Source organism: Carya illinoinensis, chromosome 6 (genome assembly GCF_018687715.1).
Source record: "Carya illinoinensis cultivar Pawnee chromosome 6, C.illinoinensisPawnee_v1, whole genome shotgun sequence".
NCBI classification, from domain to species: Eukaryota; Viridiplantae; Streptophyta; class Magnoliopsida; order Fagales; family Juglandaceae; genus Carya; species Carya illinoinensis.
In genome coordinates this window covers 21,168,545-21,285,000 of record NC_056757.1, presented here as the reverse complement: position 1 = coordinate 21,285,000, position 116,456 = coordinate 21,168,545, and the positions used below count along the sequence as shown (strand labels likewise).

At 37.2% G+C, this 116,456-nt stretch overlaps 5 protein-coding genes and 1 long non-coding RNA gene across 10 annotated transcripts; 3 read left to right on the top strand and 3 right to left on the bottom strand.

The window, feature by feature from the left end:
• The first annotated feature begins 20,209 nt into the window (after positions 1-20,209).
• Positions 20,210-32,332, top strand: LOC122313990 (trihelix transcription factor GT-1-like). 3 transcript variants are annotated; one of them, XM_043129350.1, is made up of 5 exons: positions 20,210-20,897; positions 29,561-29,599; positions 30,788-30,919; positions 31,203-31,427; positions 31,788-32,332. In XM_043129350.1, the coding sequence occupies exons 1-5, from the start codon at positions 20,342-20,344 to the stop codon at positions 32,045-32,047; spliced, it is 1,212 nt and encodes a 403-aa protein (XP_042985284.1). In that variant the 5' UTR covers positions 20,210-20,341; the 3' UTR covers positions 32,048-32,332. The 3 variants fall into 3 exon arrangements, with proteins under 3 accessions (XP_042985284.1, XP_042985286.1, XP_042985285.1); XM_043129352.1 differs by having other exon boundaries at positions 20,211-20,897; positions 31,822-31,959; XM_043129351.1 differs by having other exon boundaries at positions 20,214-20,897; positions 31,845-32,332.
• A 683-nt stretch (positions 32,333-33,015) lies between these two features.
• LOC122312954 (mitotic spindle checkpoint protein MAD2-like) lies at positions 33,016-34,953 on the bottom strand. Of its 3 annotated transcripts, none has more exons than XM_043127631.1 (8): positions 34,796-34,953; positions 34,622-34,710; positions 34,512-34,527; positions 34,287-34,417; positions 33,840-33,960; positions 33,653-33,756; positions 33,452-33,573; positions 33,016-33,364 (listed from the first exon to the last, which is right to left on the bottom strand). In XM_043127631.1, the coding sequence occupies exons 2-8, from the start codon at positions 34,692-34,694 to the stop codon at positions 33,308-33,310; spliced, it is 624 nt and encodes a 207-aa protein (XP_042983565.1). In that variant the 5' UTR covers positions 34,695-34,710; positions 34,796-34,953; the 3' UTR covers positions 33,016-33,307. The 3 variants fall into 3 exon arrangements, with proteins under 3 accessions (XP_042983565.1, XP_042983566.1, XP_042983564.1); XM_043127632.1 differs by having other exon boundaries at positions 34,622-34,706; positions 34,796-34,952; XM_043127630.1 differs by having other exon boundaries at positions 34,622-34,927.
• Positions 34,954-57,275: 22,322 nt separating this feature from the next.
• Positions 57,276-58,733, bottom strand: LOC122312347 (rust resistance kinase Lr10-like). The gene is made up of 2 exons (XM_043126922.1): positions 58,256-58,733; positions 57,276-58,153 (listed from the first exon to the last, which is right to left on the bottom strand). Exons 1-2 carry the CDS (start codon positions 58,434-58,436, stop codon positions 57,390-57,392), a joined length of 945 nt encoding a protein of 314 aa, XP_042982856.1. The 5' UTR covers positions 58,437-58,733; the 3' UTR covers positions 57,276-57,389.
• A 484-nt stretch (positions 58,734-59,217) lies between these two features.
• LOC122312348 lies at positions 59,218-60,568 on the top strand. Its single transcript, XM_043126923.1, has 2 exons — positions 59,218-60,098; positions 60,428-60,568. The coding sequence occupies exons 1-2, from the start codon at positions 59,243-59,245 to the stop codon at positions 60,460-60,462; spliced, it is 891 nt and encodes a 296-aa protein (XP_042982857.1). The 5' UTR covers positions 59,218-59,242; the 3' UTR covers positions 60,463-60,568.
• A 5,847-nt stretch (positions 60,569-66,415) lies between these two features.
• On the bottom strand, positions 66,416-70,877 carry LOC122312663. Its single transcript, XM_043127326.1, has 4 exons — positions 69,440-70,877; positions 66,787-67,094; positions 66,580-66,723; positions 66,416-66,535 (listed from the first exon to the last, which is right to left on the bottom strand). The coding sequence occupies exons 1-4, from the start codon at positions 70,875-70,877 to the stop codon at positions 66,416-66,418; spliced, it is 2,010 nt and encodes a 669-aa protein (XP_042983260.1).
• Positions 70,878-101,856: 30,979 nt separating this feature from the next.
• LOC122314313 lies at positions 101,857-102,457 on the top strand. Its single transcript, XR_006243679.1, has 2 exons — positions 101,857-102,032; positions 102,192-102,457. It is a non-coding gene; the product is annotated as an uncharacterized LOC122314313 (long non-coding RNA).
• Positions 102,458-116,456: the final 13,999 nt, after the last annotated feature.

Sequence of the window (116,456 nt, the reverse complement as noted above, 5' to 3'; positions counted from 1 at the left end):
ATTGCAGAATTCACAAGTTCGCTCGAGCGGAAGCTTTTGGCCGCTCGAGCGAATTCAGACAGATTCAAACGCTCAACTGCCGCTCGACAGGGAGCTCGAGCGAGTTGCTGGAAACCAAAGATCGCTCGAGCGGAGACATTGGCCGCTCGAGCGAAATCAGGCAGAGTCGAACGCTCGATGTGCGCTCGATAGGACGCTCGAGCGAAATCAGGCAGAGTCGAACGCTCGACGCGCGCTCGACACCCCGCTCGAGCGAACATCGTATTTTGACAGATTTTAGGTTTTCCGCCGTGAGACCATATAAAAGCAATTTTTCACTCTAGGGCCGCGAGTTTTGACTGGAGAACACTTCTTGGGAGAGAAAAACATAGCTAGATGGATTCAAATCATCTATTTTTGGAGAGGAAATTCCAATTATTGCACATACGTTGGAATCATACACGAGTACGGACGAGAGAAAAGCGTAATTTATCACTATTCCAACAATCGGCCTAAGAAGCATCTTGTGTTGCTCGTGCCTCACAAGAGATGCCAAAGAAAGTAGATCCATCTTTTTAGCTTTGAAGGAAATAAAATAAAATAAGAAAAGAAGAGAAATGAGGGAAGGAGGGGAGATGGAGAAATGAAGAGAAATGAGGGATGGAGAAAGGAGGGAAAGAGAGGGAGAATGAGAAAGGAGGAGCAGAGGGAGAGTTTGAGATGGAGAGTGACGACACTAGGATTTTTTTCGAAAGTACATTTTTCCGTATTTGTATATATGGAAGAATTGACAATTTCTAAAATGAATATACATTGTAAAAATCATAAGCTTGAGTTGAGATACAAAAAATAAGGAAAAAAAAAAGAGTAAAGAAATTATTAAAAATAATTATATTTAAAAAAAAAAGAATGGGGAGACATATTTAAAGTTACAAAAAATTAACATTATATAAATACCTTTTATATTCTAGAATTAATTAAATGTCATCTAGATTTAAACTTTACAAATATATTGTTCAAGAACAAGAGAATAACAAAACTGCCATTAAAAAAATTATAATAATAAATTTTATGTCGTACCACACGCGTAAACGGTAAATTAGAAAAAGTGGACCGAATTAGACTAAAATTGGAAAAATCGAAAGTTTTAAATTTTTAAAATCGATGTATACCGATTCAGTTTCAAAATTTGTCTAAAAGCTGACTGGTTACACCTCTATATATTGATCTAATAAAAAAATATAGAAAATTTTATAAATTAAACTAGTTAGAAATTTCATTTCAAAAGCAAAATCAATTTATGATCCTAAAGAAAATCCGAAACTTCTTGAATTTAATTGAGATACTTAGATCATAATTAGAGAAAATGAATTTACACTATTGCTCGAATTTAAATCTTTAGAAATTTATAGCACAATAAAAAATTTTAGAATTTTCAATTGCCAAATAGACCAATGGAAGAGTGCCACGTGTCACACACATAAATTGCCACGTCACCAACCGGTTACAAATTTTTTTGTCATTTCAATAATACCTGGAAAGTGTTTGGGCAATAGCAGCTCACACATGGATTAAACTTCAACCATCCAAAAGATAAAAATACATACACTAGTCATAAGAATGGGAGAGTACATAATATTAGAGTTTTGCTACATACAAGCAAAATCGAGTACTAATTTGCGTGCCAACACTGATTCCTTCATATTCAAAATTTAAATTATCATTGTTTTCAATAAAATCTATTTTTTGACCAATCACATTAGAATGTGATTGGTGCACATATTAGTGCGCAATTATGCTTGCAACTAGATTTTTCCTAATATTATATGTCTTGGCGGAGACTCATCTTTTTCTTTGTTCTCTGCAAACCGAAGCCCATCTTATTTCCCTCTATTTTTTTTTCTTCCATTGCACATAACACACGAAAATACAACACAAAAACTCATAACCCAAAACCATAGAGAAACCAAGAGTGTTAGTTACTCTCTCGATCTCTCTCTCTATAATTTCAGTATGTGTTAAATAGTTATGTTAGTGAGTTAACGGAAGACTTTTCTTGAACAAAATAGTAGATTTGTGAAGCATATGATGTTAGATTACAATCCCTAAAAATGAAAGTAGAGGAGTATTTTATTGTGTAATTTATCTTGAACTCATTGCTACCTTAGTATTGTCCATTCTAAATGCACTATAATTCTATTAAAGACAAATGAATTGTGAATGAGTTGACAAATATGGTAGTTCAGGAGGAAGCAAGACTGAAACAATAAGATATTATTTTGCTAATTTGTTAAGTAAAGATTCTTGAAAGAAAAAGTACCATCTTGGCAAAATGAAGAATTCTAGACCCACCAAAAGGAATAGAGCCTACTAAAATCAATTAGGTTCAAGATGACAATGGCAAGTAGGAGTGTGACCAGTTCGGTTTTATATAAATTTTGGGACCGAACCGGTATATGCTAGTTTTGCATTTTCTAAAACCAATCCCAGATCTATTACCCTCTTAAACCGGCACTTTCAATTTTACCAATTTCGATCCAGTTCAGTCCAATTTCTCAATTCTAATTAAGTACCAATGTCATTAAAAAATATAATTTTCTAATGTATACAAATTAATTAAAGCAAAATATAATTAATATACTAATGTATATTAGTATTATTAATGTATTATGTATTTATCAAAAGGAATATATTGAGAATTTATTAGGCCATAAAATGTAATTAATATATATATATATACTTTATATTAATAACATATTATCAAACAAATGTTTATATTTAAGATTAAAATTTTATATTATAAATTATAATATAAAGTTATTTCATATATAATTATAAATAAAAATTATATATAAAATATATTTTATATAATACTAAAAATTAATTTACATATATTTTATAAACTAGTCCGGTTCGGTCCTGGAAAGTCAAGAACTGAAACCTAACCAGATTCAATCGATTTTTAAAATGTGGGAACAAGTCCCAGATTGAACCAGTTCAAAATTGGACCAACCGTTCGGATCTGGTTCTATTTCGGTTTAAACTGTGACTCCCCCAAATCCCACGTACGGACACGAGGAAATCGAGACGTCCAGATGATGACATCACGGGTCACCACCCTATCGCCAAGTGCCAAGTGTGTGTATAAGCAACAAGCGTGCAAAAAGAAACACGCAGCGGATAACAAAAGTCTCATAATTAAGTACCAGAATTTTTTCTTTGTTTAATACAAAGCCGTTCAAAACATACATAATAAAATATTACAAGCCACAAATATAGTTTCAAACCCAACAACAAGGCATAAACTCCAACTCAATACTCCGGCGGAGCCGCCTCCTCGGGCTCAGCCTCCTCCTCCTCCTCGACCTTTGCATCAAAATCTACGGTACCAAAATGGTGCCACAGGTAAGTAAGATCCAAACGCCACAAGATAAAAACATATTAAAACTCGATCAATATGCGTGAAAGAATGCAAATGCACATGTCCCATAAAAACCACATTTTTCCACTCAAGCCAAAATTCCATTTTTGGCCCAAAAACATAACCTTTAAAACCAGTTCTTGTCATTATCCCGGATAATGGCCCAAAATAATAAACCAAAAATTTTCCAGAAAATGGATCACAAAGTCTCAACATAAACTCGTCATTTTCCCATAAATGGCCCGTATCCGAAATCCATAAAACCGATCCCATTATTTTATGCACCATGATCTCCCCTAGGGATCATCTACACACTCTAGCTCCTGTACCACACCGTAGGTAACGACTACGCGTGTGATACCTAAACAAGCGATGCCCAGTACTCGCGCCCAGAGCGTCCCTGGACTAGGCCATCCTCTAGTCCCCGCCACTCTAGGGACCACGGAGTCGACACGACAGCGTTACCGTATCGTGCGATCCGGTAGTCGCCCAGCGACAACCCAGGGGATGTCACTCAGTATTATCCACTCCCGAGTGACCAGAGGAGTTCCACCGAGATAATACCCCATCCCGGCTTGGGGTCGAGATACACACGCACCCGAAAATCCATTTACACGAATAAAACTGGATTTTCTCAAATTAAATAAAATTCACATGAATGCACCATGTAATGCACGCCTCAAGATGCAAAACATCCAACCAATCACAAAACAACAAAACTAAGCAACTCCGTCCTCAATCCATCCGACCCCCAAACTCCTCGGACTCAGTCCGAAATCAACCAACTAGCCAAATAATTTATTGTAAGAGCAAAATATATTTAAATCTAAAATAGAGTTTGGAAAATACTTACAGCACTATAAGGTATTTTTTGAAAGCTCACAATGTTGCAAACGGCGGAGAAAAAGCAATGTAACAGTGTATTTTACACTGTGGCCGTGGATTGTAAAATTACCCACTTTCAAACGGGGACAAACCAAGACACGAAATTGATAGGAAATGTTCTAGAGATGTTTATGAAGCTAAAGGAAGTGAGTTTTGGCCGTGGGTGGCGGTGGAAGTGCAAAAAGGGGCTAATCGGAGTTGAGCTCGTGGGAGCTACTCCAGCAACGGATCGGGGCCGGAAATGGGTGGGTTAGGACTGCAAAAGGTAGAGGATGAAGTGGTAAAAAGATGGTGGCCGGAGGTGAAGCGAAGGCGCCGGAAATGGTTCAAAACCGTACGGAAAGATGGGGCTCTAGGGGGTTAACGGTGGCTCGGATGGGGCTGATTTTTGGTGGGGGTGTTCACCGGCCTGAGGGGGGTTTTTCTGGGTGGGAGGTGTCGGCCACGCCGGCCCGCGGCGGTGGTTTTGGGCAGCTCGACTGGACGGCGACGGGAGAGAGAAGGGAGGGCTCGTGCGTGCGCGGGGAAGAAGGAAAAAGAGAAGAAGAAAAGAAAGAAAGAAGGAAAAGAAGAAAATGAAAAAGAAAAAGGAAAAAGGGAAAGAGAAAAAGAGAAAAGAAAAGATGGAAAAAGAAAATGAGGTCCAATCCTTATCTCCGAAAATCAAAAATTGGTTCGACAAAAACGATTTTAAAAACCATAAAATGACTAAAATAAATTAAACACCACATCAATTAAAATAAAACCAATTTAAAATACAATAATTTAAAATAAAAGAACTATTATATTAATTAAATTAAAAAACTCCTTCAATGAATATACACGCAAAAACGGGGTATCACATCCTCCCTCCCTTAAAAACAAATTTCGTCCTCGAAATTTGTAAGACCAAACACTAACTTGAAACAAGCCACATGATTCCACTGAGACCAAGTTTAAGAAACGTACCGTCATTACTCAAACAAATAGGGGTACTGCTCCCTCATGTCAGCTACTCGCTCCCAAGAGAAATTTTGAACTAACGGATCCCCCCATGCCATCTTTACCAGAGGTATCGTCTTGGATCTCAACTGTTGCTCTTTCCAATCCATGATTTGCGAAGGAACGACCTCATAAGTAAGGTCCGATTGCAACTAAATACGCTTTGGGTCAACAAAGCGCAACTCTTGTTGTCCAAAACTCTTCTTCAAGGATGATACATGGAAGACATTATGAATATCCCCAAAATATTCTGGCAAAGAAACTCTATAAGCAACAGATCCTACCTTCTCCAAAATCAGAAAAGGGCCAACATATCTCGGATCCAGTTTTCTCCTTTTACCAAAACGCTTAACTCCTTTCATGGGAGAGACTTTGAGATAAACCCAATCACCTTCTTCAAAAGATAACTCTCTCCTCCTGGTATCTGCGTAGCTTTTCTGACGACTCTGAACTGCTGCCATTTTAGCCCTGATAATCCAAACTTGGCTTTGCATCTCTTGAATTATTTCTGGTCCAATTATTTTATTCTTCCCGACTTCATCCCAACACAAAGGCGATCTGCACTTCCTCCCATAAAGAGCTTCATAAGGAGCCATCTGGATGGACGCATGGAAATTGTTATTATAAGCAAATTCTATGAGCGACAAGTGATTTTTTCAACTCCCTTGAAATTCCATAACACATGCTCGTAATATATCTTCAAGGGTTTGAATAGTGCACTTTGATTGGCCGTTCGTCTGTGGGTGATATGCAGTAATAAACTTCAACTTAGTACCCAATGCTGCCTGCAAACTTTTCCAAAACTGAGATGTGAACCTTGGGTCCCAATCCGACACAATATTACCGTGCAACCACACTATCTCTTTCACGTACAAGCGAGTCAACTTACCCAAGGAATCAGTGTTATTAACAGGCAAGCAATGAGTACTCTTCATCAACTGGTCAACAATCACCCAAAGCAAGTTCTTCCCACTAGGAGTCCTCGGCAAGCGCACTACAAATTCCATCGTGATGTCGTCCCACTTCCACTCAGGAATAGGGAGGGATTGGAGCATACCAGCGGGTCTTTGATCTCGATCTTGACTTGACGGCATGTGTGACATCTTTCAATATACAAGGCAATATCCTTCTTCATCCCTTCCCACCAATAATGTTTCTTCAAGTCTCGATACATCTTCGTACTGCCAGGATGAACTGAATAAGGGGCCGCATGAGCTTCTGCCATGATCCACTCCTTAAATTCTGAATCTTTGGGGACCACTCGACGATCTCGGAACCGAAGAATTCCATCTTTATCCATACTATAGTGCAACGGCCCTCGAGATTTTTTGACTCTTTTTTTGATATCCAACAGCTTTGGATCCTTCCTTTGAAGAGTCTTCAATTCCTCAAAATCAGCTACTCGAATATCAAGAATTGAAGATAATATCTCCTATTGCTATGAACTTTCAATAAAGAGATTTCTCATCCCGCAAGTAAAGAATCCAATTCTGACGATTCGGCTTCATCTTCCAAGTGCGACTTTCGACTCAAAGCATCCTCAACTATATTTGCCTTCCCCGGAGGATACTTAATCTCGCACTGGTAGTCATTGATCAACTCTAGCCATCGCCTCTGCCTCATGTTCAGATTCTTTTGAAAAAACAGGTGCTTCAAGCTCTTGTGATCGGTGTATACTTTCCAAACTTCCCCATACAGATAGTGTCGCCAGATCTTAAGAGCAAACACAATCGCAGCCAATTCTAAATCATGTGTCGGATAATTCTTCTCATGATCCTTTAGCTGACAAGATGCGTAAGCAACAACCTGTCCCTCTTGCATAAGGACACAACCCAATCCAAATTTAGACGCATCACCGAAAACTACGAATGGCTTATGCGGTTCTAGAAGTACCAACACTAGTGCAGTTGTCAACCTGTTCTTCAATTCTTGGAAGCTTCTCTCACACTTGTCTGACCAAATAAATTCTGCATTCTTTCTAGTCAAAGTTGTGAGAGGTCCGGATAAGCGAGAAAATCCCTCCATAAATCTTCGGTAATATCCGGCAAGTCCCAAGAAACTCCGAATCTCGCGCATAGTCATCGAACGCTGCCATGACAAAATGGCTTCCACCTTACTAGGATCAACAACCACCCCGTCTCAAGAAATCACATGCCCAAGAAAAATGACTTCCTCCAACCAGAATTCATATTTGCTGAGCTTAGCATACAACTGGTGTTCTCTTAATTTTCCAAGAACTAGACGAAGATGATAAACATGCTCTTCAAAATTTCGGGAATAAATTAAAATATCATCAATGAATACTACCACAAAGGAATCCAAATAAGGTCGAAATACCCGATTCATTAAATCCATAAAAGCGGCAAGGGCATTGGCTAACCCAAAAGGTATCACCTTAAATTCATAATGCCCATATCTCGATCTGAAAGTAGTTTTGGGTACATCCTTGTCTCTTATCCTCAACTGGTAGTATCCTGATCTCAAATTAATCTTCAAGAACACAACTGCTCCTTGAAGATGGTCAAACAAATCATCGATCCGTGGGAGAGGATATTTATTCTTGATGGTCACCGTATTTAATTCCCGATAATCAATGTACATTCTAAGGGTACCATCTTTCTTTTTAACAAACAACACTGGTGCACCTCATGGCGAAGTACTTGGTTGAATAAACCCCTTATCCACCAACTCTTGCAACTGAACCTTCAACTCCTTTAATTCAGCTGGTGCCATACGGTAAGGAGCTTTATGTATAGGGGCCGCTCCAGGTTCCAAGTCAATAACAAACTCCATTTCACGAACAGGGGGTAGCCCAGGCAAGTCATCCACAAACACGTCAGGAAACTCTTCCACAACGGGAATATCTACTAATGACTTCTTCTCAGACGGCGTCGACACCATTAGGACTAAGAAGGCATCTGCTCCACATGCATTCTCTCTTCTCGCTTGAATTGCCGATATAACTACCGGCTTTTCTTTTAGCTTACTCCCCGCAAATTCCAAATAATCACCATCTGGGAGCTGAAAGCTAATTACCCGACTTCTGCAATTAATACTCGCAGAATATCGATATAGCCAATCCATCCTAAGGATGATATCAAATCCCAGCAACTTAAACACAACCAAATCTACATCCAGAAACCTTCCACCAAAATTCAAAGGGCAACCCAAAGCAACTTTGGAACACCACACCACTTCACCATTTGGTAGAGCCACTACCAATGACTTTGGCAAAGGTTCTGTAACCAGATTACATATCCGAGCGAAAGTGGAAGATACAAATGACTGAGAAGCACCCAAATCAAGCAAAGTGCAAGCATAAAATTCATATAAACAGACTCTCACTGTAATTACTCCAGCATCATGGGTCGTTGGTGCCTCATCATCAACATCTCCGGGCGTAACAGCATAAACCCAGGCCTGCACTGTTTGCCTCTAATTTGTTCTTCCACCATGTCTACCTCCACGGCTTCCTTGAACTGGCCTAGGACACTCACGAGCAAAGTGCCCCTGCTAGCCACATTATAGCATCGAGCTCCACCCGAAGAGCACTCACCCACATGAGCTCTATTATAAATTCCGCAAACTAGCACCCGTCCTCCCATACGTACACCCGAGGTCACTTGTGGTTGAGTCTCAGTCTGCTGAACAAATTTATGAGGCGAACCCAAACTACTTCCTTCACCAGAAAAACTCCGCCTCTTATGTCCTGGAGGGGAGCCCATACTCAAATTATTTTCTCGCTCTGCGAGAGTGGCCAAGTCTACTAAATCCTGAAAAGTGGAAATCCGGTGGCAGACCACCATTCTGCATATATCAGGACGCAGACCCTCTTAGAAACGCTCGGCCTGCATCTCCTCCGTGGCGATGAGGTGGGGAGCAAATCGCCCAAGCTCTATAAATCTTCGGGCATACTGTTCCACAGTCATACTCCCTTGGACCAAGCTTGTGAACTCTCTTGCTTTTTGCCACCTCACAGAAGCGGGAAAGAATTGATCATTAAATTCTTTCTTAAAGTGTTGCCAGGTCACAGCAGCAAAAGATCCCAATTCTGATTCCAGCATTACTCTTTTTGTATCCCACCACTCAGAAGCAGTGCCTTGCAACAGATAGCTGGTATAAAGTATTTGTTGTGCTTTAGTGCAACCACATACTTCAAAAGTTCTTTCTAAATCTCTGACCCACTTTCCAACCCGTAGTGGATCCTTTCCCGTGAAGGGTGGAGTTCTATGCGCTAGAAAGTGCTCATAGGTGCATCCAGCTTACACCACTCCACTAGGCCCTCCTTGTTGTTACCAAGGCCCTCCTTGTTGTGGCCAAGGACCTCCTTGTTGTGGCCAAGACCCTCCTTGTTGTGGCCTAAAATTTTGCTGCATGAACTCAGTCATTTGCCTTATTGCTTGGGCTATAGCATCATCCCTCGGCGTATCGTCCTGAGGCTCTTGAGTAGACTTTCTTGGCCTCATCATTTTCCTGCCACAACACAACCTTGACCCCTTTTAAGAAAACAAATAAAACCAACAACATAAAACTAAAAACCAAAACCAAACCACATTACAAGAAAATACAATATACTAACATGCAATAACATAACTAAATAAATAAATACAAGCAAACTAGCTCAAATAAATTCAAATCAAATAAAACAAATCAAAAAGCAACTTTACTTAAAATAAATTTTAAATCACAACTTTAAAAACTTTCTGGTACTACACCTGCAGGATATGTGGTTTTACCTAGAGCCAAACCACTCTGATACCACCTGTGACGCCCCTAAATCCCACGCACAAACATGAGGAAATCGAGACGTCCGGATGGTGACATCACGGGTTACCACCCTATTGCCAAGTGTCAAGTGTGTGTATAAGCAATGAGCGTGCAAAAAGAAACACACAGCGGATAGCAAAAGTCTCATAACTAAGTACCAGAATTTTTTCTTTGTTTAATACAAAGCCGTTCAAAACATACATAATAAAATATTACAAGCCACAAATATAGTTTCAAACCCAACAACAAGGCATAAACTCCAACTCAATACTTCGGCGGAGCCGCCTCCTCGGGCTCAGCCTCCTCCTCCTCCTCGACCTCTGCATCAAAATCTACGGTACCAAAATGGTGCCGCAGGTAAGTAAGATCCAAACGCCACAAGATAAAAACATATTAAAACTCGATCACTATGCGTGAAAGAATGCAAATGCACATGTCCCATAAAAACCACATTTTTCCACTCAAGCCAAAATTCCATTTTTGGCCTAAAAACATAACCTTTAAAACCAGTCCTTGTCATTATCCCGGATAATGGCCCAAAATAATAAACCACAAATTTCCCAGAAAATGGATCACAAAGCCTCAACATAAACTCGCCATTTTCCCATAAAATGGCCCGTATCCGAAATCCATAAAACCGATCCCATTATTTTATGCACCATGATCTTCCCTAGGGATCATCTACACACTCTGGCTCCTGTGTCACACCGTAGGTAATGACTACGCGTGTGATACCTAAATGAGTGATGCCCAGTACTCACGCCCAGAGCATCCCTGGACTAGGCCATCCTCTAGTCCCCGCCACTCTAGGGACCACGGAATCTACACGACAGCGTTACCATATCGTGCGATCCAATCGTCGCTTAGCAACAACCCAGGGGATGTCACTCAGTATTATCCACTCCCGAGTGACCAAAGGAATTCCACCGAGATAATACCCCATCCCAGCTTGGAGTCGTGATACACAAGCACCCGAAAATCCATTTACACGAATAAAATCGGATTTTCTCAAATTAAATAAAATACACATGAATGCACCATGTAATACACGCCTCAAGATGCAAAACATCCAACCAATCACAAAACAACAAAACCAATCAACTCCGTCCTCAATCCATCTAACCCTTGAACTCCTCGAACTCAGTCCGGAATTAACCAACCAGCCAAATAATTTATTGTAAGAGCAAAATATATTTAAATCTAAAATAGAGTTTAGAAAATACTTACAGTGCTATAAGGTATTTTTTGAAAGCTCACGACGTTGCAAACGGCGGAGAAAAAATAACGTAACAGTATATTTTATACTGTGACCGTGGGTAGTTAAATTACCCACTTTCGAATGGGGACAAACCAAGACACGAAATTGATAGGGAATGGTTTAGAGATGTTTATGAAGCTAAAGGAAGTGAGTTTTGGCCGTGGGTGACGGTGGAAATGGCGGTGGAAGTGCAAAAAGGGGCTAATAGGAGTTGAGCTCGTGGGAGCTGCTCCGGCAACGGATCGGGGTCGAAAATGGGTGGGTTAAGATAGAAAGAGGTAGGGGATGAAGTGATAAAAAGATGGTGGCCGGAGGTGGAGCGACGGCGCCAGAAATGACTCAAAACTGTGCGGAAAGATAGGGCTCTAGGGGGTTAACAGCGGCACGGATGAGGCTGATTTTTGATGGGGGTGTTCACCGGCCTGAGGGGGGTTTTTCTGGGTGGGAGGTGTCGGCCACGCCAGCCGGCGGCGGTGGTTCTGGGCAGCTCGACTGGACTACAATGGGAGAGAGAAGGGAGGGCTCGTGCATGCGTGGGGAAGAAGGAAAAAGAAGAAGAAGAAAAGAAAGAAAGAAGGAAAAGAAGAAAAGGAAAAAGAAAAAGGAAAAAGGGAAAAAGAAAATGAGAAAAGAAAAGATGAAGAAAGAAAATGATGTCCAATCCTCACCTCCGGAAACCAAAAACTGGTCCGACGAAAACGATTTTAAAAACTATAAAACGACTAAAATAAATTAGACACCACATCAATTAAAATAAAACCAATTTTAAATATAATAATTTAAAATAAAAGAACTATTATATTAATTAAATCAAAAAACTCTTTCAGTAAAAATACACGCAAAAAGAGGGTATCATATAAACTTTCACCCCTAGTGGCAAATGCCTTTTCTATAGGAAATTAAGACACATGAAGGCTGAGTGTCTGAAATGAAAGGGTTAATTTAAAAGGAAATAAAAGTATTTAACATTTATATATTTCAAATCAAATCTTATAAATTCCTACTAACTCTTGGTGGTTAGATTCATGTTCTAATGTTCATGTTTCTAATACCATGCACGGATTCCTTACAAGTTGTACATCAAAACCAAGTGAGCAATTTATTTTTATGTAAAACGAGAATAAGGCTGAAGTTTTTGCCATATGAACCTTTTGTTTAGTTTTAAGCACGGGTCATTGTTTAGACCTTCATGACATGGTCTTTGTGCCTTTTGTGAGGCGTAATTCGATTTCTCTATTAAGAATTGACATTAATGGTTATTCCTTTTCCTTTTCATAAAGGGAGTTTTAATTTGTTCAAAAATTCCTCATCTATTGGTTTTGGGCTTCTTTTTTTTATAGCCCTTATTGATGTTGCATTAATAATACATTTGTAAAAAATGTCTATACCCAACATGAGTATTTATTGGAACTAAAAGAAACATGATAAATCAGAATACTTATGATTAGTGACATAAAAGATTGGAACATATTTCAAAAGAAATGTTGCAAATATTAGTAAAAGAATGGATACTTTTGCATTTAGATTTTACTAATCTTAGGATGAGTGTGGATTGCATTAAAAGGGAAAAAAAAAAAAAGCAAACACGCTAAGAAATGTGCCACAAAAAGTAAGGAGTTTCTCGAAATAACACACAAATATATGTAGAGTATTCTTTGCATAATATTTTGATAGAAAAAAATATTGTATCACCTTTATAAATGATTTTTCACAGTGTGGTATATCAATCTACTATATAAGAGTCTCAAGTTGTTTCAGTACTTAAGATATTTTTCATGGAGGTGGAAAGGCAGTTAGGTAAAAATGTGAAAATCATAAAGTGGGATTAAAGTAGAGAATACTATGTAAAGTATGATGAATCAAGTCGTAACCTTAGCCCATTCACCAAACTTCTTGAATGGCATGGCATTGTTAAGCAATCCAAGATGCTAGAAATGCTTTAGCAAAATAGTGTTGTTGAAAGATGTAATTTTATGGTAAGTAATTCCACCTTATCCATGTCATTGTAGATTAAAGCTATTAAGACGACAATTGATATCTTAAACTGATTTTCTAGTAAATTGGATCCTAAAATTCCTTTTGAACTCTAGATCAGGCATATGCATATTTGGAGTTGCTAGTCGAAACAAGACTTTACAACCCATATGAAAAGAAATTGGATCCTTGAATAGTAAATGAGTAATTTATTACTTATCCAAATAGATCCAAAAGGAATATGTTCTATTATTCTAATTGTAATATGAGAATAGTGGAATAAAAAAATGCCAAATTCCTTGAACTTGACAAGATCAGGGGGAGTTGGAACTTGGAAGTGTGATCATTGAGGAAGTACAAGTAGATGTCCCTAATCCTTCAACTTTAGGAAATGTAGTTGCTCTTGTAATTGATCATTATAATGATACATTTGAAAAACTAAATGTTCATTTATTTCACAATGAAAACACAATTGATGAACCAAGTATGGAGTCACCTGAATAAGTAGTCTTATGCAGATCTCTGAAAGATCAGAGACCTGGTATTTTGGTTGAATATGTTGTATATTTCTAAGAGTCTAAATTTGACATTGTGACAAGTGAAGATCCACCAACGCTCTCACAAGCCATAGAAAGAATTGATTCTAGTAAATGGATCGATATCATTAAAGAAGAATTGAAATTTATGGATGAGAATCAAGTATGTGATCTCATCGAATTGCCTAAAAGGTGTAAAAAAGTCAGTTGTAAATGGATCTTTAAGACAATGTGACTCAAAAGACAATGTCAAACGATGTAAGGCCAAATTTGTTGTCAAGAGTTTCACTCCAAAAGAAGGTATTACTTATAAAGAAACATTTTCTCCATTATCTAAAAATAGTTCTCTTAGAATCATTATGGCATTGATGTCTCATTATGATTTAGAGTTGCACGAGATGGATGTAAAAATGACATTTTTAAATAGAAGCTTGGATGAAGAGGTCTACATGAAGGAGCCACAAGGCTACTTAGAAAGGGGCAAAGATCACTTGGTATATAAGCTTTAGAAATCAATATATGAGCTTAAACAAGCTTCCCAACGATGGCATTTAAAGTTTGATAATATCGTTACTGCTTTTGGATTATTGTTGATCGATGTGTGTGTGTGTGTGTGTGTGTGTGTGTGTGTGTGTGTGAAAGTTAGTAGGAGTAGGTTTATATTTCTAATTCTAAATCCTGATGATATGTCATTGGCTAGTAGTAGTCTTGATCTACTTTGAAATAAAAGATATGGGTGATATATCATTCGTAATTGAAATCAAATCTTTTCAAGATAAAAACTGAGGAATGTTTAGAATCAATGTTTTAAAATCTGTCCCGTTTCGAAACTTCCCGTATCGGATCAAAGGGTTTGTTAGTGAAGTAATTTAAAGAACATCTTGAAAGAATGAGTCTTTTGTTTTTATTTATGATCTAAATATGTTCATGAGTTCATTGATGTATTAAACATTTTTTGGCACTTAAGGATGTATGAAGTTACAAATACTATAATACATGTTAAATGATAAGTCTAATGTGCCTTGTCATGTAAATTAAAGATCAATTGAGAAAAATAAATGGATACATTTTGTCGATTCAATTTTTTTTTTTGGATAGAAAAACATATCTAATTAACTACCAACAACATTACAAATGCAAATCAGTCCATAGGATTTGTTGAACATAGCTAGGAACAAAATCCCACCATACATTTATAGACTCAATATTTCTAGCAAACCTTGCTAGTTTGTGTGTAGCTCCATTGACTTCCCTATTGATGTGTGCAATTGAACAACTTTGTAATCTCCTCATAAGCTGCTAAATGTCTGTTACTATATTCCCATGAATAGAATTCGAAATATCAAAACTTGTAATCTCTTGGACTTGTAGCAGTAAATCAATTTCAATACATAAAGACTCAAGGCCAAGAGGAATGCAGAATTGCAAACCTCTCAGGATAGCTATAAGTTCAATCTCCAAAGGCTCCATTACAACAGTTTCTTTCTTGCTCACTGCCATCAAAATTTCTCCTTCCCAATCTCTTAAGATTAGCCCTTTACCTGCACCGCTTTCATTATGAAAAGTAGCCCCATCCATGTTGAGTTTAGTTGTACCCTGAGGAGGAAGCTGTCATTAAGACATTTTCTTGGTGCTGCCTTGATTTAGAACATTCACCACTTTGTAGGATTTATGCATAGAGAGAGCATAATTGATAACATCTTTTGATATCCTCTGTTTGTCTTAAAAATCCCATTGATCTCTTCTGTACTAGTAGGCCAGGCTATCATGAAGAATTACTCTAATTCATCTTTACAGTAGCTATCTTTTACTTGAAAAGCCACTTCCCTAAAATCTGCAATAGGCTCGGATGATTTGAGCTGAGGAAACTGCTTATCCCACATATTTGTTAGTAGTGGACATTGACAAAGAGCATGTATTGTACTTTCATACTTGAAGAACAAAGTTGACATGTCTCATCTTCAACTACTTTTCTCCTCTTCAGATTAGTTTTTGTGGGAAGAGCCTCTATGCATGCCCTCCAAGCAAACAACTTTACCTTATGAGGAATCTTCATACTCCAGAAGCTTTTCCAAAGCTTTTTATTTGTTCTTCTTGTAGAACTCTCTCCCTTAGTTGTTGCTGCTCTCAAACTTCTAAATATTCTATATGCACTTCTCACACTGAAGCACCTATTCCTCTCAATTTTCCAAATCAATCTATTTCATGGTTCTTTGAGTTGAGAATGATTTTCAAGACTGCATCAGCAACTTTAGGAGGCAAGGTTCTTCTTACTTTTTGCACATCTCATCAACCACTATTTTGATCAACTAGTTCCTCCACCTTCTAAGCACTCTCTCTGGTCACCTTCCCCATCAGTTTAAGATCTCTAAATCCAGGAATCCAATGATCTTGCTATATACTAATGTCTCTCCAATTCCCAACCCTCCACCTGTAGCCCTGAAACAATTTGTCTTTCACTAATTAGATTCCCCTCCACATATATGATGGGTTATGTCTAAGTTTTGATGTCTGAAAATTGGTTTTAGGGAAGCATCGAGCCTTGAACATTTTGTGAAGTAGGCTACCCTTATTCTGCATAGTCTCCACCCTTGTTTGGCAAGTAATGCATCATTAAAATTTCTCAAGTCTTTAAAATCCAACCCATCATTTCCTTTAGGATCACACATTCTCTTCCAACTTATCCAATGTATTATCTTTTTTTCCTTTTTCTGATCGAAGCAAAACTTTGCCATTATCTATTCAAGTTCTGTGCATAGAGAAGTGGCTTATTTAAAATAGCTCAGGGCTATTTAAAACAGCTTAGGGCTATTTAAAACAGCTCAATAGGTAAGTGGGAATGGACAGTGCAACATTCTTGATTAAAATTTCTTTGCCCCCTTGAGATAAAAGCTTCTCCTTTCAATTTCGCAATTTTTGCCAAAGTTTGTGCTTAATATCTGAGAAAGCTCTTTTCTTATCTTTCCCAAGCATTGGTAGTAGGCCTAAGTACTTGTCATAATTTTGAAATCATTGAATTCCCTAAAAGAGAGCAGCTCTTGTTGTTTTACTGAAAGTACATTTTTACTAAACACCATAGAAGTTTTCTCTCGATTGCTTTTCTGGCCTAATGCATTCTCATAAGCTTCCAGAATTATTTGAATCTCCATGTTCTCTTAATAGAAGCCTTATAGAAAAGGATACTGTCATTTGCAAATAGCATATCGTTCACCATAGGAGCACCTCTACAAACTCTTATTCTACTAATACCAGCAAAAACAAATAGAGAGATAGGGGATCTCCCTGTCTTATCCCTTGAGAATGATGAATGGAGCCAATTGGTTCACTATTGATAAGGATAGAGAAGGTAACAGATATAACACAAAAAACCCCATCTGCTGCATTATTGCTTCCATTTGGTGTAATGCAGCTTCCACCTTAGCCTCAGTGAAACTTTGGTAAGTTCCTCATTCATGGTTTCTGTGACCCTACCTCTTAGAGCTATTAAACAGTCCAAGTTATTGGTTTGTAAACTTGAACTAAACATCTCCTCAAAGTACTTCATGATCAGCTCATCCCTTCTATCTCCTTCTTGCCACTCACCTACCCCATCTTTTAGCCTAGCAATGTTGGTTTTCTTTCTCCCCTAACTTGCTTTACTATGGAAGAACTTGGTGCTCTAGTCCCCAGCCTTTAACCAAAGAGCCTTTGATCTCTATCTCCATAAGATTTCTTCCATTTCAAGCCAAACTTGTACTTCATTTCAAGCTTTCTGCAATTCCTCCTTGTTGAATGAGATTGAATTTGCTGCTTGAACTGTCTCCTGGTTTGCTTTTGCTTGTTTAATTCTCTTGTGTACTAGGCCAAAACTATGCTTATTCTATTTTGAAAGGCTCTCATTGCAACCAGAAAGCTTCTGTAATACATCTCCTATTGGCCCTTGTCCAGAATTTATATGCCAAGCCTGTTCTATAACCCTTCCATATTCTTTAGTTTTCGCCCACATTGCTTCGAATCTGAATGGTTTTGGAAATCTCGAGAAATCTCCTTCTATTTGTAGAACAATAGAAACATGGTCTGAATGGGTTGCTACACTATGGACGATCTTAGCATATGGAAACCCTATACACCATGAATGGTTTACCAGAACTCTATCCAACCTTTCACATATAGAATGTTCACCTTCTTTATTATTCCACCAAGTGAAATTGCCACCTTTATATCCCAAGTCAATTAAAGCACAGTCATCTATCACTTGTCTAAAGCCCTTCATCTGATGCTCAGACCTGTCTTTCCCTCCATTCTTTTCAATTATGCTAGTGATCTCATTAAAGTCCCCAAGCACTAGCCAACTTTCATGATCCCCTATATTTAAAAGCCTTAGCAACTTCCAAGTTTCTTCTCTTTTATTTGTCTCTGAATGTCAATAGATATCCCAAGCCCACATGAATTCCATATTAAAAGTTTCATGGCTTCCAGCTGGTTTGAATCTCAGCCTTCACCGATCTCTTAGTTACTATGTTTTCAAAACTCATAACCTTTCTTTGTTTAGTTTTAGGCAAATGAACTTCCCCATCTTCCTCCTCCCTTAACCCTTTTTCTCTTCAGTTCACTTTTCGAACATTGATAACTAGTCTCCTTCCCAGTCATCCTTCTTAACCTTTACCACTTGCCTCCAGTTGACTGTTTCTTACTATCTTTAGCCTTGAGTGAGATTACTTCATCATGGGCCACTCCTTTACCTTTATGTTGGGCCGCATTAGAAAGATTACTGTTAACAAAAAGCCCCTCAACTTGCCCTATCTTACTTGCCATAAATAGCTACTCAGTATTACCTTCTTTCAGCTGCAAGACCTCCTCTTATTGATATGGCAAGTTAGCATGGTTTGAAACGTCCCATTTTTGCTCCACTGATCGAGCATTAAGTTCCATGTCTTCAATGTTAGATGTCAGTTACCTGATTAGAACTTTCCTTCTCAGCTCCCATAACTTCCCTTTCATCTAAAGTATCACTTCCTTGATTCTTGTCCCCTCCATTACTTCTCATAACAGTTGGCTCTGAAAAAACCTCATTTGTTTCCTCATTTTCCATTGTTTCCTTTGATTTCTGGACAGAAGCCGTTACTGGAGGATTTCTACCATGCACAGTCTCTTGGTCACGGTGGTGGTAGACGTTTCCAAAAAAAACCACTAGCTCTCATACATGGACCAAACGGGAAAATATCTTCTTTGAACATTCCTTGATTATTCTACTTGACTCTATAATCTTTTTGACTATGACTCAGCCTTCCACAAACATAATAAAAAGTTGGTAACCTTTCATATGTGAATTGAACCCAACATACTCCATGAGTAGCCATGTTTATGCATTTGCCACGCATTAGTGGTTTTGTGACATCTAAACTGACTTTGACCATGTTAAACTCCCCCCATGCAACCTCATCCTTTCCGACATTAGTCTCTTCCACTTTGCCAACACTATTACCAATTATTCTTACCATCCTCTCATTCATAGCATACAATGGAAGATCATACAATCGAATTGAAAATGCTGCCTTCAAAATACTTATTTTATTAGCCTAAAGATCCCCTTCAAATGATTACATCAAGACCAAGTTCCTATCAAAAGACCATGGTCCCTCACGTTGCACCCTCGTCTTCTCCCTCTAATATTCAAAGTACACTAGTAACACTCTAGATCCCAATTCCTTGAACCATATTTTCTTCAAAGGAAGCCATAGTTTTTTCAAAGTTTGCTTGAAAGCCTCTCGGTTATAATGCTTGTCTGTGAGTAGAGACACAAACAAACAATTCTCTTCTCGTTGTTTAGCTTCTTCTAACAACACCACTTTTTCAACAATCTCCTGTTTCTCCTGCTCTGATAATGACAACTTTTGACACAAGTTTTATAGATTTTTTTTCATGAAGGAATGTCGGTGATTTTACGCTGTACCTAAACCTGTACTAAGACAGGAAAAAAACCTCCACGATCGCTAGAGCTCTCTAGAGTCGTCGGTTCACTTTTTAGTATAACACTTTTGATAAATTTGTAATTCAAAAATACTTAAAAAAAATTTTATTACAAAGTTAAAAATAATATTATAAAAATAATAAAATATGAATTATTCATATTTATACAAATTGAGCTGAAATATAAACTAGTTTGATTATTTAATAATCAATTATAATTTTATGTTTAGACTTTAGAGGACTCATGAACTCAAAATCAAATTTTTGGGAAATTGATCAAACAACTTGTGAATAATGTTGTTTATGTAGTACAGTTGTCTCTTTTGTTAAAACACCCCTGACTTGGACACTTGTCTTATTAGTTAAACAAAAATTCTAAGTGAAACCAATAATCCAACCAATAATAACCCCCTAACTTAAAGATTCTGCTAATTAAAGTGAAACCAATAATCCTTAGGAATGGACTATTTATTACTCTCACATCCCATCCGAATCTCCTCCTCGTTCAACCCCATCTTCCTCTAAACGCTGACGACCCCACTCTCTCTCTCAGACCAAAGCACGAAGTGCCTGTTTCATAGAAGAACAACCATGTACTTGTCCGAGAAGCCCCGTCCCATCGATTTCTACAAAGAGGAAGGCGCCCGCGACATGATTATCGAGGTCGTCACTAATGATGACCTGCCACCTCACCACCACCAGCCTCACCCTCACCCCCACCACCAGCAGATGATCCTCGGCGATAGCAGCGGTGGCGACGAGGACCATGAGGTCGAGGTCGAGGTCAAGGCCCCCAAGAAGCGCGCCGAGACCTGGGTCCAGGACGAAACACGTAGCTTAATCACTATGCGCCGTGAGATGGACGGCTTGTTTAACATCTCCAAGTCGAACAAGCATTTGTGGGAGCAGATTTCCTCGAAGATGAGGGAAAAGGGGTTCGATCGCTCTCCGACGATGTGCACAGACAAGTGGAGGAACTTGCTCAAGGAATTCAAGAAGGCTAAGCACCAGAATCGGGGAAGTGGGTCAGCCAAGATGTCGTATTACAAGGAAATTGAGGAGATTTTGAGGGAGAGAAGTAAGAATGCGCAGTACAAGAGCCCCACGCCGCCTAAAGTTGATGCCTTTATGCAGTTCTCGGATAAAGGTACGGACTTAACCTCTGTTTCATGCTTCTTTTTTTGGAAGAATCGGAAGTGGGTACGAACCGAAAATACGCTGTTGTACAAAAGTTCCGATGTTTCATTGGGTTATTCCAGTTCTTTGCTATATTACTTAAAATAGCTAGTGTGTAAGCATTGCCAGGGTAGTGCTTCCTGTCCTAAGAAACGATTATGTTAGAAGCTACAATATGAGGATTTTGAAATGGGTTTTATTGACTACTGTGTGGTGTCTTATAAAGGTTTGCAATGAGTGCTCATCAGACCGTTCGCTATTTTCAGTGCTTGGTGCATTCTGCAAAATTAGATAGGAATATCATGACTCCTTCTGCAAGTTAAGACGTAAACTTAAGAGTGTGGACTGAAAAGCGCCGCTTACTTTGGGTATGCATAGAGCCACTTCCTTTGGAAATTTTTGGGGGGGGGGGGAATGTGTGTAGGGATATAGAGGTCGCTTTGTGGTGGGAATATGTTTTTCTAGTTTTTAATTAGTAGATCAATATACTCTGAATTTAGAATTATTGTCTTCTTGATTTCATAGGGCATATCAAGAGGAGGGTTACACACTAGCGTTCATTTATCTTCCATGATTTCTTGATTACACTGGCCACTCTACATTTTTTTGGCCTGAAATCTTACTTTTCATTGCATAAGTTTCAATTCATCTCTCGATGTTACTTTTTTTTATAGCTAAGTGATGTTACTTTAAGGATTATTTTTTTATTTTTTTTGTAAGTGATGTTACTTTAGGAAATAGTGTAGAGATATAGGAGGCATCGTGGATCGAGAGGCTTTTTGGGGAGATGGAAGTTTTTCAAGTAGTGAAAGCGTTCAATAGTGAAAAGACACGGGGCTTGGATGGGTTTTCTATGGCATTCTTTCAAGCTTGCTGCCATGGTTTTTTTTACAAGTAGAGAATTTTTTATTTATATTAAAATAGGCATGGTCCAAATATACAGACCAGAGAATACACCTATGAAGAGCTAGAAGTAAATACAAGGAAGCCATGGAAATTGAGACCATTAAAATCTATAGCTATGGCCCACATAAATAAGGTCTTAAAAAAGAAACACTTAAGCTCTTCAAAAGAGAAATTCTGATCTTCGAAGCTCCAATCATTCGTTTCCCTCCAAATACACCACAATGAGCAAGTATGTACCATCTTCCACACATCTGCAATCTAGAAAATTTCCTTAAGACCTCTCCAACTAGCTAGGAGATCAACCACCTTCATTGGCATAACTCTTGTTAGTCCAACTCCACTTAAGACAATCATTCCATAAGGCCCTAACAAAGTGATCCATTGATTCACCACTATTTTTGCACAAGCAGCACCAATCAATTATGATAGTCCCACATTTTCTTAAATTGTCCATGGGCAGGATCTTCCCTAATGATACAGTCCAAGCAAAAAACGTTGCCTTACATGGTGCCTTGCCTCTCCAAATACACTTCCAAGGGAAGTGATCTTTGGGATGTGATTAAGGTAGATATTATGCAAATGTTACAAGATTGTTTCACGATGTTATTGCTAATGGAAATTTTGAAAAAAGTCTGAATGCCCTCTTAATTGCTAATGTGGCTAATTGCTTAGAGAAGTTGCTGCAAGACTTCTCTTTTTCTTGATAAGTAAGAAGAATTTATTAATCCACATAATTAGACTAGAACCAAGTATAGATGAAGTATACATGAGATGAACCTAATTACAAGCTAAGCGCTGTGAAAAACAGTACAAAAGTCATTAAACTAGTCCCATTCAATACAGTAGCCGAAGCCCAAAGTAATAATGTATGAGAGAAAAAGTCCCTAAACCCTCCCGATGAGCATTCCCTATTATCAAAACAACGATCATTCCTCTCGTTTCAACTACATGAGTAATAGTGTATGAAAGAAAAAGTCCCTAAACCCTCCCGATGAGCATTTCCTATTATCAAAACATTCCTCTCGTTTCAACTACCATCACATTAAACATAGAGACACCATCTTCCAAACAGTTGCGATTTGACGATTGCCCCGAATTCCTCTCCAACAAGACAATAAATCTACCACCCTCCTAGGAGTTACCCATGCAATACCAAGCCTAGTGAAGATTTCATTCCATAAAACCTTGACTACTTTGCAGTGAAGAAGAAGATGATCCGCCGATTCTTCGGTTTTCTTACACATGAAACACCAATCTATTATATAAAGGCCATGCCTTCTTAGCTTATTGGTAGTCAATATTTTCCCATGAGTGACAAGCCAGCCAAATAAAGCAATCTTGAGAGGAACATTACTCCTCCAAATGCACTTCCAAGGGAAAGCAATGGAAGAATTGGTCCAAAGCAATAGGATCTGACCGAGAAGTTCTTATTCCTATTGAGTCCAAAGCAACCTATCCTCTCCTCCAGCCTTTAAATTCGGTGCATATAACGTACTGTAAAATTCAGTAACATCCCCCCACCTCCCAACCCTAGACAACTCTAATAAACCTCACTGACCATTGAAGAGAACTAGTACAAATGCCCATGTTTTCAACCACTAAGGCACCTTTATCCATTGCAATCCTATAAGAGAAGGGAAATCATTCTTCAAGGCAACATCACCACACCAAATATTGTACCAGAATCTGATTCATGTTCCCCTTCCCACCTCAAATCTGAAATTACTGAAGAAATCTTCTCATCCATTCCAAATAAATTTCCAAACTCCCACACCATATACTCCTATTACTTCATTTGAGCACCAACCTCCCGAAATACTTCAATATTTAACATAAATAACATTCCTCCAAAGAGCATCCCCTTCCTGATGATACCAGCATAACCATTTCCCTAATAGAGCATTATTGAAAGTTTTCAACTTTTTAACCTTCAAACCACCACAAGATAAAGGGGTATAGATCTTATCCCACTTAATCAAATGGAATTTTTTCTCATCCCCTAACCCCCCCCCCCCCCCCCCCCCCCCCCCCCCCCCCAAAAAAAAAAAATCACGAAAAATCTTCTCCAATCTATTCGTCACCCCTGCAGGCAAATAAAATAAAGATAGGAAGTATGTTGGCAGGTTGGATAACATGTTCTTGATTAAGGTGATACCTTTGGACAAATAAATCCTCTTCCAACCCACCAATCTACATTCGATCTTTTCAACAATCCCATCCCACATTGCCTTGGATTTATGAGGAGCCCCCAAGGGAAGACCAGGATAATTCATGGGCAAGGATGACACCTTGCAGTCCAAGATAGCAGCCAATTCACCTAAATTATTAACCAAGCCAACAAAAATAATTTCAGATTTTGATAAATTCACCTTAAGGCCAGAGGCAGCTTCAAAACAAAGCAAAAGAGCCCTCAAGGAATGAACTTGGTTGGGATCTCACAAAGAATCAGTATGTCATTAGCAAAGAGGAGATGAGAGACAATTAAGCTACCATTCGATGAACCGCTCACTGAGAAACAGAAGATAAAGCCCCTATTTGCCACCACTTTCAACATTCTACTCAACACATCCATTACTGAGACGAACTATAAAGGAGATATAGAGTCCCCTTGTCTCAAGCCTCAAGAGCTATTAAAGAAACCTTCAGGAGTGCCATTAACCATAACCGAGAATCTGACGGTTATGATGCAATGTTTCATCCACTAACACCATTTCTCCCCAAAACCATACCTACCAAGTATATACACCAAAAAATTCCAATTAACATGATCAAAAGCCTTTTCCATATCCAATTTACATAGAATACCTGGGGCACTGATTTTGACTATACTTTCCTAGCGTTCATTAGCAATGAGGACCGAGTCAAGGATTTTTCTTCCCTTAACAAAGGCATTTGGTGACTTCGAGATGATCTTCCCCATGGCTTCACTCAACCGATTAGCTAGAACATTTGAAATGATCTTGTATACCCCACTCACCGGACTTATGGGACTAAAGTCTTTCACCTCCACCGACCTTGCCCTTTTGGAATAACGGCAATGAATGAAGCGTTAAGACTTTTCTCAAATTTCATTAATGAGTTAAATTCAAGAAAAATCTTTATGATCTCCTCTCTAACAATGTCCCAACAAGCCTAAAAGAAATCCATTGTGAAGCCATTTGGACCTGTTACTTTGTTTTATCCATCCCTCTTAACACACTAAGCACCTCATCCTCTTCAATCAATCTCCCCAACCAAGTTGCGCTTGGCTGATCAATCAAATAAAAACCAGCCCGTCAACCTTAGGCTTCCAATGGTATTGCTCTGTGAGAAGCTTATCATAAAGTTGAACAACCTTAGGCCTCCAATGGTACTTGAAGAACCTCAATGACATTATTTCTTCGGTGGGAATTAGCTACTCTGTGGAAAAACTTTGTGCTCTTGTCCCCTTCCTTCAACCAAAGAGTCCGAGATTTTTGTCTCTAAGAAATCTCTTCTATAAGAGTATTTTTTCCAGCTCAGTCACAACAGCCATTTTCCTTGCCTTGTCTTCAACCGAGAGGGCTCGATCAACCTCTTTTTCATCAAAACAATGCAGCTCCTGAAAAAGAATATTTCGCTGATCATTAAAGTTCCCAGAGACTTCCATATTCCATTTTTCATGTCATTTTTCAGGGCTTTAAGTTTCCAAGCTAAAACAAAACTAGGAGTGCCTGAAAATTGAAATGAGGACCACCACGATCTAACCTTGTCCGTAAAGCCATCTACTTTTGTTTTTGATAGATTAAAGCCATCTACTTTCAACCACATATTCTCAAATTTAAAGTATCTCTGCCCCTCGTGAAGAACCCTACAATCCAATAAGAGGGGAAAAGGATCAGATAGCCTAGGAAGGCTTTTTTGGCATAGGTTAGGAAAGTGAGCCTCCCAAAAAGGAGAGACAATAAATCTGTCCAACCTAGACCAAGCCCTCCCATTAGACCAAGTGAAGTCTCCCCTAGCCAAAGATAGATCAACCAAATTCAACTAAAAAATTAGAGCTGAGAAGTCAGGCATGGCCGAACCAATACTAGAGTCCCCTGACCTTTCCCTCGGAAATCGAGTGATGTTAAAATTCCCTCTTATACACCACGGGCCACCCCACCAACTGCACAAACCAGCAATCTCATCCCAAAGAAGCCTTCTATTACTGTCATCATTAGACCCCATATACTCAGCAAAACCCCACCCAAAACCATCTTCCACATTTAGCTTAGTCTCCTGCAAACAAATTATGTCAACCTTTCATTTCTGGATCATATTCTTCACCTGGAGGCGCTTGCTCGATTGTTCAGCCCCCAAAAATTCCATGAAAGAATCTTAGGCTTCATAAAACACCAAGATTCACCCTATCTTGGTGCCTCCTCCCCCTACTAGCATTTTCTTCTCTTGCATTAATTGATTGAACAAGAAAGTCTCTTCAGCTCCCTCTCTCTTTTAGAGGTAGATCTGGCTAAAAGAGGTTGTCCTGCTTCAATGATAATAAGAATATCTTTAAACTGATATTTGAAACCTTTACAAGAAATCCCTACACGATTGTGAATTTCATCTAGTTTGAATGCAAACTAGCCCATAAAGGCATTGGAGGCAAAGAACATGTAGGGCTAGGCTCGTCCCTGGAATCCTCCAATTCATTTAAAGAAGCACCAACCCCGGACTCCTTGCAAACCAACTGCAGTTCAGACCCATCCAATGACCCATCATCCAAGAGCACCTCATCATCTAAAAGAGCCCCATCCTCTTCTTTCAAAGTACACAAAACTGTGCAAGGTAACCCTATAACATTTGGGGTATCATAGGCAGATGATTGAGGGAAGTCAAAAGGCTGTGAAGGACCATTGTTACCCTTGAGGATAAGCAGAAACTCTAATTCAAACCAACCTGCTGAAGCCATCACCTCTTTCCAGTTGTTCACCCCTACTGAGGTCAGAAACTACTCCTTATTTTGAATCGGATGTTCACCGACTGCCAGCTGCCTGAGGACTAGAAACAACTTCAATCCGATCCAACCCACCTGACTTCTTCGCCTCGTCGTAGCTGTGCACCCCTGCCAAAACCGGGAACTGCACCCTATTTGGAATCGGAGGGTTGTCGGCGGCTGGCGACACTTTTTGTGATGTCGGCAAGGTGACCAGAGCAACCGCCAGCGAGCTTGAAGCTCTCGAGCTCGAGATAGAAGACTCTTGGGCCACTAACCTCCTTTATGACTCTCGACAACTGAGCTTTGATAGCCCACAAGACCCCTTCCACTTCCCCCACCCTCGAGCACCCATCAGAGTACCACCAAACACCCATGCCAGATTATACAAAATGACAATTGGTCACAAGTGGAGCAAGCCTATGGATGTTGTCACTTCACCCCCTAACTCCTTACTCATATTCCGATTGTTGTCAACCACCACAACAGATCTACTCCTTGCCATAGAGCACGCCGGTGACCTAAAAACCAAAGCGTATAAGGTACCTCTAGAAGGGAAGGACCTCCCCTCATTCATCCCACTACTAGACTCCCCTCTTCATCTAAACAGACAATGTTGAGGGTGAGAAACCTGCACTCTGTTTGCATTCTCAAAAATAGGGGCTTTGAAGCCAACGACCAATCTAATGTAATCTGCAAATCCTTCCCATCCATTGCCCTTTGAACCTTTAGGGATAACCAAAAAACCCCTCCTACCATTCCCGAACTCATCCAATTGTAAAAACCAACCCCTGGGGTTAACTTGGCGTTGAAAGGTGAGAACTCCATTACCCATCCTCGGTTTTCTGAAGAAACCTTCACATTGGAAAAAATCTAGGCATTCCTCCACCATCTTTTCCACCCTAAAGCTGATGACCACTTAAGGAAATAAACATTTTTTTTTATAAGTAAGAGACTTAAGGGAATAAACATAACCATCCTTCTACTGCTTTCAGTAATACAAATGTTGTTACTCCCTCTTTCAAAAAGAGAGGTTTTTTATTCCACAGTTAATTTCCTATCACACTCCATCAGAGCAACTCTAGAGAGGAAAAGGAGTGGAAGCAGATTTTCAACGAGAAGCATTGTGAAATTCGAAGGGAAAAGGAGTAGAAAAAGTGTAGAAAGGAGACTAAACTGAGAAGGGAGATTAACTCCTGTGAGAAGTGCCGGAGATGGAATTACGTATGGACATGAGAACAAGATAAGTTTTAGAGAGGATACTTTCTATTAATAATATTGTTTACTATAGTTGTTTTGTGGTTAACACTCCCGCTGCTAGACTCTTCTGGTAGGTGGGCTAGGTGAAGAGGTCAAATTTCACCTGGTAAATTGGGCGCCAAGGTATATTCTCCAGTCTACAAGGGTGGTTTGGGAGTTCAGACGCTACTCCTTTTCAATCTTGCACTTTTGGGGCATGGCTTTGGCGTTATCATAGTGATCAATAGGCCTTGTACATGGCAGTTGTAGATTCTAAATGTGGTGTGGTGGGTGGTGCTCTTACAAGATCCAAGGACCTTAAGGGTTGGGTTATAGAAGAATATAAGAAAAGGGTGGGGGAAGTTTCCTATCCATGGTAGATTTGAGGTGGGTGATAGATTCTGAATCATATTTGGCATGATTGGTGGTCTGTAGATAGGACTCTCTAGGATAATTTACCAGTCTCTTACAATATTGCTTGTGCTAAGGATGATTATGTGATGCATTTGGTGATATCTTTAGTGATTTCCCTCTCTGAAATGTGAACTTTAGAAGAAACAACTCAAGACCGGGAGGCAGACGCCTTCACTAAATTTTTTAATCAGTTGTATTTCACAAGTTTGGGAAGAGGAAGTGAAGATAAGTTTCTTTGGTCCCCTTCCGAAAAAGGAATATTCACTGATAGTTCTTTCTATAATGCCCTTGTCCCTCTAGATAACAATTCCTTTCCTCTGAAAAGAATTTGGTGGACTAGGGTGCATTTGAAAGCTCTTTTTCTTTTTATCTTCTTCTTTTTTTTTTTTTTTTTTTTTTTTTTTTTTTTTTTGTATGGACAGCCTATTGAGGAAAAACTCTCACCATGGGTAATCTCAATAAAAGACAATATATTGATTGGTATTGCTTGTGGAATAGGAGTGGAGAGTCTGTTGTTTGCCTTTTACTCCATTGTGAGTTTGTTAGTGTTTTGTGGGGTGAATCTTTTTTCAATGGGTTGGATTAGCTAGGGTCATGCCCAGAAAAATAATGGATCTTTTTATTATTGGAGAAGTTTAGGACAGAGCCTGCTGATTGTCAGAGAGTGGAGGTTGGTTCCTACTTGCCTGGTATGGTATATATGGGGGGAAATGAACCATAAGAATTTTGAGATCGTGAATGGACTCTAAAAGATCTCGACACTGGAAAGGAGATAGGTTAGAATTGCCTCTCAAGCCAAGCCTGCATTCAGAATTGGTAGAAAAGCCATCAATCAAAAGTAGGTTTTTCAAGAGCGGTCAATGGATGAGCTTAGAACTTTGTTTTTCAATATGCTACTTCATTGGTCAATTGTAATTGATTTTCATTGCATGATTTTCTTTTGATCAATAAAAATTTGTTTACCGATAAAAAGAAAAGAAATATCTGGAAAACGAACTCTTTATTGAACTTCATAGGAAAATGTTAACATGCATTTTATCTCGTTATACATGCCATTTGTGAACTTCAATCTATCTTGGCATGTAGGGAAGTAATTTAATAGGCAACCCAATTTTTTGACTCATTTTGTGCTCATGCAGGTATTGAGGATGCTAGCATTTCTTTTGGACCTGTGGAAGGTATGGATACATTTGATTGTCACTATTCTAATTTTTTTTTACAATCAATGAAATCTTGTTTACCGATCAAAAATAATCATTCTATGTTTTTTTCTCATGTTTTTACTCTTGTTTGGATGCTTTTGTTTTGGTGGCCTCTGACTAGTGTAGGCCGATCTGTCATTCTAAGGAACTTTTGGATGATCAGCTCTTTGTTGTAACCATTATTATCTCAGTAGATTTAGTTACATGTTTGTTTTCCGTTAGTTGAATTAGTCACAAGTTAAGACAAGAAATCTGTGCCTTCGAACCCCCACTCCCCCAACTTTTAATAAAAAAAATGGCGGTTGTATGTAGGAGGTGAAAGGAAGGTGATGCTATGAACTGCATCTCGGACCTAGGAAGAACTTTATGGTCCTCTAATATCACTTTTGAACAGTTACACTTAATGCTGATGTGATTTGTTACAGAAGTTCCTTTGCCTCCGTTGTTTATGTTTTTAAATTTTCAATGAGAATTGAAATTCCTTTTTCAGTGGAAAAAGCAAGTTGAGAAATTTGAGTAAGAGAACAAGAATCAGATATTGGGGGAAACAATTCTTTTTCCCTCCACTATTTGTCTATCCTCTATACAAATATCAACTTGCATTTCCTGATATGTACATCTCATTGAGGGTACTTAAAGATGTAATTATGGAAAGTTCTCTTGATCATCTCCTGGTGCTTCTGTCTAGGTTTCTCTAAGTTGTGAGTGATTAGAGATTTTCTTAATCCTCTCACGCGTCTTCTTACAGTTATAGGATCTAATTCACTTCAATAAACCATAAAAATCCCTTAAGGTCCATAGACAGTACACAAGCTCCTGGACACTATTGCCTTTATCATAGTTTCATCTTCTCTTGTTAATCTTGTGTGTATCATACATGCTGAGACCTGAAGAATTTGAAGCAAAGAAGTCATCTGAATTATGTGCATCAGGGATTTATCTGTTAGATCTTCTTGTACAACTTTTTTCTGTGCGGTCTTCTTCTCATTACCCCATAACTAGTTTTACATGGTGACGTTAGATGTTTTTATCACACTTTCAAAATTAGTCTGTGTTTTACTATTATCCTCGTTGGTTATGTTTCTTTTCTTTTTTTTTTCTTTTTTTTTTCTCTGTTGATCGCAAAGAAAATGTGTTATCTCAAGTTAAGATCTTCATGTGCAGCTACTGGAAGGCCGACACTCAATCTTGAGAGACGTTTAGACCATGATGGACATCCTCTTGCCATTACCACAGCTGATGCAGTTGGAGCAAGTGGAGTTCCTCCTTGGAGTTGGAGAGAGGCTCCTGGAAATGGTAACTTTTCTGTTAAATCTGACCGTGTAATAAAACTGAGTTAACATATATTTATTGTAACCTCTCCTTCAAGTGTGCACCATGGAGGATTGCCATTGGTTTATAGCAAAACAAAATTTGTAAGCAGTTTTTACTACGGATGAATGCCCTTCGTTTGACGTATGTCCAAGTGAGTGTGGTTGAGGCCAGTAGCATGAATCATGAGATGTTGGCTCACATATTATTTTGGAATAATACAAAACAAATGATTCTATACTTTAATGCAGCTTTCTATTTTTGGCAGGTGGGGAAAGTCAGTCATATTGTGGAAGGGTCATATCAGTCAAGTGGGGGGATTACACTAGAAGGATTGGCATTGATGGCACTACAGATGCCATCAAGGAGGCAATTAAATGTGCTTTTAGGCTACGAACTAGACGTGCCTTTTGGTTGGAGGATGAGGACCAGATAGTCCGAACTCTTGACCGGGATATGCCTTTGGGAAATTATACGCTTCATCTTGATGAAGGTACAGTGATCCTTTTGTGGCCTTCATAGAATAACCAATATGGTTCTGATTTTATTTTATTTTTTAGTAAGATCTCAGATATACATACATATATATATATTATGGGATAAATTGTTATTACTTCTGTTGTTCATGACAAGCCTTGTGGGCATTTAGCCATGTATACTCGTTTGGATTCAGAAGACATCTCATCTCATCTCATCATTATAACTTTTCCAAATTCCCACAAAACATAATAAACAATTCAATTTTTTAAAATCTCAAAACAATAATAATAATATTTTATTCAACTTTTATCTTTTATCTAAAACATTATTCTATTTCATCCCCTTTTTAGTTCAATTTTTTTATGCTAAGCAGGTCTTTTTCCCCTTTTTGGTTTGGGGCTAAGCAGAAATGTCGAACTCCTAATTGCAGGATTGGCCATTAAAGTCTGTCTTTATGATGAGTCTGATCACATACCAGTGCATACTGAGGAGAAGATTTTTTACTCCGAAGATGATTACCATAATTTTCTGTCCCACAGAGGCTGGTCATCTCTGAGGGAGTTCGATGGGTATAGGAACATTGATAATATGGATGATCTTCGACCCGGTGCAATATACCGTGGTATGAGTTGAAGACAGGTCCGTAACCATGGAGTTTTGCTTTTGTTCTTTTTCAATCTTGAGTGCCACAATGGTGTGGAACTGTAGTGCTGAGTTGTATATAATGCTGTCCTACTCTATTTGCTTGAAATCAGTTTAGGGACTTTTGTAGTAAGTGTAAGTGTAAGGTGTGTATGTTCTATGGTAGAACATGGAAAAGCCGATTGTACAAATTCTGATCCTTACGGATTGTATAGCCTGGACAACCTTATTTATGTAAATATGTATTTTCAATGATGTTAGGGTGATTCCGAGTTATTTATTGTTTTTGGTTTATCTACAAAAGTGAATTTACAACTCAGGTAAGTTAGATGTGATATATCAAATTGTAAAATATTTTTTATTTTAAAGTAGATCTGATGTCTCGCATCAAGCTATATTAATATGTGAGTTTACTTGTAGACCTTCTTCTCTTTTCTCATTGGTTAACTTTCGAATGTTTGGATAGCGTTATATCACCTGCAATGCGTCGGATCATGATCCCTTGCATTTTCTTTGAAGTTCTAAAAGTGGAAGGATACAGTCAAAGTGTGCATAAAAAACTTCGTACATGGGCTCTCTGTCACCACTTCCAAAACTCGTGCGTCCAAAGTTTGGGATCAATGTGTGAATTAATAACGAAAGCAACCCCAGCCCCCTCTTTCTTTATGCAAACTATTGTTCTCTTCCATGCAGCAGTTCAAATATGTATATAGTATGTGTTTCTGACACTGATGGCAATCCAATTTTCTTGACGCTACTCAACCCCAGGCGGTCAAGTTGTGTAAAAATTGTCCCTATCATTCCTCTATACTTTAATATCAAACGCACGCTCAATTCCTTTTAGCAATCAAGAAGCTCATGAAATAAATGTATCCATAGTTTCAGACGTTATACAGCAATCCGATTTTCTTGAACTGAAACCCTACTAGTTTCATGTCAAACACGGTGCACTCAGTTCCTTTTTAATCAACAAACTCATGTTCTATCTATAACCTGATAGAGCAATCCAATTTTCTTGAACCATTTATTCACATTCACATTCCTGTTTGTAGTACAACTATATCCACGGCATGACAGAATGTGTCAGCCAAGAGGAAGACATGCATTCTACACTTCGTTTCTCCCAAAAAAACGAAAAAAGGAAGCAAGTCAGCCAAAAAATAAATGGACATTTCGTACAAAATGTGAATAAAAGATTCACAATCACCACTCAAACAAAACAAAGGAACCAATCACGGAAGGATTCTTTCTCTACTGCTCGTCCCATTCATCGTTCTTGTACGAAACAAGAGTGTCAACCTTGTGAATCTGCACAACCCAGCAAACCACTTTACTAAACACTCTTACCAACCAAAAATTCTAATCTATCAAATCAAAATTGACATTTTCACTCACCTTTGTATCAAAGGAATGCAATTTTACCATTTGTGGATTAGCTATAAGTTTGGGGTCGCTCTCAATCCAAGTGAAGGGAATTGCAACATCTTTATCGGTGTATGCCAACACATCAAACACACCTAAAACAAAGCGATTCGCCTTAGAATAATCACAAAAAGTAATGGGAAACTATGAGGGCAAATCGAATGGTTTCTTTACAAGGTTCGTCAAGGCATGGCAAGTAGGTAATGCTTGAAGCAATCTGGCGCATAATAGCCTGTATCTCCCTCATGATTTCCTTGTCACTCTTCTCTCTTGAGACCCTGAAACCAGATGAATTAGTGACTTCTTAAATGCATTCCAATCACAAGGAAAAACAAGTCGACATCCAGGTTCGATAAATTACCCCTTCTCGACAACCTCGCCGTCGGTTTCAATGCTAAAGTTCCACCTTTCTAGGACCTCATTGGTGGCCTTACTCATTATTACAAGAACAATTCTCTGTAACTTTCCAGATTCCAGCCATTCTTTTTACATGAAACCCAAACATTTCAGTCATCAAATTTGAACAGACGCATTAAGCATAAACCCTCAGTATAGATGCTCACAAATTGGAAGAGAACCAAACCCGATAACAACACAATAAGAATCATAACATAAAATTTCAAGTTTTTCTTTTCAAATACTAAATGTTGCATGATACTTCATTAGCCCAGATGATGTGAAGTACATAAAACCAGCAAACAATCTGAGCCTTACGATTTTTAATTGTTTTTTTTTTTTTTCCTTTTTCCTACATTTCATTTGTATCCAAACTCAATACTAAAAGCTTAATATGAACGGAAGAATTTACCAGAAAGCTGAGCGGTTAAGCTGGCAATGAAGGATTTGACACCCTCATCCTGAGTAAGCAACATTGGAAGCCCATATTTTTTCACCTTTGCAAAACTTTCTTCCGGGTATACTCCGCGATTGTACAGAATACTAACAATTTTCAGGACCCAACATAAACATTTCAAAATTAAACAAATAAAAACAACAAAAAGATGAGAGAAAATTTAAGATCCGATGTTGCTACCTGTTTGCAGCATACCCTGAAAGAGGAATTCCAAAGAAATACAAAGATCAGGCAAGATTTCTATAAAAAGACCCAAGAACTAAAAAGTCTAAAAATATGATGACATGTACCAAAGAACTCGCTGACAATTGCCGCTGAACCTCGAAGGGTGATTATATCTTTAGCGACTGTTCTTGAAGCCATAACTACCTTTTTCTGTCTATAAATCTTCGGGTTAGATAACAAAATAAAAATTTGTGGGTTTTCCCCTTTCCAAATTGATGGAGAGAAGGAAAATGGTATACCTTCAAATTCTAGGAAGATGCTGGCAGAGAAATTTTGTTCAACCGCAGAAGAAGGCTAGCGAACCGGTTGGAGGTTTTTTTTTTTTTTTTTCCTTTCAGTCTAAACGCGATGAGATCGAGAAAGAGGGGCTGCAGAAATAGATTTGTCACCGAGGAAATGGAAGCCAAACACTTGAGGCAACGGCTAGTTTTTTTCGTTTTTGGGTTTCCGTCTCGAGGCCAACGGTAACATTTTAAAATGCGCCCTCGTAGGACGGGCTTTGACGTGTGCACACGTGGGTATAGTAGGAAAAGCTTGGGGATAAAGCTACCCTGCCGCCTGCGTTTGCCCACTCCAAATGACCGCCTGACGTGGTGGCTGACGTAGAGCATGATGTGGCATGCCATCAAGAGAAAAAAATTCAACCGCTTTCACGTGCTTAGGCTGTTTGTGTGTGCGCTGTGAAGAGTCGAAGACTGAGCCTTCACATCCATCTTCTCCCCCCTCTTACGGCGCCGACTACCACTCTCGGCTCCATTTCCGACGAGTTTTCATCCATAGAAATTCCACACACGATTTGGTCCTTCAGCTTCTCTATGTATTGAGATTGCCTAGACTCTCACTAATTTCTTTGTGTATTCACTCCGATGCGATTTAGTGGTGAGCAAAAGGTTAAAAAAATTGAGCTTGGTTGGATTATGTACTCACTGATAATTTTTCTTTATACACGATTTAATGTTCTTTTTCTTTATCTAGTTTTTTCACAGTAGATTATTTACGCGATTTAGTGTTCTTTTTCACGGTAGATTATATACAAAAGGTAAAAAAAAAGAATTAGTTTGGCTGGATTTTGTAAGCGATTCAATGTTCTTTTTCTTTGTTTAGTTTTTTCATGGTAGATTTTTTACTCACCGACAGTTTTTTCTACATAAACCCACCTGGTATAGTTCATACTCTGTTCTTGAAACCCACCTATTGTTAATAAAAAATTGAACCCTATTGCGTGAAGTCTTTACAAATATATTCTTGATGTTGAATATAAAATTTCCCTTGTAGCTTAAGGACTCTGTTTTGAAAATATATTCTTTTTATTAGACAAGCTCAAGTAGTCTCCTATTCTTTTGGCTGGTGTTTTCTAGTGGAGAAGGAGTGAATAGGAAAGGGGCTGAGAAAGCATCCATTGTTTCTAGTAGAATGAAACTGGTATCCTTTTTTTTTTTTTTGCTCGAATCAAACATCAGTTGCCAAACAAAATGTCCTCTATTTCAGTCCAGACACCAAGAACATATGAAGAATAAAGTCACTTGTTCAAAGCTCAATATATGGCCAGATCTGGGTGGCAAAGCTCTGCCACCGTGTGAGTAAATCCACTTCTTCAAAGCAGCTCTACGCTGCCAAATTTGGAGGAGGGAGACGATGTTCATATTTAGTGATGGGACGGCGACGGCATGGTGACGGCACGACGACAGGAGGGCGATTGTAGAGCAAGGAGAGGGCAAGGGAGTCGAGCGTATATCATGGATGAATCTCAAATTACATCTATATTTCGTTCAATCCTTTTTTGTGTTTTTTTTAATATAGCATGATGTGGCAAGACACATTAGGCGGTCATCTTCAAGCGGCATATGCGAGCGGCACAGTAGCGCCACCCAAAGCTTGGAGGAGTACGTTTGCTCGAGTAATGGTAGATAGAGTCCGGTCGTGTTCGTGCTCTTCTAATAAAAAAATAGTAAAATTTATTATTAAAAAATAATTTGTTATAAATTTTGTTATATACAAATGAATTTATGTACTAATCTGCGTACCAATATTACTATTTTTATATCTATAATTTAAATTGACATAATTTTTATTAAAGTTTGACTTTCTGACCAATCATATTGAATGTATGCACGTATTAATGAACAAATTCGTTTACAACCAAATTTTTCAATTTTATTTATACCTCATATTTACTCATTAAAAAAAAAAGAATTCGTATTTATACATTTAATAATTAGAAATATTATTTCTCTTAATAGTACACAAATGGATGTGAATTCTTTTTAATTAAAATATACTAAAATTTAAAAAAATATATTTATTTTAAAAATTAAAAAATAAATTAAAAAATTAATATTAGATATAGTCACAGAATGTACAAACGTCATATACTTTAAAAAAAAACGTGATTAATTTTTAAAAAATTAATTCATTTTTATAAATCTCATATTTACATATTTTTAAAAAAAAATTACGTGATCTTTTTATATTCCACTATAAATATTATTTCTCAAATTGCATATTATATACGTTGGTTTTCGCCGGTTTGCAAAAAGCTATCTATCTCGATCCTTTCAACTCGCAACATTTATCAGTATTTTGACGGTGACTTTTGCGTACACATGCGCAGTCTATATTATAAAAAATAAAATAAAAAACTGTAGAAAAAGAAGTCGACGACGACGGCAAAGCTATTTTTGTCCCCCCATTCGGATCATCTTCAGATCCCACTACTCTCTTCGGCAAACGACGTGAACTCTGTCGGCGGCATCTTTGGTTGATAAGCTCCCAAACTCTGCAACCCACTGACTTTTTGATTATTTAGAGTTTTTTTATTCCCTTTTAGGAAACCGATTAATGGGTCCTATTTCCAATATGAGTTTCGATCGCACTCAATCTCGTTTCTATATTTGAAGATCTTTAGATATATTTATTTTTTTTCAAGAGGATTATTGTTATAGAATAAAAAGGACAAGTTCCATCGATACCATCAACCTTGGATCATTATTCAAACTCAAATCAAAAGCTGAGACCAAACAACTTAATGCCAAGAAACACAGAGAGGTAGAGAGAAGATGTAGGAAACGAATCAATGATCAACATCGCACTCTTCGCAATGTCCTTCCAAACTTGATCAAAGTAATTAATGCAGATCAATAGAAATGGGACTCTTAATGCCTTCATTTGCAATGCATACTGGAAGGGAAGAAAGAATTATAATCGCGCCACAATGATGTTTTGAGCTTCGATGATGTATTTTTTGCATTTATCCATAAAATACGTAATAAATAAGCAAATAAAAAAAATATAGAGAGGCGCATGGATTTATATGGTTCGGCATAATGCCTACATCCATGATTATTTGGAGGAAAAATCCACTATGATGGGTGATTTTATAATCTCTCATGACCTTATATACTCAAAATACAATGAATGAACTTAGGGAAAATCTTTTGGAGCAGCTATGTGTGGTGGAGTTTAGGCGTAGGGAGTTTTTGTGGAGAGATTTTGTGTAGAGAGCTTGTGTAGAGTTTGTCTATTTTGTGGGGGATCTCCTCCATAGATAGAGATCTATTTTCTTAGAGTGATTAAGTCCAACTTACTTTGTAAAATATTTTCTTTTTAAGAGTGAGTCCTTTTTCTTTTAGAAGTCTAAGTCAACTTGTCCAATCTCTTCTTGGCTTTATTTCTTAACTTGATTTTTGATCTTGTCTTGAGGCTAAATTATAGGCTGTTGATTTGACCTCTACAGATGCCAGCAATTCTTAAGGGCGATTTGCTGGAGAATTGAGAATCTTCAAGTCAATAATCTGCAGAATAAATTTTAAAAATTGGTCCTTTGGTTTCCTATTTGTTTTGTGCTAAGTGCTGAAGAACTCAATTTGAAAAGATAGAAGGGAGATGTACTCGACTGCATTAGGTGTGAGCGTGGAGCTATACTTGGGTGGGAGATTTACTTGACCACAATAGTTTCGAGCCCAGAGCTCGGCTTTACTAGAGATGCACTTGATCGCGTCAGGGGTGAGCGCCAAGCTTGGTTTTGAGTTTGTTTATTTATGTGGATGTTTGCCTAAGAAATTGTTTATTGTCGGCAAATAGTGCATATTTCCATGATTAATTTTTTGTGTATATTTTTGTGATCGTTTTTGCTATTGCTGGTAATAGTAATTTTTTTGCCCCTTGGTATAAATTGTTATTGACGTTCCCATTTTGTTGTTGGTAGTAATCCACACTAAGTGGTCAGAGAGCTCGTTGACTCCCTAGGTCCATATTAGGCGGTTGTCGAGCTCGTCGACCCTTTCTCGAATAAAACCCGAGCAAGGAGGTTTTGAAGCTCAGTGGCTCGTTCCTGAAGGTAACTCGTTGGCGGCAATTGCGGCGTGACCATAAATATTCGATGTTTGCTGGAAAAGGCGTTGTGCATGGGTCGCGTGGTCTCTTGACCTTTGCATCTTTTTTTCATGGCATTGAGAGTATTTGGACTCATCATTGGTGTTTAAGGGTTGCATTACCTTTGATCTCTATGCCCTTTTTAGTGGCTACCGCGAGTCTCTGGGCTCATCATTTGTGTTTAAGTGTCGCGTGGTCTTTTGACCTTCGCACTCTTTTTTGTGAGCACCTCATGTCTTTGGGCTCATCATTTGTGTTTCAGGGTCGTGTGGTCTTTTGCCTCCGCCCCCTTTTTCATGGGCACTATGAGCTTGGGCTAGTAATTGGTGTTTAAGGACCGTTGTTCACTGCGAGTCTAGAGACTCAACTTTGGTGAGGCCACTGGTGTGAGGCGAAGTTCACCCATCCTGAGAGGTTTTTAGCAAAAGCCAAATAGGTAAATATAAAACAAATTACAAGTTTAAGATTTATAAATCAAAGTCATTTCGCTAGAGTTAGAGTGTGATGAAGGCTAGTGACACACAGGCGATGCCCGCAAGCATCCATGCTTTGGCATTGATGAAGGCCCGAGATGCCCGCGATACTGAACGATCTATTTTGTTGATGACAAATTGAGATGACCGAGCAATAACAGTGATTGGCTTTGTAGTTGGTGTTCCGCGCCACATAGGTGATTTTCAGTGAAGTGTATTCCCAAGGCATGTAGCTACTAAGCTTCTTGTGAAACCCAATGACTTTTGTGGGGGAATCTCTAAAAACCAAGTTTGTTAGTGTAAATAAAGTTAAAATATTAAGTTTGGGAGAGACAAACCCAAGCAATTTAACCATTTCAGAGATTGTTTGATGCCGACTGCTTTTCGCATTGTTCTTATTTGAATATTATTTTTATTTTATTTTTTGCGATTTTCCCTTTCAAAGCCGTTTCTAAGCGGTCCGGCTAATATTAGGCTATTAATAGCCTCCTATTAAAATCTGACAAGTCAAAAATTACACCAAAAAACTACTACACTCGGTCACATGGTATAGAAAAGGGCAAAGGGAAAAAGAAGAGAAAGCTGGAAACTGAGAAGCTGCAACTTACCCACCAATCCACCTCCCATCAGCCTTCCACCTCCCGCATCCACCTCCACTAGTCCACCAGCATCATTTTGATGCTGCGACTTACCCATCATCTCAGTTGTTTACTGACCCAGGCTGAGACTTGCCCCAGGAGTCATTGACCCAGGCTGCGACAATAGTTGTTATCAGTTGCAGAGATTAATTTTGCATAAGAAGAAAACACCATCTGTGCTGCATCTTTTTTGCAAGTTTAGAGCACCATAAACAGAAATTAAAAAATAATTTAGAGTTCTTGCAAGATTATTTCATTACAAGATAAGAGCAAATCTTATTTTGAGAATCACTTTATTTTAAATTATTCACAAACAAAAGGTGAAAGTGCACGGTCTTACTGTAATGCAGTATGCTATGCTATACTTATGTCAGGAATGCCACATTTCTCATAAGAGCGCGGGCTTCTTATACAAGGTTGGAGAAAAACACTTCAAAGTAGAGAGCATATTTGGCTTATATAGTCGAATCTAACAAAAAATCATATCAGTTTTTAATTGGTTCCTCAAAATTAAAAGTTAGCACCAATATTCATTTATATATTTATTAAGTCGATATAAAAACGATGTCAACAAAAACTTTCTTGATTCAAAAGAGGAATCGACAACGAAGCTTAAAATATTTGGAAAAAAAAGGCTTAACCTACAAGGAGCTGAGTATATCTAGTCAAAGGAGTTGCGAGTTGCTACGAAGGGGAGGGGATGATTTTGCATAGGGGAAGGGGAGGGGTTCTATTTTGTGCAAAGGAAGGGGAGGGGGCTGTCTAGTTGATAATTTCATGTAGTGTGGTTCACACTAACTGTGGTGGAATGCCTGTGTGTCTAAAAACTAATGGTAGGATGTTATATGGGGAACATTAGCCAGACCTACTAGAAGGTATTCTCTTTCCCATTTGTAAATCCTCTTTTGCTTTTTGTTGCTATTAGGGATGAGCGTCGGTTGGTCTGAATCGGAAAAACGGACCGGACCGGACCGAAACCATTTGGTCCAATCCTGGTCCTAAAAATTGGGGACCGAATGGTCTCAAGGTCTATAAATTTTGGACCGGACTAGACCGAATTCCTATATATATTTTTAAAATATTTTTAATATTTAAATATATTAGTTTTATATGTAATAATTATATAAGTTAATGATGTAATTTTCATCTAATTTATTATCATTGACCATTTAAAATATTTCTTTAATGAGTTAGTTACATAATCTACATTAATAATTCACTTAATTTTAATTTAGTAACTTAAATAAAAAATTATTAATTTATTTGGAAAAAAAATGAAGAAAAAAATAATTAATTAATTAGATAAGACCGAATGGACTGACCAGACTGATAGCTGCTGGTCCAGTCTGATCCCTATGGATGTTCAAGTCGGTCCAGTCCGGAAAAAATGATGAATTGAAAATTCACAAGACCAGACCAGACCGGACTACCAACACCCCTAGCTGCCATGGGCAAGCTGCGCCTTGCTTTGTGTCTCTGTCAAGTACTCGGTAGGAAACCGTGTGAAAGTAGGCGGCAAGGAAGTCGTTGTCCACCAAAGGGGACGACAAAATTTATGGGGGTGTAGCCGATTGCCAAGGGTCATGTGAACTATTTAGGTGAGGCTGGCAAGGTTTAGCTTGCCGTGAGGGTGACGAGGAGCAGTACGATGGCATTAGCTACAGTGTAGCTGTCGAGTTGTATGGTTTCGATCTTGAGCTGCTGTGGAAGAGGATGGTCGTGGAGGTTAGGCACCACAGTTTATAGCTTGCTGGGAAAGGGCACCATGGCAATAGTAGAAGACACCGGTGAACAAAACACCATGCATGTTGGCCTCCAGCTTGAGACTCTATAAAGGCGTGTATGGCTAGCAAGCTGTCATCCCGCCATGGGCAAGTTTATAGCTTGTTGGGTTGAGCTACATGGGCAAGTTGTTTTGTGAACAGCTCCTATGGTGAGCATCAGTGTTGGTGGGTGAGGATCACTGTTGTGGTTGGTAATCGAAACTCCGATGATAGAAGGTCATAGTGAGATAGACAGTGGTCAGTGATGGTCTCACTGGCACATGGATGCCTGGTTTGGTAATCCTTCGGCAGCATGCATCCTCTGCCTTCGCTATGCCTACACGAACATCTTCTGTGATGGGCCCCAAGGTGGATCAAGTCGTAAAGATCCTTTGCAAGTTTCAGATGGGTTAATTACAAGATCAAGGAAGCTATGCATGGATGGGGGTGCAATCTATTTGAGACGTGTTTAGCAAGAGTCCAACATTCAAGATGGACTTGAAAGGAGGAGATCCAGTTTTCATCCACGTGATATGCTACGAAAGACACGACTTGAGCTTATTGGTATTGAAGGCCTTGGACTTATTTATTTCAATAAAAGACCTTATTTTATTAGTTTAGAATAAGTAGGCTTGAGGATGTCAGCCCACACATATATCTTATTTCTACTGAATTAGGGTTTTTGAAAAGGCCTTATTTTTTGGCCAAGGGCATATTTGAAAAGTTATTATTTAAAGTCAACTAGGTTTTTAGAAGTACTATAGCCTGGACACTGTTCACTCTACAGTATCCGCGACACACTTAGGGTTTTGGAGATTGTTATTTAAACCACTTGTAGCCTCATTTGAGAAGGTTAGACAATTGATGAATTTTCATTGTGAGTTGAGTTTACTCCTCTTGTTCTTGATTGAACGTTTGAACTTATCAAAGGTAAATCTCAACCTTTGTGGCGTTCTTCCTTGTAATCCGGGTTCTTGAGACATGTTCTTCAATGGGTCTAGATTTTAAAATAATCTAGGTTCTTGAAACGGGTTCTCAACGGGTTTAGATTCTCCATCCATAGACTTGATTTTAGCTTTCTTGGGTTGGTTTTTCCAAAATTGTTGTTGGGTCTCAAAGCAAGTCAATTGAGGTTCACATCATTTAGTATCAGGGCAAGGTTTCCAATCAGGTCTGATTCTATCTTTTATTTATCGCATCTTTAATTCTAGGACTTCATTATTCTAGGGTTACCAAAAAAAAAAAAAAAGCAGAACTTTGTTTTTCCTAGGGTTGCTAAATTATTCTATCATTTGGGTTTCATGTTCATCATCATAGGATGACTAAATTCTTTGTTTGAGGGTTGTCTAAATTTGTACCATCTAGGCTTTGAAATTTCTAAGAATTCATTGATTCCCTCCTATTTTTCTTGTCAATTTTTTATGTGATTGAATTCAATTGTTTGATTATCACAATTGAATATCTGTTTGTGGTTGAATTGTTGAGAAAAGAAAAGAAAAAAAAAAGGAAAGAAAAGGAAAGGAAAGGAAAGGAAAAAAAAAAGAAAAGAAAGGAAAAGAGAAGAAAAAAAAAGAAAAAAAAATCGAAAAAAAAAGAAGAGAAAGAAAATGATTTTGGATATAGTTGTTTGAAATACTTTGCCATATGAAATTGAGTGGTTTGGCATTGATTGAACGTTATCTTTAAAGGGGCTGAATACATCTATCTAGTTGGTATCTTGTGTTATAGTTACTCTTCCATTCCAATAATTTCCTTAATTCCCTTGTCGTTTTATTCCTTCCGTGTTTCTCTTGTTCTTATTTCTAGGACCTAATTATTAGTTGGGATAAAACAAGGTTGTATTGTCTTGATTTAGTTCAATTAGTTTTGAAAGAACTTGAGTGGGAAAACTCTTGAGCTAAAAGGCAAGAGAGTGTGAGATCATTACCGAAAAAAAATCAATTAAGAGTGAAACACGAGTGAAGTGCCATTATTTGAGTGTAAACACGTGAGGGAGAGCGTGTGAGGTCTTTTTTTTTACTAACATTCTTTTTGTGCAACATGTACTATGTTTCATAATAGTGACTCAATGCCGAAGGGGATGGCAGATAATGAATTCTTTGTGTTGCAGTCCATGCAACAAAAGTTTGAAAGGCTAAATTTGAAGTTGGGGAAAGTGAGGGATAAGATGGAACAACAAGGTGCATTGATTAGAAATTTGCAAAGTGGGAGAGATAGGAGAAGACGTGAGCCTAGTATTGAGAATAGCTACGATAAGAATGAAGAGTATGGTGAGTTTCTTGTCATTAGGCGTGCTGCCAATACAGAATTTAAGATGGATGATATAGAGCAGCAAAGAGAGAACATTTTTCATACTAGATGTCACATCAACAACAAGGTATGTAGTATGATCATTGATGGGGGAAGTTATACTAATGTTGCTAGTACTACCTTAGTTGAGAAATTGAATTTACCTACTTTGAAACACTCCAGACCATACAAGTTGCAGTGGTTAAATGATTATGGGGAGGTTAGGGTAAATAAGCAAGTGTTAGTATCTTTTTCAATTGGGAGGTACAAGGATGAGGTACTTTGTGATGTAGTGCCTATGCGTGCTGGCCATATTTTGTTGGGGAGGACGTGGCAGTGTGATAGGAGAGTGATCTATAATTGGTTTAGGAACATGTACAGTTTTGAAAAGGATGGAAAAACAATCAAACTTGCTCCTTTAACTCCAACACAGGTCCATGAGGACCAACTGAAATTGACAAGTGAGGTTGATCAAAAAAGAAAGAGAGAAAGTGAGATTGATCAAAAAAGAAAGGGAGAAAGTGAGATTGATAAAAAAAAAAAAAAAAAAAGAGTGAAAGTGAGATTGAGAAAAAAAGAAATAGTGAGACCAAAACCTCAACAGAATGAGAGAGTGAAAAGATCAAAGAGAGAGAAGAAAAAATAGAGAGTGAAAAGAAAATAGAGAGTGAAAAGAATAAAGAGACCGAAGAAAAGAGAGAGAGTGAAAAGAATAAAGAGACTGAAGAAAAGAGAGAGACTAAAAAGAAAAAAGAGAGTGAAAAGGAAAAAGAGAGTGAAAGAAAAAAAAAAAAGAGTGAAAAGAAAAATGAGATTGAAAAGAAAAGTAAAAGTGAAGAAAGTAAGAGAAAAACAAAGAGAGAAGTAAGTTTTTACGCTAAGAAGAATTTTAATACTAACGAATTTAACAAATTTTTTGTGACGCCCCCAAATCCCCACGCACGAACACGGAAAAATCGAGACGTCCAGATGATGACATCACGGGTCATCACCCTATCGACGTGTGCTAAGTGTGTATATAAGCAACGAATGTGCACAAGAAAAACGCAGCGAAAGGAAAAGTCAATAACTAAGTACCAGAATTTTTCTTGTTTAATACAAAGCTGTTCAAAAACATATAGAATAGAATATTACAACCACAAATATAATTTTAAATCACATACAAAACATAACATCAGAATCCCGGTGGAGCCGCATCCTCGGGCTCAGTCTCCTCCTCCTCATCCTCGATCTCTGCACCAAAATCTACGATACCAAAAATGGTGCCGCAGGTAAGTAAACTCCAAACACCACTAGATAAAAACATAATAAACTCCACAATATGCATGAAAGAATGCAGATGCTCTCATCCCATAAAATCACATTTTTTCCACGCACGCCAAAATCTCATTTGGCCCAAAAACATATCGTATAAAACCAAGCCTTGCTATTATCCCAGATAATGGCCCAAACCACCATTTTCCCAGAAAATGAATCGCAATATCCTCATACAAAACCTTGCCATTTTCCCAGAAAATGGCCCATTAACCAAACCATCAGAGCACTGTAGGCGGAAATCGCAGGCGGGACTTTACCACCATCCCTGCTCACCACTATCCCTACGCATGCACCGTAGGCGAGAATCATAGGCGGGACTCTACCACCATCCCTGCTCACCACCATCCCTACGCGTGCACCGTAGGCGGGATTCTACCACCATCCCTGCTTACCACCATCCCTACGCGTGCCTCTGACTCAAACCAGTCAGTCCAACCGTTCACATATACCATAAATCATTTCTCACTTACCAGCACGGCTTTCATTTTTCAAACACATGTACATGCATGCAACTACATGAAAAACCCGGTTTTCCCTTTTTAAACATGAAGATGCGTGCTCTATACAAAGCAAACATCAAGGCTCAAATATCTCAAACAAAAAACAACATCAACCAAACAACTCCGTCCTCAATCCATTCAACCCCCGAACTCCTCGAACTCAGTCCGGAATCAACCAACTAGCAGTTAAATAATTATTGTAGGAGCAAAATATATTTAAATCTAAAAGTAGAGTTTGGAAAATACTTACAGCGCTATACAGTATTTTTAGAAAGCTCGCGGCGTTGTAAGCGGCGGAGGAAAAGCAACGTAACGGTGTAATTTACACTGTGGCCGTGGGTAATAAATTACCCACTTTCGAACGGGGATAAACCAAGGCACGAAATTGATAGGGAATGGTCTTGAGATATTTATGAAGCTAAAGGAAACGAGGTTTGACCGTGGGTGGTGGTGGAAATGGCGGTCAAAGGCCAAAAAGGGGCTGAACGGAGTTGAGCTCGTGGGAGCTGCTCCGGCAACGGATCGAGGGCAGAAATGGGTGGTTAGGTCGGCAAGAGATAGGGGAAGAAGCTGTGAAGAGATGGTGGTCGGAGGTGGTGCGACGACGCTGGAATTGGTGAAAAACCGTATGGCTTGGAGGAGCTCGTGGTGGCTAACGGTGGCTCGGATGGAGGTGAAACTTGGTGGGGATGTTCACCGGTGAGAGGGGAAGAAAACTGGGTGGGTGGTGTAGGCCACGCCGCAGGCGAGCGGCAATTCTAGGCTGCGAAAGCAACCGGCGACAGGGGTAAAAATAGAGCAGATGCAGTGACTTCCGGCGGCTCGCGGTGGCTAACGGCTGGTTCGATGGCTCTAAAAATTAGTGGGGATGATCTCTAGTGGAAGGGGAAGAGAATGGTGGTGGTGGTGCACTAAACGGTGGCCGGAAGGCAGAGAACTGGGCGGTCAAAGGGGCGGCGATGGGAAGGAGAAAAAAAAGCTGCTTTAGCAAGAAGGTATGTCCTTGTCATCATTTTAGATACAAAATTATTGAGACTTGAATATGATAAGAAATTGTATGTTATTGATGATGGCTTGGCTAGTGCGTATAGAGTATGTGAGAAAACATTATTTGGTAAGTTCTATAGACTAGATTGGTACTTGTTTAGAGAGAAAAAACTTTGTGTGCCTACTAGTCTTATGCGTGAGTTGCTTGTTCATGGATGTGATCTGTTGGGAAATTTTGATATAAAGAGGACTTTAGACGTGTTGCATGACCATTAGTGGGAGTAGTTCTTACCATTCGTTAAGTTTGCATATAGTTGAAGTGGTCACTTTGGTATAAAGAATATTTTAGACATATTGCATAAACATTGGTGGGAGTATTTTTTCCCATTCATTGAATTTGCATATAGTTGGAGTGGTCACTTTGGTGTAAAGAAGAGTTTAGGCGTACTGCATGAACACTTTTGGGAGTACGGTTTACCATTCATTGAGGTAGCATATAATTTGAGTGATCATTTTGGTGTAATAAAGACTTTAGATTTGTTTCATGAACATTTGTGCGAGTATCATTTTCCATTCATTGAATTGTAGCATGAACGTTTGCGAGAGTATCATTTGTTATTATTAGAGTTTTCATATAATAAGACCATGCATACTACTATTTTTCATTCATCTTTTGAAGTTGTTTTTGGCTTTAATCCACTTATTCCTTTTGATTTAATGCCTTTACCTGTTGATGACAAAAGTAGCTTGGATGGACATGTTCAAATTCTTAATAAAATTAATGATACTTCATATCTAGTTGATCTTCTAGGTAAGTATCATGTGTTTGCTATTTTCAATGTTATTGATCTTTTTCCCTTTGATCCAGGTGGAGATTCGAGGACGAATCCTTTTGAGCAGAGGGGGAATGATGGGCCCCAAGGTGGACCAAGTCGTAAAGATCCTTTGCAAGTTTCAGATGGGTTAATTACAAGATCAAGATTTAGGAAGATCAATGAAGCTATGCATGGATGGGGGTGCAATGTACTTGAGAAGTGTTAAGCAAGAGCCCAACATTCAAGATGGACTTGAAAGGATAAGATCCAGTTTTCATCCACGTGATATGCTACGAAAGACATGACTTAGACTTATTGTTATTGAAGGCCTTGGACTTATTTATTTCAATAAAAGAGTTTATTTTATTAGTTTAGAATAAGTGGGCTTGAGGATGTCAGTCTACATATATGTCTTATTTCTACTGAACTAAGGTTTTTGGGAAGGCCTTGTATTTTTGCCAAGGGCATATTTGAAAAGTTATTATTTAAAGTCAACTAAGGTTTTAGAAGTACTGTAGCCCGGGCACTGTTCACACTACAGTACCTGCGGCTCACTTAGGGTTTTGGGGTTTGTTATTTAAACCAATTGTAGCCTCATTTGAGAAGGTTAAACAATTGATGAATTTTCATTGTGAGTTGAGTTTACTCCTCTTGTTCTTGATTGAACGTTTGAACTTATCAAAAGTAAATCCCAACCTTTGTGGCGTTCCTCCTTGTAATCCAAGTTCTTGAGACGTGTTATTTAATGGGTCTAGATTTTAATATAATCTAGGTTCTTGAAACGGGTTTTCAACAGGTCTAGATTCTCCATCCATAGACTTGATTTTGGCTTTCCTGGGTTGGTTTTTCCAATATTGTTGTTGGGTTTCAAAGCAAGTCGATTTGGGTTCACATTATTCTGTGGTTGAGGAACAACCATGCTGGCAACAGAAACTACCAAGGATTTTGGTAGAGGTCAGTTGTGTTCCTGCCATTTCATGGATGCTTGTGTGAGGACCTCTGACCACTTATTGCTCTCTGCTTGTACTGTGCACGACATGCACTGCTCACCATTGCGAAACTAAGTGTCCAGAAGAAGGCTCCGCCATCCGTGAAGGGTAGACGTCATCAAGCCTCGCCATGCTACAAGGGTTGGTGGCTGTGAGCTGTGAAATTCTCCTCCTTTCCTTTCCGACGTTAGGAATAAGAAAACGATCCCACAGGCCGCGCCAACTGTTAATGCCTTAATTTGCACAATAAACCGAAAGGGAGAAAATAATTATCTCCAACCCACGATGATGATTCAGGCTTCGATACGATGTTCTTCGCGTTCATTCATAAAAAAACATAATAAATAAACAAATAAAAATAAACCTAGAGAGACACATGGATTTACGTTGTTTAACATAATGCCTATGCCCACAGGTTTTTTGGGGGTGAAATCTACTATATTGGGTGATTTTATAATCTCTCATAGTCTCACATATCTCACAATACAATTGAAGAATTTAGAGGAGATCCTTTAGAGTTACTATATATGGTGGAGTTTGGGCGTAGGGAGATTTTGTGGAGAGATTTTGTGTAGAGAGCTTGTGTAGAGTTTGTCTGATTTGTGATAGATCTCCTCCTTATATATAGCTATATTTTCTCGAAGTCATTGAGTCAAACTTGCATTGTGAAGTATTTTCCTTTTAGGAGTCTAAATCTCTTTTATTTTATGAGTCTGAGTCAACTTGTTCTATCTCTTTTTGACTTTATCTCTTAACTTAATTTTCGACCTTATCTTGAGACTAAATTATAGGATGCTAATTTGACCCTTATAGGAACTACTTGTGTGTTCATGAACTTGTTTTCTTCATTGAAAAATATGTAATGAAATTGATGTCTCTTATTTTATGAATCCCACAAAATAGATGGACAAGGCAACAATGCTTGCCGAGATGGTTAGGCTGGTGAGGGAGCTAAGGGAGATGGTTTCATTAAACGGAAACAACGGTGCTTGCCCACTACGAGTGAGATTCAACCGGTCCGGTCAGTTTCTCCGGTTCTTGCCGAGATGGACAAGGCAACAGTGCTTGCCGAGATGGTTAGGCAGGTGAGGGAGCTAAGGGAGATGGTTTCATTAAACGGAAACAACGGTGCTTGCCCACTAGAGTGAGATTCGACCGGTTCGGAGAAACTGATCGGACTAGCCATTTTTTAATTCAGTCCAATCCCGATCCAGGAGTTTTTCACCCGGACCAAATGAAAATAAAAAATATATATTTTATTATTTATATATTATTTATATAAATAATTGGATATAATTAATTATTAATATATCACAATATTACATAATTATTATGTTCTTTAATGTATAACTATAATATATAGTACTAGTATATTTTAATAATTGTACAATTTATTATGTAATTTTCATTCAATAAGTCACTTAATTCTAATATTTTAAATAATTTTTTTTATTAATCAATTTAAAAAAAAAGGTTGGATTGAATGGACCGGCTAATAATCCAGTCCAGTCCCTAGGGATGTCTGGTCTAGGAAAAATGATAGACCAAAAATTTTGGTCCATTACACCCCCCTCCCCCCCGGGACCAAACTGTTCTCACTCTAATTGTCCACTGTGCACCGTTTCATTAATCCAGTCCTACCATGTCACTTTCATGCGTATAATGACCTAGTCCAATAATTCTAAAGTTGAAATATTAATAATTTTCATTAGGCCTAAATTATATTTAATGGGCCATATTGAATAAGTCCACGAGTGATAAATTATTGAGGTTGATTAAGAGTTTTAATTAAACTCAATAACTAGGTTAAATCCCATTTAATATTTATTGAATGAGTTACTCTTTTAGAATTTAAAAATCAACCATTACAAGTTCATTTCAATTTAAAATCATCACTGATTGAAATTCTCTATGCCGTCGCAGTCACTGCTAATTATACATTGAATAAACTAATAGATTGTGTTTTTAAATTCAAACTCTCTTCTTAGATGATTAAAACTGAGTGTTTAGCAGATTAGTATCACTGCATAAATTAACCGAGTACGACTCAAATTGGTCTTCACCCTCTCCCAAATCTATCTATAAAAATATCTCTTCCACGTGTTATTTGGACAAAACTATAAACCTCCTAGTTCCACACCATGATCAATTTTATATCGGAAGTTTTAGGAAGCAACACTACACGGTAATTAGTTTGATCATAAATTAGGACTGACATACGTTAGCTAGTTATATATATATATATATATATATTATTAATGCCAGTTTTTTCAAGCCAGTGTTTACGTACCACACATGTCATGAAGTTCGCAAGCACACCATTCATCATATTTCATTGTGCATATTATAGTTATTTATATATTATGCATCTCATACATCTCACATTGCATAAGACAAAATAAGTCAAATTAGTCAGTTAATTCAAATAAATCAGTCATGTATAGCATAAGTATCAGTATGATTAGTCATGATTTTAAGCTCAACATGAAATATTTTATGAAAACCTTATATTAAGTATATTTACGTTATAATGAGTTTCTTACTGAGTCATTTAATATTTATTAAATGAGTTACTCTTTTTAGAATTTAAAAATCAACCATTACAAGTTCATTTCAATTTAAAATCATCACTGATTGAAGTTTTCTATGCCGTTGCAGTCACTGCTAATCCTACATTGAATGAACTAATAGATTATGTTTTTAAATTCAAACTCTCTTCTTAGATGATTACAACTGAGTGTTCAGCAGATTAGTGTCACTGCATAAATTAACCGAGTACAACTCAAATTGGTCTTCACCCTCTCCCAAATTTATCTATAAAAATATCTCTCTTCCGCGTGTTATTTGGACAAAACTATAAACCTCCTAGTTCCGCACCATGATCAATTTTATATCAGAAGTTTTAGGAAGCAACACTACAAGGTAATTAGTTTGATCATAAATTAGGACTAACATATGTTAGCTAGTTATATATATTATTATTAATGCCAGTTTTTTCAAAGCCAGTGTTTATGTACCACACATGTCATGAAGTTTGCAAGCACGTCATTCATCATATTTCATTATGCATATTATAGTTATTTATATATTATGCATCTCATACATCTCACGTTGCATAAGACAAGATAAGTCAAATCAGTCAGATAAATCAAATCAGTCAGTTAATTCAGATAAATCAGTCATACATAGTATAAGCATCAGTATGATTAGTCATAATTTTAAGCTCAACATGAAATATTTTATGAAAACCTTTTGTTAAGTATGTTTACGTTATAATGAGTTTCTTACTGAGTCACTAACTCATTTTAGTTTGTTTTTATTTTTTTAAACCACTCAGATCAGAATATTTATAAAGGTAAAGCTGCAGGATAAGACTTAGTTTAGGAAGGTGTGACAGTGGCCTAGATTATGTACAAAAATTTTAAGTTATAATTTTTTTATGGCACATACTTTGAAGAATTTTAATAAATGCTTCTGAGCACTCTCATTTATAATTTCAGTATTTTAATTCAAAATAACTCTATTTATTATAAGGAATCTTTATATTTAGCACAGCTGCGCAAGTATAATAAAATATTTTTTTAGTCAAGTTCAATACTAGCACTCCATTTCCTGAGAATTTCTAAAAATGACTTTATTAATAATGAGAAATGTTAAGTATATAAATTGAATAACAAATTATACTTCTTCTCATCATCTTAAATTTTTCGAACAAAAAATTTGATTTCACATGATATTAGAACAACAGTCCTAAGTTTTAACTCTTAGTGTAACAGCCCGCTAGAAATTCAATTGTGAAATTTCTATTAACTTTAAGAACCTCGTGAAAACCCCATAAGTTTTCACGAATCCATTAATCGTATAGGTTTTTGTCTAACTATATAGTTAGTGTTATTATTTACTATGGTATCAGAAGTGTGTTTTTGATTATTGGAGATAGTTAGAAGTGTCAAAATGTATTATGCTTTGTGCCATTAGACTCGGAGGGTTATTTAAAGTCTTATGGCGCAATAACATTTTTTCATATTTTCGGACAAAACGTCTGTTCAAAACTGTAGATATTATTGGATAAAAAGAAATATCTTGAGGTAATTTTCATAAATATTATTGGGTAAAAATATTTTGAGTTGATTTTTATAGATATTATTAGATAAAAATATCTTAAGTTGATTTTTTGTAGATACTATTGGATAGAATATTATGAGATAATCTTTTATAGATATTTTGGGTAGGAGAAAACTACACTCAACTCTCAACTCCAGCCTCATCTCTTCCATATCTCATCCATAAGTATCTCCAGCCACCTCTCCCCACGAAATTATCTTCATTTACACTTTCCATTGAAAGAATATCAAACACTCTCTCTCGGACAGCTTTTAGGAGGTCTTTTGCACACCCATTTCGAAGCTTTTGTAAGTGTTTTATCATAAAGTCTCCTTCATATAAGTTGTTCCTTTTTTAGTCTAGTTTACATGGATATCTTATTTGCCCCATTTGAAGATCATTTGGTTAGTCAAATATTATGTAAACTATAGAAAGGTCATTCTGGGAGATAAACTGGAGAATATGTTATAGTTTGGAGTTTTTGACCAAGCTAATGGATAGATATTGGTCCGAAATTTTTATGGAGTATTGTTAACATGTATATGTGACTATTGGTTGAGGATGTTTGCATGATTAAAGGTTTTGATGAAAGATTTTCTTAGATTTAGAAACTGGAAAAAGAAAAACAGTTTCTGTTTTGAGAAAGTTTAACTCTTTGGTGGTCTAAACCTATTCCAATGACTTTGATAATTTTATTGGAGGATTCTAAGCATCTTATATACATGTTATATTATTATTTTGAAGATATTTGGTGTTAGTTTCAAAGATATGAAATTTTATGCAAAGAGATATTCAAATAAGCCAAAGTGTGGATATTCTTGGCTAAATTTATGTTTTGGTTAATTTCTAACCATATGATCTTGAATTAGAAGCTTATATATGTTTTAGGAAATATTTTTAAAATATGTGATGGTTTGGTTTGAAGATCATATATTTATAAGTCATAGATCAAGAGATTTATCAAAACTAGTTGAATAAAAAGTTTCTGCTTTTGGACTAAGTGTAAAACCAAAAACTCCAAATGTTATTTTGTGATTTTGGTGACTTTAGTTTGATAATTTAAAGCATGGTTGATGTTAGGATGATATTATGAATATGTTAGAAGTAAGATTTGATTTTTGAAATTCTTGGAGATGTTTTGATTTAAGGTCAAAAGTTGTGATTCAAGTGCTTGGATCTTTTTACAAAAAAAAAGTTTGGTGTTAATTGTTAGCTTTTTCTAAATGGATGTTTTAAGTATGGTTTTGAACTTAGAATTGGAAGATGTTTGTTGCAAAATTTTGGTTTAAGCATGAGTTTTGAAGTTAGAAGGAATTGCAACAAAAATCAAGGGAAATGGCCTATGGATGTTTCGACCATAGTGTGTTCTTCATAGTTGTGTTTTGTTTTAAATTTTTCTGAGTTGATATTTAAGTTTAGGACAAAATTTACATGAGGAATGTAAATTTTGAAAACTTTTGGAGTTAGTATGCAAAATCCTTAAGTTATGGGTAAAACGGTCATTTTCCCACATGTAGAGAGTAAAATGAAAATTTTACTCTTTAAGTTAGTATTTTCCATATTTCAAATTATTAATGATTTAGTTCTAACTTTTAGAATCACTAATTACAGTTCCTCGTGGTCGCACTTGAAGTTTTATAAGAAACGCGGAGATCGAGGTAAGTTAGTTTTTAACTTACTAGCAGTCTACTGTGTATGTGTGCTAAGTAAAGGAATTACAGTGCATGTATGTGTGTTACAAGTACGTCATGCTAAGTATGTCATCTATTACATGTATGTTAAGTCATGTAATATTCACTGTTGCAAGTATGTCATGTTAAATATGTTGTCTATTATATGTTATGCAATGTTACGAAATATTTCTATCTCAAGTTGGTCATGTATTTCAAGTTATATTCAAGTCACGTTATGTTACGTCAGGGTTTCAGTCATTTCGTATTCCAATCACGTTTCATTTTGATTACTTATGTATGGGGTCACAGCAATTGTGACGCATACACTACGTGAGACACAGCAATTGTGACACGTAGAATACATGGGGCCACAACAACTGTGGAATATGATTTACACGTAGAATACATGGGGCCACAACAACTGTGGAGTATGTATTTTTCATGTTAAGTCAAGTTTGTGTAGAATACATGGGGTCACAACAACTGTGGAGTATGTATTTACACGTAGAATACATGGGGCCACAACAACTGTGGAGTATGTATTTTTCATGTTAAGTCAAGTTTGTGTAGAATACATGGGGTCACAACAACTGTGGAGTATGTATTTACACGTAGAATACATGGGGCCACAACAACTGTGGAGTATGTATTTTTCATGTTAAGTCAAGTTTCAGATCAAGTTCATGTCAAGTTAAGTTCAGTTCATGTTTCAATTTAAGTTATGTCAATTATGCTATGTTGTACGCCAAGTTATGCTTTAATTACTTATGAATTTGATTATGCATTTATGCTTTTACTGTCATGCATGCATCATTAGCTTGTGTGGAAGTTTTTTGTTAACTTACTGAGATTTGTAATCAAATCTCACTTTGGTAGTCCTAACTACCATTCCCCCCGAATGGTAGATCTTGTTACAGGACCTGAAAGAGAATCAGGAGCTGATCAACTAGACACAGTTGACTAAGCGACGATGCGACGTCAATGTTAATATATTAGTTAACGTAAATTACTACTTGTACAATGGAGTTGCATTTTTAGTACTTTTTGGATCATAACCATTTTGGACTAGTGTTGTGATCTATTCAATGGGTCTTTATGTATGAATTATGTTTTAAGCATTTGGGATATTTTCAATTTGGTGCATAGTATTGCTAAAGAAAAAAATTATCCGCTGCGAATATTGCATAATGTTAGATGCATGTTAAGAACATTGCATCTTATATGTCATGAACGGGGGCAGGTAACCTTGTGTTGCATGTCTCGACGCTTCAAATGTCCGTCCGATCCCAAACGGAATTTGGGGGCGTCACACTTAGTTTATACTTTTATCTCATAAATTAAATATTTCACATGTTGAGCCCACTAATTAAGGGAAGCCTCGGGCACATTAAGTGTTAAGGATATAAAGTAAGTAATAAAATCAATGATCATTGGAGTTCCCTCTGGCAAAAGAATAATGAGAATTTAGGAAAGGGTAGTGTTAGATCTAAAATGTCATTTTAGAACTGCGAACAGTGCAAGTCATGGGTTGGTTGTCCTCAAATTGGATAAGGAGCTTGATTTCCAAATAAAAAAGCTTGTGGTGGTTAGGAATTTTAGTGTATCAAAGAGCTTGTAAATCTGTAGTGTGGAGGGGGATAAGGAGGTAGATTCGCTGTGTCCACACGAGAATATCTTGGTTGGAATGATCTGCTTGGTCCAAATGAATGCTGATGATGTCCGTGACCATTGATAAACTCAGAAAGCCAGGTGATCTCTGGTTGTGGTTGTGGGTGTTGTTACTAGGCACGAGGTAGAAATTTGAACGCTTGCTTGGTAAAGGACCATTTCAGAATCAATACAATTGCTTGCAGCAATCCTATAACATCAATCATTAATTAGAGAGAATGGCATTTTTGTAGAAAACTCGTCAACATTTATCCCTGTTTTCTAAGTAGGCTCTTTGGATGACTTACAAAATATATATAATGGTCAATCCAAAATGTTACAGGAGGCAAATTACGCCCCACGCCTTTGGGGGTGAAGCCCCGCCAACAATGGATCGGCAGTGATTGTAGAATGTTGCATTGATAGCATGTGGACTTGTTAGGTACAATTTAGTCAGAAGGTGAACTCATTCATTTTTTATTATTTTTTTTTTCAGGCTTATGCAAAGATGGTGTTCATACTAAATAACTTAATCTGCATCTCGATTCAATTTGTTAAACTCCAAAAATCAACTAAATGAGTTAGAATATTCCCCCCTTCATTTTGAATAGTTCATGCTTCGATAAGTTAATATATCGGAAAAGAAAAACTTTAGCTATTTAATGATCATTACTTTATTCTATCATTAAAATTCATAAAATAGTTGCTCGATTTCTTCAAAAATAATATTTGTAATCCTAGAGTATGCAAGCTCTGCGCACTCCTTTTAAATCTATGACCCATATAAAAAATTATATTTTTAATAGTGGACCTTACTTTTTTTTTTAAAGGAAGTGTAGGTAACTTGCATATCCTAGAAATGTATCTAACATTACTCTTATTCATTTCTCCACTGTTTTAAACATAAAGTTTTTATGGTCAAGAATATCTCCACCTGTCCATGTATTGGTTCCAACCAATACGCCATATTTAAAACGGGCATGGCAGGAGATGACTATGGTAGATTGAACAAAAGCACATATACTTTGAAACTGAAGCTCAAGTCATTAGTTTCATGTATTAGCAAATGGAATTCAGAAGGAAAAAACCATGTGAATGAGAACAGCTATCACTATCTAAAAGAACACTTATTATGACAAACACTTATTTCATATAAATACAAAACATCTTTTTGCTATTAAATATGAGAAGACTTGGTGTACTCTTATAGTAGGGATGCTGGTTTTCGAGTCCGAATTTAGAGATAAACATATCATTTAATCTCTAATCAATGATTATATGTAGATTGGCTTGATTCACCCCATTCAATTGAAGATAAACTTTGATTTGAAATATCCAAGATATTGTCTACTAATCTCTCCATTGATGTTAGAAAAGGTCTCGGAGGCAATTGCAAGCAGTCAACTTCCCCTTCAAGCATTTCTATAACTCTACTCATTGAAGGGCGATCATTGGGCTTCATTTGTATGCACCATAGTGCGACCATGAGCATCTTTGTAATTAATTCCTTTTCTTTCTCTGTAATATCTTCCAATTCTATGGGCTCTCCATTGTGCAATTGGTCAAAAACCCATGTTGGGAAGTAAACATGGCTGGAATTGTCTGTTAAGGAATTCCAGTTCTTTCTTCTACCAGCCATTTCCATTAATAGCATTCCAAAACTGTATACATCAGCTTTGTATGAGACATTTCCAATACTTTTATAGAACAACTCAGGAGCCATGTATCCTAATGTCCCTCTTGCAGCAGTTAAAGAAAGATTATTTTCATCTAGTGAATACAATTTTGCCAACCCAAAGTCAGAAACCGTTGGACGAAAACTTTCATCGAGAAGAATGTTATGAGGCTTGATATCAAAATGCAAAATTTGCATGTCACAACCCTGATGTAAATATTCAATCCCACGAGCAACTCCAAAAGCAATGTCAAGTATTTTCTCATAGCTCAAAAGCACACTTCCTTCTTGTAAGAAAATGTGTTTATTTAGAGATCCATTAGGCATGAACTCATATACAAGAGCACGCTTTGATCCTTCAACACAAAAACCAATAAGTTGCACTATATTAACATGGTGAATCCTTCCAATAGTTGCAACTTCATTGATGAAATCTTGCACATTATCTTTGGATTTACCTAACATCTTTACAGCTACGAGTTGGCCACTTCGAAGTGTTACTTTAAAGACAGTGTCATAGCCACCTTCTCCAAGTTTATCGTTGAAATTTTTGGTCATTTTTCTAATTTCTGAGTAACAGTACCTTATTGGCATAAGGTTGTTGTGGCTTGTCAAAAATTCTTCAACACCATCATACATTGATAAATGTCTCCTTTGCCATTTATATATCAAGAATGCAATCACAAATGGACTTCCAACTATACATTTTGCAGCTAGGAATTGTCCTATGGAGGAATATCAATAAAATTGAATCATAAGAAAAACAAAACAAGTTGATGTAGATCTGCCATTTTCTTAAGCTTGATGGCTATATATAGCTCAATTGATTGTCTACTAGGTCCTAGAAAATAAGCATACTATAATTTGTTATCTATTTGGACTAAATCCTATTAATATATTTTTTAAAATATTGCATGTATATCTTGTTGAAAATACAGAAAGAAGATGCTTGAACGTGCAGCAGCAGAGGCAGAGGATTATTCTTCTTCAGCTTTTGGCATGTGAAGCAGCAGACAGCAGGAGAACACACACATGCAGACCAGCTGGACACTCACTTGGACAGCAACTCACTGCAGCTCATGAAAAGGGAAAGAAGATGCTTGAACGTGCAGCAGCAGCAGCAGAGGATTATTCTTCTTCAGCTTTTGGCATGTGAAGCAGCAGACAGCAGGAGAACACACACATGCAGACCAGCTGGACACTCACTTGGACAGCAACTCACAGCAGCTCATGTATTTTTTTTTTTTCTCGTTGGAAAACAGCCTTTGTTATCATCAAGTGTCTCTATCACTTCAGTATAAATGTCAAGCTAGAATGTATAGAAAATAACTATGAAAAACAGTTCAATGAGAAGATTAGAAAATGACATTTCTGATTTTTCCTTACTCACTTCCTGTTCTTCAATAACAGGTGATGACATAGTCATCACCTGGCTGCAAAACACCATGTCAGTTGACATTAAGAGCAGCACCCTTTATGCTGAGACTGCTCATCAACTGTGGAAGGAACTTGAGCAACGACTTGCACAGCAAAATGCTCCAAGGATTTATGAAGTAAAGCAAGGTATTGCTACAATAATGCAGAACCAAGACACTGTAAGTATGTATTACTCTAAGTTAAAAACTCTGCTAGATGAATTGATGAACTATGAGTCTATTCCTAACTGCACATGTGGGGGTTTGAAAACAATAGTGGATAACCACGAAAGAGACTGGGTGATGAAGTTTCTTATGGGTTTAAATGACACATACAAAGCCCTTAAGGCTCAGATCCTTCTAATCAAGCCTTTCCCTAGTCTAAATGAAGTGTACTCCATAATACAACAAGAAGAAAAGAGGCGACAGATTTCTGTTGACACTTCAGTTGGTGACTCCATGGCTATGATAGCAACTGCTAGAGATGTAGGAAGGCAAAATATCACATCTCAGAGAAAGTATTATTGCACTTTTTGTAAAATGCCTGGACATTCCTTAGAAAGGTGTTTTAAGGCTAACCCTGAGAAACCAGTGTGCAGTCATTGCAGAATGCCTGGCCATGTTGCAGAAAAATGCTTTAAACTTCATGGTTATCCACCAGGCCACAAGCTCCATGGGAAGGGCAGACCAGCTTTTGCCAATCAAGTCACTACCCTCATGCCACCTGGACATGAGCAAATCAACAACAACCAAGCAACACTCACTCAAGAGCAATATTCACAGCTGATTGCCTTGCTCAAATCACAACCCAGTCATTCTCACACAGCTTCACTTAATCAAGTGCATTCCCTCAGTCATTCTGAATCTGACATGTCAAAAATATCTGGTATCTCACTTTGTCTCTCAGCTTGTAGCATAAACTCACACAACACCTTTGATGCACCTTGGATAATAGACACGGGGGCAACAGACCACATGGTCTGTTCAACCTCCCTTTTCACCACCATCAGAAGTGTTGCCAAATATTCTGTAGCTCTTCCAAATGGTGAAACTGTCAATGTTTCCCATGTTGGAACAGTGAAGATGTCAAAACACTTGACCTTGCATGATGTGCTTTGTGTTCCATCCTTTTCTTTTAACCTCATATCTGCAAGGAAACTTAGTCAAAAATCAAGATGTTGTCTTATTTTTCTACCTGAAAACTGTTTTATTCAGGACCTTTTAACTTGGAAAACGACTGGAATGGGTGAAGTGAGGAATGGCTTGTATCACCTACTGAGGAATGAAGTCTCCCCTACAGCTTTAGTTGAAGTCCTATCCTCTCTAACCACCAACACTGTCATTTCTGCTTCTGTCATCAACAACCATGAAGGTTTCAGTCTATGGCACTATAGACTTGGGCACCTCTCAGATTCTAGGATGAACTTGATTAGCAAAAATGAAATTTCTGATTTTGATGTTGCTACCATACCCTGCTCAGTTTGCCCTTTAGCAAAATTACACAAACTACCTTTTCCTACTAGCCATCATAAATCAGAAAAATGTTTTGATTTAGTCCACTGTGATCTTTGGGGGCCTTGCAATGAAATTAGTCATGATGGATCAAGATATTTTTTGAGTATAGTTGATGATTTCAGTCGATGTACTTGGGTGTATATGTTAAAACTGAAATCTGATGCAACTGGGGCTTTACAACAATTTTATGCAATGATTGAAACCCAATTTGACTCCAAAATCAAAGTAATTAGAAGTGATAATGGAGGTGAATTTGACATGAAAGACTTTTATTCAAAAAGAGGCATAATCCATCAGAAAACTTGTGTTGAAACACCCCAGCAAAATGCTATTGTAGAAAGGAAACACCAGCACATCTTGAATGTAGCAAGAGCCCTAAAGTTTCAAAGTGAAATTCCAATGAGATATTGGAATGACTGCATCCTCACTGCAGTATATCTCATAAACAGAACCCCCTCACCATTACTTAAAAACAAGACCCCTTTTGAGCTTCTCTTTGGGACCAAACCTATTTACTCTCATCTTAGGGTATTCGGGTGTTTGGTATTTGCCTCTACTCTGATAAATAACAGGCACAAGTTTGATCCTAGAGCTAGGAAGTGTGTGTTCTTAGGTTACCCTTTTGGGGTTAAAGGCTATAAGCTTTTGGATCTAGAGACAAAAAGAATCTTCATCTCTAGAAATGTAGTCTTCCATGAGAAGATTTTTCCATACAAAACTAAGACTACAACCACTCCCCATAACCTACCAAGTCCAACCACATTATCCTTTTCCCAACCACTAGATACTGCTCTTGACCACACTTCTGAGTTGCCTCACCTTGAACCTGAACCAGATATCGATATAGAGAATGTAGCAAACACCTCAAACACAGAAAATCCACCAGAACCTCTTGAAGAACATACACATCCCACCGATCCTCATATGCCTAGAAGGTCCACTAGAGAAAGACGTACACCACCTTACTTGATGGACTTCATTTGTCAACAAGTATCCTCACTCCCTCATTCACAGAAGTTAGACAAGAAGAAAGGATCAAGACTTTCAGGTAATGCCTCTCCTCTTGATGCTAATCTCTCTTATCATAAACTGTCCAACACACACAAAGCTTTTGTCGCTTCAATCACAAAGCAAATAGAACCTAACACATATGCACAAGCTGTCAAAACCTCTAGTTGGTGCAAGGCAATGCAAGCTGAGATTGAGGCCTTAGAGATGAATGACACTTGGACTGTAGTTGATTTGCCTCATGGAAAGGAAGCTATAGGGTGCAAATGGGTGTATAAGGTCAAGTACAATGCAGATGGAAGTGTTGAGAGGTATAAGGCTCGGCTAGTGGCAAAGGGATACACACAACAGGAGGGGTTGGATTACCATGAGACTTTCTCCCCTGTAGCAAAGCTAGTGACAGTGAGAACATTGCTTGCTGTAGCAGCAGTTAAAGGTTGGAATTTACATCAATTAGATGTGAACAATGCATTCCTCCATGGTGATTTGGAGGAGGAAGTTTATATGAAGCTTCCACCAGGATATGCTGATAGTAATTGTGCAAAAGTTTGCAAACTTCATAAGAGTTTGTATGGATTGAAACAGGCATCGAGGCAATGGTATGCCAAACTCTCAGATTTCATTGTTCAGAAAGGTTTCAAGCAGTCAAAGGCAGATTATAGTTTGTTTACAAGGTCAGTGGGGGAATCCTTTACAGCTGTGCTTGTCTATGTGGATGATCTTATTATAGCAGGTAATGACATGGACATTACTCATTCTCTCAAATCTTCCCTACATGACAGATTTAAGATAAAGGATTTAGGTGTTTTAAAGTACTTTCTTGGGTTGGAAGTGGCACGATCAGAAAAAGGGATTTATGTATGTCAAAGAAAATATGCATTGGACATATTATCTGACTCAGGAACCATTGGAGCTGCACCTACTAAGATACCTCTGGATCAAAACAGCAAATTGCCTAAGGATCAAGGTGTCCTACTTAAGGATCCTTCTATCTACAGAAGACTCATTGGGAGGCTTCTTTACCTCACCATCACCAGACCAGATTTAGTATATTCAGTCCAATTGCTTAGTCAATTCATGCAAGCTCCTAGAGTCCCACATTTAAATGCAGCTCATAAGGTACTAAGGTACATAAAGAGAGCTCCAGGACAAGGCTTGTTTTACTCTTCACAATCAAACCTACAACTTGAGGTGTACTGTGATTCAGATTGGGGAGCATGCCCAGATACACGAAGGTCTGTGACAGGGTATTGTGCCTTTCTTGGTCCTTCCTTAGTGTCTTGGAAATCTAAAAAGCAAAACACTATCTCTAGGTCCTCAGCAGAAGCTGAATACAGGGCCATGGCAAGTGCTTGCTGTGAATTAACTTGGCTAAGGTTTTTACTTCAAGACTTAATGGTAGATCATCCTCAGGAAGCTGTGTTACGCTGTGACAACAAGGCTGCATTACACATTGCAGCAAATCCAGTATTCCATGAACGTACCAAGCATATAGAGCTCGATTGCCATTTGATCCGTGATAAAATTCAGGAAGGAAGTGTCATTACTGAGCATGTAAGTAGTGAATCACAAATTGCAGATATATTGACTAAGGCACTGGGATCTAACAGCTTCTACACACACTTGCACAAGATGGGAGCAGAAAATATCTACTCTCCACCTTGCGGGGGGCTGTTGAAAATACAGAAAGAAGATGCTTGAACGTGTAGCAGCAGAGGCAGAGGATTATTCTTCTTCAGCTTTTGGCATGTGAAGCAGCAGACAGCAGGAGAACACACACATGCAGACCAGCTGGACACTCACTTGGACAGCAACTCACAGCAGCTCATGAAAAGGGAAAGAAGATGCTTGAACGTGCAGCAGCAGCAGCAGAGGATTATTCTTCTTCAGCTTTTGGCATGTGAAGCAGCAGACAGCAGGAGAACACACACATGCAGACCAGCTGGACACTCACTTGGACAGCAACTCACAGCAGCTCATGTATTTTTTTTTTCTCGTTGGAAAACAGCCTTTGTTATCATCAAGTGTCTCTATCACTTCAGTATAAATGTCAAGCTAGAATGTATAGAAAATAACTATGAAAAACAGTTCAATGAGAAGATTAGAAAATGACATTTCTGATTTTTCCTTACTCACTTCCTGTTCTTCAATAACAGGATAGTGTTTTGCAATTTTCTAAGTTTCTTTTTCTTATATATCTAAACTATTTTCATGCTTCACGGTTTAAACAATGATATAACCAAAAGGGAAAAATTATTTAGGAGTAACATTAATGGAGGAGGGACTAGGTGCTCTTACCACAGTTGATGATGATCAGCATCAGAAGTTCACTCGGAGGATCTACAAAACATGAAAGATTAATTAATTAAAAAGGAAATAGAATTAAATTCTACGAAATTTCATTTAAAAAAAAAAATAACTCTCCACCAGTTGAATTATTTCGCTAGAGGTGAATTATTTTCCTATCGAGACATGTACACGTGGTTCCAATTATTTTATAATGAATTTTTTTTTGTTAGATTAATTCTTGATAAGTCAAAGATATATATATATACAATAACACCCAATCCAAGCTTTAGATGCATCAAGTTCTAAAGGGATGGTTCAAGTTTAACTAAACCTCAGAGCATAAAACATTAAACATAGAAAGGCCAAATTAATGCACATTATAAGCAATTCCATACCAAGGACACAGCTCTAAAAATTAGAGTACAGCAATCATATGATCCCAAGTTGTTAAGAAAAGGCTAAAAGGCAAGCTCTAAGCCACAAGAAGTGATAATGTAATATAATTAAAGTTGGAACACTCAATGACCTATTTAAGTCATAATCCTCATCTTTAAGAAACTGTTAAAAAAGTTTTTCACCACGGACAAAAATAAATAAATAAATAAATAAAATAAAATAAAAAGTATGTACCTTTTGTCGTTCAATTCAAATATTATATGGGGTTATTCCACATAATTTACAAGGTTCTATTCCCAATGGTAATTCAGGGTCTCAAAGCAGAAGATGACACTTTTAAAGAAAGATTCTACAAATTTTAAGTTCACTCGCTATGTTCCCAAGCAGTCTTCCTTTGTGGTAATTAGGTGGGAGCTATTTATTTCGTTCCGATCACTCGTTTTGTTTTTTTTTTTTTTTTCGTGTTGTAATGTGTGTTGGCTTTCGTGTTATATAAGCCGCTCAACACAGTAAAGTGCGCTCATTAATGCGCTCAAGATCGCATTTAATTGTGATATTTGGGTTAGTGACTGTGTCAAGGTGATTTTTTCTTCTGTTGTTTTTTGTCAATAGGAAATTATAGGAGGGGTAATGGGGTATGGTTTCTCTACCTGAAGGTGACCAGAATAACAGCCTACCCACTACAAACCACTCAAGAGGGGCTTAGACGGCGAAATCCACAAGTGCTCCCTGAAATCAGATTTAAACCATAGTTTAAGCCCCAATCCTATTAGGGGATTGAGTCAAGGTGCTGATGTAACACATTACATTTTAGGATACCATGTGTTGTAATTCTCTCCGTCCAATTTTTCTATTCATTTAATTAAGTCACCAACTATAGTACTCTTTTGAAGCCATATCACCAAGAAACAAATTGCGCAAAGGTGATATTAAGAAAGCATCCAAGAAATTTCCCAGATTAAACTAAGTTAAATAGAAATATTTGAGATAAAAAATAAAAAATTCCCCACGCTTTGTGCTCAACAAAGCTATGTATTTCACCCAAAACTAAGTGTTTAAAGAAAAACAAGTGAAGTCAACGATGCTATCGCTTAACTATGTATTTAATCCATATATATAGAGCACTCTCCCCAAGCCGCAAGACCAGAGTTGTGTAGCTCTCCCCCCACAAATATGCCACAACCGTATAAAACAATTTGTTTAATAAAAAATAATGGCAAAGTGAGAACGACAAACAAGAAACAACAACTTCTGTGAGTTATTAGAAACCTCACCTCTGTAATATAGGAGGTACTGGATTTTACGATCAGTTAATATAGATCCTGATGAGCCAAGAAAATTAATAATAGCATCAGCTTTTGCAAACACAGCTAGGCTTGTTTTCAGATCGATACATATTCCTACAACTTAGAATTGATCACCTTCATACTCCTAGTAATTAATTATAATCATGAGTATTTTTGTATATATTCTTCATGTAATTCTTGCTAAGCGCATTAACATTAGTTTCTCTATATGGAAATGCAAAATCACATGTTTTGGAGATTGTCTTTGCCATTCAAGAAAAACTCACACGTTGGATTATGTATATTTGAGTCAAAATAATAAAATTATTATTTTATTATTATTAACTTTTTTTTCTAAAATTAATTATATATATTATATTTTAAAAAAATATAAAATATTGTAATAATAAAATGAAGGTGATCTATATATTATGTTGTTGAGGGAGTGAGAAGAGGAAAGGGTTGTGAGAGAGAGAGAGAGAGAGAAAAAAAATTAATAAACTAGTATTTAAGTGAATAGTGCATCTTCAAAGTTGTTGAAATCTATGTAAAATTTTAGATATGCATAATCCAATGCAATTAAATTAACGGTCTATTTATGCAAATATGTGTTTGTATTTGCATATGGAGACACCAATGCCAATGCTCTAATATATCATCGTATGATATTTTACGTTTTTTTTTTTTTTTTTTTGAAATAAGAACTTCATTAACTTGCCAAAACAGCAAAACGATTACAATCAGGATGAACAAAAAACTTCCCATCATCAGGTTCTAAAATAAGAGAACCCTTAGCAAGATTATGAGCAAACTCATTGCCACATCTTTTCTAACAAAATCAACTCTCCACTGAGTAACATTTGAAAGTAAAACCTTAGTATCAGACAGTATCATACCAACTCGATCATGTCTAGTCCTTTGCTGCTGCAGACTGAGAACAACTTGTCTTGAATCACCTTCCAGAATAACTGAGTGCAGTCCCAATTCAGTAGCCAATTCTGCTGCATATAGAGCTCCCTGGGCTTATGCTAACAGAGGATCAAACAAACTAGTCCATGAAAACTGCTTTGTAGCTAGGACCCTACCCTCATGATCTTGAGCAACAATACCAAAACCTGCTCTTCCCTTAGATTCAGACAGAGCAGCATCCCAGTTAATCTTGACTTGACCAATAGGAGGAGGAGACCAACTAACAGTAGGAGTTGCAGACATTCTAGATGAGGTTTTAGAACTAAATTGAACAGAACGAAGCTGATAAATCAGGTCCCTAGCCTTGTCTACTAATACTGAAGGATGATCAAAAGTACCTTTAAAGATAAACTGGTTCCTTCTGTACCAAATGCTCCTAGCTATTACTGCAAAAAGCTCTATAGTGTCCTGATCACAAACTGAAAAGATCCACTGAACCAATTCACTGAATCTTCCTGGCCTAAAGGAGCTTTTATTGATCACATTAGGTCCTTGACTCCACACATCCCTCGCAGAGATACAATCCCACAGGGCATGAGAAACAGTTTCTTCCTCCCTTAGACAGATAGGACAGAGGGGTGATGTAGTAACCTTTTTCTTGAAAAGATTAAGGTTAGTTGGCAAAGATTCAAGGCATGCTCTCCACAAAAAGACTTTAGTAGCATTAGGGATGTGATGACCCGCTTTTGAGTGTATTTTCGCTGAAATAGTTATTTTTATTTTAATTAATATTTTAGTTATTTATTTTCGCGCCCCCCCCGGTCGATGTGATGACCCACTTTTGAGTGTATTTTCGCTGAAATAGTTGTTTTTATTTTAATTAATATTTTAGTTATTTATTTTAATTTATTTGCGTTTTAAAATTGTTTTTTTTTATTTAATTGATGTTGTGTTTTATTTCTTTTAGTTGTTTTGTGGTTTTTAATATCTTCGCGGCGGTTTAGTGTTATTTTTCCCGGACTGAGGATTAGACCTCGTCTTTTCCCTGCATCTATTTCCCTTTTTCCTTTTCTTTTTCCTTTTTCTCTTTTTCCTTCTTTCTTTTTCCTTTCTTTTTCTTTTTTTCTTTCTTTTCTTTTTCCTCTCTTCTTTCCCGCTCGAGCCCCCCCCGGTCTCTCTCTCTCTCTTCTCTCTCCCTCACGCCGGAAGCTTCAACTCCCCGGTATACCGCCGTCCGGCCACCGTGCGGCTCACCGCCGGTCCCATTCGCTTCGTCTCCCTCCGGCGCACCTCCCCACCGAAACTCACCCCCAACCGGCCGGCCGTTTGGCCGAAAATCCTCCTTAAAGCCCGCACGGCTTTGGCTCCGATCCGCCGCCGTCGCTCCACCTCCGGCCACCATTTCTTCACCACTTCATCACCGGTCCCTTGCCGTCCTAACCCACCTATTTCCGGCCTCCAACGACCACCGGAACAGCTCCTACGAGCTAGCTTTCCTTTTTGGGAAATCCGGCCTCTTTCCGGCGATTTCGCCGCCACCCGCGGCCAACCACCACTTCCAATAGCTTCACAATCATCCCTAGACCATTCCCTATCAATCCCAAGCCCTAGTTTATCCCTGTTCAAAAGTGGGTTTTTCACAACCCACGGCCACAGTGAATTTTCACTGTGACGTTGCTTTTTCGCCGCCGTTTGCAACGCCTCGTGTTTTCTAAAATTTCCATATAGCACTGTAAGTATTTTCCAAACTCTACTTTTAGATTTAAATATATTTTTCTCATTCAATAAATATTTATCTGTTGGTTGGCTGATTCCGGACTGAGTCCGAGGAGTTCGGGGGTCGGATGGATGGAGGACGGAGTTACTTGTTTTATTGATTTACGTTGGTTGGTTATTTTTGTGCATTGTTATGGCATTATATGGTGCATGCACGTGTGTGTTTGTTTAAGTGTGAAAAGCCTGTGTATTGGCGTAAGTGGTCTTACGGGTGCGTGTGTATCACGACCCCAAGCCGGGATGGGGTATTATCCCGGTGGAGCTCCTCTGGTCACTCGGGAGCGGAATAAACTGAGTGATGTCCCCTGAGTTGTCGCTAGACGATGGGAGCGGGGGCTAGGGGTTGCTTGGCTACGAACGCGCCGGACACGGAACTGGGCATCGCTCGTTAGGTGTCACATGCGTGGTGGTACTCTGCGGTGTGGCACTGGAGCCAGGGTGTGCGGATGACCCCTAGGGGAGGTCATGATGCATACGGTTAATATGGCTAATGGTTTGAGACGGATAAAGGCCAAATGTGACTTTTGGCGTGTTTTTCGGAAAGGATGTGTTTTTGGGCCAAATGGGTTTTTTGGCGTGTGTAGAAAATTATGTTTTATGGGCTTTGTGCATTGGGCATGTTTCATGCATATTGTTTGAGTTCTATATGTGTTTTTATCTGGTAGTGTTTGGGTTTTACTTACCTGCGGTACCATTTTTGGTTCCGTAGCGTTTGGTACAGAGTTGGAGGACGAAGAGGAGGAGGCTGAGCCCGAGGATGCGGCTCCGCCGGGTTGCTGATGCTATGATTTATATTTGGTTTAAAACTGTATTTGTGTTTTTGTAATATTTTATTTATGTATGTTTTAAACAGCTTGTATTACGTTAAGAAAAATTCTGGTACTTAGTTATGACTTTCGTTATCCGCTGCATGTTTTTTTGTGCACATTTGTTGCTTTTGCACACACTTGGCACCCGTCGATGGGATGGTGACCCGGGTTGTCACCATCCAGACGTCTCGATTTCCCTGTGTTCGGGCGTGGGGATTTGGGGGCGTCACAAGGAATACCAATTTTCCAGCATGAGGTCCATGCTAGTGTCAAAGGTGCCCCTGAAGAAGTCTGTCCTTTAAGCCTATTATCAAGTTCCATTTGTAGGTGGTATGCACTCTTAACTAAAAAAGCTCCATCTTTAGTACCCAGCCAGATCAATTTGTCACTTGATCCAGTTGAGCTAATGGGGATCTTATGCACAACAGCAGCTTCAGCTTCAGTAAAAACTTCATCTACCAGTTCCTTATTCCATTTCTTAGAGCCAACATCTATGAGATCAGCCACCTTAGCAGTTGCAGGTAAGCCTCTGATAGGTGACTGAATTCTGTGGCTTGTAGGAGTTGGTAACCACCTATGTTGCCATATTAACGTGTCTGCACCATTACCAATCCTCCAAAAAGACCCTTTCTCTACTAAATTCCTTGCTGCACATATGCTCCTCCACAGAAAAGAAGCCCTTGATCCCACCTTTGCATCAAGAAAACCAGCAGATGGAAAGTACTTCCTTTTCAGAACCTGTGAAGCCAGAGAATCAGGGTACTGTAATATCCTCCAACCTTGTTTGGCCAATAAAGCCAAATTAAAACTTTCCAGTTCTCTAAAGCCTAAGCCTCCACTAGCCTTAGCTTTCCCCATTTGTTGCCATGAAACCCAATGAATTTTGTGCTCCTGTTGTTGTTGTCCCCACCAAAATCTATGCATGACCCTGTTAAGCTCTTTAAGAAGCACTTTAGGCAATTTAAAAACCCCTATACAGTAAGTAGGGAGGGCTTGTATAACAGCTTTTAAGAGTACTTCCTTCCCTGCAAAGGACAGCAACTTATGTTTCCATTGAGTAACTCGAGACCTTACCCTGTCCAGCAAACCTTCAAAAGCTTTGAACCTTGACTTCCCAACAAGAGCAGGCAATCCCAAATATCTTTCATAACAAGAGGTAGATCTAAGGCCAGCCATCCCCAAAATATGCTCTTTAGTCAACCTTTTAGTGTTTTTGCTGAAGAAAATAGAAGTTTTATCTGAATTGAGCTTCTGACCTGAAGCCCTCTCATAAAGACTAAGCAATTCAAGAATTTTTGCCCACTCCATAGCATTAGCTCGACAAAACAACAGGCTATCATCAGCAAAAAAGAGATGGTTAATGCTGAAGCTACCTCTGCCTATAGGAAAGCCATGGATCTGCTTGACTGACTCAGCATGGTTCAAGAGAGAGCTAAGAACCTCAGCTACTATAATGAATAGATAAGGGGATAAAGGATCCCCTTGTCTTATGCCCCTAGAAGGTTTGAACCAGCTTTGAGGAGAACCATTGATAAGGAGAGAGTAGGAGGCAGATTCCACACACTGCATCACCAATCTAATCCATCTAGGATTAAAACCCAACTTGCTCATAGCTTCAGCCAAAAACCTCCACTCCACTCTATCATAAGCCTTGCTCATATCCAACTTCAAAGCCATATAGCCCTGATTGCCCTTCCCCCTCAAGTGCATTCAATGCAAGGTCTCAAAAGCCACAATAACATTATCAATAATCAATCTCCCGGGCACAAAAGCACTTTGTGTATGGGAAATGATCCGAGGCAGAATGAGTTTAAGCCTATTAGCAAGGACCTTGGAAATCACTTTATAAAGGACATTACACAATGAGATAGGCCTAAAATCAGACACAGTTTGTGGCTTTTTAATCTTAGGAATCAGTACAATATATGTCTCATTAATGCTCCCCACCTCACCTGAAGAATTAAGCACCTCGAGAACAGCTTTTGTAAGATCATCTCCAACTGTTTCCCAGTGTTTTTGATAGAAAACAGCTGAGAACCCATCTGGGCCAGGCGACCCCAGAGGGTTCATTTGGAACAAAGCTGCATAGACTTCTTCCTTTGTGAATTCTTTGGATAGCATGCTATTCATCTCCTCATCAACCTTAGGCTCCACCTTATGCAAGCATTCTGCAATATTAACAGGATTAGAAGAAGAAAAAAGATTCTGAAAGTATATACAGAAGGTTTCAGCAATGTCTTCAACCCTGCACACAAAACTGCCATCTTCTTTCTTTATTTGCCTTATCACATTCACTTTTCTTCTCTGGTTTGCACAATGATGGAAAAACTTGGTATTTCTATCCCCATCTTTGAGCCATAGCTGTTTTGCCATTTGCTTCCACTTTATATTGTCCTCCTCTAGTAGCTTATCAACCTCTTTTTGAATTTGCTTCACAGCCACTGTATGGTCTCCTACATTGAGGTTTTGGAGCCTTGAGAGGTGCTGTAGCTTAGCTTGGACTTCTTTTCTAAACTTGCATACTGTAGTCTTATTCCATGACAGTAAAGAGTCCTTACACCTCCTTAAATTATGTTGAAACTTGTGCAAATAAGAACCATGCCTGTGTTGTTGTTGCAACCAGCTATTTTGAATGATACCCCTGCAATCTTCCCTCTGGTCCCAGCTAGCTTCATACCTGAACAATTTCCTGCTACCACCCCCTTGAGAAACCCTCTCCTCAGACCTAAAAACCATGGAAAATAAAATAGGGCTATGGTCAGAGGTCTGTGCTGCCAAAACAGTGATCTTAGAGTTACTGAACTTTCTATTCCAAGCCATATTGCCAAAGGCACGGTCCAATCTCTCCTTAGTAAATTGAAACCCCTCCCTGTTATTACACCATGTAAACTTAGACCCTTCATAGCCTAAATCACTTAGGCCACAGTCTTCCACAGCTGCCCTAAATCTTTCCATCTGTTGGTAAGGCCTGCTTGTAGAGCCTTGCTTCTCATGTTGAAACAGCAGCTCATTAAAATCACCAACACAAAACCATGCTTTAGACTCTATTGGTTTTAACCTCCTTAACAATTGCCAACTCCCTTCTCTTTAAGCAGTTAAAGGGTGTCCATAGAAACCTGTAAACAATAATTCCTCATTATCCTCTTCCCTCTTTATTGTTACTGAAATGTGATGCTGGGAAAAGGAATCCAAAAGAATGACATCTGAACTATGCCATAAAAGAGCAAGCCCCCCACTAAGGCCTCTGCTGTCCACCACAAAGCTGGCATCAAAACCCAGAGAATTCCTGACAGCCTCCACTCTATCCCTTCCACACTTAGTTTCCATTAAGAAAACTAACTTGGGCCACTTTGTCTTCACCCACATGTGAAGTTCCCTAACTGTACGAGGGTTCCCAAGCCCTCTACAGTTCCAACTAAGGCCTATCATGGCTGTTGGTGGAGCTGCATTGCAGCCTCCACCAACTTAGCTCCATTACTATTGAGTGTCACTCCTTCTGCAGACTTGTTCTTCTTCAGATCACTGCCAGACTCAGCAGGTGCTTTAGCCTTGTTTCTCTTATTACCTATCTTAGGTTCCACCTCGGCAATTGTTTGGTCAAGCCTAACACCTCGTGCCCTTCTCTTCCACGTGGATCCTTTTGGCTTGGCCCTGGTAGATGAAACACGTGGCACCATAGTATTTGTAGTAGTAGGATTCCTTATGCCTTTATTTGAAAAAGAAGAGTCTTCTGTTCCAGAGATACTTACCAAAACAGGATCAGCCTTTTCAACCTCCATATGACAAACATACTCCCCCTTAATTGTAGTCAAAGGTCCAGAAAAGGAAAGGATCCCCTCATTCTGACCTGGTAGCCCTCCCTCCTTGGCTGAGTTACTTTCCATATCTTTCTCCTTCATAGCACCCGAAAGGCTATTATTCTGGACAGCTGTGTATAGGTTGCAAAAACGTATATCCTGAGATGGTGCACCCTCCCTTTGGTCACTTTCCAAACTAGTCTCACCTTCCTTACACTCATTTTCTTCATAAGGCAACTCCTGTTTTTCAGCCTTAATATTCTCCTTACTCTCCTCCTTACCAAAATTACTTTCACCACCATCTCCTCCCTGTGAAGCAGCCTGCTGCCACCTTGGATGGTGGTTTTGGCTAGGCCTTCCCCCATACTTTCGGCCATCAAAAATGTTAGTGAGCATAGGTTGTGCACGAAGCCAGGGACCATATTGTTGAGCTGTCACGTTTTCTTCTTAATGTTCCAGCCTCTGCCTTGAGCATCCCCTCCCCTTATGAAACAGCACCCCACAGTTGAAACAAAAACTCTGAAGCCTTTCATATTTGAAAGAAATCCAGTACTGATGATCCTCAAATTGCAGCCATCTTCCCCTCAGTAAAGGCTTGTGAAGATCTACAGCAACTCTAACTCGAAGACATCTCCCCCATGCCAAACCATCAGACTCAGCCTCCACACGAATAACAGGGCCAATTGAGGAACCAAACTCCTCACCCACCACTTCTGTCATAGCTGCCAGGGGCAAGTTATGAAGTTGAACCCAAAAAGGTTCATAATTAAATTGTAAGCCAACTATGGAGACAGATTCATCAACTTCTAACGTAGTCAAAAGGTGTCTATCAAAAAACCAAGGACGGCCACTTAAAACTTTTTCCTTATCAGACAACCATTGAAACTCTATTAAGAAACTCAAGTCACCCAAATCCTTAAACCTCACCCAGCCTTCTAACCTCCAAACTTGTGACATTGTAGTCCTGAAGGCTTCATTATTCACTCCTTTTTCAGACAGAACCTTGGCAATGATACAGTGTTTCCCACGAATACTGCCCTCCTTAGCACCCTCATTTTGGACATGGAACACCTTACTCTCTTCCTTTGACAGGTTTAACTTTTCCCATCGCTTTGTCAACTCATCCACCTCCATTATCAACCTCCTCCCTCCTCTCAAAACTCTCAGACAATGAGAGACTTACACTCTTGCATGAGCAAGAGGACTTAACCTTACTTTTTCTCTAGAGAGAAAAGAAGGACCCAATAATCTTCATTATCCTCTCTTAACTATTCTCAATATTTTACGTATTAAATAGATGATATAATGCAACGAAAAAAATAATAAATGAAGAAATACAAAGGAGAGATATAGGTTCTTACTAATGATCGTATCTTCAAGTTTGTCCGTTGCTACAATATCAAAACAAAACCAAAAAAAAAAAAAAAAATGTCAATTAATATAGGTTACTGAAATATTTTTAAAAGTGGAAAAATGTACTTAACCCTCAAAATTGAAAGCATAAGCTGCAATTTCTATTTAATATCAGTCATCAAATCATGTAAATTGCAACTTGCGCTTTTGTTAATAATGCATATATAGGTGTTTCTTGCATTTTCCTAATTGTTTCTAAAATCCCAAAATGAGCCTAAAAATTTGATATCAATGAATGTCAAAGCACATGTACGGTTATACTTATTTTACTACTTGTGTCATCATGGCCGGGCACGTACGTACACCAACCCTTTGAACAATGATTTTGAGATTGAAACCTTACCTTTGTAGTATATTTCATATAGGAAATCAATAAATCCTGCGTTGACAATGAAATTAATCCCTTAAAAACTTAATTAGAAATTAGACTAATAAATGAATTCATTTTATTATAAATATTATTGATATATAGATATACATATATAATAATATTTATAGTCCTAGAGTTTGTAAATTCCGTACAATTTTTGCAGAAAAAGCGAGACTTGCAAGCACATTTTAAGGCTGTATTAATTAGCATTAATCTTATATATATATATATATATATGTGTGTGTGTGCAAGATAGTAAATTAGGAATTGGAAGTACAATTTAATTTATTTTTTTATTTATAGGTCTTATACGCACCATTTGATCGACGACAATGAAAGTTTTTCTCCTCATCGACATAGCATCTGACACGCCTTCCACAGCTGCCGCAATAAACTCGGTACCATGAAACTTCAAACCCAAATGCCAATACTTGTTCCAAATCTGTGCAGGAGAAGGAGATATTTCTTGTGAACCGACTGTATCGAAATGGCCATACTGGTGATAGATACATTTGCTCTACTTGGCATGATTCCTTCACATCCCCATATGTCAGGCTATCGAAAAATATATATATCTATACCTCTTGGAATTGTTGGAAGAATATACCCCATTAGTGTCAAAACAAGCAGAAATGTTCAAATACCCAGGTGATTTCACTGGCTTTTCACAGCGCATGAAAGCCACGTCATTTGATATAAAGTGAGATGAACTTGAGCTATATGGAAAAAGTGTGTCATAGGGACCCCCATCACTGAAATTACCACGGGTTAGAAAATAACGAGGGATATTGGAGGAGTGATTATCCTGATGATGATCTCCAACTCCACCGTCTACGACTCGGATGGTAAAGTTATCGTAATCGATTTCCTTCACATAGAATTCTGATCCGGGGAAGAAACGTAACACCGTTCGATTGTTCTCACATGAGAGGTTGTACCTAAAGTCACCGCAGTTTGGTGGATCGTCTTTCAATCGAAATGGATAACTTATGTTGCAAATATCGCCACAGGAGGAAGGAGCGCAGTGATGAGTATCCTTGGCGCTGCAAATTCGATGGAGTAGGAGTAGAGCAACGAGGAGCGTGAGGCGTGCAGGGAATGGAATTCCTCTTCCCATTGGGATATCAGGATATGATCAGGGAGAGATCAGAGAGAGAGAGGGTATTAGTTTCCAAGGCAAGCAAAGCTGTGGGCAAACAATAGAATGGTATACGCAACTGCTTAAGCACCTACTTCATGCAAAGAAATTGCCAGGAGAAGTAAGTTGATGGCACTGTCAATGTCAACATGCGTGTGAGAAGTGCCAAATTACACTAAATTATGTGGACTGGTAATTATAATTAGGTAGCGTTTGATCAAACGGCATGGTATCTCTGGCCATTGGGATATGAGAGCCTGGCCAGCCCAAGTTGTTGGTCAAATCTTACTTTGGACATAAAAAATTACCCATGTAATATAATAATATACCAAGTAAAAAATTATTCTTATTTTCACTGGCCAGGTAGAAAAAGAAAGTTACACAGTATAGAAGACCTACAAGTCTTTATTGAGGATTATGAAGAAGCTCAAATTGTGAAGAAACTTGCGATTGTGGGGCTCTGGTGTATCCAATGGCACCCATTGGATCGTCCTTCCATGAAAGTTGTGATTAAATGTTGGAAGGAGTAGAAAATAAATTAACCATGCCTCCTAACCCATTTCCCTCTACCAGTGTTGCCAAAACCAATGCACAGATGCCTCCAAGAAGTCTAGACTAGGAATAAGAATCAAGTCTAAAATTAGGGTAAGTGTACTTAGATTGTTGGTTTTTGGTGATGTTGTAGGCTGCTCATTTCTAATTGTACAATTAAAGGATTTAAAATATCAATTGAACAGTCGATGTAAGTGTTTGAAGCTATGAAATAAAACGGATTGATCTTTAGATCACAAACACCCTATATATATAATCGACTTAATGAACATTTTATTTTCTGATTTTAACAAGTTCATTCGGTCATGTTAAGATGTTGTGGCCAAGCTTAGGCAACCATGGGGTGGCCATATTTGATCATCCCTTGGTGGTTCAGCCACCATAATGGGCGTGTTTGGCCACCATGGTGACCAGCTGCCATGTGATGCCCTAATGGTGCTCCAACCACGGGCAGGGAAGACATCCCTTTTTCCATTTTAAAAACATTACTATAGTTTAGATTTTTATCTTAATTTTCTATAGGTAATAAAGGAAAAGAGTTTTTCATATAGTAGTCTCACTCACTGTCGTTGTGCTTTTCCTAAAATATGGTGAATGGTATTTGTAATGAGGTGGCTGATTACAAATTTGTTGTTCGTGATGTGTTATTCCTAAGAAAAGGCACAAGCCACAAATCTCAATCAGGGTAAAATACAATAAATTAATAACCAAATAACCAAATAACACTACAAGAGATATGATGTCTCAAAAAATGGAAATTTCGTCCCTAAAAGTTTTGGGAGACGAAAAAATTTCGTCTCTATTTTGTCTCAAAAAGGCTGTCTCAGAAAGTTTTCGGAATTTTCGTTTCTGAAAAGTATTTTTAGGGACGAAATTGGGCGGAACCGGTCGAAACCGTTCGAACGGGAAATTTTTTCTGAGACAAAAAAATGTCGTCTCAGAATCAAGTTCGAACGGAAATATTTTTGTTCGAACAACATGAAATGTTAATTCGAACCAATAACCATATCTGACCAAATAATCTATTCGAACAAAAAGTTCGTAAGCGACTTTAGTTCGAAGAAAAATATTAACTGTTCGAACAAATAATCTATTTACAGAAATCTTCTGTTCGAACGGACTTTTAGAAATGAATTTATTCGAATGAGTATTTAGTTGTTCGAACGAACGCATGGATTGTATTTCCCGGTAAGTTCGAATGGGTATATTTTTGTTCGAATGGGGATTTATTGGTTCGAATGGATATGTTTTTGTTCGAATGTATGCATAAATGGTAATTTACCATTCAAACAACATTGATCAAACAAAATGAAATTGATACTAATACAAATTGTAATCTATATATATCAATTGTTCAAATGTTTACAAACATCGTAAATATTAAAGGCTATTAAAAAAAAAAACCAAATGAATTATGATTGTAGTCGTGGTGGTGGTGGTATAGGGTTTTGGGACATCATTAATTGAAATTGTTCAAACATTTTTTGGTTATTTAATTGTAGCCTCTCTTCTAACCTTGCTTCTAAATCTGCTGCTTGATCTAATCGGGTCAACAACTCTTTTTCCTTCGATCTCAATCGTTCTATCTCAAGTGCAGCTTCCTCTAATTTTTTAGTGTTGTCGTCATTCGATCTGGCTTTAGAAGATGATGAAGATGTTGAGGATGGCTTCACGCAATGTCCTAAGCCCCTCAAATATCCAGAACGTGATCCAAGAACTTGAGAAAAGATTTGAGCATCGTTGACAGATGATTCATCAGATGGATCCGCAACAGTGTCTTTAAGAGATATCATCTTGTCCTGGAAAAAGAAAAACATTAAAATTAGTATATGTAACAAAAATATATTTAGACAATGAAATTAAATAAACTTAAACTTACATAATTTGCCTCTGCCTCAGGATTGCTCCAAACACCATCACGATTTTTATGTGCTTTAGCATACAATTGGGTCAAATCATAATCAGTAGGATTTTCTTCTTGCTGCAAAATGAAAATTAATATCATAATTTATACGAAAAAAGTGTATATATTAAGATTTATTGGAGACAATAAGAACTAACCATTTTTTTTTACAAGCGATGAAAAGATCGAGAACCCGCGTGATGGTGTATCGTTAAATTTGATCTATTTGTTTTGTTCACTGTACTCCGTTTCTAAAAAAAAGAATTATAATTTTTATTTAATACATCTATTATATATTATTAAAAAAAAGATAGTATCGAAATTACCTAATAAGCAGGATCTTTAAACAGATCACAAACTTTCTCCCATTCGTTTGGTGGCATTGCTTGGAATGAATTTTGACGCGCCTCTATCGTAGTACTGAACTTCTGGTAGTGTGCATGGCATCGACCTCTGTACCTCCGAAATGCATTCGACATGAGTTCTTCAATCGTTAGTCGATCCTCCCGCCGACCAAAATTTAGTTCAAACTCGTCCTTCAAAAAATTATAAACAATTAGTATAATTTCAAACATTCGCATTTAAATAAAAATGTTATACAAAGTAACTTATTACCAGACAACGATTTTTGATGTGGTCTTTCACATCTTGGGGAACTTTAGCCCAGGATGATGTAGCCATCGGTGCATACGTGCGAGTAAGTGTACCAACATAAGAAGCAAGCCAAGCTGCCGAATCCCCAGAGCCACCAGTGTGATCATCAGATATATCAACTTTAATTTTACCCACTTTCCTTACTTTTTCTATGCAGACACCGTCATATTATAAGTCTTCATTTCCCCCAAATGACTGGGTAGATGTTCCTTCTCCAACCCTGGCACCAAATATGCCTGCGCCAAGATCTCCTAACATTTCAGTCATATCTTCTCCATTATCATAACCATCATCAGAAATATCAACATTTATGTCCTCCGTGTCGATCTCGTTACATTCATCCATCTGGTTGGTGTGACTGCCAAATCTAACTCCTTGGGGAAATGGTTCTCCATGTAAAACCCAATGTGAATATTTACCATCAATTCCATTTACGAATAAATGATCCTCCACAGCCGTCATATTATAAGAACTAAGGTTTTTGCACTTCTTACATGGGCATCTTATAAATCCTCGACTATCAACACTCGCACAAGCAAATTCTAAGAAAGACTTCACCCCTTGTGCATATTGCTTATAGTCTCGACCAAGTCTATCTCCCAACAACATCCAACTTTTATCCATCTATAAAGGAAAACCACAATCATGGGATAAACACTATCATTCAACTATTACAATACATGTGTTTAATTACCCTGTACTTTTAAGGTAGTTGGTCCTATCTCATTCGAGAGACTATCATCTATATCGCATATATACTCAGTCTAAAACTCGTATGTTAGTAAAAATTTCGACAGCATTTCCCTACAATTCTCCAAGTATGCTAGTCACGATAAGTCGTTGACCCTATTCATGAGCCGAGAAACTTATGAACTACATACTCGAAGAATGTAGAAAAATGCTAAACCAAAATTTAAATTAACTAACACAGGAGTTATAACTAAGTATATATGCCATATAGATGATAGAATCTCAAACTGTCCACTTTGGACAATTCAAGAGTTATATGCCACAACTCTCGAACGGGCCTAAGGTTTAACTGCATGTAAAATAACTACAAAATTCAAACACTCAGTAGTAAACATAACAAGCATACATCACAAATACATGGGAAGATTACATTACAAGTATACATGATGGGCCATTAAAGATTTTGAAATATTTAATACTTGAGTACTTACTTATGTTCAAATATTTAATTATAATTTTTTAATTAAATATCTTATGAATATATTTGGAGTATTAAGCTATTTAATTAGTGTACTTAGATATAATTAATTATACATTATGTATTAATCATCTTATTACTTGAGTACTTAAATATCTTCACATATTTAATTATAATTTTTTAATTAAATATCTTATTATTATATTTGGAGTATTAAGCTATTTAATTAGTATACTTAGATATAATTAATTATACATTATGTATTAATCATCTTATTACTTGAGTACTTAAATATCTTCACATATTTAATTATAATTTTTTAATTAAATATTTTATTATTAAATATGGAGTATTAAGCTATTTAATTAGTGTACTTAGATATAATTAATTATACATTATGTATTAATCATCTTATTACTTGAATACTTAAATATCTTCACATATTTAATTATAATTTTTTAATTAAATATCTTATTATTATATTTGGAGTATTAAGCTATTTAATTAGTGTACTTAGATATAATTAATTATACATTATGTATTAATCATCTTATTACTTGAGTACTTAAATATCTTCACATATTTAATTATAATTTTTTAATTAAATATCTTATTATTAAATATGGAGTATTAAGCTATTTAATTAGTGTACTTAGATATAATTAATCATACATTATGTATTAATCATCTTATTACTTGAATACTTAAATATCTTCACATATTTAATTATAATTTTTTAATTAAATATCTTATTATTATATTTGGAGTATTAAGCTATTTAATTAGTGTACTTATATATAATTAATTATACATTATGTATTAATCATCTTATTACTTGAGTACTTAAATATCTTCACATATTTAATTATAATTTTTTAATTAAATATCTTATTATTATATTTGGAGTATTAAGCTATTTAATTATCACTGCAAATAATAAGTATTTAATTCTGTGATACTGTTCGAACAAACACTCTATAAGTTCGAATGGAATGCTGGTCGAGTTATATTCTGTTCGAACAAATAAAAATTAATTCGAACGATATTCAGAGCGTTCGAATTAAACCAACCCAGAAACCAGTCACGAAACAGAGCACAAAACTGATAAACAAAACACAATTTTTGCATTCATGATGCCATATTTCAATACAACAAACTCAAAACTATATGAATATCTCTAAATATGATTATTAAACAACTTAGAAAACTAATAAAACTTACCTCTTGTACTAGCAATTCAAACTTTAGTCAATCTACAATACCTATATATACATAAAACACATTAAACTGTTGTTCTATCCCAACAAATAAATGCAAAAACTCTATAGATATTTGTAAATGAAAATCGGAATGAAAAATACAAAAAAACACAACTTACCTCTTGTCCTTCTCCTTTCTCTCTCAAGAATCTCTTCTCTCTCAACGCTTTCAAGCTCTCTCTCTCCACAACACTCTCTCACAGCCTCTGCCATGCTCTCTCTCCTTTTCTCAATCTTCAATCCGAGTGAAAATGAAATGAAAGGATCGGATTAATAATATGTGCATTTCAGTTCGAACTAAATTTTAATCAGTTCGAACGCGAAAATCCAAATACCGCTAATTTTTCCCACAATTTTTTCCCGTTCGAATTAATATTTTTCCAGTTCGAACAGAAAAAGGAATATTCTCCAGCATATACTGATAACTTGGCACGAATTTTCCCTCCAAACAAAAAAAATTCATTCGAACATGAATTATCTCTATTCGAACTAACATTATATTAGTTCGAACAGATAATTAGGTAAATATATAACTATACACATAATACACCCAATATTATTATGTGTATATGTAAAAATTATATAGACTATATAATACTAAGTGTCACTAATATCATAATACTAAGTTTCTTATCAATCTATAATATTAAGTATTTAAAATAGTATAATATTTTATTTACAATCACTAATAGTGTTATACTTATAAGTTAGTATCACTATAAGTATAATACTAAGTATCACTAATAGTATAATACTAAGTGATATTAAAGTATAGATACCATCAAAATATGAAAACTAATAATAATGTAATACTTTATAATATAGTCCAAGTACTTGGTTTATTATTAATATACAAACTAAATATATTAGAAATATGTTTTTTATACATATAATTAATGCAATGTTTTACTATATACTTACTATATTTACTTTATAATGCAATGCTTTAGACAATACTATTTTATACTCATCTAATCCATAATATATATACTATTACATATATATATACTAGATACTTACAATATATATAAGTAACTAGTATAAAACTCTATACTATCGATATATAGTTATCTAATATATATTATTATATATACTAGTGAGAAATTTTTTATTAGTACTAGTATACTCTGTATTATATACTATTATTACTAATACTTCTCAATTGTTTTACCTCTTGTACTTATATATATATATATATATATATATATATTTTATGAAGTATTATATAATTCATTCGAACTTATACCCTTCTAATTCGAACTTATACCCTTTTAGTTCGAACTAATTATACTTCCGTTCGAACGAAATCACGTTATTTAAGCCGTGAACTAGTTTATTCTCCATTCATTTCGTGCCTCCTCCCATTCGAACTCTTCGATTCCTCCGCCATTAGCAGCCACAACGCCGCCACCAACTCCGACCGACTCCTCAAATCTCCTAGAACAAGAGGTATGGGTTAAATGTGCTTTTTTTTTATTAGTTTTTTAGTTAGTTTTGGGGGGGGGGGGGTCGGATTTTGAATCAATCCGGCCCCATTTTGTTGTTTTGGGGGCAAATGACACAACTATAATCAGTAGAAATGATAGGGATTTACTCCTAAATCATTTCTACCGATTAAAATATTGGATTCCTTCATAAAAATGAATGTGTCGGTTCGGTTCTGAGTCGACTCAGCCATGTCTGTTTAGCTCAGGTCTGTTCGAATGAATATAAATTCCATTCGAATTGAAGTCAAGTCCATTCGAATTAAATTTATGTTCATTCGAATGGAATATAATTTTATTCGAATGGATTTTAGGTTAATTCGAATGGAGTTATTTGAGGTCATTCGAATTAATTTTATGTTCATTCGAATGAATTTAAATTTCATTCGAATGAATATAATTTAATTCCAATGGAATTAAAGGCCATTCGAATAAGCAGTTGTCAACCATGATAGCACAACATCATCATTCCTCTAATTCACTTTAATTAGATCACATATATCTTTTATACATCAACAGTATACTAATGGCAAGCAGCAGTGGAAGAAAACGTTCCAGACCCCAAACAGTAGAAAGTACCTCCGCATCTCCTTCTCAGCCGGCCGTCAGGCCTATACTAGTTGAGCGGGAGATCATTCTAGGTGACTTCCGTGGCCTCACTTGGGAGGGGCGGAGCATACATGACATCATCACCGATCGTGGATGGACCCCGATCTGTCGACAGAGGGGCACAGCATATCCTGAGATGGTCGGTGAGTTTTACCGTGCCATGGGTGAGCAGCCTGGTGATGCTCTATGCTATAACTTAGTAGTCCGGGGAGTGAATATTATATTCTCTCCCCGCGTTATTGCTGAGTTTCTAGATTTGCGTCGAGAGCCCGGTGCCTATCCTGCAGCAGCAGCAGCGAGATCAGCGACTGCACCATCTGGAGAGGACACAACAGTCGCATCCTCATCGCCAGTGCCGGATGTACAGACCGCAGAGCTGGATGCTAGCTTGGATGATAGCGAGAGCGGTGATGAGGTACCTGATGATGGCCTCACAGACGATCAGGTTCGTGACCTAGTGTGAGACCCTGAGGCTCCTCCATATGATGGCAGTAAAGTGATCCGACAGGCCGACTGTATAGCATTTTTCAGAATGCTTAATTTGATTGTTGGGTATAACATTGATCCGAAAAACACAAGACTGATTTCGGGATCAAGCGGGCTAGATTTTTGTTACGGTTAGCACAGGGGGAGCCGATTGATCTGGCATTATATTTCTTCCTTCGCATTCGCACAGAGTCACGCTATTCGGGTGGAGGTAGTCTACCATTTGCACTTTTGATATCTAACCTCTTACTCCATTCAGGGGTTACAGTGACTTTGACTGAACAGAGGTCGCCACAGATGGGGCCCGTTAACAAGATCACATTCAGTAAGAGCAAGGGTCACTTGTCGAAGACTCGTCCAGTCCTACAGGATCAGCCTCCGCCTACTGATCCAGCTTCTACTGCTGCTGCCCCTATTGAGAGACACCCTGCTGGGGCTACTCCAGATGAGGTACGAGCTATATTGGCGGACCACCGCGACATTTTATTGAGGGACTTCATTCAGCCCATGATGGAGAAACTTAAGGACCTAGAAGGACGCTTGCAAACTTTACAGGAGGATTTTGATTTATATAATAAATAAATATTGTTAGTAATTTTTTTACTTTTTTATGTTGTATAGAACGTCTAACTCATTTTGGAATGTAATTAATGCAGTATAGTTTTTATTTTTAGTGTTTGCTAGCCTCTTTATTGTTAATAACACATTTCTTCTCATTATACTTAGTGTTCACGATAATTGAAAAAATGACACTATCTTTAAATTATTATTTAGTTAACTAAAATATTTTTAAATTAATTACATAAAATTAATTATTTATGAATTTGTAAATATTTTAATTCATTGTAAATCATAATATATAATATATAGAACTTTTTATTTACTTTGGAAATGATAAAAAGTTAATAGAAAAAATATGTATTCTTACAATTTTAACAATATATCTTTTCAATTAAATAATACCGTTCGAACACGTTAATACTAATTCGAACAAATAATATTGCATTCGAATTAATTAATTTTCTGTTCGAATTAAATTTAATTAGTTCGAACGGTATAGATTTTTGGAGACCAACTAATTCGTCTCAGAATCTCAAGTTCGAACTAATTTTTTTTAGTTCGAACGGATTTATAAGGTTTTCCATGTTTTGAGACGAAATTAAAATTTTGTCTCAGAAAAGTACTTTTAGGGACGAAATTAATTTCGTCCCTAAGAAATTTCGTCCCTAAAAATTAAATTTCTTGTAGTGTAACCAAATTTTCCTATATAGATCATTGGAATGCATCTTTTTTTTTTTTAAACACAAGCTTTTTGAATATGTTCTTAAAATAATAGAAGATTGCATTGTCACCTCAAAATACTTAAGTAAATCTCATAAAATACGATATATTTTTTTTTATAGCAAAGTCATTTCATTCAATGACAAGAAAAAACATTACAACTGCATATCTGTCCAGAGCACCTGAGAAATGAAATCTAGACTAGAATTCCACCACACAGTAATGTCATCTATATTACAAGCATATTTTGCAAGTCTATGAATAGCCTCATTTCCTATGCACCTAACATGTTGCACATTACAGAGTGGGATCTTCTACATCAGCTCTATAACTTCTTGAATTAGATTGCCCATTCTCCACTAACTTGTATCTCTTTCACTATAAGTAAAGAGTCACTTTCCACAATCAGTTCTTGTAAACCCATAGGAATACATAGCTGAAGCCCTCTAAACATAGCGAGAAGTTCAATCTCTGTAGGATCTTTAATTTCATTCTCTATTTTACTAGCAGCCATCACAACTTCACCCTTGGCGCGCATCTCTAAGGATAATGCCCACTCCTGCTCTACACTGATCATGAAAAACAACCCCATCAACATTCAACTTCATTGTTCCTGAAGGTGGAGGAGCCCAGTAGCATTGTAGGTGAGCCATATGCTTTTGTCGACCTTGAAACTCCGTATGATCTTTCTATAGAGATAGTGCACATTCCACCACATGCTCGAGAAAGAGGTCTTTATCTTCATAAACCTTCTGATTTCTTTTGCACCACGTTCCCCATGCAATGAGAAAAAGCTTTTCTAACTCCTCCTGTGTAATTGTTTTCATCACTGCCTACACTAACTCCTCAAACTTTCCTCTAAATCTATGTGGGGACAAATAGTCTAGCTGTTTCTTCCAACACTCTCTAATGGATGGGCAAGAATAAAAGGCATGTCCTGTATCTTCCACTTCCTCCCTACAGAAAATGCAATCATCCTTCAAAACCACCTTCTTGGTTTTTAAATTGAGAGTTGGCAAGCCATTGTTACAAGCTCGCCATGCAAACGCCTTCACCTTATTTGGTAATTTTGACTTCCATAGTCTCCTCCATAAACTTTTTTGAATTTTCACATTTGAGCTCTCACCTTCATCTCTTGTTTTTCCAATGGCATGAAAGAATCTATATGCAGTTTTAACACTATACTCACCATCCTTTTCATGCTCCCAAATTAGTTTGTCCTCTTGATCCCCTGGTGCTAAAATGATTTTCAAGATTTTTGTAGGAGCCCTTGGTGGTAGAAGACTTCTAACTCTCTCTACATTCCACCACTTTGTGGTTTGATCAACTAAACATTCCACCTTTTCTTCCTTTAACAAACTACTGATCTCATTGCTACATGGTGTGATGACTTAATTTTCTGGTATCCAATAATATGTCTAGACATTTATCGACTTCCCATTCCCTACGCTCTAATGTGAACCCCAATCGACTCGCTTTGAGACCCAACAACAATATTGGAAAAACAAACCCAAGAAATCCAAACTCAAGTCAATTGATGGACAATCTAGACCCATTGAGATCTCGTTTCAAGAACCTAAATCATATTAAAATCTAGACTCATTGAAAAACATGTCTCAAGAACCCAGATTACAAAGGAGGAACGCCACAAAGGTTGTGATTTATCTTTAATAAGTTCAAACATTCAATCAAGAACAAGAGGAGATAAACTCAACTCACAATGAATAAAATTCATCAATTTCAATAATGTATAATCTGATCAAATGAGGTTACAAGTGATTTAAATAAACAATCCCTAAAAACCCTAAGTGAATATCGCGGGTACTATAACGTGAACATTGTCACACTACAGTGACTTCTAAAACCCTAATTCACTTAAAATAATAATAACTTTTCAAATAAGCCATTGGCCAAAATATAAGACCTTTCCAAAAATCATAGTTCATTAGAAATAAGACGTGTCGACTGGACATCCCCAAGCCCATTTATTCTAGATTAATTCCTATGACTAATAAAATTAGCTATTTTAATGAAATAAATAAGTTCATAACCTTCAATAACAATATGCCCAAGTCGTGTCTTCCATAACTTGGATCAAGTGGATCAAAACTGGTTCTCCTTTTTTGAAACCCATCATGAGTGTTGAGCTCTTGGTAGCTTCATCCCAATTGGATTGAACCAATTCTTGCATTGCTTCATTGATCTTCATGACTCTTAATCTTGTAATTGATCCTTAAGACTTGGTCCTTCTTGGGGCCCATCATTCCCCCTCTCCTCAAAAGATCGAATCCTTTTAAGGAGAGGGGGAATGATGGGAACCAAGGCAGGCCTACTCTTAAAGATCATTTGCAAGTTCCAAATGGGCCAATTACAAGATCGAGAGCCAAGAAGATCAAGAAAGCAATGCAAGAATTAGTACAAACTACTTGGGAAGAAGCTAGCAATAGCCCAACACTAAAGATGGGCTCGAAACAAAAAGAACCATCTTTGATCCACTTGATCCAAGCTGTGGAAGACTTGACTTAGAAATATGGCCTTTAGATATTAAGGCTTTCAATTTGTTTAAAGGATTTTTATTATTAGTTTTGAATAAGTGGGCTTGAGGATACTTAATCCATATATGTCTTATTTATTTGAACTAGGGTTTAGAAGTACTGTAGCATGACACTGTTCGTGCTACAGTATCCGTGGCTACTGTTCACTAAGGGCATTTTTTGAGAGAAAATGTCTCAAATTTTAGTCTAGGGTTTTATCATGTTTTGGGGAGAGTATTTAAATGATGTAACCAGCCATTTCAAGGTAGACATTTTATTTCAAATTTTTATTGTGAGTGAGTTTTCTCCTCTTGTTCTTAATTGAACTCTTGAACTTATTAAAGGTAAATTACAACTTTTGTGGCGTTCCTCCTTGTAATTTGGGTTCTTGAGACGGGATTTCATTAGGTTTAGATTTTAATATAATCTAGGTTCTTGAAACGATATCTCAACGGGTCTAAATTCTCCATCAATAGACTTGAGTTTGGCGTTCTTGGGTGAGTTTTCAAATTGATTGTGGGTTCAAGGGATTCTCTTCCCGCGGGTTCATATCATTTGGTATTCAGAGCAAGGTTTCCATTCAGGTCTAATTCTATCTTTTGTTTATTGTATATTTAATTCTAAAGCTTCATTGTTCTAGGGTTCCCAAAAAAAAAGTGCAGAAATTCATTTTTCCTAGGGCTGCGAAAATTTGCACCATTTAGGGTTGAAATTTCTATGGTTGCATTGATTTCCTTCTATTTCCTTGTCAATTTTTATATGTTTGAATTCAATTGTTTGATTATCACTATTGAATATTTTTATTTGTAGTTGAATTGTTGAGAAAAGAAAAGAAAGGGAAAGAAAAAAAAAAAGAAAAAAAATCGTCCAAAAAAAAAAGGGAAGAAGAAGAAAAAAGAAGTGTAGAAAAATCCAAAAAAAATTTCTTGAGCCTTTCATCATAGGGGTTGTGCATCCTTCATTATAGTTGGTATCTTGTGTTACAGTCACTCTTCCATTCGTATAATTTCCGTGATTCTCGTGTCGTTTCTTTCCTTCCGTATTTCTCTTGTTCTTGTTTCTTGGATCTAATTACTAGTTGGGCTTAAACAAGGTTGCTTTGTCTTGATTGAGTTCAATTAGTTCTGAAAGAACTTGAATGGAAAAACTCGAGGTAAAAGGCAAGAGAGTGTGAGATTATTATCGAAAAAAAAAAACCAATTCAGAGTAAAACACGAGTGGAGTGCCATCATTTGAGTATAAACACATAAGGGAGCGTGTGAGGTCCTTTCTTTTTTTGCTAACATTTTCTTTTTGCTACACATTACAATGTCTCACCGCAGTGGCTCATCACCCAAGGGGATAGCAGATAACTCATTTGTGTTGCAAGCCATGCAACAACAGTTTGAGCAGATGAACATGCTATTGGGGCAAATGGAGGATAGGATGAATCAACAACAAGCAGAGATTAAAAATTTTCAAGGTGGGAGAAATCAGAGGCGACGTGAGCCTAGGGTTGAAAATGCATATGAGAATGAAGGAGATGATAAGGATCAGGAAGACCTAACATCTGAAATTGGGTTGGGTGGACATAGAGGAGTTAGGCGTGAGCGAGGATTTGAGGGGAACCTAGGGGGTCGGGATGGTGTCGATAGAGACTTGGGGAGCATCAAAATGACAACACCATCTTTCCAAGGTAGAACTGGCCCAGAGATTTATCTAGAGTGGGAGAAAAAAATAGATTTGGTATTTGATTGTCATAATTACTCTGAGGAGAAGAAAGTAAAGTTGGCAGTAATTGAATTCACTGATTATGCTATTATTTAGTGGGATCAATTAGTTTCCAATAGGAGGAGGAATCATGAGAAGCTTGTAGAGACATGGGGAGAGTTGAAAGCTCTCATGAGGTGGAGATTTTTACCTAATCACTACTATAGGGACCTTTATCAAAAGCTCCAAAATCTTACACAGGGGTCTAGGAGTGTGGAGGATTACCATAAGGAGATGGAGGTGGCTATGATTCGGGCTAATGTAGAGGAGGACCGGGAGGCCACCATGGCTAGATTTTTGAGTGGTTTGAATAGAAATATAGCCAATGTGGTTGAATTGCAACATTATGTGGAGATAGAGGATATGGTGCACATGGCTATGAAGGTAGAGAGGCAATTAAAGAGAAAAGAGATAGCAAGGTACACTTCGGTTTCTAGCACTACTTGGAAATCAAAGTGGGATAGGAATGATCCTGCTGAAGCAAAGAGAAATATTGAACCACCTAAGGGCAAAGATGAGGGACCTAGCAGCAAAGCCAAGGTAGAATCTCAACCTTCAAGGAATAGAGATATTAAATGCTTTAAGTGTTTGGGTTTAGGGCACATTGCTTCTCAATGTCCAAATAGGTGAGTGATGATTATGCGTGATAATGGGGAGGTGATGACCGAGAGTGAGGATGATCGTGATGGAGTGCCCGAGTTGGTTGATGCTAGTGATGACGAATGAGTGATATATGTTGTGAGTGAGTCTCTTGTTGCTAGGCATGCTCTCAACACACACATTAAGGTGGATGATGCCGAGTAACAAAGAGAGAACATTTTCCATACTAGATGCCACGTCAACAGCAAAGTATGTAGTATAATCATTGATGGAGGGAGTTGTACTAATGTGGCTAGCACTACTTTGGTTGAGAATTGAATTTACTAACCATAAAACACTCTAGACCATACAAATTGCAGTGGTTGAATGATTGTGGGGAAGTTAGGGTGGATAGACAAGTGTTAGTTCCTTTTTCAATTGGGGGGTATCAAGATGAGATGTTTTGTGATGTTGTGCCTATGCATGCTGGCCATATTTTGTTGGGGAGACCGTGGCAGTATGATAGGAGGGTGACACATGATGGGTTCAAAAACATGTACAGCTTTGTAAAGGAGGGCAAAACAATCAAGCTTACTCCTTTAACTCCAAGCCAGGTCTATGAAGACCAATTGAAACTGAAAAGTGAGGTTGTTCAGAAAAGAAAGAGTGAAAATGAGAGTGATCAAAAAAGAAAGAGTGAAAATGAGAGTGATCAAAAAAGAATGAGTGAAAAAGAGATTGAGCAGAAAAGAAAGAGTAATAGTGAAAATGAGCACAACAAAAAGAGTGAAAAAGAAAGTAGAGATGTGGCTGAGAGTAGAGAAAAAAGAGTAGAGCCACGAGAGAAAAAAGAAAGAGTCTGCAGAGAGGAAAGGAAAGACAAAAGTGAGTTTCTATGCCAAAGAGAGTGAGGTTAAGAGGGCTTTCTTCGCAGATCGCCCTATGATTTTTCTTGTCTATAAAGAGTCTTATCTTACTCTTGATGACACTCACCAGTCTCTTCCTAGTTTGGTTATTTCCTTGTTGCAGGAGTTTGATGATGTATTCCCAGAGGAGATGCCTAATGAGTTGCCACCCATTAGAAGCATTGAACATCATATTGATTTTGTACCTGGAGCTGCTATTCCAAACCGACCAGCCTATAGGAGTAATCCAGAGGAGACAAAGGAGTTTCAGAGGCAAGTTGAGGACTTGATGAGTAAGGCGTACGTGAGGAAGAGCATGAGCCCATGTGCAGTACCAGTGCTATTAGTGCCAAAGAAGGATGGGACGTGGAGAATGTGTGTTGATTGCAGGGCAGTCAACAATATTACGGTAAAGTATCGGCATCACATTCCTAGATTAGATGATATGCTTGATGAATTGTATGGCTCATGTATTTTTAGTAAAATTGATCTTAAAAGTGGGTACCATCAAATTCGAATAAAATGGGGTGATGAATGGAAAACTGCTTTTAAGACTAAGTATGGCCTTTATGAATGGTTGGTTATGCCATTTGGACTTACAAATGCATCCAATACTTTCATGAGATTGATGAACCATGTCCTACGTGCATTCATTGGCAAGTTTGTGGTTGTGTATTTTGATGATATCCTAGTGTACAGCAAGGACTTAAATGAGCATATTGAGCATTTGAGATATGTGTTTGATGTGTTGAGATGTGAAAAGTTGTATGTTAATTTCAAGAAATGTACCTTTTGCATGGAAAGAGTTGTTTTTCTTGGATATGTTGTTAGTACAAAGGGTATTGTGGTGGATGAAGAGAAAGTCAAGGCCATTAAGGAGTGGCCAACGCCAAAGAGCATCACTGAAGTAAGAAGCTTTCATGGCTTAGCTAGCTTTTATCGGCGTTTTGTTAAAGACTTTAGCACCATTGCTGCACCACTCACTGAAATCATTAAAAAGAATGTTGGGTTTCATTGGGGGACTACTCAAGAGAATGCTTTTTCCACCATTAAAGAAAGGTTGTGCTCTGCACTTGTGCTAGCATTACCTGATTTTAACAAAGTTTTTGAGATTGAATGTGATGTCTCAGGTATAGCGATTGGAGCTGTTCTGATGCAGGATAGGCGGCCCATAGCCTTCTTCAGTGAAAGGTTAAGTGGGGCCTCACTCAAGTACCCTACTTATGACAAAGAGCTTTATGCTCTTGTTCGTGCATTAGAGACTTGGCAGCACTACCTATGGCCTAGGGAATTTGTGATCCACACCGATCATGAATCATTGAATAAAATGCATGCTCGTTGAATGGAATACATTGAGACATTTTCATATGTCATCCGTTACAAGCAAGGTAAGGAAAACATTGTTGCTGATGTTTTATCTCAAAGGTATGTACTTCTTACTTCTATGAGTGCTAAGATGCTTGGGTTTGAATATGTGAAAGACCTATATGCCGATGACACTGACTTCTCTAATGTGTACATGGCATGTGATAAGGCAGTATCTTGTAAGTTTTACAAGCATGAGGGTTACTTGTTTAAAGAAAACAAACTCTGTGTGTCAAGTTGTTCTATGCGTGAATTACTAGTGCGTGAGACACGTGATGGGAGATTAATGGGACACTTTAGTGTCAATAAGACTTTGGATATTTTGCATGAACATTTCTTTTGGCCTAAGATGAAGAGAGATGTCACTCGCATTTGTGGCAGGTGCATTACATGTAGGAAGGCCAAATCTAAAGTGTTGTCACATGGGTTGTATACACCCTTACCCGTTCCTAGTGAACCATGGGTCGACATATCTATGAACTTTGTTTTAGGGCTACCTAGGATAAAAAGGGGTAGAGATTCTATTTTTGTGGTTGTGGATAGATTTAGTAAGATGGTACATTTCATTACATGTCATAAAACAAATTATGCCACAAACATAGCTGACTTGTTTTTCAGGGAGATAGTGCAACTCCATGGTGTTCCCGGGAGTATTATTTCTGATAGGGATGTTAAATTCCTTAGCTACTTTTGGAAGGTGTTGTAGGAGAAATTGGGTACCAAGCTCTTATTTTCCACTACTTTTCATTCGCAGACTGCTGGTCAAACTGAAGTAGTTAATAGGACCTTAACTCAGCTTTTACGCACTATTGTTCATAAGAATTTAAAAAATTGGGAGGATTGTTTTCCATTCATAGAGTTTACATATAATAGGACCATGCATACTACTACTTCATATTCTCCTTTTGAAATTGTTTATGGATTCAATCCGCTTACCCCTTTAGATTTGATGCCTTTACCGGTTGATGGCAAGAGTAGCTTGGATGGACAAAAGAAGGCGGAGTTGGAGAAATCACTCCATGAGAGGGTACGGCTTCAAATTGCCCAAAAGAATGAAAAGGTTACTTTCCAAGCCAATAAAGGGCGAAGGCGTGTCATCTTTCAACCTGGAGATTGGGTTTAGGTTCACATGCGCAAAGAAAGATTCCCAATTCATCGGAGGACTAAGTTGCATCCTCGAGGAGATGGACCTTTCCAAATCCTTGAGAAAATTAATGACAATGCCTATAAAGTGGATCTCCCAGGTGAGTATAATGTGTCTGCTACCTTCAATGTTTCTGATCTTTCTCCTTTTGATGTAGGTGAAGATTCGAGGTCAAATCCTTTTGAGGAGAGGGGGAATGATAGGAACCAAGGCGGCCCTACTCTTAACGATCCTTTGCAAGTTCCAGATGGGCCAATTATAAGATCGAGAGCCAAGAAGATCAAGGAAGCAATGCAAGGATTAGTACAAACCACTTGGGAAGAAGCTAGCAAGAGCCCAACACTTAAGATGAGCTTGAAACAAAAAGAACCATCTTTGATCCACTTGATCCAAGCTGTGGAAGACTTGACTTAGAAATATGGCCTTTAGATATTAAGGTTTTCAATTTATTTAAAGGATTTTTATTATTAGTTTTGAATAAGTGGGCTTGAGGATGCTTAACCCACATATGTCTTATTTATTTGAATTAGGGTTTAGAAGTACTGTAGCATGACACTGTTCACTGTTCACTAAGAGCATTTTTTGAGAGAAAGGGTCTCAAATTTTAGTCTAGGGTTTTATCATGTTTTGGGGAGAGTATTTAAAGGATGTAACCAGCCATTTCAAGGCAGACATTTTATTTCGAATTTTCATTGTGAGTGAATTTTCTCCTCTTGTTCTTAATTGAACTCTTGAACTTATCAAAAGTAAATCACAACCTTTGTGGCGTTCCTCCTTGTAATTTGGGTTCTTGAGACAGAATTTCATTGGATCTAGATTTTAATATAATCTAGGTTCTTGAAACGAGATCTCAACGGGTCTAAATTCTCCATCCATAGACTTTAGTTTGGCGTTCTTGGGTGAGTTTTCAAATTGATTGTGGGTTCAAGGGATTCTCTTCCCGCGGGTTCATATCAGATGTATTCAGCCCTTTACAGATAAGGCTCAATCAATGCCAAATCAATTTCATATGGCAAAGTATTTCAAACAACTATATCCAAAATCACTTTTTTTTTTCGAATTTTTTTTCCTTTTTCTTTCTTTTCTTTTCTATTCTTTTCTTTTCCTTTCCTTTCATTTCTTTTCTTTTCTATTCTTTTCTCAACAATTCAACCACAAACAGAAATACTCAATTGTGATAATCAAACAATTGAATTCAAACACATAAAAATTGACAAGGACATAGAAGGGAATCAATAAAATCCTATAAATTTCAAACCCTAGATGGTGCGAATTTTGGCAGCCCTCAAATAAGGAATTTAGTCACCCTATGATAATGAACACGAAACCCAAATGATAAAGTAATTTGGTAGCCCTAGGGAAAAACGAATTTCTGCATTTTTTTTTTTTTGGCAACCCTAGAATAATGAAGTTCTAGAATTAATGATACAATAAATAAAAGATAGAATCAGACCTGATTGGAAACCTTGCTCTGAATACTAAATGATGTGAACCTCAATCGACTCACTTTGAGACCCAACAACAATATTAGAAAAACAAATCCAATATATCCAAACTCAAGTCAATTGATGGACAACCTAAACCCGTTGAGATATTGTTTTACTAACCTAAATTATATTAAAATCTATACATGTCTCAAGAACGCAGATTACAAAGGAGGAACACCACAAAGGTTGTGATTTACCTTTGATAAGTTCAAACGTTCAATCAAAAATAAGAGGAGATAAACTCAACTCACAATGAATAAAATTCATCAATGTCAATAATGTCTAATATGATCAAATGAGGCTACAAGTGATTTAAATAAACAATCCCCAAAAATCTTAGGTGAATAGTGCCGCCAGTACTATAGCGTGAACAGTGCCGCGCTACAGTGACTTCTAAAACTCTAATTCACTTAAAATAATAATAACTTTCCAAATAAACCATTGGCCAAAATACAAGACCTTTCCAAAATCTTAGTTCATTAAAAATAAGACGTGTAAGCTGGACATCCCCTAAACCCATTTATTCTAGATTAATTCTTATGACTAATAAAATTAGCCATTTTAATGAAATAAATAAGTCCATGGCCTTCAATAACAAGAGGCCTAAGTCGTGTCTTCTATAGCTTGGATCAAGTGTATCAAAACTGATTCTCCTTCTTTCAAGCCCATCATGAGTGTTGAGTTCTTGCTAACTTCATCCCAATTAGATTGCACTAATTCTTGCATTGTTTCCTTGATCTTCGTAACTCTTAATCTTGTAATTGATCTTTAAGATTTGGTCCACCTTGGGGCCCATCATCCTCCATCTGCAGCTTTGCAATAGTCCCTTCTTTGCCTCCGAAATTCCTCTCCATACATAAGATGGAGCTGTGCCTAGTTTTGCATCACAGAAACTCAAGTCAGGAAAATACTTTGCTTTGAACACTTTATGCATCAAAGTAGACTCCTCATTCATAAGCCTCTATCCCTGTTTAACCAACAGAGCCATATTGAAAGTCTAGAGATCCTTGAACCCCATACCCCCTTCACCTTTTGAAACACACATCTTAAAAGCCATGTCTACATCATGAATGACATCAAATATTTTTCTTTTATTATTTGGATACAAAGAGTTATGCAGAAAAATAACCGATGTTGTTTCCAATGTTCCATAACAAAATATGCAAGTGTCTCATAAAATCAACCTTGGTCCCTTTTTAAGCAAAGTCTAGCATAAAAGCACAATTTACTTGGACTTTTTAACATCTCTGAATTTTCTTACAATAGTGCTAGCAAATATCAATCATCACCTAAATATAATTAATACGAACTATAAATTAATAGAATTAAACTAGTACATCTAAAATAACATGACAAAACTATATACATGACGATAATTCCATGGTTCCAATTCTTCTAACACGGTTAGTAAACTCCAAACCACAAAAATAACTTCCCGAACCTCTCCCATTCGAGGCATTCACACAAACTCTCTTTTCAACTGAACAAACTCTTGACAAATATCCAATCATAACTCATTGTCCTTGTCCGAAATTCACTCAACAACACCTCCAACAAATTAGATTACAACCACTCATACAATACCATATACCATATTGAACCCTGTCAAACAACTACTAAAATCACCAACGCTTCCTCAACCAAAATATCTACTTAACAATGGCCCAACTGCCACTACACATTCAATCACCTGAAATCCCTCCCAACAGTGCCAATTCAACATGCTCAGATTTTTGTCAAACATCAACAATCCAACCAATTGATTTTCCTTCTTGTTAGGATACACTTAAAACCGACCTCCTCAGCACTAACCAACCATCAATACTAACCAAACCAGCAGCTCGTTCAACTCAAATACACACTCCAAAAGCAGTCCAATTAATCAAGAGCCCCAAACTAACCATAGATGAAATGACATGTACACGAGTGGAGCGGATACCTCACTATTTTAAAGCGTTGTTTGACTGGACTCAATGATGGAATGGCGCGGAATGGAATGGTGTTGTGTGGTTGGGATTGCCACGACAAAGTTGTGGTACCGGCAGTGGGGCAAACAGAGGGTTAGAGCGGGACAAACAGACAAACAGAGAGTCAACAAAGACGTGGACGAAACATACAGGCACAACGTGAATGGCAGTGACGTGCCCTGGCCTAATTGAGTATGAGGCATGAACGGTGATAGCGGCGAGGTAGAGATCGAGGGCTGGAAACAGCGTGGGTGACTTTGTAGGCGGTAGTCCTATGATGAGTGGCGACTGAAAGTTTTTCAGATAGAGAGAGAGTGACACTGAGTGAGAGTGAGAGTCATAGATGGAGGGTGAGAAATCAAGAGAAAAACAGAGAAACAGATGGAGGACTTACCATGGTGGTTGAGCAACGACAGCGACATGCGACCATCTGGTGTTTAAGCGGTGGCTGCAGCCGAGAGGGAGAGAGAGAGAAGTGAGTGAACAGAGAGCGTGAAAGAAAGAATCTTACCGTCGTTTAACAAAGGAAATCTGGCGAGGGAGCTTTTCAGCAACAGGAATTGGTCTGAAACAGTGAACACGAGAGAGAGCGGTTATGGAGAGGATGAGATGCAGTTGGGCAAAGAGGGGACAGAGATAGAGGGACGGACGGAAACTTATCAGCATGAAGAGAGGCAATCGACGACGGCACCTTGACAGCAGTGATGCACGTTGGGGAGAAGGGAGGGAGAGAACTGCGAGAGAGAGAATTTGAGTGAAAACGGAAATGGCGTGAGAGTGAAGGGGGAGGAGAGAAAAACTCAAGGTGAAGAAAGAAACCGCAGGGGAATGGGAGAAATCAAAACTGGTAGTTACAATCGGCATGTGCAAACGTGAGGTAATCGGCTAGCTACGTGGAAGTGAAGAAAAATAAAAAAGTAAAAAAGCAAAACTGAACTTAAAAAGCAAAGGAAAAAAAAAATGGGATGGCAAAAAGTTTGAGTTTTTCTTTTTTTCAGGTCAGTAGCTGGCAAACCAGACTAAGAGGGCATTCTCTCGCAGCTAATTCTCAAGCAGCTTTTTCTTGAACTTCTCTTCTTTTTTTAAAAAGGAAAATTGTTCACTAAAAACCTACTTAAGAGTGAATCGAAAATGGCCTTTCTTTTCTTCTTTAATCGCTAGACCATTGGGCGATTCCTCCTATTACCCTCATCTCTTACCAACAACATAAAGCGAGACCTTTGGACAGATTTGGCTCAAGATAGAACAAGAGAATGGTTGAGGGAGCTGTCAATTAAAACAAATGAACTTAGTACATTGAAGCATTTCTCCACCAAGAAAAAAAACTACATCTCTTAGATTTCATCACCAAGAAAAAAAAAAAAAAAAAAACTCCATCTCTTAGATTTCATCATTAACATGTTTTTTCCAAACCCATTTTCTAAATTTTTTCTAAACGCATGTCCAGAATTTTTCCAAACCCATTTGCTAAATTTTTCCCAAACTCATTTTCAACGTATATCTATTATTTCTTGTTTATCTTTCCAGATAAACTAATGTTCGTTGATGATGGCTAGCTGTGAGTGCTCCCAAACCCAAAATGGTTGTTGTAATGCAGAATAAGTGTATCATGTATTTTTGGAAAAACTCACTTCAGTCAACCATATAATGCAAGCAAAAAATTTGCAAAAAATACCCATTAAAATCAAAATCTATAGTTGCTCGCTACTCTGTAGAAAAGTGGAAATTCAGAGGAGAAAAAATTAATCACCTTGATAGCAACTAAGTTTTCTATCACCGCAATCTTGCTACCTAACAACCAAAGGGAAAAATACTTACAGGTGGGACCATTTGGTGAGATACTAGAAAGGAAGAGAGAGAGAGAGAGAGAGGTCGCTAGGCTTAGGAAAGGAGAAGGGATGCAACGACGAAGGGGAATAATAGTTTTGTCATGAAAGTAAAATGAGATAGAAGGAAAATGAGAGCGTTTTATTTAAGTGATGTGGCAATTAGTTGATAGGAATTGTTGCGGGGAGGTTGGATGGGTTCTGGAAATGGTGGTGGGTTCAAAGATGGAGAGAGTGAAAAGGAGAAGGGTGATGAAGTTGGAGCTACTGCTTCTTCTAATTCCAAATTTCGACGAAGAAGAAGAAGAAGATGATGAAGAAGAAGAAGATGTAAAAGAGAAAAGCTTGTTTTTTCCATTAATGGAATGGTCGTTCTCGGGGAAGATGACTAGAAGCTTCTTTGCCTTCTTGTAATTGGCTCGATCGATGGCATCTAAGGAGCAAGGGAGAAGGAGAGTGGAGCCGAAGTAGAGTAGGTGAAGGAGCAAGGGAGAATAAGAGGGAAATGAAAGGCTGAGGGAATGAAACGCACCATTTGATGCTCACAGTTTCATTAATCCACATAGGACACGACTACACCCTGTTTACACATACCGACTGCATTCAACATTTTTGGGGAGAAATGGAGGAAAAAACGTGGGGAAGAAGAGTAAGAAAAGAGAGGGCAAGATAAAAGGCTATTGACCAAAACGAGGACGTTTCCTTCAGGGATGCTGGACTTTTCCATGGGCTTGGGTTGAGAATTGGGCCGAGTTTTATTAACTTTTGAATAATGATAATCTATCATCCTATTACCATTACTCTTTTACTATTCTTTTTATTTTTTTAATTTTTTAGGTTCCGTTTTGATGTTAAGTTGAGTTGTGAATAATAATATTTTTTTATCCAATTGCAATGAGTTTAACTTTTTTAGACTGAGATGAATTTAAATTTTTAAACTGAAATGTATAAAGTAAATTGAGATAAATTTATTTTTTTTATGAGAAATTGAAAAAATAGTAGATCTCTTCAATTATTGGTTTAAAATCAGTTGAGTTTTGTTCAACAATCAAACGTAACCTAGTGATCTAGTGGCTGGAAAGCTAGCAACGGTCTCAACTATATATAGATGTGTTGAATTTATATATGTGTGTGTGTGTGTGTGTGTTAGTAAGGGAACAATGGGCGATTAGTTGCAAAAATATTACAAAGAAACTAATCTGACAGAAAATATGCATAAGATGAGTAATGTTATACACTACATCACCATCTTACTTGCATCTCATTGCATATGATGTGGTGCAGTTATCACTATTTGATGACAAAGAATCATGCAATAAATGATTATCTAATAGTGGTAAATGTGTCACATCTTACTTAGTGAGAAGTAAGTGGAAGGTAGTATAGTGTACAGAATTTTTCGCATAAAAAATAGGCCATAGAAGAATTGTATTTTCAAATTCTCATTTGTTAATAAAACCCTTTTGTTACTTAAAGAGTTCTCATTTCCATCCAGTTTTCTTACAAATATACATAAAAGTTGTTAGATGTATGAACATGCAAATAAATCTTAAGTATTATTTGGATAGTGAGATGAGATGAGATAAGATGAGATGGTTTTAGATAAAAATTAAAAGTTGAATAAAATATTATTAGAATATTATTTTTTAATATTATTATTATTTGAAAATTTGAAAAAATTGAATTGTTTATTATATTTTGTGTAAAAATTTGAGAAAATTATAATAACAGAATAAGATGAAATGAAACCATTTCTTTATATATCCAAACTAAGTCGATTGCATAGTCCAACTGGAAAACATCCCCACAAAAAAATTATTAAAGAGATTTGACAAACATCTAGATCTATTTATTTTTTTAACCCAAAAAAAATGTTGAAATTTTAATTTAATTAAATCTTAAACTAACCATGCAAATATTTATACTAAAATTTCATTACAAAGTCTAAAAATGTGGTATTTCTTTCATCAGTGTTTTATAACTTTTCAAAAAAGGAAAAGATCTTATATGCTTTGGTATATATTAATATGTTCTAAACCATGTTATTTAGTACTACAAACAATGATTTCATCATTGCAACTATCCAAAAGCAGTTTAACTCTTTAGATTAAGAATCAAACCCATATCATTTTAATTTACTTCAAAATTTTCCATAACCTTCTTTTTAAATATTAAAACACGAACACTTTTTAATTCCAAATTTGTAAATATTCATATGTAAAATAATCAAAAGAAAAGGCTAAATAATGTCTAATAGAAGTATAGAACCCAAAAAAAAGAAGTGTTTATTAATTTATTTTGTTTTTCAAAGACACTATAAGAAATAAAATAAAAATGCAAAACATTAATTCATTTTACATTCTCACACTTCTCAAAGTAAAATATTATTAATGAAATATTATATATTTTAATTATAAACAATTTATAATTTATTTATTTTTAAAAATTTAGAATTATACTACTTCACCTATTATTATTACTCTTAACAGTTAGAATCGAATGCGTACCTATGTTATAATAGTTATTTCTAGAATAAACATGTAACGTGTCAATTTTCATAATCTAAACTATAGTACTAATTGTTAAATAATTTGACCATATAATTATAATATAAAGTCCCATCCTTTACACTAAGAAAAATAAATAAAGAAATTGTAATACAATTCAAACTGTAAATTAGCTTCAAATTTTGAAATTAATTTGAGGTTAATAAATAAATTTTCACATAATTCAAATTTAGAGAAAATAAAATGCTGGCCAACATTAATTTTTCCAGAGTTACACTTTTTTCGTAAAAATCTTATGAAGAGTTTGTGTCAATTTGCAAAGAAAAAAAAAAGTATAGGCCATTTGTGACAAATTTTCTACATGGACATTTTTTAAATGATCTCTTTTGCAAGTGTAAAGCCGAATAAAAAGAACAAGAAGAAGAAGCCCAGCCCCTATTAAGTACAACAATGTTTAATGAAATCCATCAAACCTCTTCTTGTCTTGTTATTTCATTTTCTTTCATTTTTCCCTTCTTCCCCTTCTGCTTACAGCCTACTTTTTGGCAATCCTCTCTCTCTCTCTCTCTCTCTCTTCTTCGTTCCATCCAACTCCCACCAACAATAGCCACCACCCTCCACGACCTGTAACCTCACGTTGCCTCAGTGCCTCAGTGTAAGGATCTCTCAAATTTTCCTTGTTTTTGTTTGCTAAATCCTCTCATCACCAATTTTTTTAGATCTACACTAATATTACATAGTGTTTATTTCATCCGATTTCGTGACTAGTTACATCTAATTTGATGCATGTCTATTAATCCCATTATTTCGACAGCTTGTGCTCTGAAGAGGAATAACGAAAATGGCAGCTTTGGGGTCCGGGTCTAAGGATCTCTCAAATCTCCCCACTTTGTTTGTTGAATCCTCTAAGCATCTTTTTTTTTTTTTTAATATAAACATATATTACAGATTTTTTTTTAGTTTGGTTTAATTACATGTATATACGCATGATTTATTTACTCAACTTGTAGAAATTCAAACATCTTACAGATTGTATTTGGGTTTGGTTTGGTTTCATGCATATATGATTTATTTGGTCAACCTGTAGAAATTCAAACATCTTCAAGTGAGAAGAGACACAAGAAAAAGCATATCCATGTGATGCCAAGAATCACAAGGCTGAAGATGAATTTCAAGGCAACTGAGAAGTTTGTGTGAGTGAGGAATAGAAGACATGAAAAAACAACAAAGAGGAAGGAAAATCTTTCTGAAAATTGGGGACGAGATAAGTACAAAATGTGTAAGAGATAAATTTTAAAAAAAAGTACCATAAAAAGACAACAGACACAATCGACATAAGATAACAGAAAAGGGAATTTGATGATAGATCAGCAATAAAACTGGAAACAAATTAGTAGAAATGCTTTTCAACTTCTAGAAACTCACTGTGGCAATGAAAGAAAGCTGCATGAGGGATGAACCTATAAAATGAGAAACACATAGGTATAAAACTGGAAAGCAAAAGGTTAGAACAAAAAACACTATAGCTTTTCAGATTGATGCTTTTATGTATAGAAATATATCTATACACACACAAAGTATATTGATAGAAGAGTGTTGCTAATCATCATCCCATACACCATAATTAATTTTATTTTTTAAAATCTTTTTATTTTTTATTTTTTATTTTATTTTTGTTATATTCTTCCTAAACTAATTAAATTCTTCTACTCATCATCCATACACCATATATTTGGTAAGGAAAAAAATTAAAAAATTATGTATGGTGTGAGGATGATGAGTAGAACTTTTCTTGATAGAATTGAGATATACATGATACATACATGTATATAATTTATATAAATGTGTGTGTAGCATGTATTGAATTGCAATTATAAGCTAACATGTATATAATTTTTATAAATGTGTGTGTAGCATGTATTGAAATTGAATTATACGCTAACTTAATTATTGCATTAGAACTAAAGAAAGTATAGATAAACATAAATTGGCGTAATATAATACAAGTTAGGGGGCAAGTAATAAACGAATTAGAAAGAAACAATCCTATTTAATTTGTTAAGGTAGCTCTACGCATTACCAACTCTGAGTCTCATTTTGTTCAAAATACCACTATCCGCTTGAATGGTGATAATTTTTTGTGATGGTCTCAATCGATTCTCATGTACAACCGAGGGCGAGGGAAGATGGATTATTTGACTGATGAAAAGATAGCCCCTGCAGCAGATGATCCTTCCTATGCAACTTGGGATGCTGAAAATTCCATGGCCATGACATGGCTATTGAATTCCATGGAAGAGGATATTAGCTCTAAGTATATGTGATATCCAACAGCACAAGAGCTTTGGGAGAATGTGAATCATATGTAGTCAGATTTGGGTAATCAATCTCACATTTTCGAGTTGACACTCAAACTTGGTGAGATGCGTCAAGGCGAGGATAGTGTCACCAAGTATTTCAACTCTTTGAAACGGGTGTGGCAAGATCTCGATCTATTTAATACCTATGAATGGAAATCTATGGAAGATAGCCTTCACCGCAAGAAAATTGTGGAGGAGAATCTGATTTTTCTTGTTGGCCTCAACGTTGAATTTGATGAAGTAAGAGGGAGAATTATTGGAAGACAACCCCTTCCTTCAATTAGTGACATATTTTTGGAGGTAAGGAGAGAGGAGAGTCGAAGGAATATGATGCTAGGCAAGAAAGGACCCGGTGTTGGGGCTGAAAGCTCTGCCTTAGTGGCTGCAAATGCAAATTCTAACAAAACCATCACTCACCAGTAAAGGAATGATGAAAAACCACAAGTTTGGTGTGAATGTTGCAACAAACCGCACCACACCCTGGAGAGTTGCTGGAAAATTCATGGCGAACCAGCAAATTGGAAGAGCAACAAGCCTGATGACAGATCTGGCCGAGCCTTCGCTACTACCCAATGAAGCTCAGGTCAGCCCCTTTACCAAAGAGCAAATGGAGCATCTTCTTACACTACTAAAGTTCAATTCATCATCTGGTATTCATAGTGTGGATTTGGCTCAGACAAGTAATGAACCTGATGTTCTATCTTGTTGACTAACTTCATCCACTCCTTGGATCATTGATTCAGGAGCCTCTGACCATATGACTAGTTCTTCGCATTTATTTAAATCTTATTTACCATGTTTTGGAAATGGAAAAGTTAGAATTAGTTTTTCACTTATTGCAGGTAAAGGCTTAATAAAAATTTCTGAAAGAATAGATCTGAAATATGTTCTTCATGTTCCTAAACTTGCTTGCAATCTTTTATTCGTCAGCAAATTATCCAAAGATTCTAATTGTTTTGTTACCTTCTTTGAATTTCATTGTACCTTCCAGGACCAACACTCAGGGAGGACGATTGGCAGTGCTAGGATGATAAATGGTCTCTACTACTTTGATGATAATCTATCTAGTAATAAAAAAGCTCAAGGCTTTAATAGTATCAGTTCTATCTCTGTTCGTGAACAAATAATGGTTTGGCATTATAGATTAGGCCATCCTAGTTTTTCCTATCTAAAACATATGTTTCCATTATTGTTTAAAAATTTAGACTCTGCATCTTTTCAATGTGAAAGTTGTTTTCTATCCAAAAGTCATCGTGCAACTTATCTTCCTAAATCTTATCGTGCATCAAAGCCATTCTATTTATTTCATAGTGATGTGTGGGGACCTTCAAAGGTAACTACTATGTCAGGAAAAAAATGGTTTGTGACATTTATAGACGACCATACTCGTCTTTGCTGGATTTATCTAATGCATGAGAAGTCTGAAGTTGCAGGATTATTCAAAGATTTTTACAACATGATTGAAAATCAGTTTCAAACAAAAATTAGTATCCTTCGATCTGATAATGGAACAGAATACTTTAATAAAGTTTTGAAAAGCTTTTTACAAGAAAAATATATTTCTCATCAATCTTCATGTCATGATACCTCTCAACAAAATGGAATAGCTAAAAGAAAAAATAAACATTTGCTTGAAGTAGCCTATGCTATAATATTTTATATGAAAATTCCAAAATATTTATGGGGGAGATGCTATTTTGACTGCATCATATTTGATCAACCGGACGTCTACACGTGTTCTAAAGTATATGACTCCATTAGATTGCTTAAAAAAGGAATTTCCAGAATCTCATAATTATCTTTAAAAATTTTTGGTTGCACAAGTTTTGTTCACATACCAAATAAATCTCAGTCTAAATTAGATCCGAGAGCTGAAAAATGTGTTTCTTTTAGGATATGCTCCTAACCAAAAAGGGTGTAAATGTTTTAACCCTCACACAAAAAAATTCCATATTACTATGGATGTCTCTTTTTTGGAAAATACACCATTGTTTACCAAATATCTTCTTCAAGGGATGAAAATAGGTGAAGAAGAGAATTCTTGGGAAAAATCTGCACCTTTACCCAATGTAATTGTTGACTTTCCTTCTCAAGACACAAAATCTTCTCCACAAATCACTAAGCTTTTTCCAGAAAAAAGAAGCTAATATTGGCATAATCGGTTTTTTACCAATAGAGAAGGAAATACTACAAAAGGATAATTTTAATCCAAATTCTAAGCTTCTGGTTTATACAAGAAAGAGGATCCCTAAAAGAAATACAGATCTTCCTATCATCTCAGTGTAGAATCAATCAGAATCCCTGAACAATGGCTCTTTGAATATTTCAGGTAACCCTTCTCCTATTCCTGTTTTATCTAATTCTATTCCTATTTTATCTTCTACTCCTATTTTGGATTCAAACCCTGCAGTATCTCCAAAATGTAAAATCTCAGATCTTGATATTCCAATTGCCATAAGAAAAGGAACCCAAACATGGACTAAATATCCTATTGCCAAATATATCTCCTACCAAAAACTCTCCAATAATCATAGAGCGTTTACTTCAAATATTTCTCAACTTGTTGTGCCAAGAAATATCCAAGAAGCACTAGATGATCCAAATTAGAAATTGGCGGTACTTGAGGAGATGAACGCTCTTAGGAAGAATGGAACGTGGGAGATAGTTGACTTGAGGAGAGACACAAGAAGATTGTAGGGTGTAAATGGATTTTTATAGTGAAATGCAAGGCTGGTGGCAGTATAGAGAGGTACAAGGCGAGGCTTGTTGCAAAAGATTTTACACAAACCTATGGAATCGACTACCAAGAGACATTTGTCCCCATAGCCAAAATAAACTCAATTTGAGTATTATTGTCTCTCGCCGTGAATTCCAATTGGCCTTTACACCAATTGGATGTAAAGAATGCACTCCTTAACGAAGACTTAGAAGAGGAAGTTTTTATGAGTCTTCCACCAGGGTTCGAAGAAAGACTTGGTATAGATAAAATTTGCAGATTAAGAAAGGCATTATGCGGCCTAAAACAGTCCCTGAGGGCTTGGTTTGAACACTTTGACAAAGCAGTAAAAAGTCACGGATATTGTCCAAGTCAAGCAGATCATACCATATTTTATAAACACTCAAAAGAAGGTAAAATTGCTATTTTGATTGTTTATTTGGATGATATTATCCTGACAGGTGATGATAGTGCTGAACTGAAAAGACTAAAAGAAAGGCTTGCTAATGAATTTGAGATCAAAGACTTGAGTGCGTTGAGGAATTTCCTTGGAATGGAGTTTTCTAGTTCTATGGAAGGTATATTTGTCAATCAATGCAAGTATATACTAGACTTGCTTCGAGAAACGGGTATGCTTAGCTGTAAAACAGCTGAAACCCCAATAGAACCCAACACAAAATTACAACATACTAAGACCGAAAATGTAGTGAAAAAGGAACAATATCAACGACTTGTTGGAAGGTTGTTTTATCTGTCTCATACACGACTGAATATAGCATTTTCAGTAAGTATGATTAGTCAATTCATGCATTCACCTGGACCGGAGCATTTTGAAGCAGTTTACAGAATTATAAGATATTTGAAAGGGACTCCTGGAAAAGGTTACTTTTTAAAAAACATGGACATCTACAAATTGAAGCCTACACCGATGCAGATTGGGCTGGGAGTATAATAGATAGGAGATCAACATCAGGATATTGTTCCTTTGTTGGAGGAAACCTTGTTACTTGGAAAAGTAAAATACAAAATGTGGTTGCTAGAAGTAGTGTAGAGACTGAATTTAGAGCTGTGGCTCATGGTATTTGTGAAGTTATGTGGATTAAAAGATTGTTAGTAGAGTTGAAGGCTTTAGATTTACCGTCGGTGAAGTTACACTGTGATAACAAAGCAGCAATTTCAATTGCCCACAATCTAGTTCTTCATGACAGAACAAAGCATGTAGAAGTGGATAAACACTTCATCAAGGAAAAACTTGACAGTGGGCTAATTTGTATGCCATACATCTCAACTGCCGAACAGATTGCTAATGTATTTACTAAGGGACTGCACAAGAAGCAATTTGACGTTTTAATGGGCAAGCTGTCTATGGAAGATATATTCAAGCTAGCTTGAGGGGGTTGTTGGAAAATCATAAAGATATATAAGTAATTACCAAAATTGTATAACAGTAATTACCAAGATTGTATAGTTGTAAATTAGGCAATAATTACTCAATGATTATAAATTAGGAATGTATCTTTATTTAGTAACTAATGAGTTATTCTTTTTCCTAGTTTAGATTTATTGTAATTCCTATAAATAGAAATCGTGTAAGTCAGAAAAAATAAGGAAATTATTCCCAAAGTATTCTCTGGTAACCTAGTAATCTTTAACTTTTAAAGAAGGACAAACCACATTCTCATGCAGCGCTCCGAGAGGGCCATCCTCCACCACTTATCCCACCAAAATGACACATTTCCTTACCGAATTTTTCACTTGGACCTGCTGAGAACCTCAGGTATGCACGAACGAACTTTTTTCCAAAACTGAGTTCCCTTCCTGATAGGATAACCTTCCTGATAAGAAGAAAGTGTTATCTGTTTACTACATTATCCTTCACGCGTCTATAGGTTGAATTCCCATTTTCGCTCAAAGGTGTTCAACAACAAAACTAGAAAATTAAGATCATTATATAATAAAATACATATAGAGAATAAATAAGTCTATTATAGAAATACCCTAATAATTGAGCATATAATTAGATCGTAATATGAGAGATTCTTCATACAATACATGGGTACATATGCATATGTATATGCACAAGTAAAAAGCTACAAACGGATAAAGATATGAAACTGTAAAGATATACTTATAACTATTCAACTTGTGTTTTGAAGTCATAAAATTTATACGAGTGATCATAAATTTTATGAAGTACATTTAACTTATGATCTAAATGACTATAATTAATCAGATGCAAAACAAGATTAAATAATCAAATTGGACTTGCTTTTGTGTTGAGCCCCATAAATAGTTACTCATTTTTCAGTCTTTCCAGTGGATGGACTGATGAAGGTCAAGAATGTGTTGATTGATAGTATTTTTCATGTGGAAATAGTCACAAACAGATATTACACGCAAACATGCATAAAGATATAATCCACGTTACTTTTTTTTTTTTTTTTTTGAAAGGAAACCTGCATTTTGTATTCATGTATTGACCAACTTACAATGTTTATCAAAAACAACACTTTCCAAAATTTCCCTAGGATGATCTTCCATCCATACTAACTCTTCACTTGCATTTAGAGCTAACTTTGCAAGACTATGAGCAACACCATTACAAGATCTCTCTACATATACTACTTTCCAGCTCCCTCTATTGTGCAGAACAGCTTTCAGATCTTCAATCATTTGACCATGCCATTCCCAATTCTCTTCTAAACTGTTGACAGCTTTAACAACAGATAATGCATCACCTTCTAGTTGCACCTTCCGGAATTGTAGCTCTTCACACAGTTTCATGGCCCTCCATAGAGCAAAAACTTCTGCTATAAAAGGATTTGCAACATATTTTCTAGGATAACACAGAGAAACTAATACCTCTCCATAGCTGTCTCTAGCAACTACCCCAATCCCACCTCTGTTTTCACTAGTCTTGAAGGCTGCATCCCAATTTACCTTCACTTCATCACCCATTGGTGCCTTCCAATAATGACAGTTATTACTCTGAACTCCACCAGTACCCTTTGCTTGACCTTGCTTAACCTGTGCCAATTGATACTCAGACAAACATTCCACAGCTTTGCTGAAGATTGCATTTGGTGCTTCGAATCTATTTTCAAAAACCAATCCATTTCTTCTTAACCAGATTCCCCTCAATACCACAGCCATTACTTCTAACTGATCTAGAGTCAATTTAGAGAACCAGTCAGACCATAAATCAAAGAAATCTCTTTCACTGCTTTGCCATTTCTGCACTTGGCTTTTTTCACACGCCCAAACATCACATGCCCCATTACAACTCCATAAAGCATGACATACTGACTCATCCATATTTTTACAAACTGGACAAGTAGCTATTTTCAAGACTGCTCTTTTTTTTAAATTCATCTTAGTTGGTAGGCAATTGTTGATAGCCTTCCAAACAAAGATTTTAACTACCCCTGGAATTCTCAATCTCCATAACCCCTTCCATACCTCACTTGACCTGCTTGATACTTCCCCTTTCTCCCTTCTTTTTCTGTTTACCTCAAAATGATATGCACTTTTCACAGTGTACATACCATTTTTCGAAAATGCCCAAATCTGTTTATCAGGAAGACCAGAAAAGCTAACAGGTAACTTGCAAATTATTGAGGCTTCATGTGCATTAAACACCCTCTCCACTAATTCAATATCCCACTCCTTCCTCTCGGCTCTTATTAGCTCCTCCACCTTTGCTTCAGCATTCAATATTTGAGGTGATGATTGAATTCTATAAGTGACAGCCATAGGTAACCACTTATCTTTCCAGATTCTTATACTTTTCCCATCACCAACCCTCTAAACCAGCCCTTCCTTCAATAGTTTGAGAGAACTCCACAAACTTCTCCAAATGACAGAAGGTTTAAATCCTAAAGAGGAATTCAATATGCTATCATTCTTAAAGTATTTATCTTTTAAAACAACAGCAGCCATGGATAAAGGGTTCATCATCACCCTCCAACACTGCTTTGCAAGGAGAGCTTGGTTAAAAGCTTCCAACTCTCTAAATCCCAACCCATCATCCCATTTTGACAATCCCATTTTGCTCCAGCTCCTCCATTGAATTCTTGTGTCCTTTTGTTTAAACCCCCACCAAAACTTGGCCATTTGTGAAGCTATCTCATTACATAGTCTCTTTGGCAATCTGAATACACTCATGTAGTAGGTAGGCACAGCTTGTATAACAGCCTTCAATAGCACTTCTTTCCCTGATGGAGAGAGGAAAATATTCTTCCAATTGCTGATTTTTTTCCACACACGATCCCTGAGCATACTAAATGATTGATATTTAGACCTTCCAACCATGATTGGCAAGCCTAAATATTTCTCACAGTTATTCTGTACACGAGCCCCACAATCTCTGATAATTGCCCTCCTCACATTCCAATCGGCTGTTGGACTGAATAGTACTGTTGTTTTATGCTTGTTAAGACTTTGGCCAGATGCCTTCTCATATACCTCCAGTATTCCACTGATCTTTCTCCATTCCTTCCATGTAGCCTTCCCAAATATTAGACAATCATCTGCAAATAGCAAATGAGTCAACTTAACCCCACCTCTAGCTACTGTCACCCCCTTGAGTTCATCTTTCTGTTTTGCCTTTTCAAGCATTGAACTTAATCCCTCAGCACATAGAAGAAATAGGTAAGGAGACAATGGATCTCCTTGCCTTAAACCTCTAGAAGGGATAAAATAATCACCTGGCCTTCCATTTACAATGGTAGCATAAGACACTGAAGAGATACAGCTCATAATCAGTTCTGTCCATCTTGACCCAAACCCCAGTTTTTTCATTACTGCTTCCAGATATCCCCATTCAACCTTGTCATAGGCTTTAGAAATATCCAGCTTCACAGCCATGCTTCCCACCCTACCCTTCTGTCTACACTTCATTGTGTGCAACACTTCATAAGCTGCAATAATGTTGTCAGAAATCAACCTTCCAGGAATAAAAGCACTTTGGCTTCTTGAGATGATTTCATCCATGACTTTTTTAAGTCTATTTGCAAGAGTCTTTGCAATGATCTTGTAAAATACATTGCAAAGACTAATAGGCCTGAATTCATTAACACTCTTTGGTTCTTTAACTTTAGGTATTAGTGCTATGAAAGTCTGATTTACATTCCTTTGCAAACTGCCTCCATTTAAGAATTTTAAAACTGCATCAACTACCTCTTTACCAACCACATGCCAAAATTCTTGATAGAAGCATGCCCCAAAGCCATCAGGCCCAGGGGCTTTCATAGGTCCCATCATCTTCAAAGCACTCACCACCTCTTCTTTTGTAAAAGTCTTCTCAAGGAAGTGGTTCATAGCTTCTGACACTCTTGGTTCTATCTCAGCAATGCAATCATTTATAGCTTTTTCTGATGGTTTGGCACTTGAATACACCTCAGAAAAATGGTCTCGAAAAGCCACTGCAATCCCCTCCTCATCCTCCCTCAAAACTGATTGATTATCTAGTATTGAAACTATTTTATTCCTTTTCCTTCTTTGGTTTGCACACTCATGAAAGAATCTGGTGTTTTTATCCCCCAAAGTGTACCAATTTCTTTTTGCACGTTGCCTCCATTTAATATCTTCCATTTCTAATAACAACCCAACCTTTTCTTGCAGCATCTTCATTTCAACCATGTTTTCCTGTGACATATCCATTTGCAGCATCTTTATTCTCTTTGAGATCTGGTCTATCTCTTGGACTCTTCCCTTGTCTTTCTTCTTAAAGGAGGATGATAAAGCTACACTACAAAACTGTAGTCCAATTTGGACTCTCTGCACAGATTCTTCCATAAGCAAGCCTCTCTCCCAACCCTTCTTTATAATTTGTTCACAATCATCTTGTTTCATCCAACAGGCTTCAAACCTGAAATGGTAGTTTTGCCTTCTCTTTCTCTGCTCTTCTTGAGTAACAGTAAGTAAGATAGGTTGATGATCAGAGCATCTTCCCACCAGAACCTCAACTTTTATCTCCTTGAAATCTGATCTTCACTTCTCATTTGCTACAAACCTGTCTAACCTTTCCTTAGTAAATGAGTTATCATCATGTTTATTAGACCAGGTATAAGCATTGCCTCTATAGCCAATGTCATTCAAACCACAATCCTCCAGAGCATTTCTAAATAAATCAAGCTGACTATCTGGTCTTCTTCTACCTCCCACCTTCTCCTTATGCCACAGTATTTCATTAAAATCACCCCCTACACACCAGCCAAGTCCATGCTTAGGTCTTAACTGCCTTAACAGTTCCCAAGATAGCTCTCTTTTTCTGGTTTCAGGGTGCCCATAAAAACCTGTGAATTGCCAATCCTTCCCCTCCTTCTCCTCTTTAACCATGACACTTATATGCCAACTTGAGTAATTAATCACCTCAACTTCATTTTCATTCCTCCATAACAAAACCATACCTCCTCTCCTCACATCAGAATCCACCACAAGGCATCCTTCCATGCCTAACTTCCTTTGTAAATTCGAGATTTTACTATTTTTTGCTTTAGTTTCACACACAAACACCAATGTGGGCCACTTATCCTTAACCAATAGGCTAAGGTCCTGAACTGTCCGAGGGTTGCCAAGCCCTCGGCAGTTCCAACATATGATTTTCATAATGCTGGGTGGTGCTGCTCAGCAGCCACCACCCCTGGTCTGTTTTCATCACAAACCATCTCAGAAAAACCTTTGAACCTCTTACCATCCACCATCACCTCACTAAACTCTTCAATCTCCTCAAAACCTCTTTTTATCAAGGAGTGACTAGTAGTCTTACCTGACTCAGGCCTAGCTCTAGTTCTCCTTTTCCACCTCGAGACCCTCTTGCTATCATCCCCTTCACCTGCATATGAATTCTCAATTAACTGCTCATTTCCAGTTATAGTAACCTGGAGCTCCTTTTGTTTTCCACTCTCAACTGACCTCTCCTTATTTACATCTTGCATCAGGTCTGGAGACTGAGGAACCCCAACCTGATACTCAATTTTTTTGCACTCTTCCTGCCTCATTTTACTTTCTGTTTCCTCCATTTCTTCTCTATTCACATCCTTTTTTAATACCCCTTCTTCCTCCACCACATTCACATTTTGACTCCCTTTCTCTTCCTTTTCCTCTCTTTTTTCTTTCTCTTTTTGTTCCCCTTTCTGTACTGAATTCTTTCTTGATTGAGGTATAGCTCTAAGCCAAACACCATACTGGCCAGAGCTTTCAGCAGACTCCTTACAACCATCCTTTTCATGGACTATTCTCCCACATTTAAAGCACATTCTCGGCAACTTTTCATACTGAAAAGGTACCCAACATTTCTTCCCTTCCACTACAATTGTTCTTCCTCGGGCTAAAGGTTTTTTCAAATCACATTCAACCTTCACCCTCAGACATCTACCCCAACCTGATCCATCTTCCAGAACATCAACCTCGACAACCTCCCCCATAGATCTCCCTATTACTTCCCCCATTGTCTTATTCATATAGCTCAGTGGTAGATTCAACATCTAAATCCAGAGGCATGCATGATCAAAATCAATCATGCTAGGTTGAGTTTCTCCATCGAAATCTTTTAAAACAAACAGGTGATTGTCAAACAACCATGGACAACCACTCATCACTCTCAATTTATCTCTACGGGAAGCAAATGTAATTACATAACAGTTTCTATCAATCTCTTGAAATTCCAGAGGCTTACCTACCTTCCATACTCTTTCCATCATAACTCTGGCTGTATCCTTCCCGATCCTTCTCTCCAGAACAATTTTGCCAATCAGACTGCGATCTCCTTTTCCTTGCAACACTCCAGTCCATCTCTTCTGAATTTCTATCGGACAATCCTCTTCGTCATTCAGTTTCAGTTTCCTCCAAACCTCCTCCATTTCCTCCATAGCTCGTTCTTCAATCAACTCAACACTCTACTCACCAAATCAAGCACAAGGCCAGACACTTCTTCGTCTCGGAAGATGAAGACTTCACACTCTTCTGCAATCGCTCTCCACAGCGGGAAAAACGGTTACGAGAGACTCCTATAATCCACGTTACTTAATTGTAACACTTGTGTGTTATATTACGGAGTATATAATTATCTAAATTTGGGAACTAACAACTAACATCTAATACATATAGCATATACAAATAAATACATATATGCATACATATTATTAAAGTGTCTAGCATATGCGTATATCAAATAAGACGAGTCGATATCAAATAATCAAATTTACATAAAACCTATCCAACAACCTTTGTGGTAAATCTGTATATTCTTACCTTTAATGCCTTCATAAACAGCATTCTTAAAGTGGAGTTCTCTTCCCAACTCCAAGGCCCTCCATCGTGCAAAGCTTTCAGCTAAGATTGGTTGCCCTACAAAATTCCTGGAAGGACAAAGGGATACCAGAATTTCTCCTTTAAAGTCTCTAACAATAATAAAAATTCTCATTTTCTGCCTCTTTGAGTCAATAGTCGCATCCAAATTGATTTTAATCTACCCCTCCTCTGGTGGACTCCAAGAAGAAACTCTCCTATCATTGCCCTCTGTTTCCTAGTGACATTCTTTTAAGGTTAATGCCTCAAGGAATTCTTCTAAGCTAGGCAAAGCCACCTGAGTCACCTTACTGGGACTTCAAAATTGTTTTCAAATATAAAATGATGCCTTCTCAACCGAATCCTTCTTAGGATGACTGTTGTTTCCTCCGATTTTCCTATTTGAAGGTTTTGATACATTTTCTCCCACAGCTGGGCAAAATCCACTTCTTTGCTGGCCCACTTCTAAACTGAGCTTGCATTCTCAGCCCACACATCACTGGCAAAGCATGGAGGGTTGATTCATCTTCATAGGAATCAATGATCTTCCTTTTTAAGTTTATTCTGGTTGGGAGAACACACTTTAATGATTTCCACTGAATTTTGTTCCATTTTTCTTTTTGCTCATCAACTCTGAAATAGCTAAAAAGGCATTCATATAAATGTAGAAGAATAGCTAAATTTATCAAGTGGGAAATATTGCATATAAGTTAGTATACTTTAATGCATTATACAATATATAATACTGAGTTGAGATGGTGGGCTATGTGACTTAATAGGAGAAAAAAAATTAGTTTTTGAAAATTGTGTGGTATGGTATTTGAATGTTAATTGGCTTACAACTTGAAGGGCAATACATGACAACAGCCTATTTAGCGGCCCTTTTGGTATGCCTGTGATGAATAAAAATATCATAGGGAATTGGTCACACAAAACATCCTGTTGTTTCTACTAGGCCTAGCCACCTATCCTATCATAGGATACCGAATCCTTTAAAGCTTTAAAGATATTAAAAGTTGAGTCATGCTGACTATATATGGTCCAATTTTTTAAATAAAAAATCTGAATTTAAAATTCTACACTATCAGAAAATTTAAAAGTTTTTTCTTTAAAAGTTACTGTTCTTTGCCATGGAATAAAATTACTCCAAATGCTTTTAAATTAAACTTTTCATGTTCCCAGATTAAAAAAAAAAAAAATACAAATAAGTAAAAATTATATTCTTAAAAAATCATTCATATATAATAATTATAAATTCTATTGGCTGGAATTGTGTATGTTTGTTTTATGAAGATATTTGGGTTGGTGAACTACATATTTGACCTGTTTGTGGAGGACTTTACAGACATATAGCCAGATTCTGTAAGTACTGGCAGAAGAATGTTACAAATTATCTCTTAAAACCATGATGCTTCCTCGCCAACCATACTATTTATAGTGACGTGTTATTACTATTTTCGTTCAACATCTTCTTTTTTTCAAAAAACAAATAACTAAATAAATTTTGGTTCAAGTTGTTGGTCATTGATCATAGGTAGTTGATCCGTGTTAATATATAAATATATATATATATATATATATATATATGGTTGTGTGTGTATGTTTACATAGGGATCTGATATATACAACTGAAAAACTCAACCTAAGCTAATCTGTGCACGAAGCACATTCCTTACATAATCTCACAGAAAATTATGGAACGAAGTTAAATAAT

What these genes read in the sequence shown, in the direction of transcription:
- LOC122313990 (XM_043129350.1), top strand. Translation starts at nt 20,342, where the DNA reads ATGTACTTGTCCGAGAAGCCCCGTCCCATCGATTTCTACAAAGAGGAA. An exon ending in TATGCAGTTCTCGGATAAAG is followed by an intron (nt 20,898 to 29,560) that starts GTACGGACTTAA and finishes GTGCTCATGCAG; the next exon opens with GTATTGAGGATGCTAGCATT. An exon ending in GAGAGAGGCTCCTGGAAATG is followed by an intron (nt 30,920 to 31,202) that starts GTAACTTTTCTG and finishes TATTTTTGGCAG; the next exon opens with GTGGGGAAAGTCAGTCATAT.
- LOC122312663 (XM_043127326.1), bottom strand. Translation starts at nt 70,877, where the DNA reads ATGGCTTTGAAGTTGGATATGAGCAAGGCTTATGATAGAGTGGAGTGG. An exon ending in GACCTCATGCTGGAAAATTG is followed by an intron (nt 67,095 to 69,439) that starts GTATTCCTTGTG and finishes GGATCTTTTCAG; the next exon opens with TTTGTGATCAGGACACTATA. An exon ending in TGATACTGTCTGATACTAAG is followed by an intron (nt 66,536 to 66,579) that starts GTTTTACTTTCA and finishes TGATTTTGTTAG; the next exon opens with AAAAGATGTGGCAATGAGTT.
- LOC122312347 (XM_043126922.1), bottom strand. Translation starts at nt 58,436, where the DNA reads ATGTATGATGGTGTTGAAGAATTTTTGACAAGCCACAACAACCTTATG. An exon ending in CGTAGCTGTAAAGATGTTAG is followed by an intron (nt 58,154 to 58,255) that starts GTAAATCCAAAG and finishes TTTGTGTTGAAG; the next exon opens with GATCAAAGCGTGCTCTTGTA.
- LOC122312954 (XM_043127631.1), bottom strand. Translation starts at nt 34,694, where the DNA reads ATGGCTTCAAGAACAGTCGCTAAAGATATAATCACCCTTCGAGGTTCA. An exon ending in GGCGAGGTTGTCGAGAAGGG is followed by an intron (nt 33,757 to 33,839) that starts GTAATTTATCGA and finishes ATCTGGTTTCAG; the next exon opens with GGTCTCAAGAGAGAAGAGTG. An exon ending in TGCATTCCTTTGATACAAAG is followed by an intron (nt 33,365 to 33,451) that starts GTGAGTGAAAAT and finishes TGGGTTGTGCAG; the next exon opens with ATTCACAAGGTTGACACTCT.
- LOC122312348 (XM_043126923.1), top strand. Translation starts at nt 59,243, where the DNA reads ATGTCAGTTGACATTAAGAGCAGCACCCTTTATGCTGAGACTGCTCAT. An exon ending in TGACATGTCAAAAATATCTG is followed by an intron (nt 60,099 to 60,427) that starts GTATCTCACTTT and finishes TGTTTTATTCAG; the next exon opens with GACCTTTTAACTTGGAAAAC.